At 37.7% G+C, this 129,980-nt stretch overlaps 4 protein-coding genes and 1 pseudogene across 5 annotated transcripts; 2 read left to right on the top strand and 3 right to left on the bottom strand.

The window, feature by feature from the left end:
• Window positions 1-8,324: 8,324 nt before the first annotated feature.
• tmprss3a (transmembrane serine protease 3a) lies at window positions 8,325-20,406 on the bottom strand. The gene is made up of 7 exons (XM_056464839.1): window positions 20,255-20,406; window positions 17,207-17,441; window positions 16,102-16,206; window positions 13,611-13,724; window positions 13,415-13,538; window positions 9,868-9,996; window positions 8,325-8,493 (listed from the first exon to the last, which is right to left on the bottom strand). The coding sequence occupies exons 1-7, from the start codon at window positions 20,369-20,371 to the stop codon at window positions 8,325-8,327; spliced, it is 993 nt and encodes a 330-aa protein (XP_056320814.1). The 5' UTR covers window positions 20,372-20,406.
• Window positions 20,407-34,207: 13,801 nt separating this feature from the next.
• Window positions 34,208-37,241, bottom strand: LOC130234597 (uncharacterized; annotated as a pseudogene).
• A 7,279-nt stretch (window positions 37,242-44,520) lies between these two features.
• On the bottom strand, window positions 44,521-47,491 carry fgf9 (fibroblast growth factor 9). Its single transcript, XM_056464837.1, has 3 exons — window positions 47,347-47,491; window positions 47,099-47,202; window positions 44,521-44,709 (listed from the first exon to the last, which is right to left on the bottom strand). The coding sequence occupies exons 1-3, from the start codon at window positions 47,489-47,491 to the stop codon at window positions 44,521-44,523; spliced, it is 438 nt and encodes a 145-aa protein (XP_056320812.1).
• Window positions 47,492-58,668: 11,177 nt separating this feature from the next.
• Window positions 58,669-108,510, top strand: pdxka (pyridoxal (pyridoxine, vitamin B6) kinase a). Of its 2 annotated transcripts, XM_056464853.1 has the most exons (11): window positions 58,669-58,835; window positions 58,932-58,986; window positions 87,240-87,344; window positions 88,956-89,039; window positions 89,507-89,541; window positions 89,702-89,787; window positions 92,989-93,034; window positions 94,695-94,806; window positions 106,600-106,733; window positions 107,578-107,644; window positions 107,727-108,510. In XM_056464853.1, exons 1-11 carry the CDS (start codon window positions 58,755-58,757, stop codon window positions 107,837-107,839), a joined length of 918 nt encoding a protein of 305 aa, XP_056320828.1. In that variant the 5' UTR covers window positions 58,669-58,754; the 3' UTR covers window positions 107,840-108,510. The 2 variants fall into 2 exon arrangements, with proteins under 2 accessions (XP_056320828.1, XP_056320829.1); XM_056464854.1 differs by lacking the exon at window positions 87,240-87,344.
• On the top strand, window positions 99,632-104,381 carry LOC130234609 (piggyBac transposable element-derived protein 3-like). The gene is made up of 3 exons (XM_056464852.1): window positions 99,632-101,719; window positions 102,008-102,121; window positions 102,315-104,381. Exons 1-3 carry the CDS (start codon window positions 101,692-101,694, stop codon window positions 104,015-104,017), a joined length of 1,845 nt encoding a protein of 614 aa, XP_056320827.1. The 5' UTR covers window positions 99,632-101,691; the 3' UTR covers window positions 104,018-104,381.
• Window positions 108,511-129,980: the final 21,470 nt, after the last annotated feature.

Below are 129,980 nucleotides of genomic sequence, written 5' to 3'. Positions count from 1 at the left end.
TTTTTATGCTCATTTCATAAGTTATGTGCACATTTCCATCAAGCATTTTAATGTGATAATACAACATGCGCATCTAAATATGTAATGGAAACATAGCTTCTGATAATATTTCCTGTAAATTTATAGTACAATGCCATGGATTGGAGCGCTGTTAATGCTGATTACTCAACACCATTGGATTAGAGCACTGTCAGCTCAAAAAAACAGGATACAAGACAAGTTCGTAGCTGCAGACCACTTCTCTGTTGACAAGTCACTATCACTATTGGTAATAGTTAATACTAATTATTAAGGTTGGACAACATAATTGTTCTATGTTTTATCCAACTAAACTTGTAAAAACAATTAAGCTAAATAATCATATTTTGTTGGGACAACATGATAGAATTGTGTGGAACCCAAAATTTGTTTTAGTGTACACAACAAGACTGCTTACAATTTTTATATCAAATAAACATTTAACAAAACATGCTTTAAGAAAAAAAAGTTGTTTAAATAATGAGATGGTGTTTATTTCCGTGCTGTTCTGTAATCCACTACTTTACAACTAGGGGTCCAGAGAACCCTTACAAAAGGAACTATAGCATTACTTCAAATAACTTTGAACACAATGCTTGTTTTCTGCTTTTTTTAACCATATGCACAATGTAAAAAAAAATCTGCTAAATTTACAGAATCTGCATAATTTACGGAAAAATACCGGCAGCTGTGGTTGCCAGGATTTTTTCCGTAAAAAATACAGATGTTTTAGAAAACTGTTAAATTTATGGAAAATAACTGTATTTCATGAACTGATATAATGTTCAGTTCACAAAAACATAGCTTAGTGCACAAAAATGACAGATTTTTTTACTGCATTAGTAACTACACAGTTACATTTAAACATAAGAAGATGCAGCATAACAACAGATGACTTAAGTTCATCTTGGACTTGCACCCAGATGCTACTATCCTTCACAATGTTGACACAAAAATGTTTTACAGTATTTTGCTGTTTTTTTTTTTTTTCTTTTCTTGATTTTACAGAAAAATACCGGCAGCTGTGGTTGCCAGTAACCCTACTGTTTTTAACATTTTACATTCGTAAATTCAATTTACAGCATATTTCTGTTAGAAATACATTTCACAGTCTGTATTTTTCATCGAACACATTTAACCCCTCAAATCCCAGAGCAAAATCCTCACTAGCGTCCTCACTACAGAGGGTTGAACACTCAGACAGTGATGAAGGTAATGAGATAAATAATTGTCTAATTAAAGGAGGATTGATAATTATTGATGAACAACTGTTAACAGCAGAATCACTGAGGGAAAGAACAACAAGACCAAATAACACAAATTACAGCTAAAATCAAAGATGATATCAACTGAAAATAAAACTCTAAATAAATAATAATTAATAAAAATCAAAATAATTACTCAATAAAACTTTTATTTCTCAAGATCTCAGCAGAGATCATTAAACAACTCCACAAACATTAGGTGCTTCACTTATTACTAATCATTGACTTTATTTCTGTTACATGAACAAAAGCTCTTAATGAAATTTCTGTTGTTCATTTGAAGTCACCATGATGGAGGTCAGCATCTGCTTTAAGCTGCAGTCACACTGGGCATTTGTCCCTATAGACTTCCATTCATACACACGCAAATGCATCAGACCAGAAACGTAGGGTCATGCGTTAAGTTTTGCAGTTCGCTGCAGTGCAAAGTTCAACCTTGGTGAACTCTGACCTGCGAAATCGCATCACTTGACTGCGTGAGACCAATCGAGGATCAAAACATGACCTCTCTGGACAGAAATAGAAAACATGGAGCAATCGCTGGCTTTTTTTTAATGTCTAGTCATCTTGTTTAATCCTGCCCCTTTTCGCAGCGCCGTACGACAGAATTTCGCACACACAAAGCCCAGTGTGACTGCAGCTTTAGTTGGGGTCTTCAACTTCAAAACTAGTTTTAAATTTGGTTGCTATAATTAATTTTATTAATCACACTATTGAAAAGCTAAAGAAAAAAATAAGAAAAAGTCTGATTAACTATGATGTCAAACCCAACCTCACCTGCTTAATAACTCATTCAATAGCATGTTGGCTTTGTGGGAAAAATTAATAACATACATAAATGAAACCACTGGTACTTTAGCAATCAACGACTGTTTAAAAGATCTAAACACACTACTCATAATGAGGATATTAGGACTATAGAAGAGCATGAAAACACACAGACATCAACAATTAGTCTTTGAATCTCAATAATGGTGACAAACAAAAAAATAAAAATCTAATAAAAAACAACCCAGAACAATACAAAACAATCTACTGAAATATTACACCGCAAAAACATAATCAAATAAAGGCAAAGAAAGAAATTGTGAGAATTTTAAGCTGCATAATTTATTCATGTTGCAATGCATGCTGGGAGTTTTGCACTATGCTGACACCCAGCAAGCATTGCGGCATGAATGAATTATGCAGCTTTTTTCTTTTTAGCAACCTTGGTTGAGGTTCATATCCTGATTCTTGATGTCTGTGTGTCTTAGATGAGTTGATGGAGCTCTAAGGTTTAGTGGATGACACTCTAATTATTAATTTTTAATATATTTCCTTTCTAATTGTTTTGTTTCTCCTACATGAAAAGCAGCAGTATTGTCCCAAACAGATAAATATATCTGCAGCTTTTTTTTTTTTTTTTAGAAATTAACTTATAAAATACCAGAAATTATATCTGTTACAATTAAGCACACACAGTATATTTTCTCATCATCATTCTTGCCATTACCAATGAGTCTCAGAAACACAGGTGTAACAGCCAGAGAAATATTACGAGAGAAGAGTGAAGGTTAAGAACCCAACAAAAGCGGCCTCTGATCTCCATGATGTTGAGGTCAAATCAAACATTTTCAATAAAAATATAAACCTCTGTTAATTATCAAATATTCTTGCTGATATGAGAGAATTGAAGTCAAACTGTAATCAGTGAAGCTACTAATGCTGTTATTTAATGGAGTTGTTTAATCCTCTGTTTTAATTCAGTTGATTTGGTGTGAGGCTGTGTCTATAGTTTTATTTCTTGTTCTTTCCTTCAGTGATTGTTATTGTTACAGCACTGTTCATCAGTGGTCTGAATTCACTCATATGTGGTCATTCACTCTGTCTAGTGGACTAAACTAATTGACTAATTTAAGGACTAGTGGATAAGGGTGTATGGTGTGATTTCAGACACTCTGCCTACTTTCTCGAAAACAAAGGTTAGATCTGTTACAGCTATTTTCCGTATTTTGTGCAGAAATGAACCGTTAATCATTTAACAGGTTTTTTCACTGTAGATTTTACAGACTTTAACTGTCAAAATTACAGACATTTTTTACAGTGCATATGAAAAAGGACATTTGTGTTCAGCGTAAAGAAAAAACTCAAATTGCTTTACTATTATTTTATTATTGTTATAGATAGTAAAGATGGGATGAAATAGATGGGACTGTGGTCTTTACCTGTAAAGTAAGTCTACAAAGTAATAATGATGCTTGACTTTGAGATTGTGTAGGATTATAATAATCCACCGTGTATTATTTGGAAAAAGAAGGTAAATGAAAAGCTAAGATGTGAAAGAATTACATTCAAAGAGTCTATAATGGGAAATTGAAAACAGAACAAGATAAAACGCAATAACCTCTTAAAGGCTCCAAGCAAGGTAAACACAGAATTTGAATATGACTTGCAGTGAAAAGAAGACAAAAGTTGTTTCCCAAGGACTTTGATCTGCATGGCAAAGTGAAATGAAAAATGATCTGAATGATCAAATTTCCCAACAACATTTTTAAGTAGATAGCGCAGACATTTTTCAGTCTTGATGGCGTGACAGCAAGATGTATTACATTACAGAATATTTAATGGCAGCTTCACTGAAGTCACAGTATTAAAAATCAAATAACACGTTATGAGCTCATAATGAAAAATAAATGAGCTTGCTTCTTAATCCTAAGGAAAACAATAGGATTAAAGCTTCAGTTATTTGGAGGTAAATACAGCTTTAATGTCTGTGTAGTGCCAACATGCATTCTCATATTTTGTAAATAAGCCCGAAAGACTTGATTTGCTGGATCAGGTTTGCTTAATTATGGTTTAAACTAAACTAGAGAGAGTGGGAGTTGAAGGATTAAAAAGAATTCCAAAAAAAATGGCTTCAGTTGGATCTCAATTGCCTTTCATCACATTATACTCTTGAGCTCCATTCACTTTCTGTTTCAGTTTTGACAGTTCCATAGAAATGCATACAAGGTGGCACACACTGTACTATCTGATACTTCTTTTATTCCTTGGCTTAGTCCCTTTAGTAATCAGGGGTTGCCACAGGCGGAATGAACCGCCAAGTTATCCAGCATATGTTTTACACAGCGGATGCCCTTCCAGCTGCAACCCAGTACTGCGAAACATTCATACACACTCACACACAAACTCTATGGCCAATTTAGTTTATTCAATTCACCTATAGCACATGTGTTTGGACTGTGGGAGAAACAGGAGCACTTGGAGGAAACCCACACCAACCTGGGGAGAACATGCAAAGTCCACACAGAAATGCCAACTGAATGCGAACCAGTGACTTTCTTGCTGTGGGCAACAGTGCTAACCACTGAAGCCACCGTGTCACCACTCATTTTTTTCTGCACTCATAATGTGATTAAGATTTGATTTTGCTGCTTGTTCATTCATTCATTCATTTTCTTTTCGGCTTAGTCCCTTTATTAATCCAGGGTCGCCTCAGCGGAATGAACCCACCACTTATCCGGCACATGTTTTACGCAGCAGATGCCCTTCCAGTCGCAACCCATCTCTGGGAAACATCCATCCACACTCATTCACACACATACACTATGGACAATTCAGCCTACCTAATTCACCTGTACCACATGTCTTTTGACTGTGGGGGAAACCGGAGCACCCGGAGGAAACCCATGCATACACACAGAAAGGCCAACTGACCCAGCCGAGGCTCGAACCAGCGACCTTCTTCCTGTGAGGCAACAGCACTACCTATTGCACCAATGCATCACCACTTACATTTGTTACATTAACTTAATTGATTTGTGTTGGGACATCATGATTGAATTGTGTGGAACGTTTTTTTACAGTGTGTAAAATTTGGAAAATATCTTAATGCAAAACCAAAGTTTAAAGTAAGCTAATATGATGTTAAGACTTAACTGACTTAATGAGAAAGTCCCTTTATATTAGATGTGCTTCATGCCTGTCCTCCACTGATTGACGTCCATTCAATATTCAAATTTGATGCTCCTGATATAAATGAAAAGTTGAATCTGATCTTCTCTCAGGACCTGAAGTGCGATGCTCACATTGACTTCATTGTCAAAAAAGCTCAACAGAGGCTGTACTTTCTTTATCCTGTTTGGGTTTCTTTGTTCTGTTGAAAACTAAAGACAAATAACCATTGACATCCATAATGCGAAAAACAAATACTATGGAAGTCAATGGTTACAGGTTTGATTTTGTTTTGTTTTCTCTAAATAACGTCTTTTGAGTTCAACAAAAGAAAGAAAGTCAAACAGGTTTGGGACAAGTGAAGAGTGAGTACATGATGAAAGCATTTGCATTTAGTGTGAACTACACCATTAAATTCCATAGTATTTGTTTTTCTTACTATTGATGTCAATGGTTACGGGTTTATAGCTTTGTTCAAAATGTCTTTTGTGTTCGAGTGAAGAAGTAAACTCATAGAGGTTATAACCACTTGAGGGGGAGTAAATAGTGATTCCTTTAAGAGCTCTAGGAACACCTGATGATTATAGGTGTGTTGCCAGCTGCTAGCAAATATTAAAACTTTGATCTTAAAGCTTGGTTAAGACAGTAAATGTTAAGCTTACAAAGCAAGGTAAAGAGGAGAGGCCAATTCAGTTGAGGCGTCACCAAATAATCCAAGTACCAAGTACAATCCAAAGCACCATTACACATTACATGATTTTACTATAGGAAGAATCACTGTTAACGTTCCTTTAAGTTTTAGGTCCAAGAAGATAGAGAATGACACTTTTTTGGAACTGAAGTCATATTCCCTATCAGAAGTAACCTCAATGTGTGTCTTAGACACTTTTGGGAGTTCCCTAGATGACCAATCACACTGAAGAGTAATAGAATGGGCCAATGAATGCCTATGAGATGGCAGAGCACAGCTCAGCAGGTGCTGGTGATTAATCATTATCAGAGTATATAACCTGTGCATACTGAGAGCACATTTAGACTTTTTGCCTCAGACAACCTCGTTGTCTCACTGGAATTCCTAATGCCTAAAAGAGCAGATTTCTTTAAGAGCAGATTTCCCTAAAAGAACAACACGACAGAGCAGCACATCTTTTTAAAGATGTCATTGTGACTGTGTGTTTCTGAATGTGTTGGTTTCCTCTCACACAATGATGGGCACAAGTATTGCATCACATGCTTAGGGGTCCATCATGTAGTTGCAGTGCTCATGGAATACAAGTTAAAACTCAGGCAGGCCTGAGGATTATAGTTGTGGCTAATCTGAGGCCTTTGGGCCCACTGTCCTCTCACAGTTGGGTATGACCATTTCTCCTATGGCCAAACGTCTTGTGTAGAGCTGCAGTCTAGGCAGCAGAGGCTGGAGAGCGCTGGACGTCCATCGTGGAGAAGCTGCGCTTATGCTCGATAACACTGAGAACCATTTGTCCATCGCAGCATTGGAGGGTGGGCTGTCATGTTTTGATGACAGTTCAGATCTATTTCCCCCTTTGTGGTAACAAATGAGGTAATTCTCAGACCTGGAATCAGCCCTGATAGCCGTGCTTTCCTGGGCTGCTTCAGTGGTAGGCCTGGAGGTGACTTCACCACCAGTCTCTCTGAGTCTCTAAGAGCCAGAGCTTACACTGCTGCGAGCCAGGCTGCCTCCACCTTGCATGCTATGACTAACCTACCAGCGCAGCGCTAGTGCAGGCACTGGCCGAACTACACAAGGGTGGTTCCTCCCCAGGCCTTACACATGAGGTCTGCACGATGAACGACTAATGAAAATAACCATTGTCGGTTATTTTGACCACCAAGTTGGCCACCTGTGCCATGGGAGAACGATGGTCACACTAGTGGCCCAGCAACACCACTTCTGGCTGAACCTGGCCGATTTGCACAACGTTGACAAAGCTTGCTTTCCTATATGACAGGTCAGCCTGTTCGGCAACACCATTAAGGACTTTACCCAGGAGAGGTCATCTTCTGGTGGGCTCCTAAATCTGCTCCTCCTCCGGGCCCATCCTTTTCATCAGCTCGTCACCGAGGGCATCCACCTGCGACTTCAAGACCTGCTCCACCTCTGTAGCTCATTCCATTGGCTAAGTGGCAGTGCCAAGCCCCCCGCAGGCAGCAGACACCCATGCACCAGGGCACCATTAAGTGCAGTAAACGGACCATGATGCGACCCTTATATGGGCCGCCTGGAGAAGACAGGACCTGATTTTTCTGAGGACACATCTCACAACATCAAGCTGCTGGCTAAATAGCCGGCGGCACCTAAATTGTCAAAAAAAAAAAAAAAAAAACAGCAGAATTCCCTTTCTCCGGGTGTGCAAGCCCAAGCATTACCAGTCTGGTATGCGCTGCCGGTGCATTTCCGGTGCAGCTCTTCCTCGAGACACACCGCTTCACGAGGTGAGCACTCCCATCCTGAGCTGCCTCTCCACTGGCAAGTCAGTAATTGCGCTGTTAATGCAGCTTGCGCCGGTCCTGTCAGCCTTCTTAGCACACCATTGCCTGTTGTAGTACCTCATTTGAACAATCAGACTATGGAGCTGTGTGATTCAGTTCACCAAATGGCTATGTATTTCACAAAGATCTTTTTATCAAGCTCACAGTGGGTGCTCTCACGCCCCTTCGGCTGGAGGGTATCCGCATACTCAATTATCTTGACGACTGGCTTGTTCTAGCTCAGCCGCATAATCAATTGATAATAGACAGAGACAGGGTGCTTTGGCACCTCAACTAGTTGGGGCTTCAGGTCAACCAAGAGAAAAGCAAGCTCTCCCTTGTGCAGAGCATTTCTTATCTCAGGATGGAGCTGGACTCAATCTCCATGACTCTTTGGTAAGACTGACCTGTTTGAAACAGTTCGACAGGAAAAAAGTGGTCTCGCTTGGTCTACCCGCATGCTGGGGATTGGTGCCAAATGTGCAAGATCCCCAATGACAATCCCTTATGCGTCATTCAGCCATGGAGTGTTCCCACTTCTGAGGCGGACCTGTGTCTTCCCTACCTGCTAACCAGCTTATTATATGTAGCACTCCCTATATCTAGGTAAAAGCATCATACACGACCCATATTCTGGTATTTAAAGGACCTGGGGACGTTGAAAGGTTGTGCTTTTGGTGATGTTGTGCTTGGCAAACTCCACTCCAAGGGTGCAACAGGCTTAGCTGCTGTGGCACTTTCCATACACTCCCAAAACTGTCTAAGACACACATTGAAGTTTCCTCTGATCAGTTTAGCGAACTCCCAAAAGTGTCTAAGACACATGGTTATGTTTGTAGCCTGGATATTTCTTCATATTGTGGTCTATAAATCCTCCCTACTGTCATGTAGGTTGTGCTCTCATTGGCTGTAAGCCATCACCAATGTGATTTATTTTAGTCAGAACTCTGTTCATACAGCAGGATTTTGAATCGCCAACATGTCCAAATATTTAACATGTCAAATGTTTCTTTGTGCATCCTCAACACGTTCGGTCTGATTGTGTTTTTTGATAATTCACACTTCCTCTAATAAGCAATCCTGGATTTGAGTCTGATTTCAGACATTTGTTGCCAATTTCACAAAACCTGTGAGCGAGTGAAAACCAGGGCTAAGTCATGCAGTGTGAACACTCCATAAGATAGGAGCTCCATTTTGAGTTATTTGATATATAGTGTCAAGATTTTAAATGACGGCGGATGTCAGGATCATCTAATTTGTTCTATCATATGTAGTGAGAAACTACAACAAACAACAGACACCACATCTGGCACATGTCACGGGCCAGTACCATGAAGCCAAATTAGCTGGCTAGCCAGTAAAGTTTCAGTTTAGTGTGCACCAATTCTGGGTTTTAGCTACCATGAAGGTAGCTCAGCTGCGGAGTATTCCAGAAAGCAGGTTATGTGACATACCCAGGTAAGTTTAGGTTGCATACACCTTTAAACCTCATTCTGTCAATAAAGGAGACCATGATAACAGGAAATCTGTCCATAGTATAAATGTGCAGGTAACAGCTAATTTTAAAGTAAAACAAAAAGTAAAAACTAAAAAAATAAATTTCCTGTCCTTAATCTTTTATTGTTACAACTATTACATTTATTACTGGTTCTACTAACCAACTAATATGTGATACACCCCACCTCATCACCATGTTAAGGCTAAATGACTAAGGTCTTTACATGATGCCAGAATACATAGCTCCAATAATCAACCTTTTAGGAGAATGATTCTGAGTTTAACTTTGACTTTAAAATGAGTTCTTCCGGCTCCAGAGGGATTACAATTTATTAAGCCATGCAGTATACACACCAGTCAATACACATTATTATTGCAGCCTGAAGAAATGAATAGCAGGAAAGGTAAATGCTTGAATGATTTTACAACATACTCAAAAAGGATGTTAAATATAAATTTAATTTTGCATTACAATTAAAAGAGGGAAGGTAGCATATAAATATGTTTTGGAACCGACATACAATATGTAGGTTTTGGGTTTATCAATCGAGATTTCAATGTTTAGCAGATGGTGAATTAATAGCTTTATGGAATTCCATATGGAATGATTTCTTTTGCTTTTTCCCCAGTAGGCTGCCATTACGAAGAGATTGATTTGTACCTGGAATTAGTTATGTTGTGTATCTTGATTGGTTGCTGAAAACTTGTTTGGTTCAGTCGTACTGAGATTAGGTTATTCTGGTAATCCTGCTCAATAGAGGACAGAGGAAGAGCTTTTGACTCCACAAACCTTAAAGAGATGGAAAAAAGCAAAGTAGCTATAAAATATGATGTTATGTCAATAGCAATACCACAGTGTTAGCATGCAATATAGCATAAAACATTCATGGCCCTGTTTCCATCTGGCATTAATATGTGTTAAGATGTGATGTGAGGTTTTATCTTCCAAATTTTAGGGCCTGCCAAGGACCATATATATATATATATATATATATATATATATATATATATATATATATATATATATATATATATATATATATTATTATTATTTTTATTATTATTATTATTTTTTTTTTTTTGTGTCTTAAAACATTTACACATTGCTGAATATAGTCTGTAAAAATGTATGCTTATATGTACAAGGAATGTATATAGAATCTTGTCCTTATATTTATTAATGTCCATTATGCAGTTTGTATAAAAGTTGTATTGTTCCTTTCCCTCACTGAGTGAGTAGCCTACAGACATTTTGAATGTTGTTACACTGTGAGGTGTGGGATGGGGAGTTACAATAGGTGCAAGGTCTTCTTAAAGTTCTCAGTGGATCAGTGTGACATAGCCTAAATTTGTCATGCTTGTGGCCTCAATGAACTGAATTTGAAACCCTTGATGTAACTGAAATGTTGAATCTGAGCTTCTTTGCTGTTGGCTGTTAAATATACTGTTAGTTAAAGTGTCATAGTTATCGTGTTAGTTGTTATAAGAGTTGACTGAACTCTTTTGATACCAGTACCCATGCAATAGAGAGCTTTGAGTTAATCACTTGTAAAGTAAAAGTTTGTTATGGCAAGTTAAATGTGCAGTGGGGCATCTTGAAAAATAGCCTGATAGTACTAAAAGTATATGTCTCACTGTACCAGAAACTATAGGCCAAAGCTAAGCCTCCTTAACTGACTCGTTCTTAATACCTTTGTTCACGCATTAAACAAAAATAATGACTTTATTCAAAAGTTTCTTCTCCTTTGTATCAGTATAGGGCTCATGTTTCGGTAATTTTCCAATTTAACTACTGAAGGCATATGGTCTGTTATTAGGATTTTTTTCTGTACCTTTTCTGGACTAAAACAAATCAGGATTATGCTGTCTATAGAGGATAATACAAAAAAATCTGAATTTGCCTTTAAGGTCTCAGGGGTTGGAATGACACGAGGGTGAGTAATTAATAACACAATTTTCATTTTTGGGTGAACTAATCCATTAACCATAAATTCTGGGAACATATCCCTGTACTTTTAGTTGGGAAGGTTAAATACCTGAACTGGCTAATTAGGTGCAGGAACACTTGATAATGATAAAAAGTTGTTTTAATGCTGAGGGATTTAAATGCATATTTATATGCATATCTGCTTATAACTGCATAACCGTTTTATGAGAAACACACAATTGTACAGGAGAGGCTGACAATTAGATAAACATGTACTTGTTTAATTAGTGACACTACATTTTAAAATCTCTATTTGAATGTTCAATATTTTTAAATACCATTATTTAAACACGACATTGTAATATTACGCTCTATGATATTTTATTGAAAAAATCTCTGACAGAGACACCTTCCCTATCAGCCAATAACTGTGTGCACAATTAAGCTCTGTAAATAGGTTTTAATAGAAAACACTTAGCTATAAATATTTATACTATTTTGGTGGTAAAATAAAAATATTTTGTGAATACAAGCCTTAAAATCAGTTTGGAGACAAGATAACTTACAGTGCATCTGGAAAGTATTCATAGCGCTTCACTTTTTCCACATTTTTTTATGTTACAGGTTTATTTCAAAATGGATTATATTTATATATTTCCTTAACATTTTACACACAATAGCTCATAATGACAATGTGAAAAAAGATTTTTTGAAATTGTTACAAATTTATTAAAAATAAAAAACCTGAAAAATCACATATAAATAAGTATTCACAGACTTTGCCGTGAAGCTCAAAATTAAGCTCAGGTACATTCTGTTTCCACTGATCATTCTTGAGATGTTTCAGCAGCTTAATTGGAGTTCACCTGTGGTGAATTCAGTTGATTTGACATGATCTGAAAAGGTCAAAGCACTAAACCAAGTATGAAGACAAAGGAATTGTCTGTAGACATCCGAGACAGAATTGTCTCGAGGCACAAGGCTGGGGAAGGTTACAGAAAAATTTCTGCTGCTCTGAAAGTTCCAATGAGCACACTGGCCTCCATCATCCGTAAGTGGAAAATGTTTGGAACCACCAGAACTTTTCCTAGAGCTGGCCGGCCATCTAAGCTGAGTGATCGGGGGAGAAGGGCCTTAGTCAGGGAGGTGATCAATAACCCGATGGTCAGGCATCTGAAGGACTCTTAGACCATAATAAACAAAATTCTCTGGTCTGATGAGACTAAAATTTAACTCTTTGGAGTGAATGCCAGGTGTAACGTTTGGAGAAAACCAGGCCCCGCTCATCACCTGGCTAATACCATCCCTACAGTAAAGCATGATGGTGGCAGCATCATGCTGTGGGGATGTTTTTCAGCAGCAGAAACTGGAAGACTAGTCAGGATAGAGAGAAACATGAATGCAGCAATGTACAGAGACATCCTGAATGAAAACCTGTTTCAGAGTGCTCTTGACCTCAGACTGGGGCGATGGCTCATCTTCCAGAAGGACAATGACCCAAAGCATACCGAAAAATATCAATGGAGTGGCTTCACAACAACTCGGTGAATGTCCTTGAGTGGCCCAGCCAGAGCCCAGACCTAAATCCTATTGAACATCTCTGGAGATATCTGAAAGTGGCTGTACACCGTCGCTTCCCATCCAACCTAATAGAGCTTGAGAGGTACTGCAAAGAGGAATGTGCAAAAATTCCCAAAGACAGGTGTGCCAAGCTTGTGGCATCATATTCAAAAAGACTTGAGGCTGCCAAAGGTGCATCAACAAAGAGTTAAGCAAAGGCTGTGAATACCTATGTAAATGTGATTTTTCAGGGTTTTTATTTGTAATAGCAATTTAAATAAATCTTTTATCACATTGTCATTATGAGGTATTGTGAATTTTGAGGAAATAAATGAATTTAATCCATTTTGGAATAAGGCTGTAACAGAAAAAAATGTGAAAAAAGTGAAGCGCTATGAATACTTTCTGGATGGATGCACTGTATCTTTAAAAAGAGATGAGAATTTCTATAGGTGGTACTACCTATTCAAAAGCCACATAGCAAGTAAGCACAATACATTAATTTAACTAATAAACCCATGCCTTAAAAAGATTAGGTTTGTACTATTTCACATGATGTAAAAAAGGAGTGTCCTGAATAATTAGCTCCAACTTGTCTTAACACACACAAAAAAGCTATTAAATCACTTTCTGGTGTGTTAAATCTGAAGGACAGTATGTGATTAGGCACATGCAGAAGGTGTGGAAACTAAGGTATTTTGCTGAAAATCTGATTCATTACCTGGAATAGCCAAGCTGTTTGCAAGCCGAGAGTGAAAGGTTGGAGTTCCAGTTCTCAGCACAAACAGTCCTCCAGACTCCATCGTTAAGCACCTGAAGTACAGAGCTCTTTCCACTCAGACGCACTGCACACACACAGACACATGAGCATCCATATACCAAGTGTTCATGGCTAATGAAAATGTGCTGCTGCTCACCACAGCTGAGCTCATCTTCTCCATGTTCACAGTCAAAATGCCCATCACACTGTTCCAAAATGCTAATACACCTAGAGGAGAAACATCGAAACTTCCCAGCACAGCTCAGTCCAACTAAAATAAAAATATGTTGATTATATAGGAGCTTGGTAATTATAGGATAATTGGAAATTATATGCAATTACTGTTCTTTGAAAAAATAAATCATTTTATCCTTTCATCATTTTATTGCTCTGTAGCTCTTAAATGTTCATTTAAACTATTTGATAACAACCCATCATCTACACTTAAAGACTATGGTAGGCCCAAATGCAGGGCTGTGGCCGGGGTTAGACCTCTGCAACTTGAGTTGGAGAGATCTTATGAAGGTTTTCAAATGCTGGCTTGTGCAATCTAATACATCTAATCTGTTAATAATTCAATGAGTTCTGTTGTTTCATCTTTGGCAAGTTGTGTTCAGTATTGTAGAAATCCATTGCTCATAATTAAGATTATCTTTGTGAAAATTAACAAAATAGATTAAAATAGCTTTCCTTGGGAAATATTGATGCAAATATAACGTAATGTAATATAAGTAAAATTCTAAATGATTCAAGTGGCTCATATCAAAACTACCACAATGTTATTACTAGAGGGTTCCTGGAGTTTGTTTCAGGAAAGGTAAGAGTTAAAGGGATTGTTGAGCCAAAAATGTAAAATTTTAATATTTTCATTTTCAGTTACTCATCCTCATGTCTTCTGCAGAACAGAAATTCATTTTGGAATAACCCTAAATGTTAATTATTCAAATTTCCAGTTTACTTTCTTGGTTTTAACAATATTTGTGTTTGTTTTGGAATGTTTATTAATTTTAGAAATATTATTGGAGCATTACTTTTGAATACTAAAACAGTTCAAGTCTGTAAAACAAGGTCAATAATCTCAACAAGCAGTCCAACCAGGCAAACAGGCAAACGTCATACAAGTTGCAAACAAAACATAACAATAGCAATTTTAAAAAAGCTCAGTAAGGTAGGGAAACTGGCAAAATATCATAATGAGACGTCCCTCTGCCCCGAGAAGCACCTCCTGGCACTCACCAGGGACATAGACCTGGTTTGTGGTGCTGAACAATCCTCAATATTGATTTAGATTAATTAGATTTTAATAGGACCAACATAACTGGGGCTAAGCTTCCTGCTTAATTTGCAGATGTTTGGGGTTTAGATCGGTACTTTACAAAGTCATTGTTGGACTTTTCAGGTTTGTAGGGAGGACCACCAGTTATGCTCACGGCTGCCGATTTCCTAATTTAGATGTTCAACTTGACTATTTAACTGAGGTTGATATTTAGATGTTAAGCTCACACTGATATCTCACATGAGAGTGCGAGTGAATCGGGGGGTGACCAGAGGCATTTGAGGTCTGGATCCATTGCATGAACCTGTGGTGTAGCTGTTGGGAACGATGCCATTTTCAAAAGCAACTGTCTTAGTTATAATTGGGGCTATAATTATGAAAGGTGGTATTATGGCTCCGGAGTATGGTCTTTAATGGTAAAATTAGTACAATGGGAGAGGACATCAGCTTTGCTGTTCTTGCTGACAGACCAATATTTGACAGTGAATTGAAATCTTGAAATAGACAAAGACCCATGGGCTTGGCAAGGGCTCAAACATTTGCCACTTTTCAGATATTTCAGGTTTCTATGGTCTATGATGACTTCAAATGGGTGGATAGAACCCGCCCAACAAGTGTCTCCATTTGTTCCTTCATAGGTTATTTTTTATGAGAAAAAACAAACAAACATGGATACAGCTTGGGAGGTTGGCCAAGACACCGATAGAAGATATGTTGTAATCCAAGAGTGTGGTTTGCTTGACATGGAACTTACATTTTTTCTGCTTTTACAATGAGCTGGTGACTCAGTGTCTGGGATAGGAGAGTCTTCAAAAGATTGATTTGCTCATCTTTAAACATGAATGTTGTCAATGTAGGCTATGACATAATGGTTTTGGATGTCTTTACAAATCTCATTAATTAAGTACTGGAAGACAGTGGGTGCACTGTATTGTACTGTAGGTATCTTGGTCTTTATTTGGTTGTTGGGATTGTGAATGCTGGTAGTTGTGCAGTGTCTGAAAGCAAATGTAAGTTCCATGTCAAGCAAACCACACTCTTGGATTACAACATATCTTCTATCGGTGTCTTGGCCAACCTCCCAAGCTGTATCCATGTTTGTTTTTTTTTTCTCATAAAAAATAAAAAATAGTTGCATATTCTCATGCAACTGTTTGAACAGTGAGAAGAGCAGTGAGTCAGGGGAGAACATGCAAAAAATTGAAACCCTAAGCTCTTCTTTTAAAAATGCTTTTCTAGACTCATATTTTTGGATTCTTTTTTGAAAGCAAATAAACAATCATGGTAACAAGCTGCAGATAATTTGTGTATTGATTATTCTCTGTATTGACTATATGATATTCTGTACACTCAGAGGATGTTGAAAACTCACCACCCAGTCCAATGCCAAGCACTATAATGAGGGTGAGAAGGACACAAGTAATGATCAGTATCTCCATCCTGCGTGCAAACAAGCTGCTGCGAAGGGTTTTTTCCTCTGAGAGATTAGACACATGAAACAATAATCAATGAAAGAAGAGATTCATTCATATTTCTGAACTTAGCAGACACTTCTATCACATTGTGTTTACTGGTGTTTTCCCACAGTCTTGTTGTTGCCATCATATGATACTAGTTGACCTTCAGAAACAGTTTCTAAATGTGTATCTAGCTATATAGTGACAAACGTCATGGAAGATCCTCAACATTTGGGGTTTATGTATTGCATGACTAAAATGAAAGCTACTGAGTGAGTTTGGATCAAAGCTCATTGTGTTTCTGGATGATCATGTGAAATCCAGCAGATATGAATGTGTATTTTTAACTTTGTATCAATGCTATTTTATTAAATGAAAATCAAAACTAGACTACAACCATAAACTTTGTTGTTAAATAAAATAAAAATAAAAAAAATCACAAAAAATGAAAAATTAAAGGGCTAACTAAAAACATCCTTAACTATAAACATGATCTTTAATATAATCCAGTGTCTTTTCAAACAATTATTCATTCATTCATTCATTTTCTTTTCGGCTTAGTCCATTTATTAATCCGGGGTTGCCACAGCGGAATGAACCGCCATCTTATCCAGCATGTTTTACGCAGCGGATGCCCTTCCAGCCACAACCCATCTCTGGGAAACTTTTCAAACCATTATTTTACTTTTATTACTAACAGATTGAAACAAAAGTTAATGCAAGCTGTGCAAATACTAAAGTTTGCTTTGGTCAACACTGAATGTATTCCGTTAACTCTGTAAAAACTAAAATTTTTAAAACTGAAAATAAATATATAAAAATGAAATAGAGGTTGTGTTCGCAAAATAAAAACTAAATGAAAACTAACAAAACCATCATTAAAACTAACTATACAAACTAAACTGTGCAGCAAATTTAACAACAGTATCAAAATAAAAAGCTTTAAAATTATAATAACTCTGTGTCTTATAAATCTAAATTAGTCAACAACATGGCATTCTGATTAAGTGAAATTTGTACCTGTTACAAAGGGCTGGACTTTAGTAACCGGCATTGCCAGGGTGGGTTGTGTTGAGTGGGTTTCTGTTAGAGGCTCTTTGGAAGGTACTTCAGATGTGGGTTTGATTTCTGGGACAGGACTGGCACTTGAACTGTCCAGGTGACTGACATTTTGCAGGACATCAACAGAAGGCATGTCTGTCTCGGTTATAGAGACCTCCTCTGATTGGTTGGGATATATCTGATCCTCTGTTTCCTACAGTGGGGGAAATAAATATTGAACATGTCATGTTTTTTCCTGCGAATAATATTTCTAAAGGAGCTGTTGACATGGAAATGAACCAGATTTTGGCAAAAACCCAAACAATAGAAAAATGAGTTATATGTAATAGCAATAAAATGACATAAGGAAAGCACTGAAGCACTGAAATGTGTTTAATAATATAAAAGGCTTTTTTGGTAACAGCAGCTTAAAGATGCCTCTTAAATGGAGAATGAAGTCAACTGAATTGCTCATGTGTGACTTTTTTCACAGACTTCAACAAAGTGAAGAAATCTTGATGATTCTGTGGGTTTCATCTATCTAATCAAATCTTTATTTAGTATTTTCTATTAGATTCTGGTCAGGTAATTGGCTAAGCCATTCTACAGCTTATTTTTCTTTCTCTGTAAGCATTTGAGAGTTTCCTTGGCTGTGTTTTGGATCATTGTCTTGCTGAAATGTCAACCCTGGTTTCATCTTTATCATCCTGCTAATGTAGATGTTGGACTGAAACAGTGAATATTCATTTACTATGAGGAAGGGCAGAGGGTTGCTGATGAACTACTGAGAGATTTCAGCTGCTCTCCTGGTTTTCAGCCCCCTTTCATCGTGTGTTCAATATGTTTTCCCTGTGTCATTTCATTTTATTACACATAACTTCATTTGTAAACTAACTGGTTTTGTTTTACTTATCTATATGGATTTCTTATGTTTTTACCAACATCCAGTGAAAATTCCAAGCCAAAGCACCTTTAGAAACATGTTTTCTGAGAAAAATGGTGATGCGTTTAATTCTTATATTCCCATTGTATGTGAATGATTCAAAAGTGAACAAAAATCGGTTAATTAAGAACTGGTATTTGTGACTCTGGATCACAAAACCAGTCTCATGTTGCACAGGTATATTTTAGCAATAAATAAAAATATATTGTATGGAAAATTTCTTTCTGCCCATTAAAAAAATGATTATAATATTAATTAATGATTATGTTTCATTATGGCGTTTTGTAAAATATAAAAATTTCAGATTAGTAATATGCATTGCTCAGAACTTAATTTGGAACATTTGGAACTTTAAAGATTTTTTTAACCATCAAACTCCAGATTTTCAAATACTTGTATATTTTGTATATATTGTACCATCACAAATCATACAGCAATGGGAAGTTTATTATTTTTTTAATGTAACATATAAATAATAATTTAAAAAATGTACAATTATAACAATTTATACACCAGTTTTTATTGTAACTATAGATTTTTTTAGATTAAGTCATATTTATATAATTTTCAAATTTTCAGATTTAGATTCAGGAATAACTAGATTGACTTTCATTTAGTTCAAATCTACTAGTCTGTCATGTCTAATAAAATGTTTGAATTTTTATCTTTATTGTTTTTAGTTTCCTCGTCATTGTTTTAATGCATAACAGATAACTTAAAAAATGCAAAAGGTGAAATGTTTTCATTATTGGTACATCATTTTTGTGTAAGGATACGCAAAATTGACATGAAATGTATATTTATTCTTCGGTAACACAACAACAATAATAGTACATAACAGTATTAATAATGTAGTAATATGTAAACAACATTACTTTATTATGAATTAATGGTGAGTTAATGCATAAGCTAATCATAAGCTAACTTTAACTACAACATGAGTCACTAGAGTTCATGTGTGAATAACGGCTACCTTAATTACTTGTAAGTACATGATTGTTTGTTAATTAATGTACTAATTACCACATTAGTTTATGCTTAATTTAACCATCAAGAACTCATGATATGTTATTGTATAATTATGTAATGACTTTACTTGGAGGGGCACATCATCATTAACTCATCCTTAACTACTTGTAAATTTAGCATTTAGCTTAAACTTAAATGTTAATTAATACATTGATTAACAACATGTACTAACAAGTAATTAAGGTATCCGTTATTCACACATGAACTTATGGGACTCATGTTGGGGTTAACGTTAGTTCATGATTAGTACATGCCATAGCTCATCATTAGTTCATAATAAAGTAATATTTAGTTTGTATATTAATACATCATTATTCATGTACTGTTATTTTAAAGTGTTACCTATTCTTCTTGTTTTTATATGTATATAGTATTCTTCATTATTTTGTAAAATGTTGTTGTTCTAAAATTAAATACTGTAACCTTTCCTTCCCCTCAAAACAACCTTTTTTCACTTCCTGTCACATGGAATTCCTTAAGACCGGGGCTATCAGCGAATGTCTCTTTCTGTTCTCAATTCATCCATTCATCAATCTTCTTTCATTTTGTTAGTGTCTTTCAACAATCCAGTTAGTTCCCAAAGAAGGAAATCATGCACCGTCGTACATTTTTAAAAATAATTTTAGGGGTGTTTTTAAGTGGATGTACTTCACAGTAGTTGAAAAAAGTACAATCTTATCTTCAATTTTAAGTTAACAACAAAAACCCAGGGTTTCCAGGTCTACATAATAAAACACACACAAAATCTGCAATCATAATTCAGTGGAGTTAATGTCGGTTCAGTTCATGTTTTTACACATTTTACATGTTTAACCTCTCTACTAAAAACACATCCAAGGTGTAAAAGTAGCACAATTCTTGCAGAAAACACATAAAGACACATAACCAAGAAGGACTTGCCTGTACTATTAATTTAATTGCCATTTTTTTCTAAGCATTTGTGTGATTTACATTTGTGTGATTTCTACACATTTTTTTTCAGTGCATATGACCAGTAGTGTGATTTACAGCCTTATTAATGTATGCAAACATAAACAACTGTTCACTGGTCTTACCTGACCGTCTGTTTGTGTGTTTTCTATACAAGGAATAGATTCTCCATTTACATCAGCCCCAACATCTACACCTGCCATAGACTCCAGTTCCTCTGTATTAGCCATGACTGACTTCATACACTCATATTAGCAGCAGGACTCGAACACTTACTGTCGATTTCAGATTCAGATTATTCTGTAAAGGACATAGCAGAAGAATACAGGAATTACGCAGTGACTGATTAATTGATATTGGCATAAATAAAACAAAAGTTCACCATGTCTAATTTACCTAATAGAGTACAGGTCCATGCTGTCTGATTAGCTTGATATTTTGTCTTTCTGTTGATCTGGTCATTTTGGTTCTCTTCTGGTCGTCTTTACTCTGTCAGTTACAGACTGACACAGACTCTTACTGATAAAGTGGGACATCTGATCGCTGGAGTTCTGCGAAGTGGGGATCAGGTGACCCCAGCATCTCCCTCAGTACAGCTCAGCTTACAGAGAGGCCATGATCAAATGCAGAGGTGGATGATGGAGGGCCTTTAAAATGGTAGATATGAAGATATTGAAACGGAAGAAATCTGATATATGGCAATTTAAGCAACTTACATATATGACATACAAGTTCACATTAAGATTTCACATTTATAAAACATATTATATTCATCTTATATTTCAAAATATTGCAAAAATTTGTTTACATATATTTTTTGAACCAATGGAAATTCACTCCACAAACATAAAGGAGACACTTTTGATTTTGGTATTGATACTAGCTATATTTGCTTTTGTAGCATGCTAGAAAAGGTTTAAATACAGTTCCTGTGTTATATTTTGGTGTGTATGTTGTATAATGTGTGGCTTTAAGGTGCTGGATTTTGGTAAAAAAAAAAAGTTAATGTTTCGTGAGGCTCTGGGTGCATCAAGGTTGCTTCCTGAGCACTTGGTAAAGCAGAAACATTGAAGGAAATCACAAAGAGCTTGTGTGATGGATGCCACGAGACAGATCGCAGCAGATGCCGGCCTATCATTGCCAGAGCCAAGTGCCACCAAGAGTTACTAAACAGACACGAGGAAAACCAACAAACATGGTGGCCCATGTTACAACATGATGTGCTGATGAAAACAAACATGGCAACCACCATGGATTAGCGCTATCGGCTGATGTAAACATACACCGTGGCACCTTTAAAACCCCACTGGGTGCGAATAAAAATAGACATTACAGTGCCCACAAAGTTACACTGCCTAAAGATGTAAATAAACAGGGCAGCGCCCACTGATCTACGCTCTCTCCTGACAGAAATGACAGTTCCATGTGTGGCATTGGTGGATACAGGCTATACTGTGATGGTCATGAGACCAGATTTGGTACTGGCCAATACCAGTCTGGAGCCCACCACTGTTCAGTTATGTCAAGTGGAAGGAAGACATTCTGACATTCTGTGTGGCTGGCTACTGTCCAGGACCCCTGTATTCTCGAGATAGACTTCCTAAGAAGTGCAGGTTGTTGTTTAGACTTGAAGAATGGCATGCTCGGTTTCAGTGGTCAGTGAAGATTTGTGTTGACTACAGACATCTTAATGAAGTGACCAGAAAGGACTCCTACTCCATACCACGTGTTGACGAGTCACTTGACCTGGGGATCCTCATGGTTCACTTCCTTGGACCTTCGTTCTGGCTATTGGGAGGTACCGCTTGCACCTGATGCAAGGCCTTAAACAATTTTTTGCAAAAGTCAAGGGTTGTGGCAGTTTTGGGTGCTCTGTTTCCGTCTCTGCAATGCACCTGCCATGCTTGCAAGGTTTATTGACAAGGTGTTGTTGGGTATTCCATGGTCTGTGTGTCTGGTGTACCTAGATGACATACTGGTTTATGATAGCTCTTTTCAAACCTTACTGGAATCCCTCAATCATGTTCTGGTTTGTGTGAGTCTGACTTGAAGCTGCACCCAGTAAAAAATGTAAATTCTTTTTGAGGGAGGTGATATTTCTAGGACACAAATTGGGGGGACAGGGAATCGGCACTGGGGACGTCCCTTTTTACTGGGGACGGGAGAGGAGAGATGTTGGCGTTGGCGAGAGGAGAGCATTTTTGTTGGCGGTGAGATGCTTGGACTACCCATAAGGGTCCCCCTGGTTGGTCTATTGTTCTCCTTAAGCAGTTCCCCGTAAGAAGGCCAATGGAGAGGAAGGGGTAGATGTAATGGGCCCATTCTTACGCTCAGAGAGGAGTAACAGGTTTGTATTGTCGTCTATGGATTATTTTATGAAATGGCCAGAGGCATACGCACTTTCTGACTAAGAAACTGAGACAGTGGTGAATGCATTAGTGGATGGCCACAGCCATATCACCCTGCAGCCCAAGACCAGTTACTCACTGAAGCTAAGCAGGGGTGAGCCTGGTCAGTACCTGGATGGGAAACCACGTGGGAAAACTAGGTTGCTGTTGGAAGTGGTGTTAGAGAGGCCAGCTGGGGTGCTCAACCTGTGGTTTGTGTGAGTCCTAATGCCCCAGTAAAAAGTGAAGGGGACACTATACTGTCAGTGGGCGCCGTCTTTCGGATGAGACGTTAAACCGAGGTCCTGACTCTGTGTGGTCATTAAAAATCCCATGGCACTTTTCGTAAAGAGTAGGATGTAACCCCAGTGTCCTGGCCAAATTCTTTCGATCATGGCCTCCCAATCATCCCCATCCACTGAATTGGCCCTATTACTGTCTCTCCACTCCACCAATAGCTGGTGTGTGGTGAGCGCACTGGCGCCATTGTCCTGTGGCTGCCGTCGCATCATCCATGTGCATGCTGCACACTGCTGATGGTGTGGAGAGACCCCCCCTCATGATTGGAAAGTGCTTTGGGTGTATAGCCATACACAATAAATGCATTAAAAAAAATAAAAATAAAAAACAGCACAAATACACATAGGATATTTAGCCGTTTTGGGGTCCCTGAATCCATCCACAGTGACTAGGGCTGGAACTTTGAGTCACGTGTATTTGCAGTTATGTGTGAAAAACTGGGGATCCACAAGACAAGGGCTACACCTTTACACCCACAAAGTGACGGCCTTGAAAGATTAAATAGGACTCTGGCAGAACAACTAGCCATTGTGACTGAAACAAATGAGCAAGATTGGGACAGGCACTTACCATTTATTTTAATGGAATGCCAATCAGCTGTGCAAGACTCTACTTCATGCACTCACGCCCTTTTAATGTTGGACAGAGAAATCAGAACGCCTGGGGAAATGGCTTATGGAAGGCCTCCTGATTCACCTGCCGTGCCACTGGGCCCTCAGTGTGTAAGTAGGCTTCAAGTTTTGCAAAGCAACAGCCCACAGAGGAGGAAGGGCAGGTGCTCTAAACTTGATAAACAGTGGGTGGGGCCTTGCATTGTACTGGAGAGAATTGGAAAAGTTGTTTACCATGTTCAGTTTCCATCAAGAGGCAGAAAAGTAGTGGTGCACAGGGATAGGCTGGCTTCGTACAGAGGGGGTGCCTCAGCAGCTACAGTGCTGGCCTCCCATGCAGTTATGCCTGCTCTAGAGAATGAGGCGGGGCATGGGTTGGGTAGTTATAATCAGTGCTAAAATTGAAAATTGTGAGGTCAAATCTACACTCAAATGGAGAAAGGCCCGTAGCTGACACTGGTAAGAAGTTAGGTGCGTTCTCAACCTATGAGAGCTGCTGATTCCAGGAGGATGGATTCTGAGATACCAGACATTGCAATATATGTTCAAGATCCTGGTTGGCTTTCTCTGTTTGACTTGACTCTGAAGGAGAAAACCAGAATAAAGACTAACAGTGCCCCTCAATAAATGACAAAACTCACTTCAAAATTTAGAGGTAAACTGAGGTCCTCTGTCAGAAATCACATCCATTGGGAGGCCATGGTTACGAAGGACATGATCAATGACAGCAACCGCTGTCTCTCTGGCTAAGGGTAATTTAGGCAGAGGAATAAATACGGTCAAAACAACCGTATTCCCACAGGATAGCGGGAATCCAGTGACAAAATGTAGCATTATGTGTGACCAGGATCTCGAATGTACTGACAGTGGTTGAAGAAGCCCTCTGGGAGGACGATTGGAAGTCTTAGAAACCACACAAACAGAGCAAGCCAAAACAAAATCCCATATATCACGAGCTATAGCTGGCCACCAGAATCCCTGTTTAACAAGAAATAAAGTGCGACTCACCCCTGGATGACAAGCCACTTTAAAAGAGTGTCCCCATCAAATGACGTCAGATCCGGGTGGGGGCGTTACCTCATCCAAGGCAGAGTGAACCTTAGACTCGTTCTCCCATGTTACAGCAGAAATAAAAATCTACTGTGGAATGATGGGTTTGAGGGGTGAATTGCAAATGGAAAATTAAAAAAGATGGGATAACGCGCCAGATTTGGGGTTTTGAGAACCTGGTCGATAAGATATTGTAAAAGCGAAATGTCTGTAAAATAATGCCCACCGAGCCTGCCTAAAGCTCAAACGTTTGGCGGACTTGATGTACTCAAGGTTTTTGTGATCGGTCCAAACAATAAAAAGAACCCCCAAATCTTCTAACCAATGACACCACTCTTCCAGCGCGAGTTTGACTGCCAGCAGCTTCCTATTACCAATGTCAGAATTTTGCTCGGCGGCGGATATCTGGGAATGCTGGGACAGGATGGCGCCAACCCCCACGTCAACCTCCACCACAAACTATCGGGGGCTATAAGAATCGGTGCGAAGACAAAACAGAACTTCAATTTAGTGAACGCAACTTGCGCTGCATTCGGCCACCCGAACAAAATTTTGGGGTTAGGTTAAGGCAGTCAGAGGTGCAGTGAGTGGCTGAAATTGTGAATAAAATGGTCTTTGCAGGACCTTGAGGGAATCTGGAGTTGGCCAATTTACCACAGCCAGAATCTTCTTTGGATATATGCAAACCCCCTCTGCTGACACGATGTGCCCCAAAAAAGGAACAGACTGTGCATAAAAAAATGCATTTCTCCGCCTTGACATGAAGCCCATTTTCTAGCAGCCTCTGAAGCACTCGTCCGACGTCTTGCACATGTTCCTGGAGAGAACGAGAGAATATCAGAATGTCATCCAGGTACACATAAATGAGCTGATCTATCATATCTCTCAACATGTCATTGACAGTTGGAAGACTGCTGAGGCGTTGGAAAGCCCGAAGGGAAGAACACAATATTCAAAGTGCCCCCTGGGGGTATTAAAAGCAGTTTTTCATTCATCGCCCTCTCTTATGTGGACGAAATGATAAGCATTGCGGAGATCTAATTACGTGAAGAAGGATGCCCCCTGAAGACTCTCAAAGGCTGAAGACATCAACGGCAAGGGGTAAGTGTTCCTTACCATAATGTTATTCAGCCCTCGATAGTCAATACATGGATGTAGAGAACTATCCTTCGTCCTCTTCACAAAAAAGAACCCCTTTCCCGCAGGTGAAGAAGAGGGACGGATGATCTAGAGAATCAGAAATGTATTTCTCCATGGCCTCCCTCTCAGAAACAGAAAGTGAGTATAATTTGCCCTTAGGCAGAGACGTACCTGGCAATAAGTCTATAGCACAGTCATAGGGATGATGAATAGCCAGAGAAGCATTTTGCGACTTACAGAACACTTTGTTCAGATCAAGGTGCTCAATGGGCACGTTTGACAGGTCCACGCGCTCCTCCTGAAACACAGAACAACCTTCTGGTTCGAGGACTGCTGTCTCTGCAGCTCCCGGAAGTGGAAGCTGAAAAGCTCAGAGACTCTGTGACGCCATCCGTCTATGATGTCTGTACCTCCTGGTTAGGCAGTTGTCAACCCAAACGGCCAAATCAATGAGACCAGGCAAAGTCTTGGGAAGGTCTAGCGTCCATACTTCATCCTGGATGTGCTCTGAGAGGCCATGTAAAAACACGTCCCACTGAGCCTTGCCGTTCCATCCACACTCAGCAGCCAAGGTGCAGAACTCAATGGCATAGTCCACCATGCTCCGAGTGCCCTGATGTAACTTGGCCAAAAGTCGTGTCGCCTCTCTCCTAGAGGCTGCCTCGTCGAAGACTTTCATAAGCTTTTTCGTAATTAAATTTAAGAATGTACAACAAGGAAGCTTTTGACTCCAGACCAAGGTTCCCTAAAAGGCAGCCTTGCCAGTAATGAGGTTGATGACAAATGCCACATTGGCGCGCTCCGTGGAGAACAGAGATGGCTGTAATGCAATGTACAAAGTGTCCTTGGTGATAAAAGATCGTCACATCAGAGGTTCCCTAGCGTAGGAAGTCTGTGGAGGAAGGTGAAGCTCAGATGTAGGATGTGCTGGTTGTGGAGCAGAAATTGTAGATAAAGCAGGCATGTCTACTGATGAGAGGACCCTTCCTGTAAGCTGCTCAAGTTGAGAGGTAAGAGCAGTTAGTTGTGTGACGAGAGCATGAATAGCTTGGTTAGTTGCAGTCATTAATTTCTCCTGATGGTCAATCCGGGCATTACTGTGTGAAAGAAATTCTGTGACTTCCGTGACACTTACTGGATCCATGTCGTGGTCAGTTCGTTCTGTCACGTTATGACAAAGTTAAATGGATCCAAATGCAAGTGAAAGTTTATTAACAATAAAGAGTTCAACAAAACTGCAAACAGCATGTGATAGCAGCGTAAATGATCATCTTAGAAACAGGAATCACAACAGGACATCAACGAGGTCAGCCCAAGCAAATCCTGACAAGACACGGAGCGATCATAAAACAGAATAACGAACTGACAATGATGTCCTGGCGCTCTTAAATAGGTGATCTAAGTGCCATCAGCTGGAATTGCTGATTAGATCACGTGATATAAACAAATCCTGCATTAGAGGACATGGAAGGCTACAACAACAAACATGAATAGATAGAGCACATGCACCTGACAACCGTGACAGATTGTTATTGCCAAGCCTTAGAGATCAATGACCTGAAACTCTGATTACTGTATTTATAATTAAATGTTTTAGCACCTGTCTGATGACATGTTTTAGGCCAAACTCAAAATTTTTTTGTTAACCACATTTCTTCATCTTCGATCCAGAACCGATAAAGAGATTGAGGGTAAGAATTAATAACTTAATAATCGAGACTTTGATATCACTAAAGTCCCTATACAGCAGTACCTCTCTTGATCTGGTAACCAACTCCTACCTCAGACTATTGAAGGGCAACTTCAGCTATTTGTTCCTCCCGTACAAGGCAGTGCTGCTGAGGCTTTGCAGTAGGCCAGTGTTTTTTTTAAAATGAATAGGATCTGGATGCCTCCCAGTGAAAAGCGATGCTGGTCTGTAATCTTCCTCTTCTTCACAACCAGAGATCTGAACTTAGCTGGCTTGACATTCATCTGGGGCCAGTTAATGAGACATCCGAGGCCTTGCAGGATCCATCTACAGCCCAGGACTGATGTTGTAGTTATTATCAGATCTTTCATAAATGCTCTGATACGGGGATCCTGCATAACTGAGTTTGTGAGTGGGCCTTTACACTCCACATCTGTTGATTTCACCAGCATATTCATGGCCATGGAGATCAGTTTCACAGAAATTGTGCATCCAGGGATAATTCCCTTCTCAAGCTGATGAAAAATAGATGTTTCTATACTGAGAAGTCACTCTCAGACTGAAGCAGCTGTAATAGTTCAGTCCTTAATCTTGCCTTGAACATGGTACCTGTCCATCAATGTTTCCACCAACCTGAAGGCTCCTGTATGCCTTCGAAATGTAGGTGTTTTTAGGCAACATGAAAAATACCTTCCCCTCCACACTGAAGAGTGTGACGGCCCTAAACTGCTTGATGGTGCTTGAACTCTCATCCGTTGGAATCCAGACACCCTCTGCATGCCTCTACTGCTGTGCCACCTTCCCACTTCTCAACCTACAACCTCCTCAACTTCTTTCAATCTTAGTTCCTTGGTACTGAATGCTGAGGTGGGTTCTGGTGGAATTATCCAGATCCTACATGCCCCAAGATCTTCCTCTCGTGTACTGTCCCTTTAAGTGGCACTGAGTTACTTATTAACCTTGTCTTTAGTACAGGCAAGATAGCCACTTCTTTTCTGTCTGACAATCTTTTGGTGAAGCCACATGCTTCCTGGCTCTCTCCCTGCTTCTCCTCCTATGCCACTCGGCTCAGCGGAGAGTGGTGAATGTTTTCCTGCTTGAGCTACCGCCTTAACGATCTAAGCTCACTGGCTGATCTTCACTTTCTGTCTATTTGGCTCCCCTTAGACTCTAGTTATCTTTTGTTACATTAAGCCAAGCCTTTCGAAAGCAATGCTGATAATCATTGTCAACATCATCTACAACTTCTGGTTTGCATCTCCCCTTGCAGTACCTTCAAGGACTTGGTCCATGTCTTCATCAAACTGGAGCCACTCTCTTCCTTATTGGAAGCAGGTCACATGAGCTGGTGGTGTTCTGACTGCCTGATATATGGTGGAGCTTGCAGAACATTGAATTTCTTGGCACTCTGGGGTAATTCTTGGCTGGGCTCCTCTTGCATCTTACCAGGTAGTGTACCTGTCAAGCATTTAATTTTGGCCTGGTGGCTCTTCAGGCTATGCTGGTTCTTGCAGACTTTGCCACATGTACAGGCTGCACTTATTGTCATCATTCCATTAGCACGGGTTATTACTTGCTTGTCTGTCTATTGTGGTGCTCATCCTCCTCTCCTCTCAGGCATAGCTGGGAGTACAATCTAGTAGATTTTTCTATAGCTTGATTTGGGTGTGCCCACAGGGGAGCTGCAGGTTGGGTTGCCAGCCCTCTCTGCCCTGGTTAATGACGTTCCAGTTACCGGCTGTCTCTCCAGAAGTCACCATACTTTAATGGTTGTCATCTGTCTAATTTCCAGAGGTCACTGGCCTGACCAGATCAACTAGTTCTAATAAACACTTAAATGCACCTTGATATCTATCAAGAAACCACCTTGATAGGCGAGCCTCGAAACCTTTCACACTTACAAACGAACAGAACTGGACCTTTTTAAAATAGCAATTACTATATCCTAGAATGTTTGTAATGTTTTTATGTGTGTGTATGTTCAATTTCTTTGTAACCTGGGTAAAAAGCTATGTCTACGTCTATATAAATCTTCTTTGTAGTAAAATCATTGAAAGTATTGTTAAGTCTAAGGTAAGAACTTACACTCAAACAAAATCACAGAAGAGTTTTTTATGTATGCACAGCTAATGGGGTTTACAGAACAACTGTATGCATTTTATTTTGATACATGTCACGCATGTTGAGATTTTAAAATCTTTAACATTTCTCTTTGACCACTGTTCAACAAGCAAATGTAAATCACTAGGCATGAACAAAGGGTCATAAAATGGGGCTAAATGTTATCTTGTCATTGGCTAACACAGCCCCTGAGTTCATGACATCAGCAATCCTATTTAAGGAAGGCATGACCAGTTTACACTCTCTCTCATTCTTGGAACTCTCTCTCTTGAACCCCTCTTTAGTTCCTCTTCTTCAACACCTCTTCACTCGGTCACCAGCCTTAATGTGACCTAGGACCTTAGGCCTCACTCAAGCTGAGGCCAGGCTTCGGCCTTCTCACTCTTCAGAGACTTTCAGCATCAAGCCAAGTCTCTATTCTTGACAATTCCAACTCATAGCCTCGCTGGTATGTAGATCAACCATTCAGAATGGTGGAGAACCAGCAACAACTCATCTTGCCAGCACACACTGTATAAGCCACAGACAAAAGAATGAAACTGTAAAACGTAATCCTCGTTCCCAGAAGGAGGGAAGAAATATGCTATGTGGAAAACTTCCACTATGGGGTATTTTGTCAGAAAGCCAATGATCTGAAGAGGAATAAAACAGGCCAATGAAATGCCAATGAATTACACAATTAGTTGTATAAGGCTGCCAGACACGCATTGCTCAGCACCTTTTCAAGCTGAAGAAGCTGAACTACAGCTGTCAGCTAAGGCAGAACTGCTGTGGCTAAGGAACATAGCAATTCCGTTCCCCCACTTGGGAAACAAGGGTATGTAGTATCCGTTTTGTTCCCCAGTGGGAAAGGAGCTTCAATGCTATCTGGAAAACTTCCATTATGGGAAAATGTATAGAAAACGCCACAGTGGTTGAGAGGTTTGCCAGGCTCCAGCGTGAGGTCACCATCATCACCAGTGACGCAGCCCTCCATTGTGTCCCTTGGCCCAAACTTACCTTACTTACCTGTGAAGCACTTAAAGGCTTATTTATATTTTTTGAGAGTCATAAAAAATACACCTAGGAATTTCAAAATACAGCAGTACGTTGGGAAAGTGCAGCAATCCTGAATGGGGAAAACGCTGTGGAGGCCACCTGCCTCCTAAATGGGGAGATCTGGTGGCAGAAAGACATATGGATTAACCCTGGCAAGGGGGAGTACACATATGAAAAATGGTTAGTGGGAACGCAAGACACAAGCCTGCCTGGAGGAGGGGGAATTATACAATGGCTGAGTGAAGCATATGGGACCACCAGTGGGGATTGTGCATAGCAGGCACCTAAACCCTGAAAGTGGGCTGACCGATTGAGCATGCCAACAACATAATAGGCCAGGCACCTGAGTCCTCTGCTGAGTCAGGTGCTGGTAGCCTCAGAGGAACTCTGTAGGGTTCGCCAAATTGGGAACTGTACAGGACAGAGTTAAAAAGGTGCACATATCTCTGTGTTAGAGAGAAAGGTGCAGCAAGCATGTTTCAACACTAAACCAAATTTCTTCAATCACTGGCGTTATCCAGCACACGTGAGGAAACCTGTTTCACTCGAAGATTATAAAATCACATGAATGTATTAGTTGTCACCCAGCCTGCAGCTCTACAGATGTCTGTTAGAGAAGCGTCGCATGCTAACGCCCAAGAGGAGCGTTAGTTGAGTGCGATCTCACTTCTGGGGGAGTGGCTTGGCCTGGCACTGACAAGTGAGAGAGATGGCATCCGCTTTCCAGTAGGCCAACCTCTGTCTGGATGTGGCATTTCCTTTCTGACGACTGCCGTAACAGACAAAGAGATGCTCAGAGGATCTAAAACTCTGACTGCTAAAACTCATAAAATCGCAGAGCCTGAAACCGGACACACCAAAGAAGGGGCTGGGTCTGCCTTCTCCATGGGCAGTGCTTTGCAGGATCTATACCTGGTCTCTAAAGGGTGTGGTAGGAACCTTGGGCAGCATATATAACCCAAACCCTCTTGATCGAAGTCAATGCAACCAGCAGAGCTGTCTTCAGGGACAGAAATCTCAAGGATACTGAGTCGAGTGATTCGAACGGGTGTCCGCATAGGCTCGTGAGCACTACAGAGAGATCCCAAGAGGGCATGAGAGGGGGAAAGGGTGGATTTAATTGCTTCAAACCTCTGAAATTTATGAGGTTATCCCTTCCCATTATGCTACCATTCACCACATTATGATGAGCCGATATGGCAGCACTGATCTAAAAGTTCTGGGTTTCTTCTCTATGAGAAGCGAACCATACAGTGAACAGACTCCACTTCAGAGCGTATGCCTCAAAGAGAGTGTTCTGATGGTATTCTTGTGTGAACTCACTGTGTCGCTGAACCGGCCAGTCTGGGATATGGTTGCGTTAAGAAAGCGAACTTTGTCAGCGTCACGCATATCTGCCAGGTTTAGCCAGAGGTGGCATTCCTGGAGCACTAATGTGGCCATCGTCCTTCCCAGGGTACGGGCAGCTGATGTGGTGGTTCTCAGACCATAGCGACTTGCGGTGCGGAGCTCATGCATCAAGCCTGGGTCGGAACCACCCTTGAGTAGCTGGTCCAGTGCCTGTGCTCGGTAGCACTGGTATGTGGCCATTGCTTGCAGGGCAGAAGTAACCTAGCCCCCAAAGGATGCATAAAACCTACATGCTTTGGACGGGAGTCGAGGCTGACCACGCCAGGAAGAGACACCACGCAGGCAAAGCACTGACCTGGGAATGGCTGCCCCACTGTTAAGGGTGGTGAGGGTGGACGCGCACACAGACCAGGCAGAGAAAGATGCCCTCCAGTTCTGCATAAGCTCACTGTGCATTTCTGGGATCAATGATGGAGTTGGAGGCTTAGAGGGCGTATGCTTTTTTGCCTCCACATAGCACCTATCTGGTCGGTCTGGCCAAGGCACTGGAAGATGAACCATCTCCAGCCCCACCGCCAAAGCAGCCCGGGTAAACATGACCATTTAAGACCGTTAAGAAAGCAAACTTTGTTATTGTCATGCATATTTGCCAGGTTTAGCCAGAAGGGGCATTCCTGGAGCACTAATGCGCTTATCGTCCTTCCCAGGGCACACACAGCTAACTTGCGGGTTCTCAGAGCATAGCCTCTTGCAGTGCAAAGCTCATGCATCAAGCCTGGGTTGGAACCACCTTTGTGCAGCTGAGCCAGCACCTGTGCTTGGTAGTGCTGGTACATGGCCATAGCATGGAGGGCAGAAGCATCCTAGCCCACAGCAGGGTAGGCTCTGGCTCCAAGGAATGCAGATAACCTACCTGCTTTGGATGGGAGGCGAGGCTGACCACACCAGGAAGAGGTGCCAAGGATTGACCGCAATGGCGCACTCGACCTGGGGAATCGCCTCGTACCCCCTGACTGCTCCACCGTCAAGGGAGGTTAGAGCAGAAGTGCACGCAGAACGGGCAGAGAAAGGTTCCCTCCAGTTCTGCATGAGCTCACTGTCAACTTCTGGGAAAAAGGGGATGGGGGGCTTAGAGGGCTTGTGCTTTTTTTGCCTCCAAGTAGCACTCATCTAGATGGTCTGGCCGCGGAGCTGAAAGATGAACCATTTCCATCCCCACCGCCGAAGCAGCCTGGGTAAGAATGGCCATAATATCTGCCTCTATCTAATAATCTTAGATCTTCACAGTGATGGCATGCACTGTTCGCGAGCAGCGCAATAACATTTTGGACCCCGAGACATGCAACACAGTGCTTGTGTTCATCATCCAGGGACAGGCAACCAGGCATCCTGAATCGCTCAGTCGGAACCACGTCTTTAAAAAGATGCTCTGCTCGACCGTGTTGCTCCTTTAAGGAAACTTGCTCTATTATACAAACCATATACTAACCTCTCTTGGAAAACCAGACATTAGAAACATCCAGGGACAGGAGAATGGACCCAGCTCGACCACCGCTACTTGCATTGTAGCTTGCTCTGGGACCGGGAGAAACAGCCTCTCAGTAGCTGGCAACTTTCTCTCTCTCTCCCTCTCTCTCTTTCTCGAACAAAGTCGAAGGAACAGCAAAGACGAAACATGTTAAAAAGGTGCTGAGTCTGGCAGTCTTGTACACAGCTAATTGTTATTGCCTCCAGCGAGAGATATGCCAAAAAAGTTTATGCCAAAAATGGAAATAAGGACAGTATTAATAGCTTAAAATGTGGGGGAGCGTTGATATTATGTGATTGTATTGTATTGCAATATGGAGCAACTAAGTGTTGATGTTAATTCAAAAGTAATTCACAAATTTCACAAAACTTAAAATGAGATGGTTTAATGACAATAATTCTATTTGGTTACAACTGAATTAATTACAAAATAACTGTCTAAAATTATAAAACATGAAATGATAAAACATATGATATAAATTGTACCCAGCTTAAATTAAAATAAAGTTACCAGAAGTAGAAGGAGAGACAGGGAGGGAGAGACAAAGTGAGCAACTAGGCCTCAAAGAGGCAGAGAAGATAAACTGCAGAGGAGGAGAGGGGCAGAGCAGAAGAGCACAGACCAGGAAAAGAACCAGATCAAAGTTTTCCAGCTATTATGTCTCTTTCTTGACCATGTGACCAAAGCTCAAATACTGAGACATTCAAAGTGATTAATCAACATGTGACCACATCGTAAAACCCCCAAAGTCTACACACCAGGCCCTGATCTAATCAGTATCTGCCTTTGGAATTTGTGTGAGCCTTCTTTGTTGAAAAAGACATAAACAAATGCATATGATAATTTTCATTCTTACAGGTCCTTCATCCTCTGCTTTGACATTCGCTTGCCAGCTCCTCAGTCTTGGACCTCTTCCTGTCAAAGACCTCCTCCATCTGCTCTTGCGAGGGAACATCAACTCCAGGTGAATCACTTGCCTTGTTGCTTCTCACACCAGAACCATGTCGGGTCTGAGAGAGGTCATTGCATAGTTCTCCAGGAATTTGAACCCCTAGGTCGACCTTCAGCTGCCAGTCTCGAGCTGTTGCCAGCAGCACCACTACTTGACTCAGGCATTGCTGTGGCTTGGCCTTAGCTCTAACAAAGACGATGGACTGCCTTATTGGTTGTAGATATTTACTGTTGGAGATCCCTGTGTTGATGGCCTCTGCAATGGTCTGAAGCACTTGGTCATGGCATCAACGTTAATGCTCATCTCCCAGTGCCCTTGGACAGAAGCTCAAAATGTGCTCTCTGGCAAGAGGTCACAGTGGTGTCTCAACCAGGCGCCATCAACCCACCAACTCTCTGTGTCGCAACCATGACTCAGCCTGAGCAACTGCCTCATGGGCTTTCATCTTCCTGCCAGTTCTTACTCCTATGCCAGCCGAGGAGACTTTGATGTCACTGGAGTCCATATACAGCAGTACCTCTCTTGATCGGGTAACCATTAACTCAAATTCAGTTTGTTAATCCTCCCGTACAAGGCAGTGCTGCTAAGACTTCACAGTAGGCCTAACCACTTCCACAGGAAACTGCTGACTTTCCTCTCAAAGCACTCGATGATGTCATTGGCAAATCAAAGACCAGCAGTGGCCAGAGGAGTCATGGCAAAACACCATGCTGGTAGATCCAGGCTTTAAACTTGCCTGGTGACACTGACTTGTCCACTGCTGTCAGTCATTGTTGCCTTAATTTCCACAGTATCCTCCAAGGTGCAGTCAAAGATCTTTCCCAAGCTCTTATTTGGTTTTCCTCCCACAGATGGGATCTGGATGTCTCCCAGTGTTAAGCGATACTGGTCTGTAACATTCCCCTTCTACAAAACCAGTGATCTGGACAAGGCTGACTTGAAGTCCATTCCATTAATGAGAAGTTCAAGGCCTTGCAGGATCAATCTACAACCTTGGTTCGGTGTTGTAGTCACTGTCAGATCATCCATAAATGCTCTAATAGGGGGCTGCCACATACATGAGTTTATGAGTGGGCCTCTACACGCCATCTTTATTCCTAGACATTGTGAACAATATCACAGAAATCATGGATCCAGTTATAATGCCGTTCTCAAGCCAATGAAAACTAAATATTTCTATTTCAGAAGTGACATTTAGACTGAAGCAGCTGTAATATCCCAGTATGAGGTCCTTAAACTTGCTTGGAACATGGTATTAACTCATCAAGGATTCAACCAACTTGTGAGGAATGGACCAGTAGGCATTGGTAAGGTCTCCTTTGCCTTCACGTATGGAATGGACCCGTAGGCATTGGTAAGGTCTCCTTTGCCTTCATGGGCCTACAAGATCAGCTGGGTGCTCACTCTTGTATGCTTGATACATCCTGGAACCTTTGGGACTCTCCCCCTTCTCCACACAGGTGTTCTTCAGGAGGAACTCTGTCATGTGCCAGACAACGGTACTAAAAATATCTTCCCCTCTAGACTGAGGAGTGAGGACTCTAAGCTGCTCGATGGTGCTTGAGCTCCGCTTCGGAATCCAGTCACCCACTGCTCTGCCACATTCCCACTTCTCCAGAAGTTGCTTCAAGAGTTTAGAGTCTCTTGTAGACAACATATGGCACTCTGTTGGGGCCTGGTGTTGAGCTAGTTCTAGCAGCTTTAACAACCTCCTTAACTTCTTTCAACATTGATTCTTTGGCACTGAATGCCGAGATGGGTTCTGCTGGAGTTATCAAGATCCTACATGGCCCAAGATCTTCCTCTCTTGCACTGTCACGGTAGGTGGCACTGAGGTATTTATTAACCCTGATTTGTTTTAGAACAACTGCAAAAGTTTACCTATTTTGAACTTTGATAGTGCCGCATACGCAAGCTCACAGAAAGTGTGTTCTGGTCAGTGTGGCTCAAACCATTGAAATAAAAGCAAAAGTGAATGGGTTAATAGCGCAGTGCATTCCGCATCTGGTATGAAAGTACAGCCTAGCAACAACAGATGCCATGGAATTGTCAGCACAGAAGTATGTTTAGATTAGTAAAGGAAGCAGTACATGTCACGTTTTCCATGGGTGATATGTGAATAGCCCCATACCAAGTTAATCAAGGAGATGCAGAACAAGCTGTGTAAAGTGAACACAACACACTTAATTAAATACATATTTTGCAAACTACACATAACAAGAAGGCAACCATTGTAATCCCACGTATCGGATTCAGAGAAACAGAAGCCCCGCTTACTTTCAGATGTCTCTGTTTTCCCCCATCCACACTGACACAAAGCAGCAGCGTTTTAGAATGAAAACGGCCTCTCCAGTGTTTTCAAATGCTCTGTTTTCGGCTCTCGAAAGTGTGACGAATGGTGCAACCAAAACTTATGCACTTTAAAACAAAAACGTATTAGTGTAAACGGGGCGTAAGTCATTGCTGATTTATATCACAGCTCGGACACAAAGATGCGCTTTAACTCATGTCAAACACCAGTGATACCTGTTACTTCAGCAATTTTTCTTGACTGGTGCTTCATCCCTGTAGATCAACTGGCTTGTTCCGAAAAAGGGATTAAAATTGTTACAATGTTGCTTGTAGAGTTAGTTTTTAAAATGGGCCAAAACTGCCGGTCATTTGCGATTAAACATTTGAGATATAATGCCAACGGTGTTAATGGCAAAGTAAAAGTAAAGACGGCTTCTGTGCTGTCATTTATGGTGCAACACAGACACTTTCTGTTTAGAATTGCTGTGCTTTTTTATCACTATAAGAAGGTTACAGAACAATTGTGAGGGCAAATCTGTCAAAATGACGGACATCATTTACGGACATGACCTGATATCTGATATCTATGACAAACATCCCGTCTAAAAAATCCGCTTTTTAAATAGCTGCTTCATGCATGACATTTACCACATGATAGCTGTGCACCAGGTTAGGTCTGAACACACTTTAACATGTTCTTCACAGTTAGAGACGAAGCCAGAAGTTACAGAGATAAAGTTATTTCTGTTTGGTGAACTAATATCTACACTGTGCAGTTTATGCAAAAACTTTATTAAAGAGCAAAGTGAACTGATGATTTTTTTAAAGTGATAATTCACCCAAAAATGAAAAAATAATACTACAATTTACTCCAGTTCCTTTCTTCTGTTGAACACAAAAGAAGATATTTTGAAGAATGCTGAAAATCTGTAACCATTGACATATGGAAGTCAATGGTTACTTAGAGAATCTGTGCATCCAGAAATAACAACATCTGTCAGATTTCTGCAGCAACACCACTGTTTGTCTTTTGCTTTCACTGCCTAGGCACACTACAAAAAAAGAGAAATGCACCAAAATACACCAGCTATAACTTACTTTTTAGCATGTGGGATAGCTCAAGTGCTTAGCATAAAACTAAACTAATAAAACAGCTTCTTTAGATTACACAAGTATTTTTTTCTTCATCTAATGAATGCTAGGGGAAAAAATTTGTTTATCATGAGAATCAGTTACTTAAAAAATAAATAAAAAATAATGATAAAACTCACAATCTTGCTCAAAGACACATGCAGCTTCTCCTGTAAGATTGAAGGGATTTTGGAGAGTAGATGAATATGTTGTTTCTGACTGCAGTGTTAACTATCCCCATGTTACAACACTCCCTAGTCATCCATATTTGTTAACAACTATTTTCTTTCTCACAGAAATGCTGCAGATAAAATCATGATTTTCTGATATTTCTGCTATTTGTAGATATAAAATTGACCCCTGAAAAGCTATGATAGGCCTATATATAGTAATATATACTGTATTTCAATAGGACAAAAAGAGTTATATGTTCCAGACATATAAACCCCTCTGTAAACTGTGATCCCACCTTGGCCCCTGCCTTTAAAAATTCCTAGATCCGCCCCTGGAACCATCCAACTTCAATATCGGCCAATGAGTGAGAGAATGAGGTGAGTAGTTATGGTGTTTGGTGATTGCGGGTGCAGGTGTGGGTAATTAGTATGCTGGTAATTGTTTACGGGTGTGATGACAGGTGGCTGAGAGTGATGTTGGATGACAGAGGGGTGACGCGAACGCAGGACAAAAGTTAAGAGCGGGGGGTTGTCGCTGACGAAAGTGAAGAGGGTTGGGGAGTCGCAGAAGAAAGTAAAAAGTGAACAGCGGACAGGGGAGGAGGCAGGTTGAGCAGTGGGATCAGTAAAATGAGGTGAAATCCGGATCCGGCGTGTTCCGGCACAAATTAAGCCCTGGCAACAAAACCGATGCATAGTAGTGTTTACAGGCGGAAACATACTGGGCGTGGGATACCACTATATCAAAAATGCACAGTGGAAATGTACCTTGTAGAACTATGGGCTGGCGCTCGATTGAATCTGGGGTGCTGCCTGAAGGCTTTGCTCAAGTCCGATGGAGGCAGATTTTTGGGGTTTTTGGGGCAGCGGCAGAGTTGCAGGAAGGCTAGCAGCCCAGTGTTAAAGACGCAGACTCTATTGATATACTATGCTGAGTGTTGGTGCACTGGATGTTGGCTTGGAGATGCAAGGGGAGCTGTGTAGTTAAAGGTGTTATCTTCGGCGATTTCTATTTGGACCTAATTACAGCAATTAGGTGAGCTGGTTCTTCAAGAAAGTAGGTAAGGAACTCTGATTATTTAAAGTGAGTTAGGAATCATCAGATGCACGACCAGCTGTGGTCAGTCATAAGCACATAATTCTCTCAAAATTTGTTTATAAAAAACTATACAAAAAAAATCGCAATAAACACAAAACTGTTAATTAAAAACAATATTTTACAATATATACTGAAACTCCAATTAGCTTTAGTGATCTATTTTATCTTAAAACTGCAAAATTTAGCACCTACTGATGACTGTTGACCAGAGGCTGATTAGGGCGTACTCACACTATGTACAGTTGCCTTGAACCAGGCCGGAGCACACTTGTCCCCCCTCCCATCTCCCCCGACGGCCCGCACTCACATTGCATTCGCGCCTGAGCATGCTTACGTCATCCATGATGCGCTGTTCAGTAAGAACTGCTTCTGCTCAGCACAGTGGAGATTTCTTCAGTTATATCGTTTGAGTCATTTGATATGCAGTAGATCAGCCATTTTGATGCTAATGAACAATCATAAATTTCTCGTGCTACAGGAATTAGGAGCTTTGCTGAAGGTGCAGCTGTCATGCAGTGAGGGGTTTGCGTCTTTAATAAACTACGACAGTTTGCATTCATTGAACAGTAAGAATGAATAAAGGGGTGGTCCTCTACGATATTAATATATAACATAAACTGTTGTAAACACACACACACACACACTTTACCAGCGCGTGCAGCTTCTCTCTATGCGTGCGACTGTGCAGTATTTCTCTATAGGCTGCTTTCCCTCGTTCTACATCTCAGGTAATGAACTCGCAAAAGATATGTGAAAGATTCATATTACTTACACATGCATATTCCGAATATATGTGAAAAACGTCATGTAACGTGTTGAGTTAAAAGTACAGGAGAGCTCGCCTAACTCGTGTAGCAGCAGAAAAATCAATCAAGGCTCACACAGGTTGTATCTCACATCTTGTGCTTTATTCTTCTGTCAGCAGTATTACTGTATATTACAGAGAAATAACTTAATCTGAGTATCAGAGAAAAAAACAAACAAACATACATGCGCTTCTCTTTACACGCGTCTACAGACTGTTGACACACATACACGCACACACAAAGACGATTTCTCTTAAAGGAGCCGCACCCCATTTTCACTTGTTACAGACACTTGTCAGATGTTATTTTAGAGAGCGGGCATGAGGTTGACTGACTGTTTACACAACACAAAATCGCGTGCTTGTACGGGTGTGACGTGGAGCCGATCCACAAATCACAGCACATTATAACACATGACCAGGGCCAGATGGAATCCATGAACGTTTTTTGCTATTTCTGCGGAGAATTTTGGTAAAAATCTTTGGATTTCTGCAGAATTATTTTGGGAGTATCATAACTAATGTTTACTAATGATACTAATGCTATGTTTTTAACTTTTATTTAATGTTTAAAATCCAATTAGATTCACTTTATTTGGTAAACAAAGCGAGTCTCATATAATATATCTACTAAAAGACAGAAAATATTACTGTACAAACTGCATTGTACATAAATCAGATTAACATTTTCATATTAGTCAATAATATTACTGTAATTAATAAAAAAACTGAATAAATATAGATTTACACACATTTACTCAGGTAAATAAACAGAATTAATGATTGGCTAAAAATCAGCGGAATTCTGCAAAAAATCTGCGGAATTCTGCGCACTCAGATTCCGTGTGGGCCTACACATGACCAATCAGAGTCACTTAAGGGCAGGCCTTTCGGAGGAACTAGGAAATATATCAGTCGTTTTCAGGTTAGCTAAGTAGCTGTATATCAAAGTAATCAAAGTAATATTTCTAAAAAAAATAACATGATTTCCTTTAAGTGAAACATGAGCACACATTGCTTTGCATCTTATAAACACAACCAAGCCTTAAAATTACATTCTGAACCACCCCTTTAATAAATCCATATGAAACAGTCCTTTAAAAGTCACGTCTCGCCTTTGTCCCTTAAAAGTCAAGTTTCGGGCTTTGCACTCACACTACAAGCATTCCACGCCTGAGCCCAAGTGAACCACCAACACAATCTCACGGCAATTCGTAACTTTTTGATTTAGTGGCTAATTCGTATGAATTCGTAGTCACTGTAGTCACTTAGATCGTACATTTTCATACGATTTGCTCATCCCCCATTGACGGTTGGGTTTAGGGGTGGGGTTAGGTGCCACACCTCCTTTTTAAAATCGTACAATTTCATACGACTGAACTTGTACGAATTCATACGAATTAGCCACTAAACTGACAAAACGTAAAATACTTACGTTTTCTCGTGAGATCCGGCTGGAACCACGCTATTGCACATCTCTTCCCACCAGGCCAGGGCCGGCCAACCGAACCGTGCCTGAGCCTGATTCAGAGCACTCACACTTCTCAAACAATCCGGGAAATGGGCCTGGACACGGTTCGGATAGCATAGTGTGAGTATGCCCTTAATCAATAAGCGAGGTAAGCAGTCACTTAGGGCCCCGGGGAATTAGGTGGCCCTGACCAATGCCAAGAAGCTAGTATTAATTCAATTGCTCTTTTATACATTTTCTATGATATGTTTTAAAATCTGTCTATAACCATTTAGACTTTAAAGCTACTACTTCTTTTTAAAACCGGTGGCCCCTGTGAATACTGTAATGTTCCTTCGTACTGCACATGTGCGAGATGTGAGCGGTTTAAGACACTGCCAGTCTACCAGTGATTAGAGTAGAGGTAGGTAGAGTGTGCAAGAGTGAGAATTTTGAGAAAATTTGGGGAAAAAACAGAAATAAGACAAACAATGAAACGCTGCTACCTCTGCAATCCTGCTTTCTGGCCAAAACACCTGTCAGATGATGACCGCTGTAACCTTGTTAAGAGAGAGTCTGTTCAAATAAAATAACATTTCCAAGTAAACAGTGATGGCTGCCAGTTCAGCAATTGTTTAATTCGTATGAAAAATTGGGAAAAGATTAGATTGATTAATTGTGAATTAAATTTGTTTAAATGTTTATTTATTTATTTTAAAATCTAATCTCAAAAATTGCTAATTAACTGTACATATTTAGTTAGTGAATTTGTTTTTAATATAAATTTTGTGAAGTTAGGGAATTTTGCAGTTAATTTTACATTAAGAAAATAAAGGTTCCTTTAAATAATAAAATAGATAAAATATACTTTAAATATTTTAGATATTTATTTAAATGCTTTTTAACATGCTGTTAAAAAATATCTATAGAGAAAGAGAATGTTTTGAGTTTCAATGCTAGGGCCCCGTACCTGGAATTGCTTAGGCCCCCTACATTCCTAAGCCCGCCCCCGCTGTTGACAGACAGATGACCAATGATTTGATAGACAGATTGACAGACAGGCAATAAGCCAACATAATAAGACACTACATAAATTGGTACATTAATAATGCATTGATTACGCATGCATGGGGAAGTTTATGCTTGTTTCTATCACAGAGCATTACATTTGTTTTGGAACTGTTGTCATTGGAGAGCTCCGTGGGAGATGTGTTTTGTTTACTTGTCATGTCTTATTCAGTATGGAGTCAAAGCAACCTTTGAAGAGTTTTTTTTCTCAGCTTAAAACACCACCACTCACTGTCACTCAGCATGTAAATCTTTTTAATTTGGACCTTGACATTAATGATAGAGCACAGAACCAAAATCATACAATGTAGACAAATTGAATACAGAAAATCCTGTAGTCTATGTGATAATTTTAATCATTTGAGATACACACACAAAAAAATTTAAATATCAGATAATAATAAAGTAAATAAATGTATTGAAATGTATATAAAAATAGAACCTTAAAATTAATCTGTAATAATATACTACACTCTCAGAAAAAAATGGTACAATGTTTTACCAAAGAGGGTACAAACCCTTGTCACTGGGGCAGTACCTTTTTATGGAACAGAAATGTACCTTAAGACAAAGAAACAAATTTGTACTATTGCCGTTTGTACCTTTAAGGACATGCTTTGTACCATGGGAAACCAAAATGTACCTTTGATTTTTAAAACCTGTCTATACAATATAGTACCTTCATTATTTGATCCATGAAGGTACCACTACAGTGACAAGACACTTTGTACCATAATAGTGTCAAATGTGTTCCTTTAGTAACTATTTAAAGGCATATTGCTATAGCCAAAATGTGTCAATTTAGTGTCAGTAAATATAAAGCATCAATTACATTTTAAACAATGTTTAAAAATATATATATTCGTGTGTAAATGCACCCTTTACATTTTCATTAAAAAAATACTTAAAATATCTATTTTTTGCTAAACATTTCACAACACTTTTCACAAAAATGTTACAGAAACACATTCTCCCATGTACAATATAAAACACCTTTTCTCTAATTTTCACACAATACCTTTGTAATCACCTAAAAGTTCATTTATTAGAATAAATTTTAAAATAGAAATAGAATTATGCAAAAGTATTGTAATGAGATGTTTGTAACAATGTTTGATTCGTTTTACAATACTAAATTGTCTGCATGAACAATTTGCATATGCAGGACTTTTGCCAGTCACATGCGTAGTGGAAAGCAAACGTCAAAAGGTGTGGATAACAATAATGAAAATGTATTTATTAGAAAATGCTTACCAAATGTTTATTAAAAATGCCTTAAATGTTTAGTTTACAATACCTATAGTTTTGATTTACCAGTTGTTTTGTATTATAAAACTTAATAATTAAAGTTTATGAGTTTCTTTAAACATATGCTTTTAAATGATGATTCATGTTTTAATGTGGAAATTGTTCATGAAATCACTTTGCCTTTCTTGTAATATTTATTTTTATGGATATTGTAATAAAGAAAGAGTTGTCCAACACTTTTGTACCTTTTTATGACAATTGTGGCCCTTCATTTCAATTGTACCATAAAAGGTACAAAACAGTATCATAAGAGGCATTTTCTGTACCATATAAGGTACAACTTTTACAAAGGTACAAAACTGTTCCTTAATGAACATTATTTGTATCACCGTGTACCTTTTTTTCTAAGAGTGTTTAGTAATATAATAATATATTATAGCTAAAAAGTGACTAAAAACTAAAAGTATAATACTAAAGCCAGTTGAAAGGGAAACAAAACAAAACTAAGCCATGATAAATGAACATGCATTTTAATAATTTCATATACAGTTAAATTATAGACACAATATATGAATAAACAAACAAATAAATAAATATTCATTACACACAATATTATACGCATTTTGCAAATATCAACAACAGATAAATATGACAGACACATTCACAAGTCATTTATCAAGCATTTTAAACTTGTAAAATAAATGATACAGAAAAACTGAATTCAAAATTTCACATCTTGCTGAACATTAAAAAAATAAAACCCACATTGCTTTACATTATTTAATATTCTATCAATATACCCTGCAGTTTACAAAGCCATATAGTGGATTAAGTGCAATTTTTCAAAAATACAGAGAAAATATACCCATATCCAAAATAAAATTAACTTGCGGTAACATTTTACAGTTTTAATGCTCCATGTTTTATATAGGAAATGACACAAGATATAAAAGAGAGTTCAGTGTGATCCACGTTTTTTGAGAAGGAAGTGTGTGCAGGCCTGATTACGGCCAACTCTGTAACCTTTCCGTAGCTGGCCTCGCTTTGACAAAGCCAGGAAAAAGCCTGTGTGTTTCACAGAGGAGTATGTATTATAATGGTTTTCTTCCATTTGCTCTTTAAACAGACATTCATTGGAGAACGTCTTCTACAACAAAAAGGAGATGGAAGAAATGTAATGCATACCTCTGTAAGTATTATTTCAAAATGCAGTTCATTACACCTCTCAGACAGATAAAATGACTATTGTTCAGTCAATAACTGTTGGTGCAGACTGAGAGTCCTGTATGCAATCTAAGAGTGTTTTTGAGACATTTAGCTATAATGATGTTAATCCTTTCTATTGTAATTATTTTTTTAACAGTGTTAACTGAGAACACTCATGCATCGTGAAACTGCTAAACCTCTGAAACTCAGTTTGTTCAGCTAGCTTCACACAACACTGTGTGAAGCAACACCATGTATGTTTTCAGACCTTTAAATAATAACAGATGACAAATAAATTTCAAGTATAGAAGATTTTTGCTGGGCAACGCAGTGGCGCAGAAGGTAGTGCTGTCGCCTTACAGCAAGGTCGCTGGTTTGAGCCTCAGCTGGGTCAGATAACATTTCTGTGTGGAGTTTGCATGTTCTTCCTGCGTTCGCGTGGGGTTCCTCCGGGTGCTCTGGTTTCCCACACAGTCCAAAGACATGCAGTACAGGTGAATTGGGTAAGCTAAATTGTCCGTAGTGTATGAGTGTGAGTGAGTGTGCATGGATGTTTCCCAGAGATGGGTTGAGGCTGGAAGGGCATCCGCTGCGTAAAACATGTGCTGGATATGTTGGCGGTTCATTCCGCTGTGGCGACACCGGATTAATAAAGGGACTAAGCCGAAAAGAAAATGAATGATTGAAGATTTTTGTTATCTCCTATCTCCATGCATGTAACTTAAGGGGCCTTTGTCCAAGAAGTCAGATTAGTTGACTAGCTAGTTTAGTTTGTTATTATATTGTGTTTTACGAAGCATGAAGCTAACAAAGAGTGATTAAAGTCCAACCTTCATGTTATCTAAAACCCAAGATTAGTGCCAAAGGAACTGAAAATTATCTAGCCGGCTAATCCAATGGTATGGTAAAGTACTCAGATAAATGACTTGGTACACACAGCCCGCCCATCATGGAACCATGGACATATATAGATATATAGATCTATGAGTGGAACAGTGCGATCCAAGTATATACAGCTGCAGCCCAGAGAACTCCCAATTGATAGGATTTAAAGCATACATTTGGGGCTAGAAGGGTTACAGCTGTGGCTACAGAGAACATAAAAATTCAGCATTATTTTTTGTGACACTGTACAACAATAAATACTGTTTTGTTTAGTTTTTTGCTGTGAGTATTAAGTTTAAGGATGGAGTGGGTGTAGATGTTAAATAAACAGGTGAAACACACCTACTGTATATTTATTTACCAAGCGCTCCTTCAGATCTTGCTTACTTGGTTTAGTTATGTTTGATCAAGGTTGGAGCCAAACTCTCCAGGACAGGGGTAGAAGAATGAAATGGAAACACCTGGTTGTGAACCACAGCAATTCATGAAAGGGCCTCTAAGTGTAGATTGTGTAAAATATAGTAAAGGGGAAAAGGCCCTGAGCACACAAAACATTAAAATATGAGCAGAAAATTTGATTTTCTTTGCAGTTTGTTTGAAATTTTGTGCAATGTAATTTAAAACATATTTTTATTTTTTATTTACTCTTCTTCTTTTGGAATTGTTTCTTATTTTGCATTTCATTTTTGTTTTTGCACTTTATCATTTTACAACACAATGTAGATTTTTTTGACACTTATTGTTACTCAATCCCTGACCGCAATACATCTGGCAGGAACTTGATTCCATAGTAGACTCTGACCTCTGTTTATAACTCGTGCAGTCTATGCAAGTAACAAGCAATTGCATTTATCAAGAGAAAGTTGCATAGTGTTGCTTTAAATAACATGCTAAAACTGTTCATAGTTGTCGTTGCTAAAACTGTAAAACCATATAAAGGACAAGTGGACATGTGATTTGTGATTTATTTCTTGTTCCCTTTTCTTTTGTTCCCCTTTTAACACCACTGTTTTTCATTCAGCCTATACACACCTGTTCTCATGTCAAAACACATCTGTCTAGTGGCCGTGTGTTTTGTGATCTATTATTAAAGTCTGTTTTTGTTTTTTACATCTGGATTTTGGTTCTCTCTCATCTTATTATATGATGATAAAAGACATAAAGTTGAGGCTTTTTTTTTACTTCATTTTACTAATATTTTCGTTTGTGTTTTATTTATTATGAGCAGTTATCAGGAAATGTTGTGTCTTGTGTTTTTACATTGATGCATCATTATCATGTCTTATACAGTCAATTGTTGAAAAATTTAAGGCTGTTTTGTAAATGTTTACATTATTACTATATTTTTACAGTATTATACCAGCAACTCCATGTGGCTTTTTTTTTTCAAATAGCAGGATGTTTTTTTTTTACAATGTTCATCCTGTTGCAAAAACATTTCTTACCATTCCATGAGCAATTCCTTCCTGACTCATGCACAAATACAGCTGACTCTTCACACCACGCATACCCACTACACCAGGCCTCACAGCGAACACTTTCAGCAAACCTGCACAGTAAACAGGAATAGGTAAACAGAACAGGCATAAACGGATGCAATAAAATTAAGGTGTAGATGAACAATTGTACTAAGATCGGAACATGAACAGATGGTTTGTTCTCACTGTATTATTGAAGAAAAAAAAATACATACTGTATTCAGAAGGCTCATGGACACCACACACACTGCCATTCATTGGGATCTGCAAATGAAAGCCAATGCCAACACGACAATACAGCAAGTGATGCGTGATGAAGCCTTCAGCTGGATTAGATTGCTCTACACCTGCTGGGATCATCAAAGAGTGCCGATATTAAAATATAGTTTAATAACAATCTAATAGGAAAATTCAGCTAAGTTGAGTTGAGTTATATTTGAGTTAATTAGTTTTGGACTAACAGCAGCACATTTGCGTTGGAGTCAGTCCACATCAAAAAAAAAAAAAAAAAAAACTAAAAGTACCATCAAGGTTGTTTGCCTTTTTAAAATGCTAATGGGTTGTATAAATGAGTTCTTGATAAAACAGCAACAGGAGATTTTTACTTACTCCAAACAGTCTGGGTCTCCTTAAAAAATAAAGTTGTTGTTGGAACTTTGAGCAGAGATTGTAAATGTGGGCTTTCCAAGGTACATTACTGTGGATAATCACTGGTCTGTAATCAGCCAGTCTTATAAGGTCTACTAAATTTCCTTGGTTTTTCCCACATTTACAGTAAGTTGATTCCATCACACCATTGCACAAAGCCCCATATTTTGTTCTATCCTCATTTACCATCAGCAGGCTCAGTATTACAGTATTTTACTGTGCAATCATTCTTGTATAATGTAAACAGGATAGGAGATCATACAAAACCCTGAGTGACAGCTACACTAGTTAAAATAACATTAGATAGAGTATAGTTTACCTTAACACATTGGGCTTTATTTTAACGATCTAGGTGCAAAGGCTAAAGCGCATGGTGCAAAAGCATTAAGGTCGTGTATGAATCCACTTTTGCTATTGTGAGGAAGGAAAAATACGGTTTCACGGTCTAACAGGGTTGTGCTTATTCTCTTAATGAGTAATGAACAAGTATAAAGAACAAGTCTCCTCCAATCAGCCTTCTCTTTACTTTACTTTTACTCTTTACATTATTCGTTTACTTTCGTGAATAAGGAAACACTGTTGTATGCACTCCACTGAAGACCTTTACAGGTTCCATTAACCTACATATTTAATTTAGTTTGTTAAGTGCAAAGATTTTTTTCAAATTTATTTTTAAATTCAGTTCTAATTCCCAGAAAAGGAATAAATAAACAATAATAACGAAGTGTGTCAAAAAACTGAGTTAAACCCAAACTCGTTCAAACACCTGTTTATGCAGACGTCTTTAAAATCCAACGGGTGGACAAATCTAAACTTGTTTTTATTTAAAAACAAATAAAAATATGCATATGATAAATATTACTACTAATATTAATAATATTATACAAAAGCAGATTGTCATGAATAAACTGAAAAAGTCCCCCAAGGTGAAAAAGGCATCTAGGCAGTGTTTTTTATATTTATGTAGAAAATAATAATTTTTGTAACATTTTAATACTTTTATTCTTTTTCATTTGTAAAGATATTTGCGTATTGCTCTACATCCTGAGTGTATTAAGCAATGTGTATGCGTTTAAGGCGAACAACTAACTCTGTGCTGGACTTTTGACCAGCTTTCAGTTTCAAATCAATTGTGCAGTCTATTTTAGTTCCTTAAAATACAGTAGCAACACGCCAGCAATGCACCTTAACACATCTAGACCGGAATACCCATGAATCCACAAAGACACGCAAATGGGTTTACTATTTAAACAACGTGGCACAACGTGGGAAAAATAGGGTTGTGTTGGTCTGAAAATAGCAACAAATTGCACCAAACTTGTGCCTTATTGTGCCAGTTGTATGATAGAGCCCATTGAGTGTGATTTGTTAGAAAGGCCCCTTAATAATAAAAGGATTAACATTAATCTTCGCCAGCTTATCTAAATTAATAAGCAAATGTATTTGCTAGAAGGTAGTTTAAAAACTGGGTCATTATTCTGCTGGAGCGGTTCACTTTGTTTTCTGTTTTACATTTGTTTACTCAATAAAAATATTTATTACAGAGATGCAATATTACAGGCATGATAAATCTTACAGTATGTGATTACAAAGAGAAAGTAATCTGGAGGAACAAAAACACAGTCAGACCACAGCACTTGGCCACTGATAGCTTTTGAGACCTTGTTAAAAATAAAGCACAAAGCCTTTTCATTACTTTACATTACCTTATAAACAGAAGTAGTTTGTTTCAGTTCTTTTGAATGTCAGTTCCTTAAACCAGAAATGCAACCCATAATTTGAAACACAGTAATCATTGTCAGAAAAATGTGGATTAAATTAAAGGGACGGTTCACCTAAAAATAAACATTCTGTCATCATTTACTTACCCTCAGGTTGTTTCAGTCCTGTATAAATGTCTTTGTTCTGCTGAACACAAATGAAGATATTTGGCAGTATATATATATATATATATATATATATATATATATATATATATATATATATATATATATATATATATATATATATATATGGCAGTAACCAAACAGCCCATTTAGTTGGAAAAATAAATACATATGGAAGTAAATGGTGACAAAATTTTCAATTTAAGGTGAACTGTCAATTAAAATTCCAACTAAAGTAATACATATATACAATTATGGTTGGAATAGCTAAAATGCATATTACAATCTGCATCATATTACAATTCAACTTACAAAAATAGAGTCAACACACACTGCTCACATCATGGTTTTGCTATCAGTGAATGCGTCACAGATCTGTCCTTGTGTTTTTGATTGCTGAAAGCATGACCGAATCAGACATACGCTGCAAAATATAGTGCAGATCCTGCGTATAAAAGGGACAGTTCACGCAAAAATGAAAATTCTGTCATCATTTACACTACATTCACTTGTTCCAAACCTGGTTGAGTTTTTTTTTTCTGTTAAACACAAAGAAAGATATTTTGAAGAAAGCTGCAAATTATTAATCATTGAATTCCATATTTATTTTGCCTACTATGGATGTCAATGGTTACAAGATTTTAGATTTCTATAAAATATCTTAATTAGTGTTCAGCAAAAGAAAGAAACTCCTAACGGTTTATAACCACTTGACGATGAGTAAATAGTGAATACATTTTCATTGTTTGTTGAACATCACTGAAGGCCATTCCATTCAACCATATATTATACTGCATATTGTCACAGCCTTCAGCTGAAGTGCCAAGTGCTCGTTTGTTGATTTATAGTTGTGTCTATTTAGGCCTTTGTCTCGGGTTGCTTCTGAATCTTGTCTTATTGTGTTTTGCACTTAGCTCCCCAGATCACAAATAAGCTGGCTGGTTTGTGTTTATTTTTATTTTTTTTGCCTTTTATAGACTTCACATTTTGCTTTGTTTTTGCACTTTATCTTTTCAAACTTTTTCTTTAATAAGCAATAGCTTCACATGGATCCATTGTTTTGTGACTTTTAAATCGTGACATATACTGTATATGTGCACTGTGAGGCATTTCATCATTACTGAAATGATTCAATAGAAGCAAATGAAGTGATGCATTACTTTGCAGCATGTAGACCTGTTAAATATACTGGACTTTTTTTTCGAGAAAACATTGTGCAATTGTATGCTTCACACAGGTGAGTGGACCTGACAAACCACCTGTAGGAGGCACTCCTTTTTTCTTCCCATATAAGTACTAAAGACATTAAAAAATCATGTTTTATGCATGATTATATTATCATCACGATATGCAGAGGTTGACAGATGGCAGTTGCAAACCGGTGTCGTTTAAAGAACAACTTGAGTGCACAGAGAGAGATATGATTTGGGTGTGGTAATGTTCAGGCAGTAAATGGTAGGCCACACAAAGAGGAACTGATGGTGGGTCTGTCTCTAAGCAGGTGGTGAACAGGTGCAGGGTGTTTGTGTTACTTAGAAGTCATGTGATGGTGATCATTAATTATTCATCCAAAGTTCACTGACAGTAAAATGGATATGGTAGACAAGTGACAACAAGGCGGCGTGGTGGCCCAGTGGGTAGCGCTGTGACCTCACAGCTAGGGGGTGGCTGGTTTAAGCCTCTGCTGGGTCAATTGGCATTTTTGTGTGGAGTTTGCATGTTCTCCCTGTGTTTGCGTGGGTTTCCTCTGGGTGCTCCGGTTTCCCCCACAAGTCCAAAGACATGCACTATAGGTGAATTGGGTAAGCTAAATTGTCTGTAGTGTACGAGTATGTGTGTGTGAATGAGAATGTATCAGTGTTTCCCAGTGCTGGGTTGCAGCTGGAAGGGCATCCGCTGCATAAAACATACGCTGGATAAGTTGGGGGTTTGTTCCGCTGTGGCGACCCCTAAATAATAAAGGGACTAAGCGGAAATGAAAATGAATGAATGAAAGTCACAACAGACTGGACTGACTGATCAATCAGAACAGATTAAGAGGAGTTTAGATAAACTTGATTGAACAGTTTTAGACACTGTAGGACAAAGAGCTAATTGTGCAATGCATATCATGAGAAAATGTTGGTTGGAAATAAATCTGCTATACAACCTTTACATAAGCATTTTATGAGAATATAAATATGGTATTGTAGCCTGTTTTATATTAATCTAAACACATTTAAGATGCACAATTCAAGTTTTTTTTGTATTTTTTTGTGTGTAAGGATGAAGTTGCAGGGTGTTTCAGATGTACTAAATCTAAACTTCTACAGAGTTTTTGTTCTCAGTAATTAAGCAAGAAGAACATTTAGCCAAGCAAACTCTTACAGTAAGTATATACTGGGTGCTTATCAATTCTTATTTGTGCATATCGTTTCCTCTCCTCTCTTCTTTTCCTTACATCATTGGTCCACCCCTGCAGGGTGTAATAATGATGCGTGAACAGAATTGATTCAAGTGAAATGATAAATCCTTGCTTCCTTTAGTGTCACTTTAAAGCGTTGACAATTAAAGAATACTGTACACCAGTGATTTATCTTGCATGGCAGGATTCTTGAACATTCAAGAAAGTTGTTTATACTGTAATAGGTTTTTTGCCTCCACAAAACAGCACACTTGTCAGTATTATTTATACTTATTATTGTTAACAATTATTCCCATTTATTAACTGCTTTATATTTGTGCTGAAAATGTTACATCAAAATTAAAGGAACTATTAAAACAACTCACATTTACAATAGCTTTATTCTTAATATTAACATGAATATGTTTCAATTTGCTGCTTTAGTTAGACATTAGTGGCACAGATGTGAAGGAGGTATAATTAACAATATGCGTCACATTTAATCAATCCACCGGTGTTTCTTCACTCATGCCTCCTCAGGAAGCCTCGTCATCAATTTGTGTTGGGACAACAAGAATAATTGGGTGGAACCCTGCATTTTTTACAGTGTGTGACCTCATATTATCAGTATTGGTGTGTCTGGATTGCTTGGTCACTGTTTTATTCCAACCACCATGGAAGTATTAAGAAATATTTTGTGAAAACTTGTATATGGATCATCCATTTCATGAAATCAATAATCCCCATGAAGTTATGTTTTACACTGAATTTATAACTACACTCTGCGTTGGACCTTACAACACTTTTAACTGTTATAAATTTAATGTAATTCATGGGGCTTAATGCTTTAATTTACTGCAGCGATCAGTTAACAGAAAAATAATCAATAAATATAATGTGATACTCTAAAATATTGATTGTTCACTAAAATGAATGATATTTTGTTTAAAGTACACATGGAATCAAACTAGCCATATTGATTTTGTTAGCTCACATTGCTAGTTTTGGGGTGAACATTCATCTGTGCATGTCATGAAGAAAAAAAATGTGTTTGCTCTTGTAATCTAAAACTGAAGTCTGAAAATGTGCTTCCTGTTAGTTTTCAGATAAATTCTCAGATTACTTCTGTCTGAGGTATTAGCCATGGTTAAGTAACATCCTTAACCACGCCCATCTAACTGTCAGTTTTGACAGCGCTTATGACAACAAACACAAATTGTGAACAGTGTGTGGACTTTGCATGTCCTCACCGTGTTGGCGTGGGTTTCCTTCGGGTGCTGCGGTTTTCCCCCACAGTCCAAGACAGGAGAATTGATTTAGCTAAATTGTCCAAAGGGTATGTGGGGAGTTAGAGTGTATGGTGTTTCCCAGTGTGGGTTGCGGCTGTAAAGGCAACCACTGTGAAAAACACATGCTGGATAATTTGGCTGTTCATTCTGCTGTGGCGACCCCTGATAATAATGGGACTAAGCCGAAAAAACATGAATGCTGCCTGCCTTGAACTTTTTGCCTGTTGTATGGATTACACTTCTGGATTGTCTCTGATGCTGTTTATACTGGTTTTCAACCCATTGCCTGCCTGACCATTCTTTAATAAAGCTGTGTTTGAAATTAACCCGTCTCCACGTCACTTCATCGCAACAGTATATCAGACCCAAGGGGCCTTTAAAATCGAACTTACAGCTCTATATTATATAATATTTAATTTTATACTATTATCTATAGTTATAATTATTAAAATAATGCAGAAAAAACAAACATTACAATAAGCTTTATTTTTTGTCACTATTAATGTGCATAAGTGTACAGGTAAACATCACACTAGTTGATGATTTATTTATTTTTTACTACTATAGTATACTCAGTGGTGCAAAGTAACAAATTACAAATCCTCAAACTACAGTAATTGAGTAGTTTGTCTCAGGAATAGTAATTTACTAAGTAGTTTTAAAAATGTGTACTTTTACTTTCCCTTGAGTACATTTTTAGTGCAGTATCAGTATTTTTACTCCACTACTTTCCTTCAACCTGGAGTCACTACTTCATTTTTTCTTGTCTATGGGGATTAGAAAAATCATTTCCTGTGATTTCTGTCCAATCAAATCGCACACCAGAAGGTAAATCGCATCATAACAAACTACCTCAAGACATGGGCGATTTATAATTGCAGCAAAACTGTTTGGCAAGCATTAAAAGTGTCCAAGAAGATGTCCAAAACCTTTACACGCAATGACCCAGAGACTGTTTAGATTTTGGTCACTTTCCAACACAACCTACAATCAACCAAATGTCAACGTCACTTCACGACGTAATTAGACGTTAGAATAACATTGTCCTTAGATGCTGGGAAGACATTGAATTTTGGTCACCTGACATCACAACCTAAATCTAACCTAATATTAATGTCTTACGACGTTGTGTGCCTGCTGAGCAATACCTAAATGCACTACAGAATGTTACATTTACACACATTCACAAACTACATGTAAATGCATCAGTAATACTCACTACTCTCGAGTACTTTTGAAAGGTCTACTTTTTTACTTTTGTACTCTTTTATATTTGAGTAAACATTTACAACAGATACTGTACTTTTACTCTACTTGCCCTACAATTTTTGGCAAGTAATGCTAATTTTACTTTTGTATGATTTTTCAGTATTCCTTCTACCACTAAGTATACTACAGTTAATCTTTTCTTTATGATTGTTTTTGTCATAATAATCATAATCAAGAACTACACAGATGACGTGTGGTTTGACAGCTGAAAGAATATACCATGTTTTTATTAACATTATCTGCTGCTTAAAAACTGAATGAATGTGCGAGCAAAAGAAAAGGATCTCCTTTGAAATTATTGTAAAATGTTCAAGTTAGAAATTTAAGTTCTAATTGTATTACTGTTTATATATTTGCTATATATTATTCATATATGGTAAACTAAAATAAAAAAGAAAAAATAAAGCAAAAAATTATAACTTTCACTAGGTTACAAACATTCATTGATTCATTTTATTTTTGGCTTCGTCTCTTTATTAATCTGGGGTCGCCACAGCGGAATGAACCACCAACTTATCCAGTTTTACACAGCGGATGCCCTAGGTTACAAACAAACTAATTATTATTTATTTTACTTAAAATTAACATGACTACAAGTATAATACAACTATACAATGACAACTAAATTATTACAACTTTATTTAGAATTAAATATGAAATTATGAAATACAAAGAATTATATATATAAAATTCCAAATGTGCAAAATGGTTGCTGTTATAATGAAACAACCTTTTGAACAATGTGGAGTTTGTTGACATATTTATTACATATGACACAGAAAACGTACTAGAAGAATGAGTGATGACGTATATATATATATATAAATCTTTTTAGTTTAGTGTTCTCATCTAAATGCTGAGATGCTGTTTTGATTTAATCATGGTTGCTCTTACCGTTCTCTTGGATCTTTGCATCTCTCATTGACAGCAGCCACAAGTGTCTCAATCTTCCAGCCGGATCACCTGAAGTCTCTTCAACTTTCTGTGTGCAGTCACAGTGTTCACAGAATGGTAATAAAACAGACAGAAAGCTTAAAAACAACCTGGGGAAATCCATAACAGAGGCATCAGGTCCACAAATGTCTGCTCTTTGTTGTCCTTTTTTGGCCTCCAGGTTCAGTAGGCCTTTGACACACATGTAACAACAGTGAAACCAGTGAAAAGGTCTATGAGGCCCAGTTCCTTTCTAAAAACACAAGAGCTGTGACTGAATGTGATATGAGCCTCTTCAGATGTGAAGATAAATGAACATTATGTCCTCGACTCAGTGTAAACAGAGCTTAATATGCACAGGGTCAGCACTTTCATACATATATAGACTATCTATTACTAAATGAACATTAAGTGACAAAATAAACCCAATGGAAAGAACTCACACAGATATACTTTTGCGTCTTAGGACATGACTACATCATGAAATCTTCCGTATTATCACTACAGTGATATCAAACATCACTCATGACGTCTACACATTGCAGTTAAGTGATGCTAAGGGAACATGCAGGTGTACTTAGTAATATTTAATGTTTAGATGTTGTGGATGGTCATCAATTAGTGGATCTACAACCCCAATCAGAAAAGATTTCTAAATTACTTTGACTTATATTTCATTGCAGATAATACAACAAACATCATTTAATGTGAGTTTTTTTTAATAAACACATTTCAAAGAGTTTGAACAGTAAAGCATTTACCACTTTGTAATGTTGCCATTCCTTTTCACAACACTTAAAAAGATGTTTAGGGACTGAAGAGGATTAGGTGTTTCATTTGTATTTTTGTAAGGTGGGCAACAGAGGGGTCTTCGTTGTTGTATTTTGTGCTTCAAAATGTGCCACACATTTTCTAGTGGAGACAGGCCAGGAATGCAGGCAAGCCAGTCAAGTACCTGTATCCTCTTCCTCTGCATCCAGGACTTTGTGTAGAATGTGGTTTTGTTGAAATATGAATGGGCATCCCTGGAAAAGAAGGCAGCGTAATGTGCTCCAAAATCTCAATGTACTTTTCAGCATTAATGGTGCCTTTAAAAAAGTGCAAGATACGGTTGAAGTACAATGCACTGTTGAGGGTGAAATATCCAAATGTCTTCCTACATTTCTTTGAAGAATATTTTGAACATTTCAATAATTTTGAATGTAATTACTTTTGTAAAAAATACATGCTAATAAACTGCTCAGTGTGGTAAACATCCAAGTCTATGAACAATTATACACAAACTTATTTCCACAACCGCAATGAAGAAAAATGCAACTTTTAACAATGTATTTCCTGATGTATTTCTTTTTTACCTTTATGAGTTTGTGTATTCCCTAATTTATCTCTCACAATTCTGAGCTTATATTTCACAATTTGGACTTTTGTACTTATTCTTGCATGTTTCCCGTGCAATTTCAAATGTATATCTTCTAATCTGAAATGATGTTTTGTTATTTCTGAATTCTCTGAAGTTTATGTCACAAATTTGATTGCGATTACAAATTTTATTTACTTACATTTCTAAATTTATCCTCCATAGCTGTTTGTTTATAAATTGTAATTAATATTTTTTTCTGTGAATTGTCAAATATGTGATTGTACAGTACATGATTTATTGAATCACATTAATGAGGCATCTAGAACTCATAATTGTTGCCATGTGGATTTTACTGACATACATATAATTCATTATTTTATAAAATGGGAACAGCAAAGATTGCATTGAATTTATATTTTATTTAATGATTATTTTCCTGTGGGGTTGTAGAATGTCTTTGTCTGATGTTTTAAGATAAAAAAAAAATAAATAAAGTTGCTATTTAGATTAGAATAAAATAAGATTGAAGTGCCTGATGATGAGTGGGTGGGTGAGAGGATGCTGGCATATGCTCTTGTCCTCTGACAGCACAAAATGAAACCACAATAAAGTAAATAACATGCCTCACGTCTCAGGAAATGTCAACATCAGCAACAGCGCATTTGCTTATATGAAAGAAAAAACTGTTTGTTATTCTGCAAGCCTACAGGAAAGCAATGAACAGCTCTGTTCGGTGAGTCAATACACACTTTTAGGTTTGATACTGTACATTATTGTTACGCAAGTTATTTATTTTGTAGTAAAACTTATCTTGTGAAATTATTTATTTATTTTCAATTGTTTTATTTCAGTGTTCTCCAACCCTGTTCCTGAAGGCACACCAGCAGTAGCCTACATATTTTCAACCTCTCCCTAATCAAACACACCTGAAGTTAGGTCAGATAAAGGAGACATCCAAAATACTGTTGGTGTGCCTCCAGGAACGGGGTTGAGAAACACTGATTTATAGCTTTGAATCCCTTTATATCTTACCATGATTTCTTCCTTATTCATCCTTGTGAATTTAATACAGTTTTGACTTTCTTGCTTGAATTTCCAAATTCAGATCGAGTTTATTCACAAGTCTGACCCATGTTTATATCTCTTATTCTGACCTTTTGCTTGCAGTTCTAAGTGTAGCTAAATTCTCTCCGATTTTTTTTTCTTTCAGTTCTGACTTTCTCCGTTTTTATATCTCACAACATTCACTTTTATTTTCATGTTCAAATTTACATTTTATACTTCAGAGTCAAACAAAACATCTTTTAGGTCACACTTCTGACTTCCTCATGCTTGTCTAAATGAACTTTTCGAAATATTGATTTCATATCTTGCAAGAAAATATTTTCTTTTTTTCATTATGTAAATACCTTGCTGTGGACTACGTAACTTTAATTCATTTAAGAACTGAAAGTGATCTAAAATAATGTATTAACTACGTAAAAAATAACGAGATGAAACTTTGTAGCAAAATCCATACCAGGCGTTATAAATAGCAGATGTAAAGAAGGCTTTATATGCAGGAGCTGTAGCAGCCGCTCTGCTTGACGCGATTGGCCAGTTCTTGTAAACACAAGCAGTTAGGTGTCTGCGGCAAATGCCTGAACCCCAAGAAAACTTATCTAAGCCCATCCATTCATCACGTAGGGAGAGCTGCTGCTTTCATGTCTGACATTCCTTAAGTTGTACATATTTTAACTTTTTACGTTTTTTAAACGCTTATTAACCCGTCTTTTTAGGCTGCGCCGTGTCATATAAACACATAAAAAGGCTACCGTTAGTTGTGATTCGCTTTAAACGAGCATCAGCAAAAGCAATGGACTGCAGAGTTCTGTCAGTTCAGAGTCATGTTGTGAGAGGTTATGTTGGAAACAAATCTGCTACTTTTCCTTTGCAGGTAAGAGAAGGCGGCTTTTGCTATTATGCAAACTAGTAACGTTAGTTATCAAGCAGTTTGAGGTGTTTTACTCATTTGCGTCCTCGTGTGTAACAGGTGCTGGGCTTTGAAGTGGACACTATAAACTCTGTGCAGTTCTCCAATCACACAGGTAATAAACGCACATTGCATGTAATCAACGCAAATCACCTAACAAATCGTATTAAAATAAACAACATTTTTCCTGAAATGCACTTTTAATTGCATGGCAAACAACCCAGTGACAGCTTCATTGTGCTCATGATTACGCAATCTAGGCTGAAGTCCAAATCATGTGATTAGATGTTTTGAAGTGAATGCATTATAATTACTCCTCTTGCAAGATTTCTCTGGGACAGTTGCATATAGTAGTTAAAATTTCAGTTTTTATTATATTCATATTTTTATTATATTTATTATATTTCTGAATGTCCTGAAAAGCTTTGGTAACGTTTGATTTAATATGTTAATGTTTAGAGTAAAGAGCAAGAACACCATATCAGTTTTTATCTGCTTGAGTTTATCTTTGGTTCTTGCTGTGGAAACGTTCTCATCGAGTCTGTGGTTTTAAAGGTCACTTTTCTGTTCTGACAGCATTGGCGAGGACTATTATACTAACACAGTGGTATTTTTTTCTTTTTTTCCCTTCCCATCAAAACAGGGAGTTGGTTAGTCACATTTTACTGACGTACCAGACATGATTCAGTACATGGGAAAATGTAATAGACAGAAGGAGTTTTTTTTTTTTAACAAAAACTATGCAATAATTCTTTTGTTTGTCTCTGGATTGCGATGGGGATTTTTTAAAGGATTAATTCTGCAATTATGTCATTATGCCAGTAAGTGGCAACAAGTGACTGTTTACTGCCACTCACAAACCCCCCACCCATAGTGAAGTGCGTACACTCATAGAAAATATTTAGGCCTAACAAATAAGATGTACAGGATGTATTCTGATTGCATATAAACTTTCCATCCATTTGGATTACATATTTTTTAACATTAATTGAACTAATAATTGCTATGTGATTGATATTGATACTTAAACATAAATGAACAATAAGAACAAGATTTATGTATTAATATCAATAATCCAAGCATTTCTAAATGCTTCATATTAATTTAAAAGACTCTGGATTTAATCTATGTGTGTGTACTATGTGAGAACAGAGCCACCATAAATTTTGCCACCGGATATTAAGTAAACCAATCTCATAAATTTAAACTTCTACTGGATCTGGCTTTTTCTACAGCTAGATATATTTATATCATATTCATATTTTTACAGATTAAATTTAATAGTATTCAATTTTAACATATTTTGATTGATTCTAAGGATCCTCACAACATATAATTAAAAAATGACAAATCAGAAGATTACAAACAGCTAATGGTACTTTGTTATTTCTCTATTTAGAGTAATGTGAATTTATACTTGTTCCCCACTGTTTGGGAATTAGGAAAACATCTAGGTACTTTCCACTTCTTTTTATGAGTAATGTCAATTTAAGCACATCTTTTTCTGCTATTTTGAAATTTTACCCTCTCTATTTTTGAGGTAAGTAAGTATTTAGAGACTTGCTCCCCCTTCTATTAGGTAAGATTTTTGGATGCAGCTTATAAATTCAACCAGTATATGAAACAAAAAGTCTTTATGGTTAGAGACTGAAACCATATATTTACTGATTTGTTCAAAACTAGTCATTCAGGAACAAACCTGTGAGTAAGTTATTAATTTAGCTTAAATAATATATATAGAACTTGCGCGATATTGGGAAAAAAACTTACATTTGCCTTATTATTTTTTTTTTTGCTATATGTATTGCGATAGGGAAATAATGTCACAAGATGACTCTATTTGGAAATAATTGATTTGTAGTTGAGTGATCAGCATACAATATACACAATTATGTAAAAAATAAATAAATTAAAGCACAGAGGAAAGTTACAGAACAAAGACAAATAAACAATGCTTCGTGGTTTATGTTGGACTTGAACAGTATTTAAGTATAGAAATTAAACAATTAAATCTAAAATAACACTGCATAGTCTTTATTCTGTTTGTATTAAATAATTAAGCACACTCCTTCTGAAGGGGTAAACTTAATAATTTATTGTGCTCAAATGGTTTAAATTCACTTAATATCTTACAATCACAGGCATTAAAAGCACATCCAAATAAAGTCTTTCATATTATTAGATTAGAGTTCAACTTTGCACCCGACTCCACAAATTGCATGTTCTGAACTGGGTTTTGACATTGCAGATCTTGTGTTTTGACTAGTACAGATTCAAATGTGCAATATTGATTCTGAAACAATATATTGTATCCTAATATATACACTTGATATACAGTAGACATCAGAATTAAAAGACAGACAAGGAACTGCAAGTTGCTGAAGGCGCTTCTGATAAACATTTGCTTTCCACACTTTTACACAATGAAACTTTCTTGTCATGACACTTGAGTTCCAACTTCCCCAAACATATGCTCAAAAACACTGATGCACAAATCCAAAGTTAATTTCAAAGCATTTTTTTAGTGTAATGTTTCCCATGAAACTCAGATAATTGAAACATGTTTTCATACTGCCATGAAGTTTCTGTTTCTCACAAAATGCCTTAACATGGTTAGTTAGTAATTAGATTTTTTTTTCTGATTAAGGTTTGGTCACTGCAGGGCTTTCAGTATAAATTCTCTTTAAAGTTGAGATACTGTGTAAATACAGATCTTTAACCTGTTCCGAGCAAGAACTGGTGATTAAGTCCAACTGCAGTGTTGGATTAATTGACTATTAAGATACATTTCTGTGTTTTCCTTTTGTGCTTTTATCTTTAATGAATATCCGGAGACTTTATAAGTGAATGACATTGAAGGTGCAACATTCTAGAAAATCTTTAGAAATTGTAGGTCAGTTTATTTTGGATGTCTTGTTTATACATTTAAAAACACCACCACCTGTTGATTTAGCATGTGACTGGGTATGAGGTAGATTTATGTTTAGCTTTAATTGCCACAGAGGTGTTAAAAATAAAATAGATTAACTACCTGTCCCAGATATCTTGGTCGTTAACTATATGGGTATGTCCAGTTTTAAAGCATTTTAAACGTTTTAAGATAATTAACTTCCTATTGGTTACGTCTGGCTAGTTCAATTTCACGCTTGATCACTACATAACTCCAGCAGACAGTGTGGGAAAAGATACTAAGAACAAGCATGCCATATTTTTATCTTCTTTCGTATAAAAGTGAGTACATTGATAGTGACATGCCTCTTCTTTAATATTGATCCCTTTAAAAAAATACCTTATTATATCAGTACTAAAGGTGATTTTTCTGCTCTAAATATTTAAATGCTTTCAGTACATTTGTGTTATGTTTGACGTGACTCTAAAAGTGAGAACAGATGCAGCCAAAAAAGATGTGGTTAGTGAATGCTAGTGAAGTCAAGCTAATATTGTGACCGTTGTTTTTCTCAATACACATGTCCTCTCTACTCTACATGTTTTTAAAATGCTGAAGACCACTTGTAATGAAGTTAGATGAACACCTGGCATTGGGAAGGAGGAGGTGGAGAACAGACGAACTTTTAAATAATTTATTAATGAAAAAAAAAAAAACTACAGACGGCCAGCTCCTCATGGAGACTGCTGTCAAACTGAAAGCAAAACATAAACTGTCCAGGCCTGGGGCCTCATGTACAAAGACTTGCATTGAATTCATACAAAAACGTTGCATACAGACAAAGCTGTAAATGTTAGTACACAGTAAAAAATTCAGATGTATGAAACTCCCACGCATATTCTCTTTGTACATCCGAATTAATGTGAAACTGAGCACATGTGCACGAGCGCAAAACCCCTCCCTGCCTCCTCCCCCTAAAAAATATGGTAATGACTGCACTTTGGCAAAACCAAATGAAAAAGCAATGGCGAAAGCAAGCAAGAAGAGAAACTTCACAGAATGTGATTTGGAGGTGCTCCTATCAGAGGTAGACCAGAGAAAAACTGTGTTATTTGCAAGTTTGTCCTCCATAATTAATAACAAAAGAAAAAAATTGTGACAGTTTAGCTGACACAGTTAACGTAGTGGGGTGTGAACATCGCACTGTGAGTGAATTAAAAAATAAATGGTCCGATGTGAAGTCCGGCGCATCGTCATAGTGTGGTCTGAACAGGCGGGGGAACAGGGTGTGCTGACTAACAACCTTTGAGGAGAGAGTTGCCTCTTTACTGTCTGGAGTAGTATCCATGTCTGTGGGAAACACAGATGTATTAGAGGAACACTTTGTTAGGGCAGTATAGCAGCACCCCTCCGCTCTTATCAAGGCAGTGCCAGCGGCATTTCAGCTGCCCAATCGCCTGCCAACCGAGTGCGAGAGTGGGCATCATTGTATCTGCGCTTTTGGTCAGTTTGTGGGTTGTTGAAGGAGGTTAACAGCCATGTCTTTAATAGATAACCGCGGTCTCCTGATATGCAGTTAAATAATTACGCTCAATAAAAAATAAAAAAACTTAGCTGGAATAATCAACAACAACAATAACAATATTTATTTATAAAGCACATTTAAAACAACCAAGGTTGACCAAAGTGCTGTACATAGGAGTGCTTAAAGACAGAGAAGCAGAATATAAAAGATACATTTAACAAATAAAAGCAATAAAAGTTATCAAGGAGTATTAAAAGCGAGAGAAAATACATAGTATAACCAGACTTAAACACAGAAATGGAGGGGGAAAGTCTAATAATAGCTTTAAATACATCACTCACCAAGAAGCCACCCATCGCGCCACCCTGCCAGCTTGGAGGCCTCGAATGTCCTCTAATAAAGCCAACACCACCATTGCCATAGAGTTGTATACATTTGCAAATGTATGTTCTAAATCCACATAACTTGTAAAAAAAAATAAAAATAGAAAATTAACCCATTTTATCAATTATATATCAATAGCAATGGTTTTTGCCATGTGTTGGTGCGATACTTTGTAGTGTGCAATTAACATAATTGCCTCTAGGAGTCACCAATGGAAATAAAACAAACACACACAAGAAATGCACGTACGCCAGACATGAAGTTGGCGTGGACCCAAAGCACATTCTCACGTTAATTTCATCGTGAGCATGAAATCTGGGCGAACTCAAGTTTTTGTGCGTACTCAGCGTTGAAGCATGGGGCCCCTGGTCCTCTCTCATCTTCTACTGCGGGCTCTCCCCCTTTATCATCTAGAGCTGGGATCACCAAACTTGTTCCTGGAGCGCCGGTGTTCTGCAGATTTTAGCTCCAACCCTAATAATACACACCTGAACAAGCTAATCAAGGTCTTACTAGGTATACCTGAAACACCCAGGCAGGTGTTGTTGAGGCAAGTTGGAGCTAAACCCTGCAGGGCACCGGACCTCCAAAAGCGAGATTGGTGACCCCTGATCTAGAAGCTACTCTGTGAGACTTGAGACAGTTGGCGGGACCAGATGTCAGCAGTTAGCACTCATACCCACCCACCTCGCATGCTCACTGCTCTCGGCCCTGCCACTACTTGCTACAGCGTTTGTTTTTGATTGGAAATGTTCCGTTCCAATTCCATGTTCCGTTCCAGTGTGAACAGACCCAAAAGCAGCTTTTTGAAAATGTCTATCCACAGTCGCTCTCTGACAGCTCTTCTGGACTATTGTGTATCTTTCCCTGATCGTCAAGCAATTCACATATGAAATTTACACAACTGGTAGACAGCAAGAATGAATGCCTGCAAAATATGCGCGCACCCAGTGAATGGTCAAGTATCATCTAGAATCAAAGAATGTTCTCAATTTAAAATGCCACTTTTTAAATGAAAACATTAGTCTAAACACAGTGCAAGTTTGGAATGAGGTATATTCTGCCTTCATCGCTTTCTTTGAACTGCCATATATAAAATTGCAGCGTTTAAGATCTGATTGTTGAAATCAGTAATCTTTAATGCCTGATTCAGATATTATATGAAGTGAGTCTCACACCGGACAAGAAACACTGCATTAGATTATGTTGTCCTGTACCATGTCTTTAAAATATGGAAATGTATTTTTACCACAGTATTTTCAATGGAGTTTTAGTGCTCCCCTCTGCTGCTCCTCATGGCGCTTGCATTTAAAATGGCATTTCATTTTATACTTGAACAACTAATGAAATACTTACGTCTATTTAACTGATTGTATTTTAGATAAATTTAATTATCACTGTATAGGCAACCTTTGAAAGTCACCTAAACCTTTGACCAGAAAGTTAATTGGTGGCTGAAAAAACACTTTTATCATGCTTATCACAACACATTTTAGTTTTAAAATGCATATACTTTTGTTGCAGTTATGCCTGGTGTACTCACTACTCTGGTATCTTTGAACTGTGGAAATGGAGTCGTTGTAAATGGTATTTTGTTTCAGTGCGATTGGACTTAAATGCATACTTTTGAAATCTGTTGATTGAACTACGGTTGCACGGTTTACCCGGTACTATGGTAGTATCGTGATACTATGGCTCCAAAATACTGACGCACACGTTTGGAGCCATTACAATGCTCCACTGTAGTTTTGTAAATAGTAGTATCGTCATTAACGGTCTATCTACAATACCTAATGTTGCATGTGGAAAAGTCACTAAAATGCTCACCCGTTTGTGCAACATTAGACAATTTATTTTAATAGCCTATGGAGCTTTCTAAGGTTGCAAAACTGTGTGGAATTCACGCCTTTTATGGTAGCCTATTGCATATTTTCTGATGCTTCAGTTCGAATCTGAATCCGTTCATTTTTTGCTTCTGTCAATGTGATTTAATAGCTACAACAACTGTGACAATCTCTTAAAAAAGAACTACTAAAAAAGTGACATTTTAATTACTTTGGATTCTTACCTGATAAGACTGATGAAAAAAAAACATTAGATGAAAAACCCAAATTAGCATCAGGAAACATTGAAACCATTTTTGACCACTTCATATAGCCTAAATTTGTTGAAAAAAAAATGCTCCTTTTGTAACAAAATTTCTTTATTTTAATGTATTTTTTGTTGGTACGAATACATTTTAGGTGAAGTGACGAGCAAATACTCTTTTTGATCATAAGGGAATCATTCATTCAATTCAAGTAGGCCTATTATAACAAATAAACTATATAATGATGAAATCATAACATTTAAAGAGCCCATATTATACATGAAATAGGGTCATATTTAGGTTGTAAGGGTCTCCAACAACAGTCTAATATGCATGCAAGGTCAAACAACACTTTCACTGTCTTATAATCTGCATATATTTTTACCTAATTATCCCAGCGACTCCCATATGAATCGTTCAGCGATTCATTTGTTCCCAAACCCATCCTCAGCGCGAAGCTAATCTGCGCTGATTGGACCGATGACAGCCTGCTACGATTGGTTGACAGTGACAGGCTTCAGCGCGAGACAGAGTGAAATGCCTAGCTGCTAATCTACAATATAAAAGTAGTCACAGTGCATACACGCTTCATAGTGGATTTTGGCTGCCAGTGGGTGAATGTAACACAGACGATGGACTAGAAAATACTGACGACTAACTATTTTATTGAGCAAAAAGTCCAAGAACTGGCGAGGAGATCTCCTAGCCTCCTAGTCACAGTCTTCTTGCTCTTTTCACACACACACACACCCACACACACGCACACACACACAGGGCCTGCGCGTCCATAGAGGAGCGGCTGAATAGAGAGGGCGCGGCGCTCGGTTATATCCGCGAATACCCGTGCGTTACACACACGAGGAGACACACACACACACACATTGTCCGCGAATACCCGTGCGTTACACACACGAGGAGACACACACACACACACACATGTAAAACAGCTGACGATCTGTAATCAAAGCGGCACGCGTCGCGTTTTCAACGTGGCTTTACACGCGATATGAGAATATAAAGAGTTAACCTGATACAGCACACGCGGTTACAAATAACAAAACACAACTAAATACAGAATTTGCAAGATAGAGTAAACGAGGCAACAATTTTAATCGCACATACTTACACTGGTGAAAAAGGGGAAGAAACTGATCCATGATGCACTGATCCATGTTCTGACAGTCTTCACTGATCCTTCCTTTAACAAACTGATAAAGTCTTCTTTAAAAGCATATAGTTTTCATAAGCACTCAGAACTGCTCAAGGCTGGGCTATAATGCTGAGGTTTCCTCTTTAATTAGACTCAATAATATCCATCTGCACAGCATGACTTCATTCGACCGGTGTCTGTCTGTGTGTGTGTGTGTGTGAGACTTTTTTTTCTGTTAGTGGGCGGGGCCGCAGGTTTCAAATCTCCCGGGTTTGCGCGCCCAACTACTTGTGTTTCGTAGCTGCGTCATCACGAAACACCTAATGACTCGTTATCAAGACGACTCGTTTGAAGCACTATGAGTCGACTCTTTATAGATGAATCAATAGTTTTTAAACACTGTACACTTACAGATTTAAGCCTTAGCTGGATATTTCACTTCACTTAGAGCTGTGTTACACACTACATGGAAGGGCATTTTCAAAAATCCATAATATGGGCTCTTTAAGTAGTTAACTGTGGGGAGTCTGGCGATTCTTTTGTGAGAGTTGAGCTGTTTGATCATGCTCTCTTGCTCATGCTCTGCTCACATTTCGTCCACTTCTAATCCTCCTTAAATTCCTGTGTGAAGCCTCAACAATACTCCCACAGTTACGGGTCACAATGTCTGTTCCTCCTCAAAGCTCACACCAGGTTTCTCAGACAAAGCATTTTGTACTAAAGTAACTCCTTTTCTCTCAACAGTCAGACAAAATATCTGGTATTTTCACAGAAATAAGAATAACAACGATGCTAAATAATACTAAATGATTGCTAATTTCATTGTTTAGGAAGTCTGTGAAATGAGGAAATGTCCATTTGAAGACTGCATACTACTGAATTGCACTGATATGGGTTATTCGGGTTAATTGTAGGACAGTGTGTCCAGTAAACTGCAGAAACAGTGGCCCTTTAGAGTTGGGCACACCTGATGAATAGCATACAGCAGAGAGGATGAGGAAAACTGATTTGACAGCAATCTGGAAAGTTATCCATTTAAAATAAATGCAGTACATTGTTGAACTGATTCTAGTGTCAAATGAATTCATGTGCTTTTTAGTTATCATAATCATGCAGATATTTTAAACTATTCCAGTGTGATCCATTCACCAGCTGTAACAATTTAACACCCCTTACTTGTCGCCAACCCGTTTGAGGTACTTTTTTCAGTTGAACACGAAACAAGATATTTTAAAGAATATTGGAAACCAGTAACATTGACTTGAGTATTTGTTTTTATTATTAAGACAATGGCTATTGGTTACAATGTTCAAAATGTCTTATTTGTGTCCAACAGGAAAATAAAACTTGTAGAGTTTGGAACCATTTTAGGGCGAGTAAATGAAAAGTAAATTTTCATTTTGAGTGAACTATTTTTTTAAAGACATAGTTTACCCAAACATTAAAATTTAAACTACATGACAGTCCTTCTTCTTGTGAACACAAAAGAAGATATTTAAAGACAGCTGAAACCTGTGAAACGATGTGACATACAGAAGAGTCAAGCTTTAAATAGGAAATTATCAAACCTTTTTTTGGTATGGAAATGGAAAACTCAACAGTTTAACCTTAGGGTACTTGTAATTGTGTAAAAGTGGAGTGTTCCTTTAAGGCACTCCAGCAATATTTCTTAAATGAGTATAAAATATAGACAATACAGTACAAGCTAAAACAGGTAAACAGTTTGTAGCGAATTAGCTCAAAGGGAAGTGAAGATTCATTTGAACGGGGCTTTAAAAGACTCTTTAAATCCGAACAAATGAATCATCCAGCAATTGTTCAAACGGACAGTTTACTTTAATTACGGCTATTGCTATCAAAATAACCCATTTATGTTTAAGCAGGGTAGCAAGATAGAAGTTTAAGACATTAGATTCATAAATATGCACAGGCACCTTTCTTTATACAAAATGACACTTAATTTACTAATCTAACAGAAACTAACACCTAGCACAAACACGCATAAAAAACTTGGATTTTGTAAGACCAAACCAAGCGAACCAAAAATAATCACTTTAACCCTTCTATGGTCTCTTTAGGGTTGCATTTAGTTTACACCAGTTCAGATGTAGCCTGGAAGTGTTACTTATGGCCCGTTTCCACTGAGTGGTACGGTACGGTTCGTTTTGGTACGCTTTTATGGCTGTTTCCGCTGTCAAAAGGCGTACCAAACCATACAGTACCACTTTTTCTGCACACTTTCGAAAGGGTACCAAACATGAGAAAGGGTACCAAAAGGCAGAGCTAGATGCGTAGCTGAACGCTATTGGTTTACAGAGATACGTCATTCGCTTACACAACAAGCCAGAATGAAAACAAAAACCCGCCATGTTTGAAATACACAGCGAGAGATTACAGCGGAATGATATATTACAATAATAAAGAGCCATGGTCAACCCGGGCTCAAAACAAACCTTGTTGTCATCTTGATGAACAGCCACAATGCCAAAATGAAGAGCAGATTTACCCTGTGCTCCGTAGTTTTACGAGCCAGTCTGAAACGCGAGCGGTTTCGCTTTCTTACTTGTGCTCGCCGCGCGCCTAACGTTTTATCTGAAATAACAAACTTCTTGAGCTGATGATAATAACCATGCACTTGATATTGACATGCTTTTGAAATCCGATCCTGTCAGATACTGACAAACGCGAGAGTGAAGCGCGAATAAAAGGACAAGCCGGAAAAAAAAAAAGGAGCACATTATTTTTTGTTTAACTTATTCTTGTTTAACTATTATCTTCACCTTTCGGACTATTATGAACTCAGAAAGATGGAGTTGCTCTCTAACAGAGGCTACATGTGCTGCTGAAGATTACAGACACAGATGAGAGGTCTGCCTCTTTTTTTGAACCTAAATAAGAACTAAATGTCTGTTGTGTGTAGTTTATCTGTAATTGGTAAAATATCGGCGACTGTAAGGGTCTGTATTTGTTCATTAATGTTCATTTATTTATTTATGTTATATAATTGCAGACGTTACAGTAGGCTATTTTGCACTGTCATTGACCTGCAGTTATAATCAACTCATTTTAATAGAAAAGTTAGTAATAAACATTTATACAGAAGTATTTATGTGTATAAAGCATCTGTTTTGTGAGAAGTGCTTCTCATATGATATGTGAGTGACCCGTACAGCTTTATTGTAGACATTTTCTCGAGCAAAATTGACGTTGACTGAAACTTTCTGTCATACACCACGCCCACCAAAAGGGTACCCTTGGTAGTGGAAACGCAAGCCTGATAAAGGTGACCCGTACCGAACCGAACCGTACTGTACTGCAGCGGTTCTCAAACTGGGGGTCGTGACTCCTGCGGGGGTCGCAGAATAATTTCAAGGGGTCGCGAGAGTGATTTAAAAATTGTGTAATTTTCAGTGGTTATAATAAATATTTTTAGTATTAGAAGTGAAAGCTAGTATTTTCAGATTTTTAAAAAGATATTACTGATTCATAAAGTATTTAGGACACATTCAAGCAGAATGTATCTTTGTACTTGAAACGCAGCCTTTAGGAACAGTTTTAAAAACTTGTCACGACAACTTGCCGCAGTAAACAAAGCCTTCAACGCTTGCCCCCGCCTTCGCGCTCTTCTTATTGGCCCACTGCTTTAAGAACTGAACACGAATGATTGGTTAAAATCCGCTGTCAATCACTCAGTCAACGCCTCTTGTCTTCAGATGACAGGAGCTACAACTGCGAAAATGTAAAGCGCTAAGGATGAGAATGAAAACAACACTGACAGATTTTGTTTTAGAAACACCTAAAGCTACAAATAATGCACATCTGAATTCTGATCATGTTGTGAATGTTAATCCACCATCTACATTTTTCGAAGAGTGGATAAAAGACTTTCATTGACTTCAAGTCCGCTATGATAATAACTAAAGCATTCACTGTAAAGTCTGTGGGATGGAATTTTCGGGTAACTGTTTACCACATCTACACATTTTAAGCACGAGAGTTTCTGTTTAATCCTTTATTTAATCGCCAGATAATGTTAGAGTTATATGTAAAATTTAACACCACGTACACCATCGCAAAAAGGCTTGCACTGACTAAGAGTAAACTAATATTGCAGCTCATGAAAAGACTGGTATTGCTATTAAAATGACGTATGCAAATAATAAGGCATGTCAAAAGCATCTGTGCAATATCAGACACCAGGCGTGAGAACACAGCACAGTTATCATTAACAGATTCATTCATGAGTTCATGTCAAGCAGTGCGTGCAGGGCCGGTGAACGGTCCGTCCGTGATATCTTTTGGTCACTAAATTGTTATAAAATTTATTTTCTTGTGATAACGGGATTTCATTGAGACATATTTTCCTCACGCATGCATATATATATTTTTTTGCTTGTTAGTTTTGATTAGTGTTGATTTCAAATGCAATAAATCTGTTTATAAAACTTGTAGTAACAGTACGATAATTGATGGGAGCCACTAAATTTTGTCTGGTGCGCCTAAATGTTAAAGTTAGGAGCACCAGTACTACCAAGCAAAAATGTTAATTTTGAGCCCTGTAATGTATAGTAAATATAGTTAAAATATTGTGAACAGCTTAAAAAAGCTATTTTTATTGTTTGTATATGCTTTGGTAGTGGGGGTCGCGAGTTATTGACGATCTTACATTGGGGGTCGCTGGTTTAAAAGTTTGAGAACCACTGCTGTACTGTACCAGTCAGTGGAAATTACATTCCTTTTGTGACATGAAGAAAACTCTCTCCGTTAAGCACATGGCTAGCTGGTTGTTCTTTGTCTTTTTGAGGCATGGAGTGGGGTGGAGTCAGTCGTTTCAAGTTTGAAACGAGCAAAAAAGCGAGTCGTGATGACTGATGGTTTGCAGCGCACTAACTTAACTAGACTCTTGAAGGAAAAGAAGGAAATGAAGGTAACAGAGATGGGAATGTCTGACCTGTGTGATTAACCTATTTTGTCTGGGTCCCCACTTGCTCCCTGGAGTCCTCTGGGTTCTCCGTGTTTGGTTCAAGTCTTTCTTTGGTCTGTAGTCTCCTTTTAGCTTGGGTGTCCTTCTCTGGCCCTGGAGATTTTCTGGCCTGGGCATTTTTGGTTGTAAACTGATGCAGAAATGTTCAAGTTTCCTAAAATGGTAATGTTGCACATGTATTAACATGAAATGTAAATCTTTCAGTACACCAAATTAGCTTTGCAGGGCCATCAAACATGAACTATCTATGATCTTGTTTAGCTATAGTGGAGTTAAACATTGATTGCAGAAGTATTAAAATCATAATATTAATACATGAGCAAGAGAAATGTTTGCAAAACACCTGATTACACATAAAGAGGGAATAAAAGTTTACATTAAACCATCAGTCTTAAGCAAGGAGCTTATGGAAGTTCTTTGTGTGTCCTGTTCAGTGTGTCCAGTTCTAAGCACATTTTTTTGTGTCATAAATATCCTGGAATCAGATTACAACTGACCATCCAGTCTTCTCTGGATGGGAAAAGCTGACGCTGTGTTTGCTGACACATAAAAGCAAAATAATTATGTGTCTGATCAGCCATAATCGTTACAAGTTACTGCTGTATTTGGGAGCTTAAAGGTGCAGTAAGTGATTGTCTTCAGAAACATTTTTTGTTGTGGTGATTGAAAGTCTCTTCACATTCCGGTAGTAATGATTAAAGTAAATTATCTAAATGTATTTATATGAATTTTTATCTTCTGGGTAAGGCTTAAGACAAAAAAAAAGTTCGTCCAATTGCAAATCGTCAGGCCAAGAAATAACTCAGACAGGTATCTCAAACTGTGTGTCAACAAATATAAATTTGTATTTCTGCACACTCACTTCACATTTGTGCATTCATCTGAAGCCACCTACAGCTGACAGAGAGAGTGAGTGACAGCTGACAAACTCAGGGTCAACATGACCTATTTTTTAAAAAAACCAACGTGGCCTTGTATCCATGAAAAGAAAGATAATAAAATGCAGAATCAAAACTTTTCTAAATCCTGCAGCATTATTGGAATTACTTTTGCACGCTGGAGGGAAATGATGTTATGCAGTTCAAAACAAAATAATATTTCTGTTTTTACCTTTTTTTGGTCTGATTTTTATTTAGTTGAATAGAAACATGAGTAAATAGTGCTCTTCCGCCTAACCAGCTTTACTGAGGTTTGATTTATATTCACACATTCGTGCTCCCACTCTGTTACATTGATTTTTGGGTCTGAAATAGCGTGTAGGAATGACTTTGTCTGTGAACAATGTTGTATTTTATAGTCCTGTTCAACTGTGTTCAGTTTTAACCCATTTCTGTTCACAGGAAGTTTAGCTGCAGACCTCAATTTAATTTTAGATTTTCATGCCTTTGCATTTCTATCAGCTTCAATCTACTTCTGTAAAATGCTTCACTAGTATGCAAGGCATATCACACTCAGAAAAGAAGTTTGGTTAATATCACCTTAAGCAATACAAATACAATTGTTTACTGAAAAAGTAATAAATAATAAAGAAATTTATTATATTTTATTAAAGAAATAATAAAATTTTTTTAAATAAATTTCCAACACTGTTGTCAGCTATTCGGTGCGTGTTTATGAATTAAGGTGTGGCTTTGGATGGCAAAGGTATGTACATTTTCAAAGCTGTTATGCTAGCGTTAAACGAAAAATAAATACATGTTTTCTTGCATTGATTAATTAATAAATTATATTTAGTTGAATTTACTGCTTTAACATTTACTTAGTATTTTTTTTCATTGAAAATGTTTACTTAAAATGAGTACAAGCATATTTAAGTTTTTTTTTCTTCAGTGTCATCTATGTAACATGGAACAAGATCTGAATAAGCCCACAAACAGTACACCTGCCCATAGATATGGTAATGACTCCACTTGACAAAAGCAATGGCAAAAGCAAGCAAGCAAGAAGGGAAACTTTGAACAGAATGTGAATTGCAGGTGCTCCTATCGGAGGTAGACCAGAGAAAAGTGAGAGTTAAAAAGAAAATAGTGAGAGTTTAGCTGATGCAGTTAATGCAGTGTGGTCTGAACATCGCACTGTGAGTGAATTAAAAAAGAAATGGTCCAATGTAAAGGTGCAGGTTAAGAGGAGAACAGCGGCGCACTATGAAAGTGTGGACCGAAGAGGCGGGGGAACAGGGAATCCTGAACTAACACTCTATGAGGGAGAGAGTTGCCTCAATTGTGGGCGACACTTTACTGTCTGGAGTAGTATCCGTGTCTGTGTGAGACACAGATGTATTAGAGGAACACTTGTTACAGTGTAGCAGTATAGCAGCACCCCTCCACTCTTATCAAGGCAGCACCACCGGCATTTCAGCTGACCAATCGCCCGCTCTACAACTGACCTGAACTGAGTTCAAAATGGGCATCATTGTATCTGCGCTCTTGGTCAGTTTGTGAGTTGTTGAGAGGGGTTAACAGCCACATCTTTAACGGATAACCACGGTCTCCTGAAATGCAGTTAAATAATTACGCTCAATAAAATAAATAAATAAAACTTAGCTGGAATAATATCTTTAAATACATCACTCACCAAGTAGCCACCTATAACGCACCCTGCCACCTTGGAGCCTCATCCTAACCATGTTGTTTGTGAGGATGAATTAATCATGGGTTGACCAAGGCCACCTTGCTACAATATTTAAGCGCATTTTAAGCATCACATATTATTTCACATTTATTGAATGGAAATGTTTCCAATTCACGTATGCAAATAGTCTTCAGAGGGCGCGTTATAGCAATGTGCGTGCATTCAATCGCTCCGATTACATTGGGAAAACTGGCGATCACTGCAAATTGTGCTTTAATGTTTGGCTGGTCAACTGCATGGTATGGAAACCTTATATACCTGCTAGACATGCGGATGATCTCGTCACATACAGCTGGCATTGCACGGCTCAAGATCCTGTGTAGTGTGCAATTTAACATAATTGCCTCTAGGAGTCGCCAATGGAAATAAATCAAACACACACAAGAAATACACGTAAGCCAGACATGAAGTTGGCGTGGACCAACGCACATTCTCACATTAATTTCATCGTTAGTAAATCCAAACGTGAGCGTGAAATCTGGCGTACGCAAAGTTTATGTGTACGCAGCATTGATACATGAGGCCCCTGGTGTTTTCCAACATTAAAGTGTTTTTCACTCCTTAGAAATAAACACTTGTCAGACTAGACTAGTCATTCTACATGTTTTTTTTTTTTACATCAGTATTTGAGCATTGTCGTCATGCTTCAGATGAATCAGAAGCACCACTCAGTTATTCTAAATGCTTTTTTACTTCTCTTTACAACTTCCTTTACACATTTGGTTACCTTGACATGATCTATTGTTTGTGTAGTGGGCAGGTGTGCTTGTTTGCAGTCTTGGGCAGATTTTTCCTTTAAATCTCCCCACAAGTAACTAATTAAGGAGTTTAATATTTGGCTTTTATCTTATTCTGTACATCATAATTCTTCTTTGTGTGTTTTAATGCAAATAAATTTTTTTTGGTATTTAATAAATTTCCTTTCTTTTTTCCTTATGGATTTTTGCATACAGCACACTGAACGTACTAATTTATAGATGGTAACATATTATGTTTTGGGGTCAATTAGACCTCTAGAAAAACTAACCATTTCAAACGTTTTTAAACACTTTCAATAGAACATCTGTATGGAACACAAAATAGCACTAAAATCTGGTGGTTCAATTTAAGTTTTGTCTTTGAATATGTTTAAAATTTGATTATACAGTGCATCTGGAAAGTATTCATAGCGCTTCACTTTTTCTTTTTTTTAAGATTTATTTTTGGACTTTTTATTAGATAGGACAGTATTTAGACAGAAGCGAATTTGGAGAGAGAGAGGGGGGAAATGTCCTCGAGCCGGGATTCGAACTCGGGATGACCTGACGTGCTACTGCACCATATGTCGGCGAGCTAACCACTAGGCTATTGCGGCGACATCGTTTCACTTTTCCACATTTTTTTATGTTACAGCCTGATAGATTAATTTATTTCCTCAAAATTCTACACACATACCCAATAATGACAATGTGAAAATGTATTAAAAAAAAAAAAAACCCTGAAAAATCACATGTACATAAGTAATCACAGCCTTTGCCTCAGTACTTAGTTGATGCATCTTTGGCAGCAATTACAGCCTCACGTCTTTTGAATATGAAGCCACAAGCTTGGCACACCTGTCTTTGGGAATTTTTGTCTATGCCTCTTTGCAGTACCTCTCAAGATCTATGAATGGGCTGGGAAGCAACTGTGTACAGCCATTTTCAGATCTTTCCAGAGATGTTTAATAGGATTATGGTCTGGGCTCTGACTGGGCCACTCTAGGACATTCACCGAGTTGTTGTGAAGCCACTCCATTGATATTTAGCAGTTTGGGTCATTGTCTTGCTGGAAGATGAACCGTCGGACCAGTCTGAGGTCAAGAGCACTCTGAAGCAGGTTTTGCATTCAGGAGTCTCTGTACACTGCTGCATTCATCTTTCCCTCTATCCTGACTAGTCTTCCAGTTCCTGCTGCTGAAAAATATCCCCACAGCATGATGCTGCCACCACCATGCTTCACTGTAGGGATGTATTAGCCTGGTGATGAGCGGTGCCTGGCTTTCTCGAAAGGTAACGCCTGGCATTCACGCCAACGAGTTCAATTTTAGTCTTATCAGACCAGTGAATTTTGTTTCTTATGGTCTGAGAGTCCTTCAAATTCCTTTTGGCAAATTCCAGGCAGGGAGTTGGCTTCCCTCTGGCCACTCTACCATACAGGCCTGATTGGTGGATTGCTGCACAGATGGTTTGTCTTTCTGTAAGGTTCTCCTCTCTCCACAGAAGAACGCTGGAGCTCAGACAGATTGACCATCGGGTTATTGATCACCTCCCTGACTAAGGCCCTTCTCCCCCAGTCACTCAGCTTCGATGGGCCTACCAGCTCTAAGAAGAGTCCTGGTGGTTCCAAACATCTTCCACTTACGGATGATGGAGGCTGCTGTGCTCAGTGGAACTTTCAGAGCAGCAGAATTTTTTCTGTAACCTTCCCCAGCCTTGTGCCTCAAGACAATCCTGTCTCAGAGGTCTACAGACAATTCCTTTGTCTTCATGCTTGGTTTGTGCTTTTGACATGCACTGTCAACCCTAGGACCTTATATAGACAGATGTATGCTTTTTTCAAATCATGTCCAATCAACTGAATTTACCACAGGTGAACTCCAATTAAGCTGCTGAAACATCTCAAGAATGATCAGTGGAAACAGAATGTACCTGAGCTCAATTTAGAGCTTCACTGCAAAGGCTGTGAATACTTATGTAATCTGTGACTTTTCAGGTTTTTATTTTTAATAAAATTTCCTACAATTTCAAAAAATCTTTTTTTTTTTCACAGTCACTATGGGGTATTGTGTGTAGAATTGTGAGGAAATAAATGAATTAATTTTGGAATAAGGCGTAACATAAACAAATGTGGAAAAAGTGAAGCTCAACAGTAATAAACAATCTGTTTCACAGATTGCAAAAGACCATAAACTTAATAGAAACAACGCTACATTGTTTTGAAGTGCATTTTTGAGCAGAAAATTTGAATTTAGACTATTTAATCAGACTGGTTGAGGTCAATAATACACACTAAAGTCATTCGTTTCAACTGCTTATGTATGTGCCTTATGAAAGAGGATCATTGTAACCTTGTTGGTTTTGAGTTTTGCTTATATACACAAGTGTTGTTGCCAGATAATTCAAATGCAGATATTCCATTTTACATTAAATGCTTTTACCCAATGCGACTACCCACCCATGACCATACAGTACACCCAAAGATGTGGACCGCCCGGGGAGCAGTTTGGGCATTGGTGTCTTGCTCATGGGACTCACCACAAGCCACGGTCACACTGCACTTTTCACCCCTATAGACTTCCATTCATATGCGTTTAAATGGAGCTGACCTGAAGCGCAAGCTCCTATTAAAAGTTACACATGGTGCTGTGTTCCAAAGTTCAAGCTTGGTAAACTCTGACTTGCGAAATTGCATCACGGGGTTGAGACCAGTAGAAGATAAATCATTGATTTTGATGTGAACATATTTATCAGACACTTTGTAGATATTTGTAAGATATATATGTTGCATGTTACTATCATATGTGTTGTCTCTTAGATGTTTTTGCCTTGCTTTAGAATTTTATAATTTTTCATATGGTATGTTCTAAAAAAAAAAAAAAAATGGGTGGAGCCAAACTCTATAAAATGGCTCCAGCATGTCGGCTATTTTAGGAAGTTTTTCACACAGGAGCTGCGTCCCAATGGCACACTATACACTATGCACTATGTACTTATGCACTTACACCCTCAACAGCATAGTATATGTATGTAGTGTTGTCCCAATGGAACATTTAGGTTTTTTTACTAAGCGGAAATTCAACCTGTTTCCCTGATGAGATTTGACTGTTGCCCAAATTTTTTGAAATATATGAACAAAGTACCAATTAACACCTGCCGTGAGTATTACAGCATTCTCCATCGGGAGGCGGTATAATCAGTCTCATAGGAGAATTTCGCTTTTACAATCCAAAATAAATAAAGTTATCCAACATTTGCGCCCGATAGCTCCGCTCCTTCCGTACGTGAGCAAAGCAGCGGTCGTTGAGTGTGTGAAGTGTCCAACATTACACACTTAATTTTACCGATCAGATGAGTGCATCATCCAGGTAATTAAAGTGCACTTATTATTTTTAGGGTTTTCAGTGTAAACACACTACTTATACTATTTATCCTACAAAATGGTGTAGAAAATATGCGATTTGGGACGCACCTATTGACTCTGTAAATCTTGTATATAATTTTGTAGAAAAAAATGTTTTGTTTTTGCTAGGAATCCACAATTTAAATTTTTTTTTGCACTTAAATAAACACCTTGGACTGAATTTATCCCTCGTCACTGGTTTTGTACATCTGCACCTGGTACATCCTAACAATTAGTGATGGGCAAAGTGAGGCTTCATGAAACACTGAAACAGTCTAAACTAGGCTTAGGCAGTAATACTGTAATAGGGTATACCGTGGAATCTAAAAATAGCAACGGTGTCAGTTTCAATACCGTTATACAATCATAAAAATTAATGCACTTATATAGGAGACAAATATTAAATTTTAACTAAATACCAGTAACTGGTGTAATTTGAACGGGAGCGGGCAATCTAACAATATCGCTCCCAAGCGAGTGAACGAGCACACGCGCATCCGCGTGGATGCTGTTTATTTGTGTGTGTGTGTGTGTGTGTGTGTGTGTGTGTGTGTGTGTGTGTGTGTGTGTGTATGTGAGAGTGAGAGAGCGTGTGCTCGTGCGTGTGTTTGTGTGCGTGTGCGTGTGCGCGTGTGCGTGTGCGTGTGCGTGTGTGTGTGTGCGTGTGTGTGTGTGCGTGTGTGTGTGTGTGTGTGTGTGTGTGTGTGTGTGTGTGAGAATGAGACAGAGAGCGTCCCGCACAGATCTCTAATACGAACAAGACAAACAGGTGGCCGCGAACCTAAGGTCGCATATATGGTATTCAGTTTCTGAATGGTTTAGGCACAAGCCAACAGATTGGTGACGCTGTCTGAGCCTTACATCATAATTTTTTTTATTATGCACTGTAATACTGGATACCGAGGTAAAATAGGGAGGAGGTTTGACAGTATCAAAATTTGGATACCACCCAACCCTAGTCGAAACAAATGTGTTGAAGCTTCGAAACGTTTCGAAACCAGTCTCTGCAGTGACACCTAGTGTTCATTTTTATGTATTGCTCTGGAACAGCTTCAGCAAAGACCCAGTTGAGCAAATTGAGGTATTAAACCCCACTTTGTAGAGTTGAACCTTCAAGTGATTTAGTGGAAAGGTGAGAGTTCCTGACTAGCATGCAGAATTATTTATATTATTCATTGAGTTTCCCATTTATTGTATTTTATTAACGTCTACCCAAACCCTAAACCCAACCATCACAGTACTGTAAAAATATAAATTATTGTATACAGTGTTACAAAATTATGCTAAATTGATGGCGTATCTGCAGCTGTATCTTATCTACACCATAAAACCACACCATAAAACAGTAACATTTTTAAAAATACAGAAAATCATAATTTCAGAGCATTTGGTACAAGTCGATTCGAACCCAAAAAGCCATTTGAAGCGCAGTAACAATGTGCACACGCACAGTCCAATAGGCTATATGAGACTTAAGTGTTTTCTGACCATGTCAGTCAAACGCGAGATTCGCCAGGTCTCGAAATGCTTCTGAAATGACGACACTTTGAATCGATTAGTCATTGACAAGGTGTTTCGAAACACTTTAGTCACATGACCTGGTGCAAAACACTTGCGATTTGGGATCTCAACACTGTGTCAAAACGTCAGTTTCACGTCAGCCAACAATAACCTTTCATTAAAAGATTATGCTCTGCTGATGGTTTAAAGACACATGAGGGTCGACACTGAGGTCTTACTCTCCTCTGAGGATGTTATTTTCCTCAACATTACAGCCTCTCTCAGGACACATTCACTGTCAAAATCCATGACAGAAAAGCTGAAAGGAAGTATAAAGAGAGTCCACAGAGCACAAAGTGAAGTGTTATAGAAGGCTTCTGAATATGTTTTTAAATACTTGCTTCTCTGTTGTATTTTGGGAAAGTCTCAAAATAACTTTCCTCCTTCCCACAGCATAAGTAAAGTTATCATGATGCCAGATCACCTATTTCCTTTCTTCTTTTTGTAGTAGTACATTGCACTATTACTGTTAGTTTAGGTCCCTATAGCAGAGGAAAGTTATTTAAAATGCAAAAATTGCATGTTACAATGACCTCAGAAAAACAAATGTTTGTTTAAGTTTGTTTTAATTTGTTTAAGATAAGCACGTTTGTGGTCAAGTTGATGCTAAATAACACAACCCACAACATACTGTACAGTGGAAATCCATATTAGACCTATGCTAGTAGTGTTTGACAAAATTTCTAAGGGACTTCCAGAAAAAAAATTATTTACTTTATTTTTACTAGTTTACTTTATTATTCTGACTTGTCATGATTTTATATTTTATGTATGACCAGCCTTTTGAGGGGCATGAATGAGTGAGTGACATTGTATAGTGCAATGTTCAAGAAATCACAGATTTGTAATGATCAGTTTCTCTTGCTATGAATAAATGCTCATTCATTTGCTCTTCATCAGGTCAGCCTTCTGTCAGAGGATTTTAGTTGCCTTAGAATGGCTCACAAAATCAGAAATTTAAAGCAGCACTCTCTGGCCACCAAAGCTGTATCTTGTCGCTTGAAATCATGCTTTTTACTTTGTGTGAGCGACCCTGTAAACTCATCCATCCCTGCCAGATGAACATGGACATATACTGTATAGAAATGTCTATGAACGGAACAATTACATCTGCTTTAGGGCACACTTCATATGTTGTTTTCATGGCCTAGGGGAAGTTAGCCAAAAGCTACAGTAACTGACACATAATGACCCACAAAAGAAACCTAAGAAGAGGAATTGAAAAAAAAAAACAGAGACGTCACTAATCAGAAACTACCTCAAACACGGATTTGTATGGACAGACTTGCATTCAGTGGTGCGAGCTGAAAGAGGCTGCTTTGACGGGCTGCTTTGTGATGCTGTTTCTGGAACATAGTGTAGTGTAACACAGGCTATTTTACCTGGTCGATAGACATGGTTCCCAAACGAGGTATCAGCTTATTTAACAAAATTCAGAGTTGGCTGCCCACACAAAGCTTGCGTTTCCAGTCGGTCACATAAACCTATGTATGACTGGAAGTCTATGGGGCAAAAAGTGCAGTGTGATCGTGGCTTAACTTACAGTGTTGCTTTAAGAAATTGTCACCAGGTTCCAGATTAACACCAACAACTGTGGAATTGTTCTTGTTACGTCTGTAACCCACATTCCCCGAATAGGGAACGGAGACGTGTGTCTGGTAAACAGACTTTTGGGAGTACGTCGACAACCAATCACTCTGAAGAGTAAGAAAACGAGCCAATGAAATGCCAATTGAATTGGCAGAGCTTGGCCTCCACAGCTGATCCTGATGAGTCAACGCGATCAGCAGAGCTGTCTTAACTGACAGAATTTTAAGAGACACTGAATTGAAGTGCTCGAATGGATCTCTCTGCAGACCCGCCAGGACTAAGGAGAGATCCCAAGAGGGCATGAGAGGGGGGCGGGATGTATTTAATTGCCATGGGTCTCTGTGGAATTGGATGATTAGATTATGCTTCCTGAGCATGTTGCCATCTACCACGTCATGATGAGTGGAGATGGCAACCACGTAAACCTTCAGTGCGGAGGGTGACAGCCTACACTCCAGCTTATCCTGAAGGAAGGATAACACATCGCTAATTTAGCAAGTTCGGGGGTCTTCTCGGTTTGAAGCGCACCACTCAGAGAATAGACTCCACTTCAAGGCATAGGCATGCCTCATAGAGGGTGCTCTAGCCTGAGTGATAGTGTTAACTACAGAGGGCGTGTAAGTCACCTAAGTCTTCCGCGCTCCGTCTATGGACCACACGTGGAGGTTCCAGAGATCTGGGCGCAGGTGCCAGAGGGTGCCCCGTCCCTGAGAGAGGAGGTCCTCCCTCAGAGAAATGCGCCAAGTAGAGGCCATCGCGAGGACTGTGAGTTCGGAAACCCAGGTCTGGTTGGGCCAGAGAAGCGCAACAAACAAGACCTGCTTTTATTCGTCAGGGAATAAAACAGCTGACAATGTGCGCTCTCTGGGGAAGCAAACAGGTCAACCTGGGCCTCCCCGTAGCACGCCCATATCAGCTGGACAGTATCGGGGTGGAGTCTCCATTCTCCTTGGGACTTCTGTCGTTAGAGTGCATCGGCTGTACGGTTGAGCTTGCCCAGAATATGAATGGCACGCAGTAATTTCAGCCGTTTATGACTCCAAAGGAGCAGACGCCGAGCGAGCTGAGACGTGCGGCGGGGAACATGTACCCCCATACGTCGATATAAGCCTCCGTTGCCATGCTGTCCATTCTGACCAGCACGTTCTGCTCCAGCACCGGAAAAAAAAAACGGCGGAGAGCGAGATACACTGCCAACAGCCCTAGGCAGTAGATATGCCAATGCAGACAGGGTCCGGGTCCATGAACCTGCAGCAGCATGCTCGTTCCACACGTATCTGTCGATACGACAACATGCCTGGATACTAGCCCTAGGGGCACACCAACCCGTAGAAAAGCCAGATCCATCCAGGGACTAAGGGTGCGGTGATGCAGCGGAGTAATGTGCACCCGGTTGCGTACCTGCTTTGGGGACTCGATCGTGACGCCAACGGTGATGAAGTGGCAAACCGAGCGGCGTGACCACGGCTGTGGATGCCATATGCTCCAAGAGCCTCTGAAATAATTTCAGTGGGACCACTGAACGCAACCATGATGATCGAATCCAGCTCCAGCCCGAGATAAGAGATCCTGTGCACAGGGTAAAGTTTGCCTCTTTTCTCTGTTTCCCCAACTGGGGAAAAGAGCAGGTCCCCTCTTCTCTGGATGGCCCGTCTCAGGGACGCTTCGTGTCTGTTTACCAGACTTAGTGGCTCCCTGGGGTGGGGGCGTTACAGTCCCCGCAAGAGGCTTGGCGTTGCCGCTTGGCCGGTGGAGCGGAAGCGGAGCAGATGTTGAAGCTGCGGGTGGACGCCCTCAGCGAGGAGCAGCCGAGATGGATGGGGCAGTGGGAGGAGCAGTTTTCCCGAGCCCGCTGGTAAATGACTTCTTCCCATCGCCTTGGACTGCTCTATCACCACCGAGAATTCCTGGGTAAATTTCCCTACAGTGTCGCCGAACAGGCCAGCTGGGATATGGGAGCGTTAAGAAAGCGAGCTTTGTCAACGTCTCTCATATCAGCCAAGTTTAGCCAGAGGTGGCATTACTGGACCACTAGTGTGGCCATCGCCTTCCCCAGAGCACGAGCAGCCGATTTGGTGGTCATGAGAGCATAATCAGATGCTGTGCGGAGCTCATGCATCAAACCCAAGGAAGAACCGCCCTCCTGCAGCTCAGCCAGCTTCTCCGCTTGGTAGCGTGATAGGTGGCCATAGCGTGCAGAGCGGATGTGGCCTGGCCTCACAGCAATGTAGGCTCTGGCCGTGAGAGACTCAGATAACATGCACGCTTTGGAAGGCTTTGGATGGCCCCCACTGTAACCCACAGGCCTTGCCTTAATACAGGGGCTCGCAGTGACCTCAGTTGCGCAACAGTCAAGCTTTTACAATGAAGGAAAGAACTGTCCACGAGCACCGCCTCAACATTTTGGACCCCCAATCATGTTTATGCAGTACTCGTGCCTGTCATTCCGGGGCGAGGAAACCACCATATCCAGAATGCACGGTCAAACGACATCTTTAAAATGACGCACTACTCAACTGTGTGCTCTCTTAGGGATTCTGCTCTTTTTGTAAACCGCTCTTTTAGCTCAACAGCGAAACGCCAAGGGGACGGGAAACCCAGCTCGACCGCAGCTAAAACGTCTTCCCCCGCACTGGTGAAGATAAGACTTTCTTCAGTTTTGGAAGTCAGCTCAGCAGATGGGTTCTTCTGTCTCGTGATCAGGTCTGAAGCAACAATTCTGGTGAGCTGACTCCAACAGCTGACTGATATAGTGCCGATGACTCCAGAATCAGCTCAGCTGTGGAGCCAAGCTCCGCCAATTCAATTGGCATTTCATTGACCCGTTTTCTTACTCTTCAGAGTAGAGCTGCACGATTTTTGCTCAAATGAGAATCGTGATTTTTTTTCTTAAAATAAAGATCACGATGTTCTCACGATTCTGTAGATGTAAAATAAAGGTTAATATGAGTCGGCTATTATTGTTTTTTTCTCAAACATATGGTAAAACAATAATAATATTATGCGTAGGTCTACTGGTTTCTATGAATAATTCTATTCGACCTATAATAATTCTGATGTTGAATTATTATGTTTGAGATGCTTGCAATCTGTCATTGACAACATTATTAGAAAATGAGACATTTGTCAGATTCCCTCTTACATTATATTCAAGGCTAGAGGCTAGAGTAGTTATACTGACACTGTAAACATTTATTTCATGCACAAATCTGTGTTCGCTATGAAAGACAGCATATAAAATGCTTGTCATAATCATACTGTAAATCTAAAATGCAATATGACGATTAAAATGATGTGCACGCATTCGGTTTCATTTTCACTGCTAAGTGCTGTTCATACTTTGTGTGCGGCTCTCAAACGATCACTCTGTGCCACAAACTGAATATTATTTACAACTTAATTACCTGTTTTTCACAGCCTTTGCAGGTTCTGTTTATTAAGTAGGGTGCGCGTCCGCCCTCTCTGTGGTAACCGCTCACAGTCAGCAGCTCACGTCACGTGTGATTTCCCGGCCACAAATACATCATTATATGAAGACAAAAATGACATTTTTGGGTGAATTATACTTTATAAATACAGTATGTAACTCTTTCAACATCATTGGAGGTGTCCATGTCGAAACAATGAAAAGACTCAGACAGCTGCATTTGCTTCTTTCCTGAACTTGATATGATTGACAGAATCGTAGAAATGCTGGATTAAGATCGTCTAGGAGGTCAAATTGAGATAGCGATCTTTTTTTCGATTAATTGTGCAGCTTTACTTCAGAGTGATTGGTTGTCTGACATACTCCCAAAAGTCTATTTACCAGACACACGTTGGAGTTCCCTTATGAAGGGGAACTGAAAGTGTTTTATATTTTATTTTTATCTTTTTTTTTTGTAATATCTTATTTTTTATTGGGTTTGAATGTATGCAACTTGTGAATTATGTTAAAATTTATCTTTTACTCCTGTTAGAAATACTTCAAATGGGACTAGCAGTGACAACAAAATTCAGAAAATTGTAGGGTGTTCTCTGAAGCCATTGTAGGGGAACCCACAGTTTTAACTTAAAAATGACCAGTTAGTCAAATGAAGAAAAGCCGGAGTCAGAGATTCAATTAAAAAAAAAGTTTACAGCAAATAGTTTGCAGTTTCTTCAGCAGAAGCCAGCTTCAACACTCGCAAAAGTTCATAGGCCACTCTGCTTACAATCTCAAAACAACAACAATTATGCTCTCACTTAACACCATTAACTGTCTCATACATATACAGTGTAGGCGTTTTAACCTGATTGGTTAAAACACAGATAGACTTAAAGATTTCTGTGTGTGTGCCTAATTCTGAACAATATCTTCCAATAATTACTTGGGCATCACATCTTATTCCAGTTTATACCCTGAAGAGGGATGTCACTAAGGTCATAATATAGTTTTGACCCTTAAACATTCAACTTTATTAATAATCATAAAGACATAAGAAATTATACTTGTTACTCCATCCTGGAGTGGACACCTCTCACCACCTGCTTATAAATTACCTACAGTTTTTTTTAGCTCTTGCCACATGAATAGGGCTAAAGTAATTAAATATGGAAAAAGAGATATAAAAAAATATGAACCTACATTAAACATCAAAGTGATAGCAAAGTAAATTTTAGGGTTAAATTTGAACTTGGCGTGGGATTTGAAGATCTGATAATTCTTCTATTAGACAAATTTATGTGTGGAACCATTTTCATTAGTCAGATTATTATCCGATCAGAGAAAATACATGAAAGTGTAAACAGACCCATGCTAACAGTGTTAATTCTAAGGATTTGCTTTTGTATATAATATGAATAGGCATCATGTGCTTCAGCACCATTTAGCTATGACTATTGCTGCATTCATTACACATGACAACCCGTGATGTTCTGTTAAGAGCTGTTCATGTGACATGGGAGCATTTTGCAATTCTGCAGCATCAGTTGACAAACTGCAATTTATAAAGTTATTATGCAATATCTTAGTAATAAGAACATATTTTATTCAACAGGACTTTAGCTGTTAAGCTGCTAGCTACAGCAAACTGCATTGCATATCTCTCATTTATTGTTTTTTTTTTTGTTATTGTTACATTATTAAGTTGCAATAGTGAGTAAAATGGTCGGAAAAGAACAATTATATTTAAGCATATTGACGTACATGTATTTTGCTTGGAATCAATTGGTCTCATAAAAACAAACAATTTCAAACATTCAAAATATTTTATTTCTGATCCAGAACAGAACAAGTTGCAAAAGTTCTACACAGATGTTGCAATTTCACTATTTTAAGTGTTAACAGTAAATATCCACAGCATGGCACAACTCATTGTACTTTACTATTAAATAATGTTTTTAATTAATGTACAGTGTAACACAGGCTACTTGAATGATGTCCCTGTAAAGGTGTTTCTCTTGTTAGGATATGAGCACTGGAAAGGGCAGGTGTTGACTGCAGACGAACTGAACGTTCTCTACGAGGGAATCAAGCTTAACAATATGAACCATTACGACTATGTGCTCACAGGTACACACTTTCCTCCTGCTCTAGTGTATGCTGCCATTTGAATCACTGATGTTATTCAATAACTGGACATCTCATCTTGCATTAAATATGCTTATGTATGTTCAAAATCTATTAAAAGTGGCATGACTTTTGTTAAAAAAGTATGGTTCAGTCTTTTATTGTAGTGGCAGAGGGTGATGTGCCAGAGTTAGTTCACCCAAAAATGTAAATTACCAAGTCATGTGGAGTTTTATTGTAATTTTTTGTGTGGACATGGACTAGAACGAAATGTCGTGTCTCACAGGACCACGGTGCTACATAAATCATAAAAATGTAAACACAACACTGGACATAAGAGCTATTTTAAACTTTTAGATAACTAACAAACCAGAGCGGTAATCTAATTACACTCTTAACTATACCTATACTCTGAATACTTAAACTATACACATAATCTAAGTCAGATTATACAAGTACTTTTATATAAGACAGAACAATATTGTGAAAGCAATATTGTGAAAACAAGTAGTGCAACATGATTTGTGGTACATTCACAAGTAAACATAGTTTTACTTATTGAGTCCTTATTAAATGGAGTTTACGTAAATTGTCCGGTGCAGAGGGATAAGAGTGTTTCTACAGGTGGTTTGTCAAGCCCACTCACCTGACTGAATCACATTCAGAAATGCACAATGTTTTTATAAAGATATGGAGTGATTGTAAGACAGTTATTGTTATTCCATGACTATTTATTTTGTCGTTATTGTTTATTATTATTATTATTATTTGTTTTATTAAGTAACCGGTTTTCCATGATTTACTTACCTTTAGTGCAAATAAGGTCTCCTATATCAAATCCATGTGGTTTTGTAAGACAAATGTCTAAAATATTTCAAACTTCCTAACTGATTTTGTGTAACATCCACTGAGCAGTGGGCATCTTCTACTTCTTCTTTTGAGGTTTATTTTTTGGTGTGTTTAAGGCACAGATGTCAAACTCAGTTCCTGGAGGCACGAAGCTCTGCACAGTTTACTTCCAATCCTAATCAAACACACCTGATCAAAGTAATTGAGTGCTTTAGGCTTGTTTGATACCTACAGATAAGTGTGTTGAAGCAGAGCTGGAACTAAACTCTGCAGGATTGCGGTCCTCCAGGAATTGAGTCTGACACCGCTGGTTTAGGGCTATCATCTGAGAGGGGTCTGGATGCAGACCTGGTGCAGTTGCTATCTAAGCTGCATACAATGCTTTTAATGGCCACACCTAAACCCACCCCTAACCCTACCCCTCACAGTGACATAACCAGCTGCATTGAGTGCATCTGAAATATGCAGTCTCAGCTTGCAAATCCAAGTCTGCCTCCAGATACTATTGCATCAGCTGGACACTGTAGAACCACAAAAGCCAAATATGATTGTTTGGGTCAGATGTTTTGCTTTGGCTAAAAGCACACAGCGTAGCTAAGATACTTTCTGAGTCTCCGACAAATTAACTGTATTGATTCTTGCACCTCCAACAAATAAAATTTGATCAAATGGAGTTCAAATTGACATCACCATTAATAATTCATGTTTCACAATAAATTAAATGCATGCTTCAGTTGGTTTACTCCACTTTTTTCTTACTTTCAGGATACACTAGGGATGATTCCTTTTTGGATATGGTTGTAGACATTGTCCAGGAGCTGAAGAGAGCAAATCCGAGCCTGGTGTATGGTGAGTATTTAATTGAATGGTGTCACTTTACAATAAATTAAAAGTAAAAAGTAGATCAAGAGGTCTATTGATTTTATGAGTGCTGGAAATCAGAAAACCAGATCACTTAAATGTCTTAATAATTGTGTTTGTCTAATGTGCCAAGAGACAGTCCCTGTTCTGAAAGAATATATACAAATACTTACAGAGGAAAGGTTAAAGTTGCCATAATTTTCTTCCCTATTGTGACATTGTACAAAATATTATCTGAACAAGAAAAAGTGTGATAAATTTTTGTTAGGTTCATACTGCTTTAACTAAAATAAAAACATCCTTTGAATATGGAATACATTAGCTCATTATGTGTTGAACAAATGAAAAACAACTGCGGTTTTATTATTGATTGATTTGTACTTTTATTTTAGTCAGAGTCTATTTCACTGTGCCTATACTTGATGTGCTTAATTTGGCTGTTTCTGCCTTTCAAGTGTGTGATCCAGTGCTGGGTGATAATGGGGCCATGGTGAGCATATCTAAAGTGACGATTCCTTTGATCAGTTGTTTTTATTTCAATATTCAAACATATAATCCTTTACTCCCAAGAGCATTTGCATCTTGGTGAAACGTTTAGGTGTGGCTAAAGCAGTTTATAGAGAACTGATCACTTTCAATGTTATTTCTAGTATGTTCCTGAGAACCTGCTGCCCATCTACCGTGACAGAGTCGTTCCTGCTGCAGACATAATCACCCCCAATCAGTTTGAAGCCGAGTAAGTGTCATGCCATTAGGGGTGTCAAAACTAATTGTTCCCATGATGCACCACAATGCAGACATGGACGATTCAGTATCTGTTCAGTTAGAGATCATAACCGATTATTGTGTATTGATTTCATTTATCTAATAATTAATATGCACTTTGTCAAAGTCTGTTTAAGACAAGACATTTCACTCAGCGCCATCTTTGAAGCGCCTCTTAGGCCGTATGTGCGGGCGTTCTGTTTGAATGGAGTAACATCAAATTCTCACAATTTGTTACAACAATTGAGCAAACTACTGCTTGCCAATTCGATTAATTTCATATTTGGAATCACCAATAAAATTAAACTACAACTGTCTCTTAAGTTTAGTTCAGTAAGGTTTGAATAATTTTTTCAATTTGCCCAATCTAATGTGCACCCGAAGGGAATGAGATCATGACACCAACTTCCTTTATGGTTGTTTCTGTTTACATGTTACATTTTATCATCCTCTAAATAATGCCTCGTCCGATTGTGCTGGTTCAATCCCATTACTGATGGCAAATCTTGTGCCAAAATGACAGGCCTCTTTGTTTAGAAGTTGTGGGTGTTCGAGTAGTAACTTTCATGTGGTATGCGTTTGATGGCACAGACTGTACCTCCCGTTTGTTTCATACAAATTACAAAACCAGAGAACATTTGTTTTGAAGTATAGTTGGTCATATTTCTCATGTTTATGAAGCAAGTGTTCAGTGAAGCTGCAGAAACTATCATAAAAAAACACACATCTAGGCTGAGCCCACAGTCGTCAGTCTATAGCGATCAATGATTGGCTCCTGTACTAGAACACAGTGCTTCATTCACATTATAGACTGCTTCATTTTCGCCATTCATAACTATACGAGTGACATGTCTAGTCAGTTGCTATGTTGCGGTAGCATACTATGACAGAGGAGGTCCAACTATTTAAAAAGCAAACAACTTTGCACCATTCTGTGCTTGTTAGTTTGCTGGGACAGACTTTAACTACACTGAAGGTAAAGTAAAATCCAATTATTAGCTATTTCACTGTTAGGGAGGAAATGAAAGTTGGAAAGCTCCATCTAAAAGCATCTTTAAATACTCATGGTTTCGTAATGGCATTTCCTGTGGTGATACTTTTTGAACCAGACATTATTCTATGGTTCACTCCCCTACATGCTATGCTGATACCTCAAATATTTCAGTGGGAGTGTCAGGCCATGTGTGGTGATAGTTTGATGTTTGGCCCACTCTAAAACAGATGCTCATTCTAATGGCGCCTAAGAGTTAAAAATGTTTGCAACAGTGTTGTGTGCAAATTCTTTCCTGTCTAATTAAGGTCCCAGTTAGGGCTGAGCAACATTAGAAAAATCTCGTATTCAGATATAAGTCATCTCATATCCAGATAAGGATAACAGTTGAAGTCAGAATTATTAGCCCCCCTTTGAATTTCTTTTTCTTTTTCAAATATTTCCCAAATGATTTCCCAAATGTTTATCAGAGCAAGGAAATTTTCACAGTATTTCCTATAATATTTTTTCTTCTGGAGAAAGTCTTATTTGTTTTATTTCGGCCAGAATAGAAGCAGTTTTTAATTTTTTAAAAAACATTTTAAGGTCAAAATTTTAAGCCCCTTTAAGCTATACTTTTTTCGATAGTCTACAGAACAAACCACTGTTATACAATAAATTGTCTAATTACCCTAACTTGCCTAGTTAATCTAATTAACCTAGTTAAACTTTTAAATGTCACTTTAAGCTGTATAGAAGTGTCTTGAAAAATATCTAGTCAAATATTATTTACTGTCATCATGGCAAAGATAAAATAAATCAGTTATTAGAAATGAGTTATTAAAACTATTATGTTTAGAAATGTGTTGAAAAAAATCTTCTCTCCGTTAAACAGAAATTGGGGAAAACATAAACAGGAGGGCTAATTATTCTGACTTTAACGGAATATAACAATATAGTAACATTTCTGTAAATTCAGTAGGCTATTATTTTACGTACTGTATATTGACCACTTGTAAAGGACTATACTGTATATACTAAACTGAAGCAGTTTTAATTGAACAATTTGATATATCGACTTCTACACCCTTTTTTTTCATCTACGTTAAGCTGCTTTGACACAATCTACATTGCAAGAAGCGCAAAAGAATTAGCAATGAATTGAACATTTGATTGAATATATACAGTTGAAGTCAGAATTATTAACCTGAATTATTAGCCCCCCTGTTTTTTTTTTTTATCCCAATTTCTGTTTAACAGAGAGAAGTTTTTTCAACATATTCCTAAACATAATAGTTTTAATAACTCATTTCTAATAACAGATTTGTTTTATCTTTGCCATGATGACAGTACATAATATTTGACTAAATATTTTTTAAGACACTTCAGCTTAAAATGACATTTAAAGGCTTAACTAGGTTAATTAGGTTATCTATAGGCAGGTTAGGGTAATTAGGCAAGTTATTGTATAACAATGTTTATTCTGTAGACTATCGAAACAAATATAGCTTAAAGGGGCTAATAATTTGGATCTTAAAATGGTTTTAAAATAATTAAAAACTGCTTTTATTCTAGCTGAAATAAAACAAATAAGACTTTCTCCAGAAGAAAAAAAAATATTAACAGACATACTGTGAAACTTTACTAAATCATATGTGATCGTACTTCCTCGCTTTGTTTAGAACTTGAGGGAAAATGTGTGATTCAAAATGTAGAAAGATAAAATACAGATTAATAAAACACTTTTCAAAAACTAATGATTACAGGTCCAACATAGAAAATAAAACATACTGCTAAACAAATGCAAAATGTAAACATTGTGCTTCAAAGATTGCATCTTTTTCATGATGCTGTTTTTCATGTTTCTGTCTGCATGGTGTGTAGTATTGCTTACAAATTTTGAAAAAGTATTACTGTAAACAATGTATTTTTTGACACCACAAAATAAGTAATAGGGCATACACACTGACATGTAGCTCACGTCTTTTGTTGATCTCACTCCCTTCTCTCTGTCCCAGATTTCCAGTCATATCTCTAATATCCTATATGCAAAGAATGAAACAGCTTCTCCCCCCAAAAAACTCCCATGTGTTTTAGGATTGAATTTACATGTTTTATGCCTGTGGTTCACCTACAAGACATTTGTCAGTAGAACACATCCAACAGATGTGAATGTGTAATTTCATTTTCTTTCTCTCATAGACTCCTTACTGGGAGAAAAATACATTCAGAAAAAGATGCTGTTGAAGTAAGTTTTTAAAGCTGATTTATCCTTTATGCAGTGATTAATACTGCTCCTCTGGTTGGTCATTGGCTTTTTTTCTCTGTTGTAAATTCTCTGTATTATTACAATTTTCAGTTGAGCTGTCTTATGTAACGACATTGCTCAAAGCAATATTTAGTGTTTAATACAATTGAGGACAACTCACAGGTACCACACACTGTACCTGTCACAATCAGTTAAAAAAATATCGGGAATAAAACATAATGTGATTTAAAAACACTCTGTCAATAAAAAATTGATAAAAGCCACCATTTTGCTGACAGATGCGTATAATGTGTTTGAATTTGAAAATGTGGAAGGATGAATCAATTCTTGTCCAGTGTGCAGGTAGTTCAAAGCACTTCAAGCACTTCTGTGTTCATTAGACCCATTTCACTTTTCCAGGTTTCTCAGCAGCAGAATTTGTCATAGATATACTTAGGTAAACTTAGAGAGCACTAAATGGGATAGTATCACAAATTATGTTTTCTTTGTATTCCTATATTTAAATAATAAAAGAAAAATGCTACAACGGTCTTTTCACAATGATTACAGCAGCCACAGTAGAGAACAATGTCAAATATACTGTCCTGCATCAGAATGTACTGCTGCATTAGAAACGCCTGACATAAACAGTAATTCTATATATATTTTTGCAATTAGATGCAAAGATTATATAATACAAAATGTAGCTTTATAAATGTACATACTTAAAAAAAATGGGCGGGGATTGGCTGTCTCTGATCCTTCAAAGTAATACTGTAAAAATGTTGCAATTTTATTATTCACCAAAAAAAAAAAAAATTTCATAAAAGTTTAAACTTTATGAATAGGCTCCTTCATGCATTGAGTAATGAAATTATTGATAATTGATTTGAATTGATCTTATTCTGTTGTACAGTTTTAACATGTATATGTGCAGTTGTTTTATAAAATTTGTAAAAAAAATATTTTAGAACATAGAAAGTCATTAAAGTCATTTTAGGTGTCTTTGAATGAAATCATTATAGGAAAAAAGATCACGCGAAAAGGCCGATCACTCAAAACATGCATCAAAAATGTTGCATGGTTATTTCTGATCAACTCCTGCCTAGACACTTTACTCTATCTTAAAGTTTTAATATGGAATAATGCAGTATTTTTTATAAAATTCATTTCACAGTTGTTCTTAGAACATCAAAAGTAATTAAATTAGAAGTATAAAAAATGCATTATGCTTAGGATCAGGAATTGATGAAACAGAAAAGACCAATCATCCAACACATGCAAAATCATCCAGTTTTTTAGGCTTAGGCTGTGTTTTCGACTACAGTAGCTTTTGAAAGTTGACATGCTCAAAGCATTTCACACCTGTACTAGTGTATTCCACTTGTGATCTGATCAATGAAAATGCATTTCCATATCAGGTGTAAACAGGGCCTTAGACCTACAGTATTTATGATTTTCACTGACAGCACAAATTTAGCCTTGTTTTGGCAAAAACAGTTGATCCCTATTGGATCTCTATTAGACTTCTTAAGCTTTAAAATGAAACATGTTTGCTGGATGTGGTAAGGTTTTAGTTCTTTAGAAATGGCCCAGCTGGCTTATCGAAAACCAGAAGGTAATCATGGGGCAGTAACTGAAGCGGTTGTTTGTGTTTCAGGCGATGAACCTTCTTCATTCGATGGGTCCAGACACAGTGGTGATCACCAGCTCTGACCTGCACTCTCCTCTGGGCGATCAGTATCTGGTGGCTTTGGGAAGCCAGAAAAAAGGTTATTTTGTCATTCTGATTCCATGATCACAGTGCAATGAAACTCACAGCTCTTGGTTCAAGATTGCTTCATTAATTTCCTCATTTCATCTTGGTTGAGTGAGTTAAGAAAAGCAGATGTGATATAAATTTTTCAGTTGACTTAATTTGCACACAAGATCAGACCTGGAGCTTGTTTCTTTATAACAATTCATAGTTGACACTCTAAATACTGATAAGATGAGACATTCAACCTTCATAATAAAATAAATACACACACGTGAAATTGCTTACTTTGACAACAGGACCAGTTTCTGTGTTGCTTAATGATTTTAACAATAGTTAAAGTGTTAAAGCAAGCTGAATTTCAGGTTACTGCTCCAACGAGAAAGTAAAAGTACAAATATATACAGTTTAAGTCAGAATTATTAGCCCCCCTGTTTATTTTTTTCCCCAATTTCTGTTTAACGGAGAGAAGATTTTTTTACAACACATTTGTAAACATTATAGTTTTAATAACTTATTTCTGATTTATTTTATCTTTTATTTCTTTTATTTTACCCCGTGGGGACCCGGGGTAGAATAGGTCCTTAGCACCCCCTTGCTGATCGTAAAAGGCAAATGGGGCGACTTGTTTGCCGTGAGTTGCAACCATGTCTGTGGAGAAAGAGATCCTGGTATTTGAGGAATGTGGGTAACTGCGGTTCCCTCAACACCAACACAGTGCTTTGGCTCCAACTTCACATAGACGGGAGGTTGGATGGGCTCAATCCAATTAATCGGCTGGTCAAGACTTACTTTGTAAGACAATGGCTAAAGGGTCAATAGGAACGTGAACTTTGTTCTGCTTACTCGAGTATATTACCTCTGTATCCTTGATGCATAACTGGAGGATATCCGCAGCTCTATGCATCCCCTTGTTGGGCTCCGAGGTGGGTGAGGAGCAGAAGTAATGAAACAAATTCTATACAAATATGGCAAACTCAAAAAACCCCAAACGACTTAAATCAGATGACGACTCAGAGAATGGATATACGACTCATAATTCTAGATTAATTCTAGATTCATAATTCTAGAATCAACCCAAACGGAAATGCCGCTGACAAAACTATCACCTTTTGCTATACAAAAAGGTATGGCTGGAATTGCAGGAACAGTTAAAGATGTGAAAAAACTCAGATCTGCACAAATACTAGTTGAATGTTTGAAAAAAACTCAAGCGGAAAACTTGATGCATGCAAATATACTGGCCAATGTACCTATAAAGACTTTCTATCATCCCTCTCTTAACAGTAGTAAAGGAGTAATACGTACGAGAGAGCTGCAAGTCGAGGCAGAGATCCAAATGGAATTAATGCAACAGGGTGTAATTAATGTAAAAAGAATTACAATCAGGAGAGAAGAGCAGATTATCAAAACTGGAACCTACATCATGACTTTCAGTAAACCACATCTACCAGAAAAGATCTATTTGGGATACCAGAGTGTACCAGTCAACACATTTATTCCAAATCCATTACGATGTTTCAACTGTCAAAAATTCGGACATGGTTCTGCAGGATGTAAAAATAAACCATTATGTACCAACCCTGGAGAAGAAGGACATGGACCAAGCTGTAATAAAACAGCAAAATGCAGCAACTGCGAAGCAGACCATCCATCTTCATCAAAAGAATGCCCTTTATGGATAAAAGAAAAAGAAATTCAGAGAGTTAAATGTACAGAGAAAGTAAGCTATACAGAAGCAACTAGAAAGATTGAAGAATCCCCAATGTTTAAACTCAAACGATCATATGTATCTGTGGAAAACCCAATCTTGAACTCTATAGAATGCCAAACAGATTTGACTTGGTTAAATAATGATAAACCTCAATGTCTAAACAAAAACCAAAACTTAAATAAGAAGAAAACCCAAAATGCTTCAAACCAGACTCAAATGGATGAAGATCAATGCCAGATAATGGAACCCAACGTTTCATCAAGAGGAAGGAAAACACAAACAACCACTACTGCTCAATCATCAAAGAATAGTTCAAGTAAAAAAAAGTCACAAACCAGAAACTCCAAAAGATGTGGAAATGAAAGAGATCCTAACTTCCAGAAGCAGAAGTTTATCCCCGAAATGTAACAACAAAAGTACTGTTCTTGTTTTACCTACCTAAATATGAAGGACTGCATAATCCAGTGGAATTGTAGAGGGTTGAAAGCAAATTTTGCTGAAATGCAACACCTATCAACAATTTTTAACCCTATTGCGTTCTGCCTACAAGAGACTCACTTAGAACCAAATAACAAAATAACCTTTAAAAATTACAAAATATTCAATGCATTTGGTAGAAATGTACATAGACCTTCAGGAGGATCAGCTATAGTAGTTAGAAGGGATATAATTCACAGGTATGTAACATTGAATACCAATTTGCAAGCTGTTGCTGTACGCGTAACCCTCCACAAAGTTATTAACTTATGTTCCATTTATATCCCCCCTGATGTTACTATAACCTTACAAGATATGGATAATCTACAACAGCAGATACCATCCCCAGCCATATTCATGGGAGACTTAAAGAGCCCATATTATACATGAAATAGGGTCATATTTAGGTTGTAAGGGTCTCCAACAACAGTCTAATATGCATGCAAGGTCAAAAAACACTTTGATGGTCTTATAATCTGCATTTATTTTTACCTAATTATCCCAGCGACTCCCATATGAATCGTTCAGCGATTCATTTGTTCCCAAACCCCTCCTCAGCGCGAAGCTAATCTGCGCTGATTGGACCGATGACAGCCTGCTGCGATTGGTCGACACGGACAAGGCTTCAGCGCGAGACAGAGTGAAATGCCCAGCTGCTAATCTACAATATAAAAGTAGTCACAGTGCATACACGCTTCATAGTGGATTTTGGGTGAATGTAAACACAGACGATGGACTAGAAAATACTGCCGACTAACTATTTTATTGAGCAAAAAGTCCAAGAACTGGCGAGGAGGTCACAGTCTTCTTGCTCTTTTCACACACACACACACACACACACACACACACAGGGCCTGCGCGTCCATAGAGGACCGGCTGAATAGAGAGGGCGCGGCGCTCAGTTATATCCGTGAAAACCCGTGCGTTACACACACGAGGAGACACACACACACACACACACACACGGCCGGCGCGTTCATAGCGGAGCGGCTGAATAGAGAGGGCGCGGCGCGGCGCTCAGTTATATCCGCGAATACCTGTGCGTTACACACACGAGGAGACACAGACACACACACACACACACAGGGCCGGCGCGTCCATAGAGGAGCGGCGCTCAGTTATATCCGTGAATACCCGTGCGTTACACACACGAGGAGACACAGACACACACACACACAGGGCCGGCGCGTCCATAGAGGAGCAGCGCTCAGTTATATCCGTGAATACCCGTGCGTTACACACACGAGGAGACAATAATATTGAGCTGAAATATTTTGAAACTTGTCCGTTGCATGTGTGTAAACAGCTGACGATCCGTAATCAAAGCGGCACGCGTCGCGTTTTCAACGTGGCTTTACACGCGATATGAGAATATAAAGAGTTAACCTGATACAGTACACGCGGTTACAAGTAACAAAACACAACTAAATACATAATTTGCAAGCTAGAGTAAACGAGGCAACAGTTTTAATCGCACGTACTTACACTGGTGAAATGGGGGTAGAAACTGATCCATGATGCATTGATCCATGTTCTGACAGTCTATACTGATCCTTCCTTTAACGAACTGAATAAGTCTTCTTTGAAAGCATATAGTTTTCAGAAGCACTCAGAACTGCTCAAGGCTGGGCTATATTGCTGATGTTTCATCTTTGATTAGACTGTCCATAATATCCATCTGCACAGCGTGACTTCATTCGACCGGTGTCTGTGTGTGTCTCTGTGTGTGTGTGTGACTTTTTTTTCTGTTAGTGGGCGGGGCCGCAGGTTTCAAATCTCTCGGGTTTGCGCTCCCAACTACTTGTGTTTCGTAGCTGCGTCATCGCGAAACACCTAATAACTCGTTATCAAGACGACTCGTTTGAAGCACTATGAGTCGACTCTTTTATAGATGAATCAATAGTTTTAAACACTGTACACTTACAGATTTAAGCCTTAGCTGGATATTTCACTTCACTTAGAGCTGTGTGACACACTACATGGAAGGGCATTTTCAAAAACCCATAATATGGGCTCTTTAAACAGCCATAATGCGTTATGGGGAGGAAGCTACAGGAACTCGAAGAGAAAAGTAATTGAGGACTGTGTATATTAAATGATGGATCATATACATACCTGCACCCAGGACATGGAACTTACACTGCCATTGATCTAACACTCTGTCATCCTTTAATAACTCCAGATTTTTCATGGAAAGTCTGGAATGACCTAAGTGGAAGTGATAATTTTCCATTGATTATTACCTCATTAGGTACTCAAAGACAAAGAACCCCAAGATGGAACCTTAAAAAAGCAAACTGGTGCAGTTTTGAAATACAATGCAGTGAGAAATGGATCAAGTAAACCATAATGTAATAGAAGTTTTTACAAATAAACTGATTGAAATTGCAGAAGAAACCATTGCAAAAACATCAGGACACCCATATCGAAGAAATAATCCCTGGTTTGATGACAATTGCAAAAAGGTCATCAAAGAACGGAAAAAGGCAGAAAGAATATTTAACAAACATCCTACGAATGAAAACCTCATTAAACTGAAAATATTAAGATCTAAAGCAAGAAGGACTATTAATGAAACCAAGAAACAGAGCTGGAAACAATACATATCAAATTTAACATCACAGACGCCAACTAAGAAAATCTGGGATATGATCTGAAAAATGAAGAACAAAGAAGGTGGATCACAAATATGTCACATAAATAATGGTAGCACCCAACTAACTACCGAACAAGAAATTGCCAACAACCTTGCAAAAACCTTTGAAAGAAACTCATCCATAGAAAATTGTCTTCCTCAATTCCAAAGAATACAAAGGCAACAAGAACAAAACCAGATTGACTTTTCCTCTGATAATGCTGAAATGTACAACAAATCCTTTACAATGGAAGAACTACAAAAAGATTTGAAAAATTCAAAAGACACTGCAGTCGGTCCTAATAAAATCCATTATCAGTTTTTAAAGCACTTACCCTATGATGTGTTGTATCTCCTTTTAAATATTTTTAACTATATATGGACATCTGGAAAGGTACCATCTTGTTGGAAAGAATCTTTAATCATACCTATACCTAAACCAGGTAAAGATCACTCAGATGCCAATAATTACCGCCCTATAGCCCTTACCAGCTGTCTGTGTAAAACAATGGAAAGAATGATAAATGATCGGCTTGTATGGTCACTGGAGAAGGACCAAAATATTAGTAATTATCAGTGTGGATTCAGAAGAAGAAGAAGCACAATAGATCATCTTGTAAGACTGGAATCCTATGTGCGAAATGGTTTTATTAAAAAAGAACATACTGTAGCAATATTCTTTGACTTGGAAAAAGCCTATGACACCACTTGGAGATATGGCATTTTAAAAGACTTGTATAAAATGGGTTTTAGAGGACGTCTACCTGTTTTTATCTCTAATTTCTTAACAAACAGGTGTTTTCGAGTTCAGATAGGAACAACTCTGTCAAATAAATATATTCAAGAACTTGGACAAGGAAGTATATTATCAGTTACATTATTTAACATCAAAATCAATAGTATTGTAAATGCTATTGGTTTAAATGTATTCTGTAGTCTTTATGTGGATGATTTGTGCATCTGTTACAGAGGAAGAAACATGAATACTATTGAAAGACAATTGCAACTTTGTATTAACACGAATGGTCAATCAATAATCAGTCACGAATGGATTTAAGTTCTCCAGATCAAAAACTGTGCGCATGCATTTCTGTCAATTACGTTCTCTTCATCCAAAACCAAGTCTCTTCTTGGAAGAAGAACCTATAAAAATTGTAAAAGAAACTAAATTTCTTGGACTCACCCTGGATAATAAGCTTTCCTTTATTCCACACATCAAACTTCTAAAAACAAAAACCTTAAAAAAAAATGGATATCCTTAAAATTCTGACCACAACAAAATGGGGTGCAGATTGTACTATAATGCTTCGTCTTTATAGAACCATGATCAGATCCCAAATGGATTATGGAAGTATAGTGTATGGATCCGCTAGAAAATCCTACATTAAAATGCTGGACACTACATCACACGGGACTACGAATCTCATTGGGAGCATTCAGAACATCTCCTATTCAAAGTTTATATATTGAAGCAAAAGAACCATCGCTTGAAAGACGACGTTTAAAATTAGCACTCCAATATACTGTCAAACTGAAATCAAAAAGAGGTAACCCAGCTTATCCTTCAGTTTTACACCCTGAATATTTAAAATTGTATGAAGACAGACCCAACTACATCAGTCCTTTTGGAATACTTATGAAACCCCACCTGAAGAATATGGGTGTTAATATGGAAAAACTTTCATTACCTGATTTGAGCCATATTCCTCCTTGGTGCAACACGAAAATAAGAATCTTATGGAACTTAACCAAACAGAAGAAGTCCTTGACTCACCCAAATGTATACAAACAGGAATTCAAACAAATAACAGACAGTCTCCCTCATCATGAACACATATATACAGATGGATCAAAAACAGACAAAGGAGTAACAGCAGCAGTGGTGTTTAACCCCTTCAGACCCTGCGTCCATTACAATGGACATCACATGACATCCCATGTTTTTTTCACTTCCGGAGCATTTCACCAAATTTTAAGCCTACAGTCCATGAAAGTGGACATTTTTCATCCAATCAAATGGCAGTAAGGCTCTGCATGATGTAATTTGAAAAAAATCCACTGAACTAAAAAGCAGCATGGCAGCACTTCATTCCAAACACAGAAGTAAGCCACATTTACATGGTTTTATTCAGATGTATTGATATGTTTGCAGATATTTCATAGATTGTATGTAAAAAAGAGGGATTTAACTTACTAATTAAAGTTACAAATCGATTGTAGAATTGCAAGCTTTAGATCAGGATTTTTTCAAATATGTTTGTCCATTACGATGGACAGTGGGTTCAAAGGTCTGTTATTAAAATTAAATCTCCAGCAATGCTGATCGAGCTTTTTTATATTCAAAATGTATATCAATGCACTAATTTTTTGTTGAAACTATTTCATATGCAGAGTACACAGTTCTTGAAGTCCTTGAATGTATAGCAGATGGAAATGTCTCAGATGTGGACAATATGTTGAGTGATGAGGAAGATGGAGATACAGTTGATAGATCTCCAACAGTTGGTACGTGTAGGATTAGGGATAGTTAGTTAATTAATTAGTTAAGGCTTTTATTACAATGAAATGCTCCTCAATTAATTGAATTCTGCTATACCATTTATCTGCATATATGGTTTTATAATATTGTATCAATATGAATTAGAATATAAAACATTTATGTTGTTTTGTAAGGGGCAGTTTCTGCTAACAATTTCAGGGCAAGACAGAGATGAGCCACTGTTACCAGAGGTAGGGGGAGAAATTGAGGTTGAGGCAGAGGAAAGTCAGGATCAAGAAGACAGAGAAGATCATGATGCAGATGTAGAACCATTTCTTTGTAATGTCACAAAGAAAAGTGATATTCATTGGCGTCAGACCCCCTTTACCCCAGTACAGACTACATGGGAAAGTCCTTCCACTGACCCTCCTGAGCCACTAACACCATATGGCTACTTCAAGCAGTATGTTCCAAGTGAGATGTTTGAACTGATGAGCACAATGACCAATATATATGCGGAACAAAAGGCAGTCAAGGGTTACAAACATGCTTCAGCTTCTGAGATTGAAGTCCTTGTTGGCCTACATATGGCGATGGGCGTGCTTGGTATTCCCAGAGTGAGAATGTACTGGTCCTCCAGAATCAGTATTGGAATTTTCAAGGATACCATGTCTCGAGATCGTTTTTTTCAGCTCCGCTCCAACCTGCATGTTGTGAACAACTATGAGAGGCCTCCGGAAGACAATGATGTGTTCTTTAAGGTCAGGCCACTCTATGAGTCCATAAGGAAACGCTGTCTGCAGCTACAACTGGAGGAAGAGCTTTGTGTTGATGAGCAGATTGTGCCTTTCAGGGGAAAACTCTCTGTGCTCCAGTATGTCAAAGGGAAACCTACACCATGGGGAGTGAAGTTGTATTTCCTTTGTGGCAAAAGTGGGCTTGCTTATGATTTCCTCATCTACCAAGGTGCCACAACAGAGCTTTCTGAGCAAAGCAAAAAGGTTTTAGGCCATGGCGCTTCTGTTGTCACGCACTTGTGCCAGAGAATCAAGGCTCCCAACCATAAGATCTATTTTGACAATTACTTCACCACTTACAATGTTCTTGAAGTTCTTGCAGAAAAGAAAATCCATGCTGCTGGAACAGCAAGGATTTGTCGTTTTGCAAATCCTCCACTAAAGACAGACAAGGAAATGTCAAAGAAAGAGCGGGGAAACCATGATCAAGTTCGAAGTACAGATGGAAAGATTGTTCTGGTGAAGTGGTTTGATAATCGCTCTGTTGTGCTGGCTTCCAACTTTGTTGGTGTTGGAGAAGAAGATGAAGTTCAGAGGTGGGATCAAAAAGAGAAGCAGTATCTGAAGGTCAAGCGTCCAGAGGTTGTGAAGAAATACAACAAGGCCATGGGAGGGGTGGACAAGCTTGATCAACTAATCAGCCTTTACAGGATTGATATCAGATCTCGCAAACGGCCACTGCGCATGATTTTTCATGCCTTTGATTTTGCTGTGGTGAACAGTTGGCTTGAGTATCGCAGAGACCATGAAAGCAAGGGAACTCAGCCACAGAAAATCATGGATCTTCTTGATTTCAAAATGAATGTGGCTGAAGTGCTTGTGTGTGCTGGGAAGCCGCATGTTTCAAGAAAACGAGGAAGACCAAGCAATTCTGACACCACCAGTACCGACCCTACTCCCCATAATGCAACTAGAGAAAAAAGAGGTGCAATGGAACGTGGGCCAGTTCCTGAAGTCCAAAAAGATATGGTGGACCACATGCCAAATTATGATGGGAAAAAAGAAGCAACAAGATGCAAACTGCCAGGTTGTTCTGGAAAAACACATGTCTTCTGTGATAAGTGCAAGGTGCACTATTGCTTTGTGTCACAGAGAAATTGTTTCAAAGAGGCACACCGAAAATGACTCTAACATGACCACTTGATTTAATCGCAGATGTTCAGTTCGTAAACAAATGTGCAATTTAGGAAGTAAAAACCCTAAAATTGAAGTTGAAATGTTATACTGTTTAGTTTGTGACATAAAAAGAGAAAATGGGTGCATGTCTAACATGACTGAATTGATTGATTCTAAAGATGTTTAGTTTGTTATAAACAATGTGCAATCTAAAAATAAAAACCAAGAAATTAAAGTGAAAATGTTACATTGTTGATGTTTGTGACCTTGAAAATAAACTTCAAGTGTATACTAACTTTTTTGTGTGGTTTTTTTTTTATTTTATGATGGTATAATGTTAGGGAAGTACAACTGTTTGGACCTGATGTCCACTACAATGGACAAAAAAAAATACCCCTAAAGAGTGATGAATTAAAAAAATAATAATTTGATCTCATTAATGGGAGCCTCAAGAACTTTGAAAATATACTTTTATATTTTTCTGAAATTTGGAACATAATTCAGGTCTGAAGGGGTTAAAGATGATGTCTTTGGTACTCTGATTCCAGGAGAAAGTTCAATTTACACAGCAGAAGCTTACGCAATAAATATGGCTTTAGATCAAATGGAAAGGGCACAGCATCGTAACTTTTTATTTGCACATATTCCAAATCCTGTCTTCAAGCACTTGAAGCTTCTAAGTATGATCACCCCATAATGTCCATGATTTTAAAGAAAATGACAACACTAGAAAATCAGAAGTTCAACATTATCTTCTGTTGGATTCCAGGTCATATGGGACTACGTGGAAATGAACTGGCAGATGAAGCTGCAAAAAACGCTATCTCCTTGAATGTGACCGAATGTTTAATTCCTCCTGATGACTTGAAACCCACCATCAATTTGTACATAAACGAAACATGGCAAAGAGAATGGGACAACTGCATCAACAACAAATTATATGAAATTAACCCAAAATTAATGAAAGACATTTAGCAAATTATAATTTCGAAACCAGGCATGATCAGACGGTCTATACCAGATGTCGAATTGGACATTCTAGGTTGACACATTCATATTTATTAAATAACGAAGAATCACCTAAATGTAATAACTGCCAGACTGCTCTTACCATCAAGCATATTTTGTTGAAATGTAGAAGTTTAAATTCCATTAGACAAAATTTTTATAAGGAGAGTACTTTGATGGACATTTAAAAAAAAAAAGTACCATCAAAAATAGAACTGAAAAACCATATTTAACTTTGAAAAAAATTTTTTGTAAATTTTATCTATTTATATTTTATATATTTGTCTAAGTAATTTTATTTATTTATTTTTTTTATATAATACGAATTTGTTTTTATCATGTAATATTTTAATGTATATCCATTTGGCCACCAAAATAGCCATAAGTTGCTGATGTGGCAATAAATATGTAATAAATAAATAAATAAATTTATTTTATTTTACCATGCCATAATGACAGTAAATAATATTTTACTAGATATTTTTCAAGACACTTCTATACAGTTTAAAGTGACATTTAAAGGCTTAACTAGGTTAATTAGGTTAACTAGGCAGGTTAGGATAATTGGGCAAGTTATTGTAAACAATGGCTTGTTCTGTGGACTATTGAAAAAATATATAGCTTAAAGGGGCTAATACTTTTTACCCTAAAATGTTTTTTTTTTTTTATTAAAAACTGCTTTTATTCTAGCCAAAATAAAACAAATAATGCTTTTTTCCAGAAGAAAAAATATTATCAGACATACTGTGAAAGTTTCCTTGCTCTGTTAAACATCATTTGGGAAATTTAAAAAAAATTTAAAACAATTCAAAGGGGGCTAATAATTCTGATTTCAATTGTATATATACTGCTCAAAATGAAGAGAACACTTAAAAAAACACAATGTAACTGCAACTTAATTTTTTTATCAGTATATTTGTAATATATCAATATTTATTAGAATGTTATTCTTTCCCTCAAGTAAGCAGTTAATTACACTCTACCCTTTACACTTTAATGAAGACTTCCTTTTCTATTTTATAAATAATTCCCTAATGGGAAAGGTTAATGAGAATAATGCTCCATGGCCAGGCACCCTAGAGGGAATGTAAACTGGTGTAAACTGATGTGTAGAGACCTTTATGAGTTTCTTTCTTGTGTTGAACAGAAAAGATGATATTTTGATAAAGTTGAAAATGTGTGTTCACAGTAGGAAAACTAATACTATGGAAGTCAATGGTTACAAGTTTTTATTGTTTTCAGAATATATTCCTTTGACAGAAGAAAGAAACTCATTAAGTTTTGAATAAGGATGATGACAGAATAATTTTTGGGGGGAGAACTATCCCTTCACTATATGACTTAATTTATTTGGCAAATGCATTCCCATCTCCCTTATTCCCATGATTTTTTTTTCCAGCCAAAACCACCTCAAGTGAGCCTAAAAACAATAATTGATAAATGTTTTCTTTTTTTTTTTTTTTTTTGATGTTTGCAAATTTCTGATTTGGTACTTTAAAATGTGCATTAAAACATAGCTATTGCTAACTAGTGACTTCATACACCAGTTGTTAGTTTAATGAGTTGCACATGTTGTTTCTCAGTGAGGACAGATGGCTCCATAATGACTCAGCAGATACGTATGGACATCCCCAGGGTGGATGCTGTGTTTGTGGGAACTGGTGATCTGTTTGCTGCTATGATGTTGGCCTGGACACACCACCACCCTGACCTCAAGGTACTTTAGACATTTTTTACACACTTTTTATCTCCACTGTTTGTATCCTTGGTTTGACAGGCTTTGTCCTTGGTGTGACAGGCTTTTAAGTGTGTGTACACTTTCCAGGGCCACACACCAGTCCTAAATATAGAGTTGTTTTTAAAAAACCCTTGAAAGAACTAGTTTAGGTAGTTTTATGTAATCTTGTTCAAATGTATGATTAAACGTTAAAAGCGTTGTTTTGTGTCTTTTGTTAATATATCTGCCTGGAAAAAAAATATATATTTTTTTACCTTTTAGTACACTGGCAGATCCTTACAAAAATCATCCATGGTTTTACTAAAGTCACCACAGTTTGGTAATAGAAAACACATTTTAATCATAGTATTTGTAGTAGAACAATGATCAATAAAAGTAGCATCACCCATCCATGTGTTGCTTTTCAGATGACTTTTTCTGTTTTCTATTAAGTTTCTATTTACTTGTTTTTTGGAGTGTTGAACAATGTAGCCAATCAAGCACATGTTTATTGATTTCTGGAACACAGTGGCCAATCAGAGGTGTTTTAATTCATCAGTACATTGAAATATTTCAGTTTGATTCATCATAAGCCAGTTTCCATCTTTATGTGAATCTATCCAAAGTTCGCAAAAGAAAAAAAGATCCCAAACACTAATTAGGTGCACAAGTTGAGTTGTTTAATTTACTGTGTGTTTTTGGATTGTTGAACCTTGTAGCCAATCAAGGACATAACTTTTGACTTCTTGAACACCATGGCCAATCAGAAGTGTTTCATTTCACTGCTACATTGAAATAGTTCAAGTTGAACAAAAACCCAAACCTAGTAATGTGTTTTTGGCAGACGGCCTGCGAGAAGACCGCTTCCGTCCTCCATCATGTGATTAAGAGAACTATGACTTACGCACACGGTAAGATATTTTAAAAGTGCTGTTTTTGCTTTTGACTGTTTTTGTGACTGTTCTTTTTTTCTCACGTTCATTGGTCTATCAGAGGTGGCGGGTCCCAATCGAAAGCCCAGTCCTGCTCAGCTGGAGTTGCGGATGGTCCAGAGTAAAGCAGATTTTGAGGATCCTGCCGTAGTGGTGAATGCAGTTTTATTGTAGGACTTTACTTTTACACACTTTGTACTAGAATATGAATGTCATGATTAACTGCAAGAGTTTACAAACATAGCCCTGGGAATGCTGGAGGACACATATTTTATTCATAGAGTTATCAGTCTTAATATAAATGTAAAGTATAACATTATTAATGTTAGAATTCATGCTAGTACGTCATTATGAAGATACTGCGTCCACAAAGCTAACATGTTAACTTATTCACATTCCAGCCATAATGTGCATGTGATTGTCCATCTAATGTTTTACTAAGATTTATGCATGACTGTCTGGGTTTATGAGTATTTATAATGGTTTATTAACATTTTGATAATGTATTTAACAGATCAGTGTTGCCTAACTTAGAGTTCATTGGGTCTAAATCATACATTTTACTTCATCCTTTGGTCCAGTTATTGTTTTGGAACTGTGCTAGCCAGCCAGCCCAAATGTCTGTGAAATATTAGCAATTCCTTTATCTCCTTCATCAAAGAATATGCCTTGAAATGCTGCTGTAGTTGATATTTGACTAAAATGATTTTTATCTTTGTAATATTTAGAATTATAGTTGCTATGGCAACTGCCATACAGTATTTTGACCATTAACTGTAATAAAATGCTTCCATTTTTATTCATCCTTCCTTATCCGGAAATAAAATTTTTAATGGTTACACTAAGGATTTGTGTTGCATCATTTTCATTTTGTCCGACTATATAATTTGAATTGTTTCTCTTCAGTACTTAAGATACTTATTGAAACAAAATGAAACAAGTTGAAGAATGTGAACTTTTGAAACTAATATCGTCATTGCTACAAAAAAACAAACTGATTTTATGGAAATATGCCAGCCACTTTTTTTGGAGTGCTGATTACAGAAAGTAGATTTTCATTTTTCCCAGAGGTAAAACAAAACCAACAAATACATTACATGTTTTCTTTTTAATTCTGCTTACTGGAAGTGGGCAGGGCTAAAGATCACTTTCCATAGACATCAAGATGTATGCCGTCTGAAAAGTTGTAACAGTCAGAATTGGTCAGTGAACATGAGAATAACCTGACTGTGTCTGCAACTGTAATTTTATGCATGTTTGGTTATCCAGATCTGCAACAGACCTCAGCAGATGATTTTACTAAGCTAGCAGATTGAATGTTAAAGATAGTAGATATCCTTCCTTATTAATATATTTGAAAAAAAAATGTGTGTCATACTATGTTTAAATGAGTTATACCAATGGTCAACTATTTAAAGTAGGAATAGAAAGTACCGATCTTTGCACACGCTAACTGCTAAAACTCCACACAAATCAGAACTACAATTATGGATTTAATTGTAGTTAAATCCCCATATGTTCTTTATTTTTGTTGTGGGTCTGTGTAAACTGGAATAATTTCAAAAACATCAGCAACTTGACCTTTATGGAAAACTCCCCCCCCCCCCTTTTTACACAATCATTGTCATGCTTACAGCTTAAATGTTATTGGTTGAAAACCAGGCGTATGAACTTTTTTTTTTTCTTGAAATGTTTACATTACATAGAGTTTACCCACAACAAGCCAGACTGATGAGTCAAGATTTTATTGTTGTTAAACAAGCAAAAGGTCTTTCATATGCACAAAGTCTAACTACTATAGTTTACATCAGAATAAATGAACAAAACCATGAAAATATCTTAAGCTAATCTTCTAACAATCAGAAACTAAATACTACATCAAACATGTCAACCATTTTTTGTGTGTAATGGAAATCAAGCTTTACAAAACAGACACAACCCATTCTTTACTGCACTGTGAACATGTAAAATCTTTGAAAAGTGTTGCTTATGAACATGTTTGGACATACTAATACTTGTAATTGGACTTTATTGTTGGATGAACGTGGCATAACAAACAATAATACATATTTGACAGAAATGTGATTTTCTTGAATGGAAAGGATAGAAAAACCCATACATTTAGTTTAGTGGCTGTTCACACAATGAAGACTTAGGACTTATTCTGGTATGTTCAAACATGTTGATAAGCAAAAATTTTCAAAGATATAACATGTTCACAGTGTGTGCTGTTTTCTCCTTCCTAATTGGCCAACATAGCTGGGTTTACAGCAAACGCGAAAGACATGAATGAGGCAAAATTCTGTCTATTCATGGCAAACACATTGCATGTTTTGTGTAGTTGGTCCGCGGGACAGAAATCCACCTCTGTTCTCCCGTTTGCATTAATTTGTATGCAATTTACTCTGTCAAATACTTAATATCTCGTTTGATGTGAACCCAGCATAAAAGTGTTACCTCCGTCTGTTGGTTTGGCATGCTCTAAACATGTGTCACAGTGCCTTTTTGTGTTTTCATGTGGACAGAGATTTTTTTTTTAAATGATAGCAAGAAAAACACCATTTATAAAAAAAAATATATATATATACCTGTGTATGTGTGGACATGGCCTTTATTATAATATAATATATTGTGTAACATAATGGACAATTTCTTTAGAATTGGCTTTTTCCAATCTCATGAGTAACAATAACTATTTTGCCAAAAGCAGACTATCGTTGGGAAGGTTTGCCAACTCATACAAATTAGTTAACATGAAAATATAAACATTTAAAAAGGAGGCTTGTCCCTAAACCCCAGCCCTTAAACATTGGGTCATTGTGGTCCTAAAACAATACCACTCATAAGCACCTAAGGTTTCTATAGCACCATTTTTTCTTTGTATAGCAATTGGACATGTATTTTTTGCACCTAATAGACAGTTCATATAAAATAAAACCACACACACACACACACACACACAAACACACAAACCAATAGAATACACTACACAGCTAACAAGCTTTCGCCAGACTTTGTTCTGGACAGTCATTGGACTCACGAAAAACAAAATGACATATCTCAGCAACTGAGTCAATACCTTGAATATAAAGCAATCTATAGAATGCCTGAAATGTTGACTACAAGATATTTTTATTCATTCATTTTCTTTTCGGCTTAGTCCCTTTATTAATCAGGGGTTACCACAGCAGAATGAACCCCCAACTTATCCATATGTTTTATGCAGCAAATGAAACCGGAGCACCCAGAGGAAACCCACGCCAACACAGAGAACATGCAAACTCCACACAGAATTCCAACTGACCAAGCTGGGACTCAAACCAGTGACCTTGCTGTGAGGTGATTGTGCCACAATTAAAAAGTTTCCATATTTTATGATACTCCCATTTTACACCAAAATATATATTTTAAAAAAAGTAGGTTTTTTAAGCATTAATGCTTTGAATGTATTTACATGTTCCATGCTTTTAGAAAAGATATATGTCAGAAATGATGGCAAAATTTGTTTTGGCAATAACTGCTTTCCAGTGGCAGTTTTGACGTTCAGAGGGGCAATTTGATTTGACACTTACTTCTGTCACTCGCAATTACAACAAACTGTTAAAAATGGTACATTCTTTATTCTAAAGGGAATTAATTACAGAGTATTATATAGCTGACCCCAAATTAATAAAGGGATTAAGCCGAAAAGAAAATGAATGAATATAATATAATATAATATAATATAATATAATATAATAAAATATAATATAATATAATATAATATAATATAATATAATATAATATAATATAATATAATATAATATAATATAATATAATATAATATAATTAAAACATAGTTTACTCTTTACATAACATGACATAATGCAAAACTGTGAGAGCAGTTCAGAGATTGTTTATAAAACAGTTCCTTCCATTCCTTCATGTTGATTAACAGCTGTGTTTTATTAAGAACAAACGACTAGTTCCCCAGTGGATTACTGCACCACACCCTTAATAACAAGTTTACTTCATATTTGTGTCAAAGCTCATCCATTTATTAGGTATTACAGTAAAATATTGCAACATGTTTTTGAGTGTCTTGTTGTCATACTTTAAATTTGTAACTTTTCTTCCAGTCCCTGTCTTGTTTCCCATTATGCGCTGCTTTTTTTGTTTGTTTTTAGATGTATCCCCATATTAAATAGTGCGCTATTTAAGGGAGCAGCCATTTGTATAGCGTCCAAAATGATAGTGGACATTCTGAAGTGTACTCAATCCCACAATGCAAGGCAATAACAAGTGTACAACCAATGTATTCAATAGCTAGAATATACCCATAATGCACTGTGAGAGTTCTTGCAAAGTTTAGAAACAATTTATCATTTAATTGTTAAATGAATATTTAAAAGACAGCTCGCCAAATGTTCAATAACTGTCACGGGTTCTGACTAAAAAAGTTGAACATCTAATCAGTCTGAGGGATTTATCAAACAGCACATATAAACATATACAGCCCATGTGCCATGTTTTCATTGGCTGCTTACTCATGCATCTCTTTTCTCTTTGGTTGTCTTATGTGCTACTTTGTGTTTGGTATAAATATCCCTCATGTTTATTTTGTTTCCTGTTAGCTTTGGTTCATGTAATCCTGCTGTTGGATGAGTAATCATGTTCATGTTTTGTTTAATTTCTAATTAAATAAAGTTTTGCTAAGTCTTTTTTTTATAAACTGCATTTTGGTTCAAAAGCTTGCCTTCAATGTACTCAATGGACAAATATGTTGCAATAATCGCTTATAATTTTTAGACCAAACCTTTCTGTCCTTTAGGTTTTTTCTTATCAGTAACTGGACACGATTTTACTTGTGTTTCTGTTTCTGGTATAGTACTGTGTGTTCAGGTTTAACTCATAATTTAGACTGCACTGCAAATTGATATTTTAAAGTACAAGATGGAAAACAAACATTTCCAATGGTTAGCGATAAGCAGAGTGTGAAGAAACAATGTGTTGAAAGATACATTCTTAGTTTCGTTTTAGTTTTTGCTCAATTGACTTTTCGTTTAGAAATATTTACTGTTACAGTTTTATAAAAGCAATAAGGTACTCAAGACGCTTCAGCTAATATTTTCACAATAGAGCACAGCCTCTTGAACCTTATTGATTATTAAGACATGCAGGGACATGCAAAAGCAGGACTAACAAACTGACAAATAAAGCAGTAAAGCTGCACAAACACAAAACAAGCCACCAATGAAGTCGTCAATATTTGTGTACTGCTGATGTTTTGAAGTCATTTTAAGCACATGTATAGAGGAATATTGCACCTAAAATGACATTTTCGCACCAAAGCGAAAGATGAGTGTTTGACATGCTTATCAGTAGAACAACAGATGATTTTATTTGCAACTAGTAACAACTTTTAGGTAAAATAAATGAGATTAGCATCTAACTTATTAGCATCTAATATGCTATAAAAACACCAGCACTGCAATAAGATAAGCATATACAGAAAGTTAGGGTTGGAAGTATTCAGCTGTCACCTTTATTGTTGTGTTTGCCTTTAGTGTTGCCTTCATCTAAGCCTCAGATGTAGCACATTGTCTTCATTTATTCCTCTTTTAGTCTAATAATTTGTGTCTGTATTCCATTTTCATTAAAACAAAGCTCTAATAATGGTATCCTCCATCCACTAGTTGTTGATTTTATTGAATCCTGTGCTTGACGTCAACATTTGCAATCATTTAAGAGTTACATCATTTAGGCGTTCCTAGTACTAGTGCAAATACATCCAGGCAAATTCTCATGGTGGCTAGTTCCTTTGGGTGAGTAAATGATGACAGACTTTTTAGGTGCACAATAGACCTTTTTCACAGCGGAATTGAATACCGGAAGCGCCCTCCAAAGCAATGCTTAGCTTATTCCGGTTAACGCTAACAGTCGCAGAAACATGACAGCCTCAAGACATTGGATGAGTTCAACTTTGCCTTAATTTGAACAAGAACAGGTTGTTCGCTTGGTTAATGAACTGACTTAGCCTAAATAAATCAGCATTTAAAAGAAATTTGTGCAGAAAATGTCTCTTACACGAAGCTTTTGCAATGTTAGGTTACAGTAAGGTGCGCAGCCAACAGCATAAGATCTGCTAACTCAAGCCATTCGTTAGCAAAAATAACTATTTAACTTCCAGCAGGATTAGTTTTATGTTAGTAGTTGTCCGTAAGCTGTGCTAACCCTCCTTCCTTTGTATTCAGGGTCAGATACAGTTGCTATCGGTCAATGCGAAAGAACGAGGAGCCCATAATGACAGGTTGCTTAATGCTTGTAAGGTTTACTCAAGTCTGGAAACATAATTTAGCTCCAACTCGCTAAAAAATAAAGAAATTTGCTGTTGTGTTTGAATACGATTCTATTAAAGCACTTCAGTTTTCCACTAATTACTCAATTTTAAAGCAAATATCCTTATAACAGTCCATCTGTAGCGTATAGAGTGTGTTTCTGAATCTTCAGGTTAAAGTTAGTTCATGTTCCAGTTCATTTTGTTTATCTGCTTTGAATGTATTTATTACTTATTTAAAGACAGCAAATGACATTTTACAACACAAAAAATATATATGCCAGGGGGTAATTATAAATAACATACAAATATACAAAATGTACAAATGGAATAATTAAATTAAATAATTAAATAAATACATTATAGAGTTCACAGTTTTTTAAAGTGGGTAGGCTTCTTTGTTTAAGGAGTCTCTGATGCTGGTAATATACAAGCATAGTTTAGTGATCAATACCTTAAAATTTGGTTGCTTATTAGTAAATTAGACACGCCAAAAAGTACATTTTCCCACAATGATGAAAGAGGTTTTGAACACTGAAAATTGTTAATAATCGTTTGCACCTCTGCGTTTTGACTATGTGCAATACCAAAATAAGTGTAAAACCGTCTCCTCGTATTCATTACAAACATACGATTTACATCAATTCCACTTTTAATTTTTTGTAAATAGTGTTTAGCTGGATAAAATCTGTGGGGAAGTTTATAGGATATTCCTTTAATTTTGTTTCTAACCTGATATTTATGTGGTAACAGCCACACTTTTTTTCAGCAAATCAAGTCACCCTTTAATAAAGACATCCAATAAAACTTTATATAAGGAACAGTAGTGATTTCTTTTTGGGAAAGAATTGGAGAAGCTCTATTATTACTCTTAGTGTTTACTGTAAAACAAGTTTTGCCAACATAAGATTTAGTAAAATCAAAAGACGATGGTCTTGATTAACACTAAATAACATATGGGTCTCTGAAGGAATTGAACCAATAACAGTTGAAAACTTGCACGGTTACTGAGATACTGTGACGAGAAAGGAATTCATTGTAAGAAAAGTAAGAAAACCATCTTTATTATAAAACTAACCAAATTAATTTTGTTGTAAAAAAATAGCATTTGTATTTGTTGTCTATTATTCCAATGTGGGGGGAAATTATGCTTATATATTAATGACCTTGATAGGAGCACTTGTTAGTGGAAGGCAGATAACTTAACTGGAATTTTTTCTATATTATAATTTCACATCAAAATAAAACTAAGACCACAAATATTTGATAAAACATAATGATCTCCACTTTGAAGTGCATACTGCACATGAGCGTACTCTGGCATATCACTTGAAACAAAGGACATTCATTCCGTCTAATTAATTTCACCCATGATTTCCTCTGTCCTTTGTCTTTTCGTGGAAATTGAGGTAAGGATGTTGTTGTTTTTTAAGCTGGAGCAGCCGGGAACGCTGCAATAACAGCAACGAGACGACTCTGCCATTTTATCATACTCCGTTCCATTGGAACCGTATGCTGTGAAACGCCGTTTCGCTTACCGGAACCAGGAAGTGTGAAAAAGGCCTATTCCATTTAACAAAGTTAAATGGTTGAGCTTGGCTGATGAAATAAACTATTTTAAATATATAAAACTGAAAATGGCTTTTTCAGGTTTTGACCCAAGGAGAAAATTAGTTGAAAATATGAGCCAAAAGGGGATATTATGCTGTTCCACAGTGTCCAGTGAACTGGTTTAACTCTCATTTCAGCTGTACTGCACACAGTACTGTACTGCACACAGAAAGCACTATATAACCATTCATTTATTGAACCAAGCTAAGGCCAGTTTTTTAACGTTGATCATCAGTTGTTGAAATTAGGATAATCTGTAATAATTTCAGTATAAAAGTTATTATTTTAAATGTAAAAATTCTGACAAAATAATATCATCTTTTGTGGTAATTATTGTAAATAATACATTATTGGTTTTCAACCAACTGCATCCAGAATTTTCATTTTTGGCACTGTAACGCCTGGCTTCACTACAGGATCACAGGATTATCAAATACATAGATTTATTGATAAACACTTACATGGAAGAACAAAAATGACATGGGGTGAAACCAGCTATCAACTGAGACAGCACAAAGAATACTGGACAATGAATAACTAAACACAGGGACTAGAAATACACTGGGAAATGATGAGACTGATTACTTACAGGGGATGAACACAGGTGACACTGATGAGGAACAAAGGAGCACATGATGAAAACAAACACACATGGAAGAAAGAATGTGACAGGCACAGAATTTTCATTTCAGTGCATGCCTAAAGCTGTGAATTGTGAAATAACACGTATTGTGACAAATTCCGTCAAAATGAATAAAATGTCTCCTCCCAAAATAAAAGATAAGGCGACAAAAATGTCCTTACAATTGAGATAAATTATTGTAGCTGCTGTGATTAAAATGAAAATGTGGAAATTGATGAGTAGTGTCAATTCAGTGAATTATATTTAGATCTCATTTACTTTTTTTTTGTAAATGCTGTGCTGATCAACCAATCACACATTTCTTTTGAGCTTTTGAGAACAATAGTCAATCAGAGGAAATTAAATCATGGACTTTTGGTCTCGTGGCCTACAATTCACCAGGTGTACCATTCGTAGGGTGTCCCATCTGTCATTTTTATGCTCTGAAGTGTGTTCATCACTGCCTCCTTTGCACCCTTGTTTGGTCTTCGGCGAATTCCGCACTACTGCAGGCTCCTCCCAAGTTCACAGTGCTGATGGGCAAACATGTCGGAGAAGGAAGTATTTGCCTTATATACAGTTTGTAACGGTCCTCAAAATATCAAATTTGGTACCAATCGATTCTGATTTGAGTGCTCTTCAGCATGTCCTTAAATGCTGCTGATTGTGTTGATATGAATGTGATTGGCTCTGAAGGTTATGGCTTCACCACTCTAAACCAAGCGCAACCACAGATACATAGATACTGGAGAGTTTGAAAGACAAATCTATGCATTTATGAGCAGATATATGAGAGACCCATTGATGGATCAGCTGATTCACATGGCATTTAAACACAGCAGTGTTCATGTATCTGGATGAGCCACACTTCTTTTTATTTCAATGTTACAAGCCGGTCTCAAATTATGACTCCAGTGCACCCTTGTATATTCGGTTCAAGGGCCCACATGAAAAATGAAAAATTACATATAAATAAGTTAATATAAATGTTATTGTACTTATTGCCACATTTTGGTATACCATATTAAGTATATAGGACTGTTGTGTAAATTTAGCAATTTATTAAAATGTAATAAACAATTATAACAACTAAATATTTAAAAAAAGAGAAGTAAACTAAAACCACAACATGACAGTTTGTCAGAATGACAGTTTTTTCAGTTTGCCTTTAAGCAGCTGCCAGTGTTCCTGTTATACAATCCTAGTCACAGCAAGACAAACCCATAAACCTCACTACATCCTCATATATTATCTTGACTTGACACCTGCACATGTAGGAAATACTTTTCTGCCTTTTGCAATGCTTTCACTTGCAACCTATCAATTAACATAACATGTGCCAAGAAGATGCCCTGTGTAAGCAAGCATGTCTGGTGAGTCAGTGACAGTGAGGGATGCAGTTTTTGCCCAATCTTCCTAACAAGTAAAATAGACCTGCAAATCTATCTAAACATTTTATAGAATTTTAAACCTGCATTTGTATAATTTTGTGGTACCAGTATAAAGTGAAATGGGAGTAATGCGTAAATAAATATAATGTAGCTCTGAACTCAAATTGTTGAATGTTTCTCATAGCATATATAGTATAATGTAGTATTTTTTTTCTTTCTTTATTCAATTTGTTTTTTATTTGGTGATTTGAACTTTTACTGATTTTTAAGAGCAGTTTAGATTGTAAAGTTCTGCTATTTGTTCAACTAGCTTTAAAAGGTTAAGTAGATTCCTGTTACTCAGTTTTGGAGGAATGTTGTGTTAAATTGAATCGGATTGAATCATTTTGTATTGGTAGCTGCTGTATCTTTAACGTACAATATTTGGCTATGCATCCGGGTGTATCCTATCACCCTCAGTTCTGAGATTCACATTTCTAATAGAAAGTCAATGCAAACATGAGCAGAAATTCTGCTGTTGGCACAAATCATGTAGAATGCGACACGTGTGGTGAGAACACGGGGAATTAGCGTTGTTCATGTTTTCCGTCAGTCCAACAGTACACATTTTCCACTTCTTTCTTATTAAAACACACCTGAATCAACTCATCAGAACGTTAGAAGAATCTCCAAAACCTGAACTGAATTTTGTCAGATAAGGGAGACATTCAAATTATGTACTGTGGTGTGCCTCCAGGAACAGGGTTAGGAAACACTGATCTAACTGACCACAGCACATCTTAATACAGGGTATAAACAAGGCTTCATGGAATTCTTCATGGAATTAAAAATCACTGTAGAAATAAAGATAAATTGAATCGCATCCTACACTTACCCACCCCTAAAAACTTTAACTTTACCCCAATCAGCTTAATTCTTCTCTGTAAACAAATGAACCATCTGGATTTTGGGAAGTTTGGGATAGAGCACTGCTGTGTTTCTAATCTAAAAACTGTCTAGTCTGATTTACACCTATGGGCAAAGACAAACACACACAGTTTAAATTTGTTGGTTTAACTTAAAAAAAATGTCAGATGAGCAACAATTTAAATATAAAACCACCAATACTAATTCACATCTACATAAATTAAATAGGCTTTTACTGGGTTGTAACTCTACAGTAGAGACTGGATTACTATAACTTCTGTTAAACCAAAGTGCTAGCAAGCGCAAATAATTGCAAATAAAAAGGTTTATTGACAAGTTACTCAAAACAATAAACAAGGCAGACGATTAAGCAAAATCACCTGACTCACCTCAGAAATGCTATTATCATATTACAGCAACAAAAGCATGGTGCACCCAATACAATCTCACAGCAATTCGTAACTTTTTGATTTAGTGGCTAATTCGTACGAATTCGTACAATCTAATTCATACAATTTAGCATGCTTTGCTCATCCCCCAATGACGGTTGGGTTTAGGGGTGGGGTTAGGTGCCACGCCTCCTTTTTAAAATGGTACAATTTCGTACAACTGAACGAATTTGTACGAATTAGCCACTAAACTGACAAAACGTAAAATACTTACGTTTTCTCGTGAGATCAGGCTGGAACACCATAAGAGGAAACATTCAAGGTTATCATACCATCAGAATCTTATACCGGCCCATGCCTAGCTAGTACTACCTAAAAAATAATTTATCAATGTAGATTATTTTGTGTTATGACAGTAACGTTATAGGGGCTCTACCACTAGCAAATATTAGTGGTGAAGAAAAAACTAGGCTGCAGAATTTACAGATGAAAGACCTGCACTTAAAGCCCTAACAGATGGACTAAGGACAGTTCCATAAACCAGTTAAATAAAATCCATAAAAAGCTGTGTGAGATCATGGTAGAAGCATGCATCAGCGATGGCTTTTCTCTTCTATTTTTTGCTTTTTTTTAAAGGTCGGTAGATATCAGGCTGATATATTATGCACAACAACAAGCCGACCGACTTCTCTTTCATGGATGCACATGAAAAGGACATTGGCAGACATTGGCAGAAATTGGCAAAACCTCTGGCCGATTTACAAAAAAATGGCACCATATGAGAAAACATGCCCGAGTAACGTATTTGAGAAAATTGTGCACAGCGCCTTCTTGTGGATTTGTGAAAACAAAAACTACAAGCACAAGTATAGTCCAGGATACATATTTCTTAGTTCTCTAAAATGTAGCCCAGGGCACATACTTCCAAATGAACCTGAATTGCATATTTGGCTGCTGCTGCTTCCCTCTGCTCCACCTGTCTGATTTCTCTCCATCCTCATGTTTAGATGAATGCTTTTTAAATAATTGTCATTCATTTAAATTGAAAGCCAAATCTGGAAATGATTACTTTAGCACAGTCTTACAGTCAGTATAATAAAATAAATAAATAAATAATTACATTAATTAATTAATGGCCTCTCAATGGCCTGTCCACCCCTGTCTTCAGTAACTGGTTAAAGCCAATGCGGTTAAAGCCAATAAAGCCAAAGTTTACAAAATTATGTATTTTACTGATTTCTGCTTTTTTTAACAGAAAATTAACCAGAAACTTGTAACTTCCTTACAGAAACGGTTTTTCCTCACGCACATAAATCCTATCTGATACCAGCTTTCACACACATTTCAAAATTAAACTCATGCATCACAAAAACACTCCATGACCCACTCAGGACGCTTCTGTGTCCCACATTTGTGTTGTAACCCACTAGTTGAGAAACTGTTCTAAATTAAATAAACTGAATTATGTTAAATCACATTTTAAAAGTTCAAGCAACTGCAGCTTAGACTCGAGGATGGGCCAATTTACATTAGAAGCTATTTTATGTTTGTATGTTATTGTGATGGTGGTTCATTCCGCTGTGGCGACCCCAGATTAATAAAGGGACTAAGCCGAAAAGAAAATGAATGAATGAATGTTGTTGTGATCAAACTCTCACAGCAAGTTGTCAATTAAACTTTGTTCCTGCAATGAGCAACTTGTAATCTATGCTGCAGTTTGGACTTGAATGTGCCTAAGCTTTTGTGCTCCTATTACAATGGAGGCAGTGATAGTGTTTGGTGACCGAAGACCTGCACTTGGGTTAGACACTGTCACAGCCTGATTAGTGTTAATAGTTCTGTGCTGGACCTGTGTACACCCGGCAGGGCAGAGATATTGTAGAGAAATTAGAAACCTGTAAGTTTGAGTTATAGCAGGAAGCTATAGTGCTTCAGTTTAATGTTTGCTTGAATAAGATTGAATCCGATTAATTAACAAAGAAGTGCCTGATGAATTAATGTGATTTACTTACTGGTCTTAGAGCAGTTGTCTTGCATTATGTGTTTTATTTGGAATATTTTAAAGACAAATATTAACTGACAGAAGTGAGTCATCGTTTAAAACTGGGCTGGATTTGGCACACAGTAAGGGCTTTTACATTAGATATAACAACCAATTAGATAATACAAATAATGGATTACTGATGTCTAAGGAAGAAATTCGTTTTGTTTAAAGATAATTCTCTGTATTGTATAAAAAATAAAAGCTTCAGATTTCCAAGTTTTAAAATTAAAATTGCTGTCATCACCAGGGGTATAAGATAGGAATGTTTTTGACTATTGATGCAAAATCGTGTGGAGATCTTCAATCTTCTTTCACACTCTCAGAAATATAGGTACGCAAGCTGTCACTGGGGTGGTACCTTTCCAAAAGGTACAAATTTGTACCTAATGGCCGTTTCCACTGTCAAAAGGCGTACCGAACCGTACCACTTTTTTGGCACCCTTTCGAAAGGGTACCAAACACGAGAAAGGGTACCAAAAGGCAGAGCTAGAGCGCAACCTTCTAACGTCCCCTAGGCCCAACATATTATCATTACATGGGAATAAAAGTTTTAAATCGGGGGTCGTAAGTGTGCTTTTACCTAGCTATTATAGACTAGGGATTTTGGAATACGACAGTACATTGGGAAAGCGTGCCAGTCCCCGAAGGGGGAGGACGCAGCGGAGACCACCTGCTACCCTAGAAGGGAAGACCTGATGGTAAGGAGACATATGGACAAGCCCTAATGAGGGGGAGTGCTACATATGATAAGCTGGTTAGTGGTTTAGGGAAGACATGGGACCGCCTAATAAGGGGGAACACACCGTGGTAATAATGCATATGACATCACCAAATGGGGATGCACATAGCTGGCACCGATCCTAATATGCGTGTAGACCAAATGGGCATACCAACCGCACACTGAGCCATGCACTCGACTCCTCCACTGAGTTGATGCTGGGGGCCTCGGAGGAATTCTCTAGGGTTCGCCTGGGAAGGGGAACATACTTGTAGAGTAGGAAAAGCGCACGCATCTCCGGGTTCTAGTTGATCATCTGGTATCAGAAGTGTCTTTTATGAAAATGAAATATGATCATGTCTTGATTTTAAATTATTTAATTAGGACAGTAAGGTCTGACTTTCCTTTGACAAATCCGCCATTCAGGGACTACATATTCATACATGCACTCCGTTCACACACACACATGCTTCCTCATTTCCACTGATTAGACTCCCACAGCTGTTGCAGCTTCTAGACTGATTGCAGACACTATTTATACAGCTCACACTCTCACTTCCATTGCCGAGTCTTGTTATCTGTAAAGTGACAACGTGTTTCCCTTAGTCTTGTTTCTCCGTGTTTTGATCTTTGCCTTGTTTACTTTTCTCCTTGTCTGCCGCCTGCCTTCTGACCTCTCGCCTGATACCTTTGACCCCGATTCTGGACCGCCTTTATACATCTGTTTGCACCTGTGTTGACCTTAGCTTGCCTGACTTTGATTAAATCTGCACTTGGATCCGAACTTCAGTTGTCTGTGTCACTCCCAGTGTTACAGAAGACTCGGTCAAACATGGATCCAGCGGGTATTGCAATAATGCATCTTCGTCAGGAAGCCCGGTCTATTGAGGAGTACGTGGAGGAATTCATTGAACTGGCACACCTAACATCCATGAGTGAGTTGTGTTTGATGATTTTCTTCCATGGAGGACTTTCTGAGCCCCTTTATTCCACTATGCCTTTGCATGAACCCCATGGGACTTTAGAAAATTTCATCAATCTTGCACTGCAACTGAGTGGGTCCCCCTTCACCGTGGGAGAGGTGGAGGAGACCCCTAAATATTTTGGGGGGGGCAAAGGACCGCAAGACCCACCAACAATGGGGCTTGCTGCCCAACACATTAGCACCATTATGCTGGCAACACCCATACTCCTGTCTCCATCTCACAAGATGGCCGCTTCCAGTTCTCCGGCTCACAAGATGGCTTCCTGTTCCGAGTCTGTTCCTGCCTTTGTTCCTACCATAGTTCCAGTTCAATTTCCTGAAAGACCATCGCCAGAGCCACTACAGCCAGTGCCACTGCCTGAGTCACTGCCGCCAGAGCTGCCAGAACCGCTGCCAGAGTCACTGCCGCCAGAGCTGCCAGATCCTCCAGAGCTTCCAGATCCTCCAGAGCTGCCAGATCCTTAGTCATTTCCAGAGCTGCCAGATCCTCCAGAGCTGCCAGATCCTCAGTCACTGCCAGAGGCTGCCAAATCCTCCAGAGTTGCCAGATCCTCAGTCACTGCCAGAGCTGCCAGATCCTCCAGAGCTGCCAGATCCTCAGTCATTTCCAGAGCTGCCAGATCCTCCAGAGCTGCCAGATCCTCAGTCACTGCCAGAGGCTGCCAAATCCTCCAGAGTTGCCAGATCCTCAGTCACTGCCAGAGCTGCCAGATCCTCCAGAGCTGCCAGATCCTCAGTCATTTCCAGAGCTGCCAGATCCTCCAAAGCTGCCAGATCCTCAGTCACTGCCAGAGCTGCCAGAGCCGCTGCCAGAGCCACTGCCGCCGTCAGAGCCATTGCCGCCAGTACTGCCAGAGCCACTGCCGTCACTGCTGCCGTCACTGCTGCAGCCACCTGAGCTTCCTGAATGGCCGCTGCCGCCTGAGCTTCCTGAATGGCCGCAGCCGCCTGAGCTTCCTGAATGGCTGCAGCCGCCTGAGCTTCCTGAATGGCCACAGCCGCCTGAGCTCCTTAAATGGCCGCCGCCGCCTGCGCTTCCTAAATTTTATATTATTATATTGTAAGAACGTGAAAAGTATATTGTACAAACGTGATATTATATTGTAAGAACGTGAAAAGTATATTGTACAAACGTGATATTATATTGTAAGAACGTGATATTATATTGTACAAACGTGATATTATATTGTCACTTTCTTACAATATAATATCACGTTTGTACAATATAATATCACGTTTGTACAATATAATATCACGTTCTTACAATATAATATCACGTTTGTACAATATAATATCACGTTCTTACGATATAATATCACGTACAAACGTGATATTATATTGTAAGAACGTGATATTATATTGTAAGAACGTGAAAAGTATATTGTACAAACGTGATATTATATTGTAAGAATGTGAAAAGTATATTGTAAAAACGTGATATTATATTGTAAGAACATGATATTATATTGTAAGAACGTGAAAAGTATATTATACAAACGTGATATTATATTGTAAGAACGTGATATTATATTGTAAGAACGTGAAAAGTATATTGTACAAACGTGATATTATATTGTAAGAATGTGAAAAGTATATTGTAAAAACGTGATATTATATTGTAAGAACATGATATTATATTGTAAGAACGTGAAAAGTATATTATACAAACGTGATATTATATTGTAAGAATGTGATATTATATTGTAAGAACGTGAAAAGTATATTATACAAACGTGATATTATATTGTAAGAATGTGATATTATATTGTAAGAACGTGAAAAGTATATTGTAAAAACGTGATATTATATTGTAAGAACATGATATTATATTGTAAGAACGTGAAAAGTATATTATACAAACGTGATATTATATTGTAAGAATGTGATATTATATTGTAAGAACGTGAAAAGTATATTGTACAAACGTGATATTATATTGTAAGAACGTGATATTATATTGTACAAACGTGATATTATATTGTAAGAACGTAAAAAGTATATTGTACAAACGTGATATTATATTGTAAAAACGTGATATTATATTGTAAGAACGTGAAAAGTATATTGTACAAATGTGATATTGTATTGTAAGAACGTGATATTATATTGTAAGAACGTGAAAAGTATATTGTACAAACGTGATAAAGCTCAGATTTTTTTTTATCTGGGTGGCAGCTCTACGCTTCCGTACTACGCTTCCGTACTATTCAGCTCCATGAAAGATTTAAATGATATATTTTAGTAAATAACCTAAGTGTTATCTCAAATAAGTCTTACAGACTTGTAATAAAATAATTATCATCATTGATCCTGACACCCTAAAGGTCTCTTAACAAATTAAGTTAAAGAACTTTTTTTATTAAACTATTATAAAATGATATTTAGGATTATGATATATATATATATATATATATATATATATATATATATATATATATATATATATATATATATATATATATATATATATATAAATTATATTATATTATACCTGGTCTTTCTGGCAAATTTCTTCTTAAAGTGTATAGCTCACTTATTTTAGGAATGTTCTGAACTGGGTTTTGACAGTGCAGATCCTGTGATGTGACTGTTACAGATTCACTTGTTGCGATAATGATGCGATATATACACTGATATATAGTAGACATCAAAATTACAGGGAATACAGGGAAAAAAACCTTTTCATTGCCGATTGAGCCTTAACTTTATCTCTGCGTTTTCCTTTTGTACTTTTACCTTTAATGAATAACCAGCCTCTTTTTGGTGGACTTTAAGAGTGAATGACAGGTGCAACATTTAGAAAACCTTAGCAAATTGTAGGTTATTCAACAGTTTATTTTGATGTCCAGTTTATACATTAAAAACACCACCACTGTTAATTTAGCATGTGACGGATATGAGGTAGATTTATGTTTAGCTTGATGTGTACAGAGTGTGTAAAAAAACAAAAAAAAAAAACAAACTAGATTAACTTCCTGTCACATATACCTCAGTCAATTAAGCTGGGTATGTCAGTTTTAAAACATCTTAAACGTTTTAGTTAATTAACTTCCAATTGGTTACAGTCTTGGATAGTTCAATTTCACACTTGATCACTACATGAACACCAGGAGACAGTGTGGGAAGAGATAATAACAGGCATGCCATGTTTTTTTTTTCTCCTTTCGTATAACAGTACATTGATACTGACATGCTGCTACTTTAGTTCTGATGCCTTTAAAAAATATTATTGTATTAGTACAAAATGTGATTTTCTGCTAAATGTTCAAGTGCTTTCAGTACATTTGTGTTACTTTTCACCTAAAACACACATATAATATTTAGCTGGCCTGTGTGACATGATCATGAGATCGAGAGCGGATGCAGCAACAAAAAGATAGTGTTGTGGTCTTCTGGGCTATTGCATATCGTTCCATGATCATAAAGTAATGCACATATAACATTTACACAACTGGTAGACGGCAAGATTGAATGCCTGCAAAATATGCGCACACACAGTGAATGGTCAAGTATCTTCTGGAATCTGGAATCGAAGAATGTTTTCAATTTAAAACGCTATTTTAAATGAATGACATGCACTAGTCTAAACACTGTGCAAGTTTGGAATAGCGTGTACATTCTTCTTTATCGATTTCTGTGAACTGTCATACCATTATAAAATTGCAGCATTTCAGATCTGATTTGTTTAAAATCAGTAATCATCAATGCCTGATTGAAATATAATATGAAGTGAGTCTTCATATCACCGAACAAGACACGCTGCTGCTTGTCTACTACTGCTCATCTCATGGTGCTTGCATTTAAAATGGAATTTCATCTCGTTTTATACTTGAACAACTAATTTAATGCTTAAGTCTATTTAAGTGATTGTATTATAATTAAGTTATATTGTCAGTGCTGCAAAAGGAACCCTTGAAAACAGTGGCTTGAACTTTTCACCGGAAAGTTAATCTGTGGCTGAAAAACACTTTTATCATGCTTACCATGACACGTTTTAGTTTTAAAATGCATATAATTCTTGTTACAGTTATGCCTGGTATCCTCACTACTCTGGTATCTTTGAACCATGAAAACGAAGCATTTTAAATGGTGTTCTGCTTCAGTGGGGATGGACTGTTGTGCATCATTGCCTGATTAATCAAGGGATTTTTGTATGAAAACTACCTGGAGAAGTATAGATGTAGGCAAATAATTTTAGGCTCTATAGTGGGGACAGGGTAAAACGTGGTAAAACCCCCAATCTGGATGAGGAGCATTTTGAGTGGATGAGGAAAACTGATTTGACAGCAATCTGGACATTTATCCATTTAAAATAAAATGCGGTACATTGTTGAACTGAGTTGCTAGTGTCAAATTAATTCATGTGCTTTTAGGTATCTTAAGCATGCAGACATTTTAAAATATTGCAATGTGATCCATTAACCAGCTGCAATAATTGAATTGGGCCAGTTTACGCAAAAATGTAATTTACACACCCTTCACTTGTACAAAACCGTTTGAGTTCTTTCTTCTGTTGAAAGCAAAACAAGATATTTTAAAGAATATTGGAAACCAGTAACATTGACTTTAAGTATTTGTTATTATTTAAGATAATGGCTATTGGTTACATTGTTCAAAATATCTTAATTTGTGTCCAACAGGAAAATAAAACCATTTGTTGCAACCATTTGAGGGTGAGTACATGGAAAGTATATTTTCATTTTCTTTTAAAGGTATAGTTTATCCAAAAATTAAAGATTAACTTACCGTATACTCACCCTCAAGCAGTTATAAACCTTTTAAAGAAAGATGGAAACCTGTAACCATTCACATTCATAGTACGAAAAATAAATACTATGGTAATAATCAGGGAACATTGCTGCTGTACCATGGCTGCAGCAGGCACAATGATATTGAGTAGATTCTAACTTAGGGGTGGGCAAACTCGGTCCTGGAGGGCCGGTGTCCTGCACAGTTTAGCTCCAACTCTAATCAAACACACCTGCTTATGGATTTCTAGCGATTTTAAAGACACTGATTAGCTTGTTCAGGTGTGTTTGATTAGTGTTGCCCTCCAGGACCGAGTTTGCCCACCCCTGTTCTAACTAGTGGTACATGTGTAGTCCTTGGTGCTAGAAACTGTTTTCAGACACTGCGTAATATCATTGTGCCTTCTGCAGCGTAATCCACTGATAATTATGCCAGAATGAGAGTAAAGTTTCTAGACATATTGGCCTAGAAAATAAACGGTGTGACATACAGAAGAGTCAAGCTTTAAATAGGAAAATTATCTAAACATTTTTTTTTTATTTTGAGCAAGACACTAAAAGTCTCATCTGATTAAATGATTTATGCTAAGCTAAAAGTTCTTCCATGACTCCTGGAGTTTGACTGAATTGATTCAAAAATGGAAAAACTCAACAGTTTTACTTTAGGGTACTTGTGAAATGTGTAAAATGTAGACAATATAGTACATGGTAAACAGTTACTGCTGTATTGGGAGCTTAACAAAAAGGAAATTAAAGGAAGTTTTATTTATTATGTTTTCTTGCATTGACTAATTAATAAATTATACGTAATTGAATTTAATGCTTTAACATTTACTCAGTATTTTTTACAGTGAAAATGTTCACTACAAATGAGTACAGCATATTTCAAGTTTTTGTGTCATGTATGTAGCATGGAACAAAAAAAAAAAATTCAGAATGTTGGATGAAAAGATCTGAATAATCCCACAAACAGTACACCTACCCATATACCCTCCATCATCAAAAAAGTGGACAAAAGAGACGGATTTAAACACCTGGGGCCTCATCTATCAACGCTGCGTACGCACAAAAAAAAAATTTCACACTCACGTTTGGATTTACTAATGATGAAATTAAAGTGCGAATGTGCGTTGGTCCACGCCAACTTCATGTCTGGCGTAAGTGTATTTCTTGTGTGTGTGTTTGTTTTATTTCCATTGGCGACTCCTAGAGGCAATTATGTTAAATTGCACACTACAAAGTATCGCACCAAAAATTTTCCTGGCAACTGGTTCTTTCCAAAGGGAACTGGCAGACCACTCAGGGTTAAACCAGTCATCTTTGAGCCGTGCAATGCCAGCTGTATGGGACGGGATCATCCGCATGTCTAGCAGGTATATAAGATTTTCATACATGCAGTTGACCAGCCAAACATTAAAGCGCAGTTTGCAGCGATTGCTGGTTTTCCCAATGTAATCGGATCGATTGACTGCACGCACATTGCTATAAAGGTGCCCTCTGAAGACGAATTTGCATACGTGAAGCTGAAAAATTTCTATTCAATAAATGTGCAAATAAAATGTGATGCTCAAATGCGCTGAAATATTGTGGCAAGATGGCCTTGGTCAACCCAAGATTAATTCATCCTCACAAACAGCATGGTTGGGATGAGGCTCCAAGGTGGCAGGGTGCGCGATGGGTGGCTTTTTGGTGAGTGATGTATTTAAAGATATTATTCCAGCTAAGTTTTTTTTTATTGTATTTTATTTTATTGAGGCTGTTAACCACCCTCAACAACCCACAAACTGACCAAGATCGCAGATACAACAATGCAGCTGAAATGCCGGTGGTGCTGCCTTGATAAGAGCAGAGGAGTGCTGCTATGCCGCCTTAATAAAGTGTTCCTCTGATCCATCTGTGTCTCTCACAGACACGGATACTACTCCAGACAGTAAAGTGTCGCCCCCAATTCAGGCAACTCTCTCCTCAAAGAGTGTAAGTTCAGTATCCCCTGTTCGGTGCACACTTTGATGGTGCGCCGCTGTTCTCCTCTTAATCTGCACCTTTACATTGGACCATTTCTTTTTTTAATTCACTCACAGTGCGATGTTCAGACCCCACTGCATTAACCGCGTCAGCTAAACTCTCCCACTCTATTTTTTTCTTTTGTTATTAATTTAGGAGGACAAACTTGCAAATAACACAGTTTTCCTTTGGTCTACCTCTGATAGGAGCACATCCAATTCACATTCTGTAAAGTTTCTCTTCTTCCTTGCTTGCTTGCTTTTGCCATTGCTTTTTCGTTTAGTTTTGCCAAAGTGGAGTCATTACCATATTTACTGCGTACGCACATTTACAGCTTTGTACATGAGGCCCCTGGGGTTTTCCAACATTAAAGTGTTTTTTCACTCCTCGGAAATAAACACTTGTCAGACTAGACTAGTCATTCTACATGCTTTTTTTACATCAGTATTTGAGCATTGTCGTCTTGCTTCGAATAAATCAGAAGCACCACTCAGTTATTCTAAATGCTTTTTACTTCTCTTTTACAACTTCTTTTAAACACTTGGTTACCATGACATGATCTCTTGTTTGTGTAGTGGGCA

The sequence above is a fragment of the Danio aesculapii genome, chromosome 9 (genome assembly GCF_903798145.1).
Source record: "Danio aesculapii chromosome 9, fDanAes4.1, whole genome shotgun sequence".
Taxonomy (NCBI): domain Eukaryota; kingdom Metazoa; phylum Chordata; class Actinopteri; order Cypriniformes; family Danionidae; genus Danio; species Danio aesculapii.
Note: the sequence above shows the minus strand (reverse complement) of the source record. Positions and strands in the feature narration are given on the sequence as shown.

Coding starts and splice junctions, on each gene's coding strand:
- LOC130234609 (XM_056464852.1), top strand. CDS start 101,692: ATGGCAGCACTTCATTCCAAACACAGAA. Junction 101,720..102,007: donor ACTTCATTCCAAACACAGAA/GTAAGCCACATT, acceptor TTTCATATGCAG/AGTACACAGTTCTTGAAGTC. Junction 102,122..102,314: donor TGATAGATCTCCAACAGTTG/GTACGTGTAGGA, acceptor TAACAATTTCAG/GGCAAGACAGAGATGAGCCA.
- fgf9 (XM_056464837.1), bottom strand. CDS start 47,491: ATGATCCCAGCAGGTGTAGAGCAATCTAATCCAGCTGAAGGCTTCATC. Junction 47,203..47,346: donor CCATGAGCCTTCTGAATACA/GTATGTATTTTT, acceptor TTTACTGTGCAG/GTTTGCTGAAAGTGTTCGCT. Junction 44,710..47,098: donor AAGGAATTGCTCATGGAATG/GTAAGAAATGTT, acceptor TTTTTGTTGTAG/AAGACGTTCTCCAATGAATG.
- tmprss3a (XM_056464839.1), bottom strand. CDS start 20,371: ATGAAGTCAGTCATGGCTAATACAGAGGAACTGGAGTCTATGGCAGGT. Junction 17,442..20,254: donor ACACACAAACAGACGGTCAG/GTAAGACCAGTG, acceptor CCCCCACTGTAG/GAAACAGAGGATCAGATATA. Junction 8,494..9,867: donor CACAACATAACTAATTCCAG/GTACAAATCAAT, acceptor TAAACTGATCAG/AGGAAACTTCAATGTGTGTC.
- pdxka (XM_056464853.1), top strand. CDS start 58,755: ATGGACTGCAGAGTTCTGTCAGTTCAGAGTCATGTTGTGAGAGGTTAT. Junction 58,987..87,239: donor GCAGTTCTCCAATCACACAG/GTAATAAACGCA, acceptor TTCTCTTGTTAG/GATATGAGCACTGGAAAGGG. Junction 94,807..106,599: donor TTTGGGAAGCCAGAAAAAAG/GTTATTTTGTCA, acceptor GTTGTTTCTCAG/TGAGGACAGATGGCTCCATA.